This window comes from Humulus lupulus, chromosome X (assembly GCF_963169125.1).
Source record: "Humulus lupulus chromosome X, drHumLupu1.1, whole genome shotgun sequence".
Classification (NCBI taxonomy): domain Eukaryota; kingdom Viridiplantae; phylum Streptophyta; class Magnoliopsida; order Rosales; family Cannabaceae; genus Humulus; species Humulus lupulus.
In genome coordinates, this window is record NC_084802.1 from 102064911 (window position 1) to 102209089 (window position 144179).

The window sequence follows — 144179 nt, forward strand, 5'->3', positions numbered from 1 at the left end:
GCATTGCTTGAGATTTTTTTTTAAGAAAAAACATACTGGCTTATCTTCTTTTCTTTAAGGAAAATGAAAGATTTATGCAATATGTCTAACCTTGGAGGTATTGGCTCCGAAAAGGCTTACGTTGAATTTGTCAAAGAAATAACGATCAGGCCCTCTTATCGCCGCTCCTTATCATTGACTGAGTATCGAGCATCAAATGATCACCAAGATCCTGTTTCTCTATTTAAGATTGAGGATGTTTGTTCAGGTGATTTGCGATATTATTCTTCATCTGACGACCATGTTGTTAAACATGTTCATGGCTATGGCTCCAATTTTCAAGAAAAAATTCTGGGAGATGTTGACATTAAATATGATGGGGATTTAGCTCACCAAGTAAGTAGTAATTTCTTTCCAAGCCTCCATCGTGTCTCGAAAGATAAAAAGGCTTGTAATAAATTTCATTTTCAAGGGCAAGTTCAATTCATGTCATATCTCCTCGAGTGGACAGAACTCATTCTGCGTTAGAATCAAATTGTTTTAAAGAATGCAGAGACTTATGGGGCTGTTTATGTATCAAGATACCCCTTCAATGTATCTTTCTCCGATTAGCAAGCTTTCTCTGAGCTTTGGGGTCCCTTATCTAATACTTTCCATCATAGTAGCGGTGAAATGGGAATTTCTTTGTATGATTTGAAAGTTATTGGTGGCTTGCCCATTTCAGGTATACCTTATGAGGATTTTTCCCTCTCAATGAGAAGTTAATGAAGGGTGATTCATATTGCTCTACCATTTCTGAACTTTTGAGGACCCACGCCCGAATCTGTGACTATTTGAAGGGTAAGGGTACGTATGACCGTTCAGAGACTTTGGATGTTTCCTGGGGTCAATGGATTGAATATTTTTATCAAGGGACGAAGATTTTTGAAGGCGTTAAAGAGAGCTTGAATTCTAAACCCCCTAAAAAAATTGGCCAACAGAAAAATGACTAAGGGTTCGACCTTCGTTCTCTTCCTTTGAATGTATCAAAAGAGTATGGTCTTGTAACATTTTTATCTTTATGGTTGAGTCATTTTGTTTTTCCTACTCCAGGTTATAAAATTAGAGCCGAAACATTTTATATGGCTTCATTAATGGCACATGGAACTAAAGTTTCACTTGCGCCTTCAGTTCTTGGTTATATTTACCGTGCTTTTCACAATCAGTCGTACATTGTCAAGAAGAGGGTCAGTTTTCTACCTATGCATTATGTGATAGGTTGGTTGAGTGAGCGTTTTCATGATCTTTTGTAATGACCCAACTATTTCTAAGACCTTGGACCATTAAAACTACTAGACATAGCTACTACTTTGAAGAGAACATACTTAAGAAATATCCGTAACTTTATTAAAAACTCCAAAGGAAATATTCGAAATACATAAATGTGCAGTATGAGATCCCATTGTTTTAAAATAAAACATAACTTTAATTTAAATGAATTTTTTTACAAAACTAAATGCGGAAAGTACATAAAAACATAATTTAAAAGACTAAAAATAACGTCGTCCTCGAATCGACACGCAACCCATCCATTCCATTCAGCCTCAACACACATGTCAAGCTTCCAAGAATCCTTTCGCCTCCGTATCTATTTTCCTGTATCACACTAAAAATAAAGGAGTGAGCATAATGCCCAGCAAGGAAAATTTACTAATCAATCATATAACATAAAACATAAACATAAGACTATATCAAAACATATACTATAAAACATATATCATGACTCTAACCCATGTCCATGGTAAACATTGGGGTTTGCTAGCTAAGCAACTATAAGCCTCAAAATATATTGAGGTTTTCTAGCTAAGCAACTATGAGTCCCAAGCAACATAAAAATATTGGGGTTTGCTAGCTAAGCAACTATAAGCCTAAAAATACATTGAGGTTTGCTAGCTAAGCAACTATGAGCCCCAAAGACTACAAGACGTATTCATATATATCATAACATAACATATTATAACATATAAGCATATAAAAACTATCCTATTTTCCTTACCAAAAGCCGGGAAATTTGAGAATAAGAGCGGGATTAGAAAACTCCTATAAACCAACAGTAGAAAAATGTGAGAATCTCTAAGAATAGAGATGAATATGAAAACTAAACCATCAAGAAGAAACTTACCAAGAAGGACCTTAAGTTTCAACAACTTAAATACCTAATCAAGAATCATAAACAAGAGTTAGGATCTGAATAAAAGAAACTAAAGAAAACTAAAGGATTATAAAGAACTGAACTTAGGAATTGGAATACCTTGGTTGATCTTATAGATTGATCTAAACTTCAACACTGAAATCACTCTATATCTCACTTCCCAAGTGTTTAGAAAGCTTAGAATGATAAAGCTTTTATCCCAAACCCAAGCGTATCTCTCTACACTAACACTAGCACCTTGGAGGCTCTGATCAAGTACTTGAAGAATGAAGAAAATGACTGAGCACTAGGTCCTATTTATAGAGTTTGAAGAGTGAAACTATCCTATTAAAAAAAATACTTAAATCCTTAAATAAACATGATTATGACAAGTGTCATGCTCTTAGTGGTTCTGGAAGATTCTAGAGTTTCTAGAACTTTCTTTTATTTAAAAAAAAATACTTAATTTCATTCTAACTATAATCCAAATTTAAATTTAAATAAAATAGAATCCTAACTTCTAACTTCCTAAATCTCGTAACTCTAAACTCACATGTAGTAAAATCAACATAACTAGAGTTACAAGATTCTGATTTAGACTATCTTTGTACCGTTAGAAAGGTAATTCAATTATCTACAACTTTATAGAAATACTATTTTTCGAAATTCATAATATAACTGGGTCAAAAATAGGTCAGAAGTTACAAGACCCTAAAGTTACGGAAAATCTATTTAATTATCTAAATAACAACCTAATCTACAAATATCTTAACTAACCATAAAATAACAAACTCTAATTCCCTAGGCTGATTTCGAATTTACTAAGCCCAAAATCTTATTGGGCTTTTGGGATTTATGTAGGCTAGATCCATAACACTTTTTAATAATATCATAATTAATTTATTCTTATGAAATCACCCCATTTTCCACAAACAAGACTACTAATATCATAAACCTATACTATACTATAATAATCATAACTACTAAAAATAAATTAAACCTTATGTACTACTACTACTACTACTACTACTACTACTACTACTACTACTACTACTACTACTACTACTACTACTACTACGCGTATTTTGAGAGAGGAAGACTATGTTATCCATCGACCATACTCTTTTCTGGCAGAAGAAGATCAGGACTATTTGGATGCTGCAGACTTGTCTAACGAAATGTTTGAGCTATTAATATCAATGCACTCTTCTTTATTACCTGTGAGAGTAGGAAGTGACATGTATATGGAACCATACTATCCAAATAAATTTTCTTGCCAGTTTGTTTTTGACCAAGGTGTTCCTTCAGACAACTTTTGTTTAAGCATCCACAGGAAGGCACCATGTAAGATAGGCGATATTGCCAGAGCTTGGGTTTTGATTTTAAGGAGAAATACTGACATTCATTTTCATATCCCTAAGATTACTCGTATGGGTCAATGTATGTGGTTGTATTGTCGTTGGTGTGTGAGAAGTTGTCTTCCGTATTTAGGAAGATCTGTGAAAGATATACATACAATGTTGTCAAATCAACCTTATTAGGGAAGATGAATCGAAATATGTGATCAAAGACATCCGTGAAGTTTATTCTTCCCTGGAAGCAGTTTTTGTGAAGAGTACTCCTCAAGTTGATGATTTTGTCGGTACTCATTATACTGATGTAGAATCAGATAGCGACAATACTTCAAGGTTCATTTTAAAAGAAATAAAAAATGTGCCAGACATGCTGAAACTAGTCATTACGAAGATGTAACTTTTCCGTTCTCTCATAATTCTCAGACCGGACCTCATAATGTTGATTTTGACATTGATGCACCTGTTGATTTTAACGAATCCGCTGATCATGTCAATGTTAACTTTTCTGAAGAAGTAGTACCTGATGAGAATGATGCTCCACCCAATTCCATCTCATCTATGTGTATTTCGGCGATCAGCAACTCGAACTTAGAAGAACATACCAAAGTCTTTATAATTGGTATCATGAGGACCATACTTCAGTTGCTATCTCCTTCTCAGTCGATACAAGCATTTTGAAGTATAGTGCTAAAGTGATTAAGGAGCTTGATGTATTGAGTTATGTTTGTAAGTCAATGGATTTTGAGCCACCAGTGATTGCTTGGTTTACCAGTTCTGTCCATAATTCATTTGGCTTAAAAGAAAAATGTTTAGAAGCTACCAAGGTAATTGAAGATGGCAAAGATATCAACTCCTCTCTCATCCATGATATAATTCGTCGCAACGAAGAAAATTTGGCTACCATGGACAACTTGTCCATATCTGTATCAAGCAAGCAAAAAGTGTTGGAGGATCTTAAGGCCAAGGAAGCAGATATTATCGCCTCCAAATTAGAATTACAACGAAGAAGGAATGATTACAAGACTGAAAAGGCATCCATTGAAAAAGACCTTTCTAGTCTTGAAACCTCCTTGAAGGATCATCAGCAGATTGACGAAGACATTAAGCGATCCAAACTCAATGTTGACATGGAATGATTCTATGAAATTGAAAGAGCGAACGACACAATCAAGATTCAACAAGAAGAGTTCCATAAAGTCCACAATGCTATGACTTTATTCCTTAAGTCAGATTAAAGACCTTAATCATCATCATTTTTCGTTTAGAATCTTGTTTTGTTTTATTTATTTTTTTATCAGTATTAGAGATCGATAGTAGCTTTGTTATTTGGATATGAACATTGATATTTTCATTTGGGAAGGGATATTTTTGCTATTTTGATTTTGTGGCTGCATCTAAGTATATATATTATTTAGATTGCCTACGTACGCAAAGTGGGATCAAGCCTTCCATAGTTCTTTTTTTTTTTTTTTGAAGGGGAATATGAGTTGTTTTATTTTTGTGGCTGGGCCTAGTTATAAACTAGATTGCTTACGTACCCAAAGTGGGATCAAGCCTTTCATAGTTCATTGCACACCTCTTTTTTTTTTTCTTTTTTTATAAGTGTGTGGTCTACACATTAGGTGAAAATCTTTTGTTTGAGTGTAGAACTTCTTGATGAACTTTCCGTTTACACATGGGTAGATGCGTCGACCTTCTGAATCAGAAAGTTCATATGCCCCTCTTAAGAAAACCTTAGTAACAACATATGGCCCTTCCCATTTAGCTTCAAATTTTCCTTTCATCCTTCTAGTTATAACAATTGGTCTTTCTACAGTCAGTACCAAATCGCCAACTGAAAAGCATCTAAATTTGACTTTCTTGTTGAATGCCCCAGCTACTTGTGCTTGGTATATTTCGAGCTTTTGTTGAACAACAAGTCGTTTTTCATCTAATGCCTCGAGCTCAGCTAAAAGAACTTGCACATTTTCATCTGGGGTCATTAATTGAGTAGCGATTCTTAATGAAGGTATTTGAACCTCCAAGGGTAACACTGCTTCAGACCCAAACACCAAGCTATAAGGTGTACAGCCAGTGGCAGTTCTAACAGTGGTCTTGTAAGCCCATAAAGCTTTTGGGAGGCGTTCATGCCAATCCCTTTTGTTCTTGGTCACCATCTTCTTCAAGATTTTGCATAACACTTTAATAAATACTTCTGCTTGGCCATTTGCAGAAGGATTATAACCAGCTGAAAAACTATGCTTCAATTTGTACTTCTCCATTAGTTTGACAAGTGTCTTACATTTGAAGTAAAGAGCATTGTCCGATATAATTTTTGATGGAACCCCATAATGATAAATTATGTGAGTTCTTATGATGTTGGCGACATCTTTTGCACGTAAGGGTACAACTTCAGCCCACTTGGAGAAATAATCTATAATGACCAGGATGTCTTTATGGATTTTGAAAGATGGTGGTGTGAAAGGCCCAATTACATTCATTCCCCATGTTTCAAAAGGCCATGACAATATAGAAGGATGAAGTGGTTGAGGGGGCTGATGGATAAAATCTCCATGTAGTTGACACAACTTTCAACATTTGGCAAAATTAATCACATCTTGAACCATAGTAGGCCAATAGTAACCCAATCGTTTCAATTGAGTTGACAATTTGGGGCCAGCTTAGTGCGCACCACATGTACCAGCATGAGTTTCTTGAAGCGCATGTGACACCTCTTCTTTTGAAAGACATCTTAGCAACATCCCATCAAAAGAACGCTTATACAATGTGTCATTGAGGAAAACAAACCAAAGAGCTCTTTCTTTTACATCCACTCTTCTTTTCAAGTCTTCTGGCAAAACTCCCTTTTGGATATAATTAATAATTGGTTGGCGCCAATCATTTTTGTTTGTATTTTCAAGAAAAGTTACCTAATTTATGGTACTTATTTCTTCTTTCCTCTCCATAATTTGGGGTAACAAAAGGCGTTCTCCTATTGTAATTTGAATATCCCTTTCACCAGGAAGCGTTAGTGATGCAACTAATTTAGCTAAAGCATTAGCTTTGCCATTTTTTGACCTAGGGACATGATTTACCGTGATAGTTTGGAATTGAGCAATCAAATGCTTAGCCTTCTCACAATAAGGAATTAAAGCCTCATGCTTGACTACAAATTCACCATTAATTTGTTTGAGAATCAAAAGAGAATCGCCATATACCTCTAGTGATTGTATTTGCATTTCAAGTGCAATTTCAAGACCGATTATTAACGCTTCATATTCTGCTTCATTATTGGTACATATAGCCAGAATATGAAAAGAGTAAGGTATCAGTCCTCCGGAAGGTGTCACAAAGACAATGCCAGCGCCTGCCCCACACTTCTTTGCTGCCCCATCAAAGAAAAGTTGCCAAGATGAGGTTTCAATTGTGAAAACCTCCTCGTCTGGAAGGTCTTCATGCAACTCCATATTGTCTGGAATTGGGTGCGCTGCCAGAAAATCAGCCAATGCTTGTCCTTTTATTGCTTTTTGCGGGACAAAGTTGATTGCAAACTCTAACAAAATCATGGATCATTTTGCCAATCGTCTAGACAACACGGGTTTCGATAGAATGTACCTCAAAGGGTAAGATTTTGACACTAATGTCACAGTGTGCGAGAGTAAGTAATGTCGTAATTTTCTAACGGCAAAAATTAAAGCCAAGCACACCTTTTCAATTGTAGGATAGTTATGTTCTGCCCCTACCAAAGTTCTACTTAAGTAGTAAAGGGAGACTTCTTTTCCATCCTCGTTATTTTGTGCCAGCAATGCTCCTAAATAGCGATCTAATGCTATGATATACAATATCAATTGATTTCCTAAAATTGGAGCTCTCACCAGTGGTGGGTGTAACAAGTATCGCTTGATACTTTCAAAAGCATTTTGGCATGCCTCATCCCATATGAATGGTACATTTTTCTGCATTAGTCTTGTGAAAGGTTGGCATCTACCAGATAGGTTTGAGATGAACCTTCGGATGTAATCCAGTCTTCCTTACAATCCCCGTAATTGACTAAGTTGCGTGGGGGAAGCATTTCCAAAATCACCTTTATTTTTGCGGGGTCAATTTCAATTCCTCGATGTCTAACAATGAATCTGAGGTACTTTCCTGATGTTAACCCAAATGCACATTTTAAAGGATTCATCTTGAGTTGATGTTTTCTAAGTTTATCAAAGACTTGCCTTAAGTCATCAAGATGATTTCTCCTCTCTTTAGTTGTCATCACCAAATCATCGACATAACATTCGATAGTATTGTGAAGCATGTCTTCAAAGACAGTGGTCATTGCTCTTTGGTAGGTTGCGCCTGCATTTTTAACCCTAAATGGTGTAATTGTGTCACAATAAATGCCTTTTGGTGTTAAAAAAGCAGTGAGTTCTTCATCTTCAGGTGCCATTTTAATATGATTATACCCAGAAAACCCATCCACGAATGATAATGCATTAAATCCAATAGTGGCATCTACTAGCAATTCAATAATGGGAAGTGGGAATTCATCTTTTGGGCAAGCACGATTTAGATCTCGATAATCCACACATATACAAATTTGCCCATTTTTCTTTAACACGGGGACAATGTTTGCAAGCCAATTTGGATATTTAACTTCTCGAATGAAGTCAACTCTTATCAATTTGTCAATTTCTGCTTCAACTTTCAGGATTAACTCTGGTTGAATTCTTCTTTGCGATTGTTTCACAGGTGGAACATCTTTTGATACTGCCAACCTATGTACCACAACATTTGGATCCAAGCCTGGCATATCTTGATACCCCTAGGCAAACACATCTTTATATTCATAAAGGAATTGTTTGTACTTTTGCAATTCCTCTTAACTTAATAACGAGCTGAAAAATACAAGCTTTGGATCATCCTCGGTACCAAGATTGAGTTCTGTTAAATCATCAACTGTTGCTTGCCCCTATCTTCTAGTTCTTGAGGTGCGGGTTGAATGATATCCACAAAATCTTCTGAAGAATTTGAGCTTGAGTTTTCTTCATCTACATCTTCTTGCTCCTCTTGTGCTTTGTACCCATCATTTTGGTGAGAAGTAATTTTCAAATGTTTCTTTTGTTTTAGCTGCCATTTCTTACTCTTTCTAAATGCCTTTGGTTAAGAAATAGAAGGAAATTCAAGCCTCTCAAATGTTGACACTCGTGGAGTTGATGTGCCTACTCCGAGTCTTTTGAATACCGACACCCGTGGGGTCGATGTACTTATTTCATCACCAAGAAACATACTTTGTTCCTCTTCTGTTAACTCATCAGGCTCAAACGAGGCCTTGGGAGTTACAATAGTCAATGATCTTTTGCTAAGAGTAACAGGCATTTTGTTTGTTTTACCATTTTTACCAAAAGTTATTGATATTTGCATTTTTCCATTGGGAAGTGATTGATCAATCTTTCGTAATGGTAAGGTGAAACTTTTCATTAGGGTTGTGACTGTATCTTCAATAGGTGATAATGCTTTTTGCCCCATTCCCCGTTGACTTTTAGGAGTATATTTAAAGATTATTTTTTGGCAAGACACCTTTAAATTATCCTTTTCCTTTTGAGAAGTTTTCATAGGGGATAATTGTTTAATTTGTATGGATTTTTGTGAGGTTGAGCCCTCCAATAGTTTTGGACAACATTTTGCTTCCTCAGGTTTCCACTTTAATATAGTGACATTAGCTGGCTTGTAAAAGTTTGCATCAGTATAATTCACTTGTTCCCCATAAAAGGGATTTGGGTCTGCATTAACCATTTTAACTTTTCCTCCTTTGCAAAACTTGAAGCATTGGTGGAGTGTTGAAGGAATGAATCCATATTCATGAAGCCAGGGTCGCCCTAACAACACGTTATAGGATGTGTGAAAGACAATAACATGAAATACGGCCTCAGACTTTAATTCGCCTATTTCCACTTTGAATGTGATACTTCCCCTTACTTTTTCTCCAACTTGGTTGAATCCTTGGATTGTTAATGATGATGGAGATAATTGACGTGGTTGCAAACCAACATCTTTCAATGTTTTTACAGGAAGTACATTAACAACTGACCCACAATCCAACATGATGCGACATATGCGAATATTAGCAATTATACCTGTCACATAGAGAGGTCGATTATGTAAAGCGGCTCCCAATTGACGATCTTCATCATCAAAAGTAATGCATGCCATACAAGAAGCATTTCCCTCAAGTGACGTAGGTTTAATTGGCTCTATCTGCTCCGTATAAAATTCATGACTTGTTAGTGCAAGGAGAAGAGCTTTTCTATGCTCAGAAGACATTTGTAAAGCATCGTAGACACTCAAAAGAGCAGGGATGCATTTTAGATGAGCCAATATGTCATATTTTGCTCGTGTCATCTCGTGTTCACCATTACCTTTACTTTGGCGACTATCACTGCATATTTCCTTATTGATCGAGGATGAAGATTTTTCGAATTGAATGTCATGCTTAGCTTTTTCAAGTTCTTTGCTTCTTTTGCCTTCTTTGCAACGATTTTCCTACTCATGTCTTGCAAAGTAATATCATCTACCTTAGTTTCATTTTCCAATAAGGCAGAATTATGATTTTCTTCTGCAAGTATAGCCATGCAACAACTCAACACTTGATCCTCATTATGAGCAATAGTCAATTTACGCAGCTTTTCTGGCATGAACTCTTCTAGAGTTATAAAATTTCTTTTTTGCTCATGTTCATCTTTTTTATGGACATGCCTTTGTTTTTTGGCCTTTTTCTTTTTGTTGCTCTTCTTTGGTCTCGCTTTGCCCCAGAATTTGACTCCAGAACTTTCAGAGGAAACATTTTTTGTTAAGGATGAACCTTGAACTTTAGTATATTTTTTTCGAGAACATGTCTGCCACGTACTTTCTAACTATTCTTCACTATCGGACCAGTCGTCCCACAACTTCAGATTTGGTTCTGTCATAAGTTCATACAAAGTAGGAATATTTGGATTTCCTAACTTTGGCATCTCGGAATGAGATTGAACTATTGTAACTTCTTTATCAACTTCAAATGCCACAAAAATTACATCTCTATGTAACGGTTGGTCATTTTCAATTAATGAAGTTGCATTCGTAGTTGTTTTCGCAAAAGAAGAGTCAATCTCATTCTCTTTTCTTTTAATCATGCCTTCAATGATGTTTTTGAGGACATAGCAGTCCTTCATTGGATGGCTGACAATTCTGTGATATCGACAATAATTTGGATCATTAGTCTTGTTAACTTCGTTAGGTCTTTTAGGCTCGGAGAGCTTAATAGCTTTGGAATTTATTAACTCATCAAAAATTTGTTCAACATCTTCATCATCAAATGAATATTTGACTTCTTTTCTTTCTTTGAGAGTTAATTTCTTTGGATGCTCTCGCGTTTTTTCCTATCCTTGTTATTGTCAGCATTAACAAAGGTGGCCATTGACTCCCCTTTCTTCAGTGCCCTTTTGTTACCAATTTTTTTGTAGGACTTTTGTAAGTCGCCCTTTTACCGAGATATTTAAATCTCCACATTACATGCTTTTCACACTAGCTCATTAAAGGTTTTAGGCTCTATTGTGCTGACAAAAGTGGCCACCTCGGGGTTGAGGTTCCTAGCACACATCGAAACTGCAGCCTGTTCCGATAGCTCTTCCGGACATTGGAGATTGAGACTTCTCCATCTTGTAATGAATTCGTTTGCATTTTCATTAGGCCTTTGTTTGGTTTCCACTAGATCATGGATGTTTATCGCCTTTCTCGAACTGACAAATTGTGCTAAAAAGGCCTTTTGCATATCATCCTAGGTATTTATGGACCCTGGTGGAAGTTGGGTATACCATGTAAGGGCTGCTCCCTTTAGTGATTGCACACATTGTCTGATCAAAAGTGCATATGACTGAATGGATTCACCGCACGCAGAGGTGAAATATGCCAAATGTTCATGGGGAGACCCTTCGATCCCATCAAACTTTTCAAATTTTTGTCTGATATAGTTTGTTGGAAACGGAATTTGATCATAGCAGGCATGCTTGTAGCAGCCTGCTACTCTCGAATACTTTCCATGATCAAAGTTTTCAGATCTATTTATGGTTGCGCACCAGCTGGTGGTGATTGCACACTGACTGGCAGAGGTATTGAGGATGAAGAATTTTGCCAAACTTCGGCCTCTTTTTGTTTTGATGCATTAACATTAGCTTGTTGTGCTAATTTTGTAGAAATTCGAGCAACTTCTTCGTCTCTTTCTGCTAATCGCTTGCGAAGCTCTTGCACCTCCTCTTCTGGACTCATTGCCTCAGTTACTAACACTAGCATATTTTTATCATTACCGATTGTTAGTGCTTGAAACTGAGAAATGAGCTCATTGGGAACCACCTCTTCTTGATCACTGAAATAAGTATCATTTACGGAGGCTTCTGACATACTACTTCCCACTTTTCGAGTCGAGGATTTTAATGATTTTTCAGTACCCATTTTTCTCATAGTACGAGCTTTTGAATGAGTTATAGGTCCCGTGTAGGGTGTAGACTCGTTATTTTGTTCAACTCTTGTGGGCCAGTACCCAGGAAGAAATACCCATTAACTTTTTCCCTTTTGAGTTGTTGACCATCCTTCTCTTTTGTTGAAGAACGAGCAAGGGTTTGCTTTAGGAACTCGCGAATGGGAACTTCTAGCCCTTTTTGGGAAAGAGGAAAGTGTCTTTAATCCTCCATCTAATCTCAGGTGATTCGACGGATGCCTAGTCTCCTTCATGAGTGGTTGTTGCTGTCTTTGAGGACTAGAGGAACTTTTTATTGGAATTTTTGACTGTGCAGATTTTGCCAGTATTCCAACTTTAGGCATAATAGAGTGACCTTTTACTAACTTTGACGTTTTGGGAGTACGTGGTGTAGATGAAGTTGTTGTTGCCTTTGTGCTCCTCAATGTTTGGGGAGTTGGTGCAATTTCTTCATCCATGACCAAAGTGACCATCACATATGCCACTGTGGGCAAGTTGATAGGGATATAATCGATCATAAGCTGAACAGATTATTGGTTCACTACCCTTTGATTGCTAATTGAATAACCCCTTATTTGTAGTTATTTTTCTTTGGTAGTTTTGACTACCTCAGAAAGAAATGGTGCAGAAGCTTTCGCAATTTTGGCGTTGTTTCTTTTGATGGAGCGATTTTGCCTCAATTTGAAACCCTTAGCTGCCTTGCCTTTTAAGGCTTCATGAGTTTTGGTGGTGCCTCCAGTAAGCTTGCCTTTAAAGGCTTTCCGAGCTTCGGTGGTGGTTTTCAATTTAAACATTGATTTGGGTACACTATAAGTGATAGGCACCCTGCCAATAGAGAATGAGGCCAAAATCTGATTCCTCTTAGGCTTCTGTCCATTGTTTGTGCGGACAGTTGGTAATTGATGGAAGTAAACAGTAACTTGTGGTGCCATTTTCCTCCTGTGAAATAAACAACAAGGTTAGCAATAAAATTTTGATTTTGTAAAATCATCATATTTGGAGATGAAAAGGAGAATGGGTCCCATCGGGCGTGCCAAAAATCATGTTGAACAAAAATTTCAAATTTAATATATTAAAATTATTGCCAAACATAATTTCACCTATGCCGATTTTATAGCATAAGAGTTTATTAATTTGAGTTCGACCCATCCAAGATTATAAAAATAACCTCTTAATTACTACCCTTTTTATTTAAAGGAAAACCATTTGATTCCAATTATGATGATATTATGTACTTGTGTAATTTTTGGAATTTTTTTTAGGAATTTGGAATTGTGACTGCACTCAGTAAATTTGACTGACTGAGCTGCCTACATACCTTCTTTATGAAGGATCAAATCACTTGTAGTTCTAGATAGATATTTTGGAAAATGAGTGGAGGAATTCTGGTAAATGACCATTCATAGGAATTTATGGTATTTTTAGAAATTTATGAAATTCTGGTAGATGACCATGCCATGGAATCATTTAGTGTTTTGGAAGTTATGAAAAATTTCGAGGTGAAAGACCTTTTATGGAATTTTAAGAGTTTTGTTTGATATTTGAGAATTTTGGGAATTTGTGGTTCATGTGATTGTACCTAGTTTTAGAGACTAAGTTGCCTACGTATCCTTCAGAGGAATCAAGTCAAACGTAGTTCAAAATTTTTGTGATATTTTAGAATTTTTGAGGTTGACAACCTCACTTCGAAATTTGGGTATTCTTATATTTTAGAGATACCTTGGAGTGTTTTTAGATTTTGAGGCGAAAGACCTCTTTAAAATACCATTTTATATGGTTTTGAAGTTACTTTTAGTGCACTTTTGAATTTTGAGGTAAAAGACCATTTAAAATGGATTTTATCATTTTTGATGCTTTGATGAGCTCATTTGGAATTTGAAAATTTTATACCATTTACATTGTTTTAGAGTTGTCTTTTTTTTGACAATTTTATGTCTTGAAATCTCTTTATATTTTTTTATCAATAGTTTATTTTATATATAAAGAGATTATTTGACCAATATTTTAATTGATTATTCCAAAATTTGTGAGGAATAATCTAAAATTTTATATCAGATAATATCATTATTTTAAAATTTAAATTTTATTTTTAAATTTGAATTTAAAATTTTGAGATAAAATCGTACTGTATTTATGTTTTGAATTTATCAAATAATATAAATATCTTAAAATTCAAATTTAAATTTTCTTTCAAATTTGAGATATTTTGTTTTTTTTAATATATTATTTGATTATTAGTTATATCTCTGAGTCTATTTAATAACTTTACAGAAATAAAGTGAGAGTCATATGATAAGCTTTTATTATTTGATAGAGCACACACATAACTTTGTTATACTCACGGTAAACCCTTTTTAAATATATTTTTATATATGCATAATACATCTTTTTTTTTATATGTATACACATATACGCGTGTTTTTTTTAAGAATCATATATACACAGTTTCGTTTTCTACTTCATTTATATATTCATTTTGAGTTTTGCTCATAATTTGACTGTTCACAAAACTTAAAACATACATATATGTATATATATATATATATATATTTGTTTAAAAGTGCATATACTTTACTTTTGTTTAAGTCAGTTGAGCATTGAGACTCGTTTCAAATTTAATACTGATGTGCTCAAGTAATAAATGATCAACTTTGATTTTTTTTAACAGTATGCACATCATTTTACACATATATATATATATATATATATATATTCAAGCTTAACATATATGTATATATGCACTCATATCTTCGATCATGGATGATATTTTTGTTTTGGCCTTATCACATTTATCGCATATGCATCAGATTAAACATATATATATATTACGATATGTTCCTTTCATAAATCATAATATATATATTTTTGACATGACCTTTTTTTTATCATATACATATGTGTTTATATATCCATATGAATATATGGCATTTTAGTTGTTGCAACTTTTGCAATTTGACTTTAGAAAGCCTACGATTAGGCAGTAAGCCAATAAGAAATTTACTTTAGACAATTTCTTTGTTCAGCCAATTAATTTTGTTTAACTGCTTATTCACCAAAATTAAGATTTTGTGATAACTTTGACAGTATAACAGTCCAAAAAATAATTAAGCGCAGAATGAGTGCATTCCATAGATTTATAGTGGAATGAGTGCATTCCTTAGAATTATAGTGGAATGAGTGCATTCCATAGATTTTTAGATGAGTGCATCCATCAATTTTTGGGGGCGGAATGAGTGCATTCCATGTTAGATGAAGAGAAAGAAATGAGTGCATTCCATCATAGAGCAAGAGAAAGCCAAGAAAGAAGAAGAAATTTAGGGATAGATATTTACCTGTGAAACCTTGAGCAATTTGAAGAAATACTGTAATTTGATTGTTTTCTTTCTGTTTCTTTGCTGATGCAAAATGTCGATCCCCTCTTTTCTTTTGTTCCTTTTTTTTATAGAGAGTCTTGAAGTTAAAACTTTTTCCATAACACGTTTAAATAAATGGAGAAGTGGGAAGAGGTGAGTGGAAATAACTACCCTAATTTTTCTCACCTATACCAATTTCTCTCTCTTCTTTTTATTATTATTATTTTTTATTTTTAACTACACTTGAATGAAAACCTCTCTACACATTATCTTTTTTAATATATATATATATCATGTTCTTTTTTTTGTTATGTGGATATAAACATATATTATATTTCTTATATATATATATTGATTTATATTCTTATTTCTCTCCCTATTTTTTTTGTTCAATAGGGACATAATATACAAATATGGAAACTATACCTTTCCGAGAGGAATTGAATAATAGTTTCCTTACGGGTTGACTTTGGAACTGAAAGGGTATTGAACTCAAATTCAAAAATCAGTTTATGAATTAACATTCACTAGTAAAGTTAATAATACTCAAGGAAACAAGATATATTTAAATATGTTAAACAATGATACATTCATACTTTAATTATGAACTATTAACAGATGATTGAATTGTATGTAGTGATTAAATCGATGGACATTTTTTTATATATTTAAAAGTACTCGATAAATAAATGTCTATAATTACAAGAGTGCAATCTCATATTTTTAGTGGAATAATATTGAGATTAATAAATTAATATTATTATATTAAAGAGTTCTAATTAATAATCTAAATTTATTGGAGGTAGAAATTATAGGTCCATAGGTAACCGAGACGACTCTATCAACACTATTCAAGATAAGAGTTAAAATTGGGAAAAATCAGGAATACGACATATTTGGTAGAAATTTGTTCTTCAGGGTCAAATATATAATTCAGACAAATTAATTGTTATATTTTTCGAAAATTATTTTGGTATTTTCAAAAATAGCATTTAAATGATTAATATAAGTAATTTTGAATTAATAATCTTTATTTATTAAATAACATGAAAAAGATATTTATGATAATTCAAATTGGATTTGAATTTGAAATAATATTTATTCTTTAATTAATCTAATAACTAAGTTATCAAGTTTAGATATTTTTGAAAAAATAATTATTAGATAATAATTAAAAGAAAATTGTTGGAACACATCTCTGAAATCAAGGATGTGTTACATGCCAACTACCCTGCACACACTGTAGTTGGCATGTAACAAGGTCCAAGAATAGGCCTTGGATATTTATGTTATTTATTTAATAATTTAACAATTGATTTAAATTTTGAATTTTGAATTTTGACAGAGAAAAAAATAGATCGTATTATTTTTCTCTATCCCTGAAAACTGTCTCAGACATAATATTCCAAGATCTCATGTGTTGAGAATATCTTGAGAATTAGAAATTTTTTTCCTACCATTACTCTACGTTCTCACATACGTCTTGAGGTGTAGGGATACATCTTGAAAGATCTTGGTTTGAGTGCTTTGGATTGGATGTTAGTTGGGGATACGAAAGACAGCAAGGATTCTTGATAGTTCTTCAACTGGTAAATCCTCGTCATTTAATTTCTCTTTGATTAATGTATTACATGGCAATGAATCTGATTATTTAAAGTTTGTTTAAATAATATTTTTGAAATCTCTGGGCCCAACACTCCGTGCTTTCCTTTGCGCACATGGTAAACTAGTTACCAATAATTGGTACCAGAGCGGTCGTTAATCTCCGCATTTATTAATTACTATGTGGGTACAATATCCATTTTTTATATTATTGTAATTGATGAATAGATGGATGTTTATTTTGATGAATGTTTGTTCTTAAGAGTCGTTAATTAGATGTTGTTTTGGCTTTAGGAATTGTTCTTATTTTTCTACATCTACAAAATTGTAAGTCATATAGGGCATAGGATTTTTTATAATTTAATTTTCTGTAACCCATGGTGCCGAGAGCCTCTCGGCAACCCCAGCCCATGCCACGTGGCTGCCCAGTCACCCTAACCTCGTGGCTGCTCAGTTGCACCAGCCCCCTGGCTACCTAGTCGCACTAGCCTCATTGCTGTCCTGCACTGCGCCTCTAGCGCACCTTGTGCATCCCTTAGCTGCACTTAGTCGTGCCACTTGCACATCTTGCGCATCCTTCAGGCATGCCCAGTCGCGCCCCTGTCACAACTCGCACAATCCATCGTACACATCTGTGCGTGCGTTTGGCGCTAGGCTCCCCAGCTGCCTTGCTCGCCCAGTCGCGCCTAGCTGCCTAGTGTGTTGGTGGAGCCACCCCACCAACCCAAGCTCCAAATTGCAAACCCTAACTCAATTGGCTCCTTAACCAAACCCTAGAGTGATTGTTGGTTTTCTTAAATTTATGGGCTTGGCCCAAATTGTTAATTGGAATTTTCAAATTCTAATTAAATTTTGAATTATGTGTCCTAAGTTCAAATCATAACAAAATGACCTATTGGTCTTTTATTAGACAAGTTCATTATTTTTAAAATATTGTTTAAAAGTATTGAAGTTATTTATTATTAAAAAATGGCCTAGATGGTATAAAAATAATAGAAGGCTCAAAAGATAGAGATGGGGATTCTTCATGATTCCTTAGTTTTATTTTTATTTATTTATTTAAACGTTTGAATGTATTAGAAGTGCTTAATAACATTGTCATGCCTTATAACATGCATTTCATATTGAGTAGAAACACGTTTGAATTAGGAACGTCCTTTTTGATTATATGCATTAAATGAATATATAATTAATCTAGATTAATCTAGAACAAAGCAGTAAATTGATTTTAAGTGTTAATGTCAAGACCTATTTTATAATTAATTTTATTAGATAGGAAAATGATATTCTAAATAATTAGAGCATTTATTTACTAGATATTTAAGGGCCTATTTAGTAAGATGATTAAATCTTGTTTAATGATTTAAATGCTTAATGAGATTAGTAATTATTAGAATATCATTTGGAAAATTAATTGGATTGATTTAATCAATTAAAAAGCATAGGATGTTTTGAGAAAACACATATTCTAAAAATAGTGAGTGGGGGAACAGGTAATAATAATAACTCATTTGGTCTCCATTATTAGTTAACACCGATGTTTCATGAAATGGGCCTCGAGGCACCTTTGTTTGCGTCCCCCTAAGGAAAGTTTCTGATTGTGTTATTATTCAAGTATAACTTCTATATAGAATATGATTGATGATGTATTTCAAGTTTGACTGACCCTAAGGTACAATATTTAGTTAAGTCATTAATCTAAAATAATGGGTTACACTCACAAAGCTTAACTAGGCATTCGAGCGGACTAGTTAATCTTGACCAAACTAGCAGTTGTTCGTAAGTCAAAAAAGAAAATAGTTGATTTTAAGTTTTCACTTATGAATTGGAGAAGTGTCTCAAAATTAATTTAAGATTAGTCTGACCTACCCTAATGTTGGTCCATTAATTTATCGTGGAAATAGTTATAATTATTTTTTTGTGTTATTTATATTATTGTTGCATTCATGCATCATATTTACTATTCCAAATATTGTCAATATTCATAATATAGGCTAAATTCATTTTGTGATATTATTATTTTTATTTCAAGAATCATGCCATCTCCCAAACATACCCTTGATATCTTCCTCGAAACACTCACATTTTATCTAAATGACATGCATTGTTTGCTTTCGGGAATGATGATCATTTTCAAAACCAAAAAGTTAATGAATGCAGTTGTTAAAGAGCCCCCAAAAGTTTCATCCTTTTCACATGGCTATGAAGAACATGAAAAATATAGTGATTAGACTAAGTCTAATCATTTGGCTCGTTACTGCTTGCTTTATAGCTTGCCTGAAGAAGTTGCTATGTCTAATCGTTTGAAAGAAACGAAGGTAAATATTATTTACATATATTTTTTCTGGTGATTATTTTACTCGCACATGCCACTGACTATATTTTTGTCCTTCATCGAAGGTTAAGAATCTTTCCACAAAGAGGATAACTGTGCGCCAGATGCTGGAGAGAGATGGCGCATGATCATTAGTTTTATTTGGAATTTTAATTTTGTTATGAACAATTTGAACATTCTAGTTTAAGAATTTTAGTCTGTTCTGATTTTAGAAATTTTAGATTTCTATTTAGAACAATAAAACTAATGTCTTAGAAAATTTTAGTTTATGATTAGTAATGTGATTATTAATTGGGAACTTTATTATTTCTATGTTGCATGAACAAGGTTTCGATATTTCTTTCAATAATATTCGATTGTTATCTCAAGATCTGGTATTGAAATATGTCATGAAAAATTCAATGATGGGTTGTATAAACTTAAGGCAAAAGAGCGATCTATAAACTACTCTGAAATGTTTAAATTTGCAAACCCAAGATCTATTAAATGTCTAAAAATAGATTCAGACAGTGAAACATATCTTTGACATTTGAGATTGGGGCATGTTGGTTTGGATAGAATTCACAGACTAGAAAAGGAGGGACCTTTAAGAGAATTATTTGTTGGTTCTCTTCAAGTCTGTGAATCCTATCTGGAAAGCAAGATGACTAAAAGATCTTTCTCTACAAAGGGTTCAAGAGCCATAAAACCACTACAACTCGTAAACACTGATGTGTGTGGTCCACTTAACGTACAAGTGAGAGCAGGGTCTGAATTTTTTGTCACCTTTATTGACATTTACTCTAGCCATGCTAAAATCCATCTGCATATACTTGTCCATAGATGCCTGCATGGATTATAAGATATGGTAAATGGATGTTAAGAAAACTTTTCTGAATGACTGTCTTTACGAAACCATTTATATGTCTCAACCAGAAGGGTTCATAGTAAAAGGTCAAGAGCAAAAAGTTTGCAAGCTTCTTAGGACCATTTATGGACCCAAACAAGCTTCAAGATCTTGGAATCTGAGATTTGATGAAACAATCAAAACGTATAGTTTTGAACGAAACATTGATGAGCCATTTGTCTACAACAAATCAAAGATGGCATCATGGTATTCTTGGTTCTTTACGTTGATGATATCCTACTTATTAGGAATGACATGGAAACATTGACAAAAGTAAAGAAATGGTGAGCCGAGCAATTCCAAATGAAAGATTTGGGAGATGCAAATATCCTTTGGGATCGTCAAAACAAAGTCTTGGCTTTATCTCAAGCTACTTATATAAATAAGGTATTGGAGAGATTCAATATGCAAAATTCCAAGAAGGGTGATATGCCAGCCCGTCATGGAATTATCCTTTTTAAAGAGTAGTGTCCTAAAAAATCTCAATAAGAAGAGGATATGAGACAGTATCCCTACGCCTCTACGGTAGGCAGTCTAGTGTACGTCATGTTGTGTACAAGGCCTGACATTTGTTATGCAGTAGGGATAATCAGTCGTTATCAATCCAATCCTGGATTGAGTAATTATAATACAATTAAGAATATTCTCAAGTATCTTCGGAAGACTTGAGAATATATGCAGGTATATTCAGGTGGTGACCTGAACCCCACTGGATACACCATTTCTAATTTTTAATCAGACGGAGATAGTCAGAAATCAACTTATGGATCAGTGTTCATACTTAATGGAGGAGCTATGGTGTGGTTTATTAATAAACAAACCAGTATCGCATATTCTACCATGGAAGTTGAGTGCATAGTGGCTTGTGAAGCAACTAAGGAGTTTGTGTGGCTAAAGAAGTTCTATTTCGATGTGGACATTGTTCCATATAAGAATAAGTCACTTATCCTGTACTGTGACAATAGTGGAGCTGTAGCTAACTCGAAGGAACCGAGATGTAACGCCCTACTACCCAAAGACCGTTACATTGGGCATTTTAAACAGTGCTAAACTTGCTAACTGAGTCATTTGGCCATAATCATGTAACTAAATATGATTAACGGTTTAAGGTTAAAAATTTTGGTCAACGATACAGCGTTTCACTAATACGTTTACTGTATACATTGGGATCCCAAAAATATATTTTAAAGGTTAATTATGATAAAATATTTACAATTAGCCGACCTAAGCGGAAAAATAGGGTTTTACCGTAGTTCCTCTTTAAACCCTCGACCGTGGCAGTCGAGTGGCTGCATATGTACACATCGTCACCTAAGCTCTCCAACATAGGGATGGTCCAATTTTCTTTTTCCTTTACCTGCACCACATAGCACCCGTGAGCCAAGGAACAGCAAGAAAACTCAATATGCTCATACTCAGGTAACAACATGTCACCAAATCACAATAAGCATGCCTTGCAATAATAGCCCTACTCATGCATGCAAGCAAGTCCAAGTAAATGATACTAGATAAGTGACTAATTAGTCACGAACTTGGATTTCACCCTAATCAGATAAGTGACTAGTGAGTCACGAACTTGGGTTCCATACCCTAACCAGATAAGTGACTAATGAGTCATGAACTTGAACCAGATAAGTGACTAATGAGTCACAAACTTGAACCAGATAAGTGACTAATGAATCACAAACTTGAACCAGATAACTGACTAATGAGTCATGAACTTGAACTAGATAAGTGACTAATGAGTCAAGAACTTGAACTAGATAAGTGACTAATGAGTCACGAACTTGGGCTCCGCACCCTAAGCCATGTGACATTACAGTCACCTGAGCCTTTTGACCCTGACTCTATGTAACTAGCCTTTAGATTAGATAAGCGCTTTTATTTTCATCAAACTTGAGGTCGGTCAAGCGTTTAATGCTCATGATAATTCATTTAATGCTCATGTTGATTAGATCTAATCATTTCGGCTTTGCGTTCAATACGCTTATGCCGCTCTTGACTCATAGGTGAATTCCATACTACTTGTGCCGTTTCTGACTAATGAGTCAGTACCACTCACAAATAAGCAATGCACCCAGGCATATATCATATGCCAAATATCCAAATATATGGCATTCAACATGCTACTCAACATTCACTAGCATAATTATGATCATGCACATTTACACCAATAAAACCCAAGCTTCAATTCATCCAAAAACTCATCAAAACATAAAATCTATTTTCAAAACTTAAGAAATTCTAGGAAACGGAAACTCAGAAATTCAAAGCTTAAATTACCTCTGATTATGGAGTTTCTCACCAAATCCTCCAACTATTAAGCTTCTAATCTTTCCTAGAATCGCTATGCCTCGATCCTTGCTTGAATTCGAGTCCTAAAACTCGAGTTTCCTTAGAAAATGTGATCGGGTGTCGAAAATGGAACGGGAAAGAGAGAGAATGTACTGAACGTTCTTTTTATGTTTCTGACAGGTTACTTCGAGCTTAAGTAACCTCAAGCAAATCCTAATGCTCAGGGTCCCGAAAATGCCCTCGGGGGTAAAATAATCAAAATTCCTAGAATCCCTCATGATCTTACTAACTCCCAATTTATCATCAAATATTTATTCCGATTACCCAATATCCCTGTAATGTGCTAAATACCCAAAATAACCCTTGACTCACTCCGAGTCAAGTATGGATCCCGTTGTGACTTTCCCACTGGCTTGCCTCCTAGGATCATCTCATGCTGAGTAACCCAAACATAACCAAATAATAATGAAGTACCACACACATACCACATATATGCCAAATATACCCATAACGGGTCAAATTATGAAAATTGCCCAATTAAACAGAAATAGGCCCACATGCATATTTAATACACCTAAACATGCATATCAAGTCATATTATAATATTATTCACATAATCACATAATGATACAGATAAATATCATATAATCATATAATTCCATAATTTTTCATCCTGGCCCCCTAATCAAGGCTCTAAGCCTTATTAGGAAATTTGGGACGTTACAACTATCCCCTTCTTACAGAAATTTCATCCTCGAAATTTTAACTAAATAGCCCGGAATATCAATCCCGCATATCTGATTCCAGTCCCCAGGCCGCTCCCTCGACCCTACTGCTTTTGGAAAATACCTTAAACATAGGTACATCTTTGTTTCTCAGAACCTTGTTCTTTCTATTTCATATCTGGACTGGCTATTCCTCACATGATAACTTAGCCTCCAATTACAGATCCTCATAACTCAACACATGAGTCTCGTCTAGCACATGTTTCCTCAACATGGAAACATAAAATATATTGTATATGGCCGACAATGCCAAAACTAAAGCCAACCCATAGGCAACCTGACTGATCCTATTCAGGATTTCAAACAATCCTTAATAATCTAGGGTTCAACTTGCCCTTATTTCCTCACCCCTTTCCATGGTGATACTCTAAGGAAGATACAGTCTTCCACTTAGAACTCCTTGCTCCTGCATTTCAAATTATCATAACTTTTCCATTTACTCTGAGAAGCGAGCATCCAAGCTCTAACCTCTTCAATAAATTCAATGATCCAATAAATGGGTGATACATTCCCTACCATACAACATCCCATAAGGTACCTCTCCAATAACTAGATAACTCTCTATGATTTACCATCAGTATGAGGATAATAAACTGTACTAAACTTCAACTATATATTCATCATCTTCTGCAACCTTTCCCAAGACCTGGAAGTAAAAGCAGAGTCTTCATCTAATAAGATGGACCTCAAATTCCATGAAGGCGTACTACCTCTCACACACATAGAGGTCTGTATACTAGTCAATTGTATTGCTTGTCCTTACTGATAGAAATGAGCTAACTTAAATACTGGTCCACAATGACCTGAACCAAATCATGCTGGTCCACTATCCTCGGCAGCCCCACCGCGATGTCCTTCCATTATAGAATACACAAAGGCTGTAATGGCCCTACTAATTCCTAATACTCTATCTTGACCTCCTAACTGGTTAAGAACTTTTCCACATATTCTGTCATATCCCTCTCCATTCCAGGCCACCAATATAAGGCTTTTAGATCTTGATATATCTTCATGATGCCTGGATGAAGAGAAGAAGAGGTAATATGAGATTCATCCCGAATTCCTCATTAATCCCAGTGTCCATCAGATTCCAAGACCGATCCCTATACCACAATAAATTCATACATGACACTGCATAATCCTTAACTAATCCAGCTAAGACATTCCCCTCAATTCTTCCCATCTGTGGGTTCACTCAACTGTTTTCCCTTTTGATCGTCTCTAAAGAGTAACTTAAACATAATGTTGGCCACCTAGCCCACTAGTAACTCTACTCTAGTTCTGGTCATATCCTTCAAATAACATGATGCATAGGCAATCACTTTTCCCTATCAATGAGATATCATAATAACCTACAAACTGGTTCTGATCTGTAAGAAGACTCAGAACTCTTCCACAAAGGACATGTAACATCCTGCCCGTCCAAGCAAACTTCTGATCTCTAAGGCATTCCTTGACCTCGGCAATTTCCAACTGAGAGTGTACCACAATACCATTGATCAAGACGATCAAAAATATAATTTAGATAATCTTTGAATACTCTGCTCATCTAATCCATCAAAACAACTCAACATTAATCAAATCCACCAAAACATAACTCGGCACATCCAGTACCTATATCTGATATAAAAGGCAGTTTTCTGCTTATCCTCTTTCCTGATCATTAGCTGGTACTAATCAGATCAAAGATCCACCTTTGAGAATACCATCTTACTCAATAATTAAGCCTTTGGTTCTTATAGTTTTGCTTAAGCCATTTAATTTAGTGCCCTAGACCTGATTCCGTCCCTGGCACCAATCCAATTACCCTTTATCTTTTTGTGTAAATGTAATCTTGGCAAATCTCCGAGAAACACATCCAGAAACTCACAGACTAATCCAGTATGTGTTGATCCCACTGGCACGACCTAAGTGGTATCCACCACACTAGTTAAAAAAATCCTATGCATCCTCCTGCAATAGGTCTCCAGTTCGAAATACAGATGTCATCAACATACAAAATCCATGCACAATGCAAACTACCACAAGGGTTTCCCACTCTCAAAACCAAGAGTTACTATCCTTTTCTTGCAATCTAACATTGCCTCATACTTGGTTAACCAGTCCATATACAGGATCATATCGAAGTCAGTCATAACCAACCCTATCAAATTAAATAATGAGTCCCTTCTCATCGTAATAATCCAAATCATCTCTTAAGATCATAAATAAAGTATCACATTCTCATCACAACGTAACCATGCAATCTTCATATCAAATCTATGCCTCTCTAGATGCAACAAACAATGAACAACATGACACCAAAACCAGTCAGCGCAATAAAAAAATCAAAACTAGAAAGCTGACCTGCCACCACTAAGGAACCAGCCTAAGTCTCAGTCTCAAACTGCATCAGAGCGAACACTCGAGCTGGAGTTAAGCTGTCCACCCCCTTTTGCTCATCCTTCCTTCGCCTTGGGCAATTCCTCTTACGGTGCCCAACTATTCCACAAAAAAACATGCCTTTGCTCGACATTCTCCCATATGACGCCTCTTACACCGAGTGCATTCTGGGTAGACATTCCAATCCTTGTCCTTGCTCGATCCAATAAACGAAGGTGTTACTATCTGAGCTCCACGCTCTCCGGCAGTCTCTTTCTAAATCTGATTTCTTGTGCTCTCAACAGCAAGAGCCTTCCCTACCACCTGAGCATAGGTAGAAATTCCATACACTGGGGCAACTCTAATGCCCTGAGCTATTATGGGATTCAATCCCTGGATAAACCTTTCCTTCCGAGCCACATCCATGGGTACCATATCAAAAGCAAACTTGGCCAACCGATCGAATTTATTAACATACTCGGTTATTGTTGCATTTCCCTGAACGAGGTTCAGAAACTCATTCATCTTAGCAGTCTTGATTGCATCACTATAATATCTTTCATTAAACAGCTACCTAAATTATTTTCAGTCCTTCACAGCTATATCTTGTGTCTGGGATACTACTTCCCACCACGTTCGGGCATCATCCCGCAATACAAATGTAGCACAGATCACCCTATGGTGACCTACCACCCCCATACTGTCGAGAATGGAACTGATCATGCCATCCATTGCTCAGCTCTGAATGGATCTAGGCCTTCCTCAAAGACTGGAGGGTAATAGTCCTAGAATCTTCCACAAAGAAATTCCCATCTGTTCTCAACCCTCAGCTGAGCCAATACTGGTGCCACTCCTGGCATAACAAAGGAAGAGGTGTTCCCTGATAGAACCTGCTGCTATTTCAAACACCTAATCTCTTCCTCTTGCCTCTGAAATCTTAATTGCATATCTGTAAACACCTGCTGGAAATTATGAGGGGTAGGTGAAGAACTCAAACCTTGGTTGTGATTCCCAACCTAAGTATAACCACCACCAAGTATCATTTTCTGCCTTGGATACATACTTGCTAATTGAATCTGCAGTCAATAAGTTGACCCATTAAACATGATGAGCATATTAAAAAACATTCCCCACGGGAACAATCATACCATACTACATTCAAAGGCCACTGCAGTGCTAAAAATATGCCAATAGCATTCGTACATCAATTCATAACTCCCGCTCTTCCAACGTACATACCATGCCTCCAACTCTAGCATGCAAATAACACATTTATATATTCACTATGCAGGTAATCATAGAATCATATCAATAATCAAGAGCCAGGCTCTATCAGAATCTCATGCACCTTAACACAACATGCAGGTAAAGCATTTCTATTCTATTTAAACAGTTAAGAACATAACTATAGAACTAGTTACCATACCCTGAGTGAAGCTTGTCTTTAGTGATGAGTGTACATGCCCAACTTGTCTACAAGAACCTTTAACCTTGGCTCGCTCTGATACCAAGTGGTAACACCCTACTACCCAAGGATCCTTATGTTGTGCATTTTAAACAGTGCTAAACTTGCTAACCGAGTCATTTGGCCATTGTAACTCAATATGATTAACAATTTAGGGTTAAAAATTTTGGTCAACGATACAACATTTCACTAAAATGTTTACTGTATACATTGGGATCCCAAAAATATATTTTAAATATTTACAACCAGCCGACCTAAGTGGCAAAATAGGGTATACCGTTAGTTCCTCTTTAAATCCTTGGCGGTGGTAGCTGAGCAGCTGCATATGTACACATCATCACCTAAGCTCTCCAACTTAGGGATGGTCCAACTTTATTTTTTCCTTTACTACTCGACATAGCACCCGTGAGCTGAGGCTCAGCAAGAAAACTCAATATGCTCATACTTAGGTAACAACATGTCACCAAATCACAATAAGCATGCCTTGCAATAATAGCCCTATTCATGCTTGCAAGCAAGTCCAAGTAAATGATACCAGATAAGTGACTAACGAGTCACGAACTTGGGTTTCACCCTAACCAGATAAGTGACTAGTGAGTCAAGAACTTGGGTTCCATACCCTAACCAAATAAGTGACTAATGAGTCACGAACGACTAATGAGTCACGAACTTAAACTAGATAAGTGACTAATGAGTCACGAACTTGAACCAGATAAGTGACTAATGAGTCACGAACTTGGGCTCCACACTGTAACGCCCTACTTCCTTAGAGCCGTTACTAAGTGAATTTAAAATCGTGCTTTCAACTCGCTAATTGAGGTTTTAGGTCAAATAGTGTAATTACGCCATAAACAGAGGAAAAACTTTAGAAATAACACCATAATATTGAAAATCATAAAAGTTTGACACCTGGGATCCCAAAATACAGTTTAGAATTATTTACAACATAAAAATTGAACCAAGTCGACTAAACGACAAAATCTAGGTTTATTTACAAGAATCTCCCAAAATACCACTGGCTGTGGCAGCCAGGCTGGCCCAGCATGTACACACCGCCTCACGCCTGCTATACTCATGGTTGGTTGGCTTTCTCTTTACCTTTACCTGCACCACAGAGCATATGTGAGCCGAAGCCCAACAAGAAAACCCATAAGCAGATAACATATGCAACACTTATATCAAGCATATAAACAGGACACCAATGGGCTAAACACATACGGCCTAGCCGACCCAGGCGTTTACCAAGCCCTGGGTTCGCGGACCATGCCGTGAGGATATTCCAGGTATCCTTTTAGGGACTCGCCCTGGCAACTCGTACTCCATGTGCTCAACACTGCTCCCAGCCCCTTCCCGTTCTCGGCCTTGCACTCATCGTGCCCAACGCCGTTCTCGGTCTACACCGTTCCCGGCTCTTGCCGATCATTCACATCATAACATACATAGCATAGCAAACAAGTACAGAATTCTATCATATTCAGTTAAAGGGCTACGCCCCGCAGTTCTAACATATTGGGCTCGGCCCTGCATACCAATTCTATTCAAACAGATTGGGCTCAGCCCTGCACACAAGCTCTATGGGAACAAGAGTTTTCTTACCTGAGTCCCGAGCTCACCGAGCACCGATGTCCCGAGCATAGTCCTCTAACTTGAGCCTCACTGAAACCCTAGTCACATCATATTGACAATAGCCATCCATCAAATTCTAATCCAATAAATAACTTTAAGCCATAACCCTAACTTCCGGGACCTTGAATTCTATCAATCCGGGTGATAAAATCCATCCCGAGCCTTAACCATTGAATTCCCAAGCCTACACACCCTTAAACATGCAGTCTAGATTTAAGAGCCACGACCCCACCCTCAAGAGCCGCGGTTAGCCACAAAACAGAGGCTAGCACACCCCTGCAACACACACGGGCCGCGGCGCGGAAGAACTCCTTGGCCACACTCGACCGCGCGCGCACACGGGCCGCGGCGCGCCCTTCCTAGGGCTGCGGCCCTCACCACTGAACCCAGGATTTCCATCACTTTCCTTGCATTTTCCTCAAGCTAACCCACTCAAAACTTATCTAACAAACGCAGATAATTACCACACACATTCCAGCTCAATATCCACATCAAAACTCCATTGAATCCTTCTCCAAAACTCATCTAAAACACTTAAGACAGAGCAAACTTAACCAACATGAAAATTCTTACAAACCAGCAGCAAATCTGAGCATAATCCTATAATTAAAGCTTACCCCTTGCTGAACTCAATCCTTGAAGTTGATCCTCAATCCCCAAGCTTCAAGCTCCTAAGTTTTCTCTGCCTAATTCCTTGCTTAAGCTAGCTTACACCAAAATTTCCTTGAGTTGTTCCTTAGAGAATGAAGGAGAGAGAGAGAAAGGAATGGTGAGAAGCTATCCTTAGCTGAAAGCAGGAGTATAAGTCGATTTTACCAAAGTTTCTAAGTGCTTTTTCTTTTTGTTTTACTTGACTTCAGTCTAAAGGGTTACCTCAAGGCTCGGGGTACCAAAACGTCCCCGAGGGTAAAATGGTAATTTTTCCCAATATTCCCTCCTAGATATTCTATCCTCAAATATATCTCCAAATATTTATTTTCATGTCCCGATACTCCCATAACACACCTAGTACCCAAATTACCCCTCGACTCGCCCCGAGTTAGAATCTCAACCCCGTTGTGACTCTCTGGCTAACCGCTCCCCAGGACTGTCTCGGATCGTGCTGCACAGACATATCACATATATATATAAGATTTATCACATTCATCACACTTACGCCCCTAATATCCAGACGGGGCCCACATGCACATTTAACTCAACTAAACATGCATCACTATCATATATCCACATAAATCCACATATAAGCATATTAAATCATTTATTGCCCTCTAGCCACACTAATCAAGGCCCTAAGCCCGATTAGCAAATTCAGGTCGTTACAACTATCCCCTCCTTACAGAAATTTCGTCCTCGAAATTACCTGAACAACTCGAGGTACCGCTCCCTCATCTCTGTCTCAAGTTCCCACATCGTGTCCTCAACCTTGCGGTTTCTCCACAGCACTTTCACCAAGGCGATGGTCTTGCTCCGCAAGAGTTTATCTTTCCGGTCAAGAATTTGAACCGACTTCTCCTCATTGGACAAATCCTGATCAAGCTCCATATTCTCAAAACTTAGAACATGCATTGAATCCGACATATACTTCCGGAGCATGGATACATGGAAAACATCATGAACTCCCGATAAAGCTGGAGGCATCGCTAATCTGTAAGCTACCTCTCCAACCCGTTCCAGAATCTCAAAGGGACCAATAAACCTAGGGCTCAACTTGCCCCGAACACCAAACCGTTTCACACCCCTCATGGGTGAAACCCTAAGGAACACATGATCACCAACCCGAAATTTCTCGCTCCTGCGTTTCAGGTCTGAATAACTTTTCTGTCGACTCTGGGAGGCAAGCATATGCGTTCTAATCTTCTCAATTCCTTCATTGCTTCTCTGAACCATCTCTGGACCCAGATACCTCCTCTCACTTGTCTCATCCCAATGGATAGGTGATCTACACTTCCTTCCATAAAGCATCTCGTACGGAGCCACACCAATGGTCGCCTGATAACTGTTGTTGTACGAGAACTCGATCAATGGGAGATACTTACTCCACGATCCTCCAAAATCAAGCACACAGGCCCACATCATATCTTCCAATATCTGAATCGTCCTCTCAGACTGCCCATCCGTCTAAGGATGATAAGCGGTACTAAACGGTAACTGGGTGCCCATAGCTTTCTATAGACTCTCCCAAAACTTGGAAGTGAAGGTGAGATCTCTGTCGGATACTATCGACCTCGGAGCCCCATGAAGTCGAACAATCTCCTTCACATACAACTCAGCATACTGCTCTACAGTATAAGTTGTCCTAACAGGTAAAAAGTGGGCGGACTTGGTATACCTATCCACAATCACCCATACCGAGTCATGCTGTCCTACAGTTCTTGGTAAACCAACCACAAAGTCCATAGTAATATCTTCCCATTTCCATTATGGAATCCCCAGAGGCTGCAACAACCCTGCTGGCCTCTGGTGCTCATCCTTAACCTGCTGGCAAGTTAAGCACTTAGCCACATAATCCACCACATCCCTCTTCATGCCCGACCACCAATATAGAGCTCTCAAGTCCTGGTACATCTTTGTCGTACCCGGGTGCAAAGAATAGGGAGTGGTATGCGATTCATCCAAGATCTCTCGCCGGATATCAAAATCCATCGGAACACAAATTCGGCCTTTGTACCTCAGTAACCCCATCTCCGAAATGGAAAAGTCCTTTGTCGCTCCGACTAAGGCACTCTCACTATGACCTCGTAACTGAGAATCTTTCCCCTGTGCTTCCTTGATCCTCTCAAGGAGTGTAGACTGAAGAGTGATGTTGGCCAACTGACCAACCACCAACTCTATACCTGCTCTGGTCATCTCCTCAGCTAACTTATCAGATATCTACCTCGAACTAAACAACTGTCCTGGGCCTTTCTGACTCAATGCATCAGCCATTACATTAGCCTTCCCAGGATGATATAGGATATCACAATCATAATCCTTAACCAACTCCAGCCACCGCCTCTGGCACATATTCAGGTCCTTCTGTGTAAATAAATACTTTAGGCTGTTATGGTCGGTGTATATCTCGCATTTCTCACCATAAAGATAATGCCTCCAAATCTTAAGTGTAAACACCACCCCTGCCAACTCTAGGTCATGCGTAGGATATCTCTGCTCATATTCCTTCAACTGTCTCGATGCATAGGCTATCACCTTACCAACTTGCATCAACACGCACCCGAAACCCTGCCTGGATGCATCACAGTAGACCACAAACTTCTCATTCTCTATTGGCAAGCTTAACACCGGCGCAGTAATCAATCGTCGCTTCAGTTCCCTAAAACTGTTCTCACACCTGTCCGTCCAGACATACTTTGTCTTCTTCTTTGTCAGTTCTATCAATGGCATAGCTATTCTGGAGAACCCCTCAACAAACCGCCGATAATACCCTGCTAAACCCAGAAAGCTTCTCACTTCAGGAACACTGCAAGATCTAGGCCAATCTCTAACTGCCTCAATCTTACTCGGGTTAACCAGAATCCCCTCCTTACTGACAATATGGCCCAGAAACGTAACTTGTGGCAACCAGAACTCACACTTTCTGAACTTAGCATATAACTTATGCTCCCTTAACCGTTGTAGTACCAACCGCAGATGCTGCTCATGCTCTGCCTCTGACTGGGAGTACACTAGGATGTCGTCGATGAATACTATCACAAACTTGTCCAGATAATCCTTGAAAACCCTATTCATCATGTCCATGAAGGCTGCTGGGGCATTGGTTAATCCAAAGGACATAACCAGAACTTTATAATGTCCATACCTCGTTCGGAAAGCAGTCTTTGGTATGTCCTCCTCGTTAATCCTTAACTGATGGTAACCTGATCGGAGATCTATCTTGGAAAACACTGTTCTTCCCTGTAACTGATCAAATAAATCGTCGATCCTAGGCAGTTGATACTTGTTCTTAATGGTTAACTTGTTCAGCTCCCTGTAATCAATACACATCCTAAGGGACTCGTCTTTCTTCTTAACGAACAACACTGGAGCACCCGATGGCGAGAAACTCGATCTGATAAACCCCAAATCAAGTAACTCCTGCAACTGTATCTTCAACTCCTTTAACTCCGCTGGAGCCATTCTTTAAGGTGTCCTTGATACTGGCTCAGCTCCTGGTACCAACTCTATAACGAAGTCAATCTCCCGCTGCGGCGGCAACCCCGACAGATCCGCTGGGAACAAATCAAGAAACTCACACACTAATCTAGTCTCACCTGGTCCAACCGAAACCACCCTAGAAGTATCCACAACGCTTGCCAGGAATCCTATTTAACCTTCCTGCATCAGGTCCCTAGCCCTTAAGGCTGAAATCATTGGTACACGCGGTCCATTAACTGACCCCACAAACACAAAGGGTACCTACCCTTCTGGTTCAAAAGTCACCATTCTGCGCTTGCAGTCAATCGTTGCCCCATACTTTGATAACCAATCCATTCCCAAAATCAGGTCAGAATCATCCATCTCTAACTCAATCAGATCAACAGACAGTTCCCTACCATCTACCTCTACTGGCAATGCTTTAATCCACTTCCTAGAGACTACCAATTCTCCTGTTGGCAACAGAGTCTGAAATCCCCTAGCATACACACCACTGGGTCTACAAAGCCGATCTATCACTCTAGCAAATACTAATGAATGGGTAGCCCCTAAATCAAACAATACAGTATACAGAAAACGAGCACTAGAGATCTGACTTGTCACCACTGAGGGGCTAGCCTCCGCCTCAGTCTGTGTCAAAGTGAATACCTTGGCAGGAGCAAGACTGTCACTTAGCTTCTGCTCCTCCTTCTTAACTTGAGGGCAATCCCTCTTCAGATGGCTGGCACTCCCACAAATAAAGCAGACCCTGATCCTGCACTCACCCTGGTGTCGTCGCCTGCATCGCGGACACATTGGAAAACTCCTCCAATTGTCACTGCCACCCTGACGACCAGTGGAAGCACCCCGTGCCCTCCTATCAGAATTGGGAGGAACAAAGGAATCTGGGGCCTTCCTCTTCTGCTCACTAGAACCACCACCACGACTGAACCCAACAAAAGGAGGCATTGTCCTCCTGGCATCGCACCTAATAGCGCTATCTTTCCAAATCTGATCTTCAGCCCTCTCAGCAGTAAGGGCCTTTTCCACCACCTGGCCATAAGTAGTAGTCTCTGGATCCAAGGTAATATTCACATCGCGGGCAATCATAACATTCAATCCCCGCACAAACCTATCCCTCCTTGCCGCATCAGTCGGCACTAGATCTAGCACAAACTTCGCCAATCTATCAAACTTTATTGCATACTCTGTTACTGTCGATTGATTTTGGGTTAGGTTGATAAACTCATAACCCTTCGCAGCTCGTACTGCCACATTGTAGTACTTCTCATTAAACAAGTTTTTGAATACTTCCCAGGTCATAACTGATATATCCCTTCTCTGCACCACCACATCCCACCAAATGCAGGCATCCTCTCTGAACATGTAGCTAGCACAGGCTACCCTCTCATTCCCCTGAACTCTCATAAAATCCAGAATTGAGGTAATCATATTCATCCACTATTCTGCCCGCAGTGGGTCTGATCCACCCTCGAAGGTGGGAGGATGCTGCTTCCTGAACCTCTCATACAAAGGTTCCCACTTATTCTCCATAGCAGACTACACTGGCACTAGCGCTGCAACCTGCTGCACTGGTAGCCCAGTAACCTAAGGCGGGGCCTGCTGCCTCAACTGTCGCAACTCTTCCTCTGTTCGCTGCAGTCTTGCTTCCATCTCAGCAAACATCTCTTGCCAATTCTGTGGGGCAGGTGGAGGGTCATGACCCTAGTTGTCATCCTCGGCCCTACTGCCGCGGAGTCTAGCTGATTGTCGAGGCATCTCAACAAATATGCCTGCAACCAACGACGCCGCTCATCAGGCATAATAATAACATCCAAAACCACCTCCCAAACACATCAGTCATCCACAAATAATAGCTCATACAACATATAACATACAACGGGCCATGCCCTAGCATCATGCATATGTTAACCATTCATCATGCTCCATATAAAATAAGCAGGCAAACAGGGCATTCAAACACATATTCAGACATATTAGCCAATCTTACCAACCAACCCTGAGTTGAGCCTCTCACTGACAGCGAGTGTACATGTTCGGTCAATCTCTAGAACCAATAACCTTGGCTCGCTCTGATACCTAGTTGTAACACCCTACATCCTTAGAGTCGTTACTAAGTGAGTTTAAAAACGTGCTTGCAACTCGCTAATCGAGGTTTTAGGTCAAATAGTGTAATTAAGCCGTAAACAGAGGAAAAACGTTAGAAATAACACCATAATATTGAAAATCATAAAGGTCTGACACCTAGGATCCCAAAATACAGTTTAGAAATATTTACAACATAAAAATTGAACTAAGTCGACTAAACGACAAAATCTAGGTTTATTTACAAGCATCTCCCAAAATACCACTGGTTGTGGCAGCCAGGCTGGCCCAACATGTACACGCCGCCTCACGCCTGCTATACTCATGGTTGGTTGGCTTTCTCTTTACCCTTACCTGCACCACAGAGCATATGTGAGCCGAAGCCCAACAAGAAAACCCACAAGCAGATAACATATGCAACACTTATATCAAGCATATAAATAGGCCACCAATGGGCAAAACACATACGGCCTAGTCGTCCCAGGCGTTTACCAAGCCGTGGGTTCGCGAACCATGCCGTGAGGATATCCTAGGTATCCTTTTAGGGACTCGCCCTGGCAACTCGCACTCCATGTGCTCAACGATGCTCCCGTCCCCTTGCCGTTCTCGGCCTTGCACTCATTGTGCCCAACGCCGTTCTTGGTCTACACTGTTCCCAGCTCGTGCCGATCATTCACATCATAACATACATAGCATAGCAAACAAGTACAGAATTCTAGCATATTCAGTTAAAGGGATATGCCCTGCAGTTCTAACATATTGGGCTCGGCCCTGCATACCAATTCTATTCAAACACATTGGGCTCAGCCCTGCACACAAGCTCTATGGGAACAAGGGTTTTCTTACCTGAGTCTCGAGCTCACCGAGCACCGATGTCCCGAGCACAGTCCTCTAACTTAAACCTCACTGAAACCCTAGTCACAACATATTGACAATAGCCATCCATCAAATTCTAATCCAATAAATAACTTTAATCCATAACCCTAACTTCCGGGACCTTGAATTCTATCAATCCGGGTGATAAAATCCATCTCGAGCCTTAACCATTGAATTCCCAAGCCTAAACATCCTTAAACATGCAGTCTAGCACTAAGAGCTGTGACCCCACCCTCTAGAGCCGCGGCTAGCCTCAAAACAGAGGCTAGCACACCCCTACAACACACACGGGCCGTGACGCACGCACCAAGCGTCGCGACGCGCATGAACTCCTCGGCCACACTCGACCGCGTGCGCACACGGGCTGTGGTGCGCCCCTCCTAGGGCCGCGGCCCTCACCACCGAACCCAGAATTTCCATCACTTTCCTTGCATTTTCCTCAAGCTAACGCACTCAAAACTTATTGAACAAACCCAGATAATTACCACAGACATTCCAGCTCAATATCCACATCAAAACTCCATTGAATCCTTCTCCGAAACTCAACTAAAACACTTAAGACAAAGCAAACATAACCAACATGCAAATTCTTACAAACCAGAAGCAAATTTGAGCATAATCCTATAATTAAAGCTTACCCCTTGCTGAACTCAATCCTTGAAGTTGATCCTCAATCCCCAAGCTTCAAGCTCCTAAGTTTTCTCAGCCCAATTCCTTGCTTAAGCTAGCTTACACCAAAATTTCCTTGAGTTGTTCCTTAGAGAATGAAGGAGAGAGAGAGAAAGGAATGGTGAGAAGCTATCCTTAGCTGAAAGCAGGAGTATAAGTCAATTTTACCAAAGTTTCTAAGTGCTTCTTCTTTTTGTTTTACTTGACTTCAGTCTAAAGGGTTACCTCAAGGCTCGGGGTACCAAAACGTCCCCGAGGGTAAAATGGTAATTTTTCCCAATATTCCCTCCTAGATATTCTATCCTCAAATATATCTCCAAATATTTATTTTCATGTCCCGATACTCCCATAACACACCTAGTACCCAAATTACCCCTCGACTCGCCCCGAGTTGGAATCTCAACCCCGTTGTGACTCTCTGGCTAACCGCTCCCCAGGACTGTCTCGGATCGTGCTGCACAGACATATCACATATATATAACATTTATCACATTTATCACACTTACGCCCCTAATATCCAGACGGGGCCCACATGCACATTTAACTCAACTAAACATGCATCATTATCATATATCCACATAAATCCACATATAAGCATATTAAATCATTTATTGCCCTCCAGGCACACTAATCAAGACCCTAAGCCCGATTAGAAAATTTGGGTCGTTACACGCACCCTAAGCCATGTGACATTAAACTCACCTAAGCCTTTTGGGCCTGACTTTATGTAACTAGCCCTTAGACTAGACAAGTGATTTTATAGTCATCGAACTGGAGGTCGGTCAAGAATTTAATGCTCATGATGATTCATTTAATGCTCATGTTGATTGGATCTAATCATTTTGGCTCTGCGTTCAATACGCTTATGCCGCTTTTGACTCATAGGTCAATTCCATACGACTCATACCGTTTCTGACTAATGAGTCAGTACCACTCACAAATAAGCAATGCACCAAGGCATATATCATATGTCAAATATCCAAATATATGTCATTCGGCATGCTACTCAACATTCACTAGCATAATTATGATCATGCACATTTACAGAGACTCATGCTCTAATCAATCTCATATTCAACATTCATGCCTTGCCTTAATCACATATATAGTATGCATCACATATTGGGTGTAGTTTTCTTACCTTTGGTCCAAGCACATGTTACCAATAAATGAGCCATAAGCACGATCCTGTTTCCAAGCCCCTAGCGATAACCTACTCACAACCATAATATAGCATCTCGTCAAAAACAAGTAAATAAATAATTTCGAACCAAGTCCTAGCCTCTGGGACATCAAATCCTACCAAACCGGGTAGTAAGAATGATCCTGAGCCCTTAGGTCTAAGTTCCCATGACTAAAAACCCATTTCGGCCATTTCTGCCCTGTTGGGTTACGGCCCCAAAAACCCAGGCCGCGACCTGCTCAAGAACAGGGGCTAAACCCCTCTTTTTCTGCGTCGTGGGCCGCGACCTGACAAAAAGGGGGGCAGCGGCCCAAAGTGCCCCCATCAGCCAAAAACCTCATTTTTTTCAAGCCTAGGCCGCCGCACACAACAAAAGGGCTGCGACCCAACCACGAACACAGCCTTGAAACTCCATTTTTCCCATTTTAAATCCTACTAAAGACCTATCCAAACATACCCAAATCCCAAAATAAAAGTTCCCAAACGTCCTAATTATCCAACAAAAATAAAACCCAAGCTTCAATTCATCCAAAAACTCATCAAACCATAAAATCCAATTTCAAAACTTAAGAAATTCTAGGAAACAAATACTCATTAATTCAAAGTTTAAATTACCTTTGATTATGTTGTTTCTCACCAAATCCTCCGGCTAATGAGCTTCTAATCTTTCCTAGAATCGCTATTCCTTGATCCTTGCTTGAATCCGAGTCCTAAAAGTCGAGTTTCCTTCAAAAATGTGATCGGTGTCGAAAATGGAACAAGAAAGAGAGAGAATGTACTGAATGTTCTTTTTATGTTTCTGACGGGTTATTTCGAGCTTAAGTAACCTCAAGAAAATCCTAATGCTCGGGGTCCCGAAAACGCCCTCAGGGGCAAAATAGTCAAAATTCCTAGAATTCCCTCATGATCTTAGTAACTCCCAATTTATCATTAAGTATTTATTCCCATTACCCAATATCCCGGTAATGTGCTAAATACCCAAAATACCCATTGACTCACTTCGAGTCAAGTATGGATCCCGTTGTGACTTTCCCACTGGCTTGCCTCCTAGGATCGTCTCGTGCTGAGTAACCCAAACATAACCAAATAATAATGAAGTACCACACACATACCACATATATGCCAAATTTACCCATAACGGGTTAAATTATGAAAATTGCCCAATTAAACAGAAATGGCCCCACATGCATATTTAATACACCTAAACATGCATATCAAGTCATATTATAATATTATTCACATAATCACATAATGATACACATAAATATCATATAATCATATAATTCCATAATTTTCCATCCTGCCCCCTAATCAATTCCCTAAGCCTTATTAGGAAATTTGGGATGTTACACGAGAAGTCGCAAGAGGGGAAAGCATATTGAAAGGAAATACCACTTGATCTGGGATATTGTTCTCAAAGGAGAGGCAGCAATTATGAACATATATTCATAACATAACCTTGCTGATCCTTTTACTAAGAATTGGTCTACCAAGTCTTTTAAAGATCATGTTAGCAATATGGGTTTGAGGGAGATGCCTCATTTTCTTTAGGGCAAGTGGGAGATTATTAGGATCAGTGACCTTTAAAGCATATGATTTGAACAATGTTTTATGAAATAAACAATTAAAATGAAAACTTCCATATATTTTTTGTTTATTACTATTATTATTATTATTATTATTACTAGAATAATATTATATAAATATTAGAAAATTCTCAAATTCATTATTGTGACTACAATCTTGTATTGGTACGAGAGGATTAAGATTGTCAGGAACGAATTTAAACAGTTTGTAGTAAAACAAAGTTATATAGAATCTTTGGATTAAATATTGTAATAACGAGTATTATCATTACATGTAATTTAGATCCAAATTACTGATGTAGTAGGACATTATATTGGAAGTACTTTGTATAAAGAGGTTACACATGAACATGACCCGATATGTTATTAATACTTAATAATACCGTTTACTTTATAAGTATTAATTAAACATATAAATAAGATGATCATATAGAAATTGATCTTAATCCTGAAGTTATTATGAACTCGTGTTTATGTCATATAAGTTCTTTTATTCACTCGTTATGGTTTGTTAGAATGATAAGGCTGAAAACTTTTGTTTTGGGAACTCATTGCTGTAAATGGTTGGGGACATAATATATAGATAAGAAATCTATACCTTCCTGAGAGGAAATGAATAATGGTTCCCTTAAGGATTGGCTTTTGGAACTTAAAGGTTATTGAGCTCAAATTCATAAACCAGTTTATGAATTAACCTTCACTAGTAAAGTTAATGGTACTTGAGGAAACAAGATATAATTAAAGAGGTTAAATAGTGGTTAATTCCTACTTTAATTATGAACCATTAATAGAGGATTTAATTTTATGTAGTTATTAAATCGATGGACACGTTTTATATATTTAAAAGTACTCAATAAATAAATATCTATAATTACAAGAGTGCAATCTCATATTTTTTGTGGAATAATATTGAAATTAATAAATTAAGGTTCTTATATTAAAGAGTTTTAATTAATAATCTAAATTTATTGGAGCTTGAATTTATAGGTCCGTAGGTCCCCGAGATGACTCTATCAACACTATTCAAGGTAAGAGTTGAAATTGAGAAAAATCACGAAAAAGGCTTATTTGGAAGATATTTTTTTGTGTCAAATTTGTAATTAAGACAAATTAATTAATTTTTGAAATTAATGAATTATTTAATTATATTTTTCAAAAATTATTTTGGTATTTTCGAAAATGGCATTTAAATAATTAAGATAATTAATTAGCTTTATTTATTTGAATAATGTGAAAAATATATTTATGATAATTTGAATTGGATTTGAAATGATATTTTTCTTTAATTCATCTGATAAATAAGTTATCAGGTTTATTTATTTTGAATAAATAATTATTAAATAATAATTACAAGAAAATGGTTGGAACTCATCCATGAAATGAGGGATGTTTTACATGCCAACTACAGTGCATGCATTGTAGTTGGCGTGTGTTATCCAAAAAACAGGCACGGATGACGTGGCAGGCGAATTCTGAACACGTGGCTGACACCTGGCAGAGTTCTGTTAGAGTATCGACCAGTACGACATTACAGTCGCGTCGGTTGAGTTTTTCTTACGACCAGCATGGTCGTTCATTCCGCATATCTCGATATGATCTTGGGTGAATCAAAGTCAATCCCGAAATTATCTCCTATGATTCCTGATTATCCGATTAATTAGGAGAGAATATCTATAACAAATTCATGTAATCCTCCTTGAGCCTATAAATAGAGAAAGATAGCTCAAGGGAGGGACTTTTGGCTTTTGCTTAATAAAAATTACATACTTACGAGAGAATTAGAGCTATTTTATTACGATTGTACTGTTTATCTCCCTGAGGTTGATGAAACTCGAAGAACCCTAGTTCTTTGATCACCCCTTTGAGATCTCATATCAATAATAGCTTAAGTAGACGTAGGTCATTACCAGTTTCTGGGACTGAACCACTATAATTTCTTGTGTCCTTTACTGTTTTTGCCATTATATTCATTCCAACACATTCATCCACATCAAGCATTTTGACTCTGTGTCAGTTGACCAAAATCATGGTCAACAGTGTGTAACAAGGTCCAAGAATGGGTCTTCGATATTTCTTTTATTTATTTAATTATTTAATAATTGCTTCATAAGTTGAATTTTGAATGTTGAATTTTAAAATATAATTATTTATTTTATAAATTTATCAGAAGAAAATAGTTTCATAAGGCTTCTGACAGAGAGAAAAAATAGATCGTATCTGAGACCTAATATTCCAAGATCTCATGTAATTCCCTCCATTTCGGGTACCTTAAACGACTCGGGTCGGGATTGTTTTCCCCGAGTTAAGAATATTATTTTAAATAATATTATATTTGTTTGGAATTTATTTCCATTAGTTATAGCTAGTGAAATTATGAAGCTTGTGATTAAAAGTCAAGATAAGACTTTCGGTCTTGGACCTACACAAAAACCCTTATCGGGTAAAAATCTCGGAAAATAAAATGAAAAGCTATGGTAAATATATTTTGGGCATAAAATACATTCATAAAATTAAATTTTGGTCAAAAATAATAAACTAAGAGGAAATGGAAATTTTAGAGCATTTTGTGTTAAATGCTTAATTTTACCGAATTGGGGAATTTTATTCCATAGATGGACCTTAGTTTAAATTGTACTGTATAATTTATTAATTTAAATGTGAGAGACATTTAATTTAATTATTATGTGTTAAGTTTTATTTTTTAAAAAAACTTTATAAGATTTAAAAAGGTTATAGAAAGTCATTTTTTGATTTTGGGAAAAAAAGACAAATTCTTATGAAATGTTTATTAACCTTTATACAACAAAAATTATATGAATACATACATAGAAAGAGGTGGCCGTCCATGTGAGGATATTAATTGTGTGGACCAAATTAATTAAGTTTTAAATCACATTTAAATTAGGGTTAATGACACAAAGTGATAAAGGTAAAAACACTTAAGTGTTTTAGATATTTTAGAGTTGTCTATGTTCTTCCAACCACCCCAAAACCGACCCCCCCTTCTCTCATATCACTCTAATCTTGTTCAAAAATTATCTCTCAAGTTTTCTCATCATTTTCAACTACCAAGAACACTAAGAAAGCTTGGAAGTTTAAGCTTTGGTCTTGGAAGAGTTTTTCCCTAAGGTAAAAGTTTCAAAAACTTGACTTTTATAGAGTTTTTAACCATAGATCCATCAATAACTAACTATATATGTTGTTGAGGCAGTTGGTTCAAGGTTTGGAAAGAGTCTTGAAGGATCTAAAGCAAGTAGAAACGTCAAAACCTAAAGCAAGAACAACAAGTGGTAAAAAGTTTACTTTTTATGGTTGTTTTTGTATGGTTTTTATTTTAAGCATTATTTTGTGTATTTAATGCTTAAATTTTCTTATTGATGGTGTAATAAGGCTATGGTAGTTGCTTGAAATTTTTTATGATGCTTGTATGTTGATTTTTGAAAATAGGGACCCAAAATCCCTAAGGGTTTTGTTGGAAACCCTAAAACAAAAATACAAGTTTTGGACCGTGACTTCCAAGGGGTCAAGCATCCACTGTATTTTGATTTTGTAAAAATAAATTTTACTGTGATATTTTTGACATGGATTACATGAATTTGAGCTTTTAAAACACTCAAAAACGTTTAGAAATGAGTGAGATATGGTATTTCAAAGTTTAGGTAAAAAACTGTTTTTTTTTTTTTTTTGTATTCTTAAATTCAGGACCAAGTTTGGACAGCCACCCTATAGGGAAAATGAATCCATTTTTTGCTAAAATTTGGTGGACATGTTCTTTGCATAACCTAGTATTCCACTGTAAAATTTGGTAACAAAATAATGAACGGTATGAGAGTTATTAAGTGCCAAAATTTGGAAAAAATAAGGACTTTAAAATAAGGTCATTTTTACCTCAATGTTTGGAAAATATTTTCACCAATCAAAAATACTCTTTTTGACCTAAGATTTTACAAAGACCTAAATGGCATACCAAAGATTGAATTGGTAAATTTTGGTAATAATTGGGTAAGTAAATTTCATGTAATGACATAACAAAATATGTAGTTAAAAATGTGGAAAATGAGGTTTTCACACTTAGTGCAAAAATGAGATTTTGGAACTTAAGAAAAAAATGCATTTTTGTGCATATTGCAAGATAAAGACTTGGTAAGTCTTAAAAGAAATTATTAAAGGTTTTTCCTAATTAAGTTAGAATGAGGATATTTTCTTAAAACGATTTTTAGAGATAAAACCTTAAGAAAAATAAAAGGAAAATTAAGAGATTTTTTTCTTGAAAAATAATTGAGGAATCTAATTAGTATTTTCTGGATATAATACCGGCTAAAATCTTTTATATATTTAACCGACTTGTTGAATGTACAAGTTAATAGCGAAACTTTTAAAGAATAAGATTTTTAGTTGATTATGGGAAAATACTATTGCGATACCCGAGCCTAGGTATCAAGACCATAGGATAGGTCTCCCCGAGACTTAGGGTTTAGTCTCAAATTTTTGAGTATGAATGTCTTGAATGGGTTTAAAACCAAATAAGGATCTTTAATCCTTACAAATGATTTTTGAAAATGACCAAACTACCCAAAATAATAATAATGAATTATGAGTGTCATAATTAATCCGAGTATAATGTATGGATAATTACAGTATTTGCTAAGCATAACTAGACTGTACGTTGGAGGGTGAAATCTTGCTGAGAGCTAAGGACTCCAAGTAATTCAACTTCTATTGTTTGGCTACAACTTGAAACAACTGGTGTAATGTATGTCAGTATAGAAACACATGCACAAGTATACACTGTCGTAGAAAGTTTACATAGAGACGTTAGTTTAGTAGATGCTGATTCAGAATATATGAATGGTAGATATCTGTCATATCCTAGACGGCTGATCCCTGTCAAGAGGTGAGGATTGCTGGTTTAAACCTAGGGGCGCCAAAATGAATGGGACCTAGGGGCCCTCACCGTCACAATTATTGATTGATATTAATATGTCCGAATCACTATCACGACGAGTGGCCAAGAGGTGAGGATTGTTTGTTTAAACCTAGGGGCGCCAAAATGAATGGGACTTAGGGGCCCTCATGCTTACTTAATAATTGAATAGTTAGAACACGAGCAAGTGCTCTGATAAGTTATTTTTGGATAGTAGACATGAATATTGACCATTCAGTGAGAGTGCCTAGAGATACTAGGGGTTGCCAAGTTTGAGTGAGGCTAAACACCCTAGGGGAAACTACTCAATAGTACCACTAATTATCATAGAAGTCTCTGTAAACCCGTGTAACTTCGATTACACTCTTGAATAGTAGCATTGCCCTTGGTAACTTGATGGTTACCCTTACGAGGGATTTACTTTTGGAAATGTAGTGATGCCTTAGGTAACTCGATAGTTACCCTTGATGGGGATATTTATTGGCTAGATCTTAGTGCTGAGACTCGGTTCTCCCCTATTGATTAGCAAATTTGTTAGAGGGTGTGATATGCCCGAATTTTCAGAAATTGTCGACCGTTGGTCTCGAATTATATTGTGATATATTATATCTGTTTGCTCTGGGATTTTGAAAAACTGCTTTGGATTGGATGTTCGTTGAAGATACAAATGACAACAAGGATTCTTGATACTTATGCAACTTGTATATCAACATCTTTCTATTTATATATGATTAATGTATTGCATGTGAATGGATCCGATTATTTAAATTTTTTTAAATCTCTGGGACCAATACCGCGTGCTTTCCACTATGCACATGGTAAATCAGTTACCAACATGTAGGGCTTTGACCAAGAAATACTGGAGATGGCCTGGAAGAAGGAAACCTTCTCAAGGAGAGGAGGTCGGCGGCCTCAGAGCATAGTAGGGCCCTCATGGTGAGAGAAGATCCTCCGATGGCGCAGAGGCTCCTTTAAATTGGCACCTAAGAAGAGGTGGTAAATAGGGGACCCATGCATGTGTCCAACAGATATGAAGTTGACAGCTTCGAAATAGAGCATCTCCCCAGCAAGCTGAGAGATTGGGGAGCACTCAACAAAATACTTTCCCACTTCAGATTGGTGGTCGGGACATCTTGACGCACCTGTCTCGTGAGAATGAGTGGGCGCACAAGAGCATCTACGACCTCGGGGCCTAGAGTGCATCTTATCATCGGGTGGGAGCGACCTTGCCCCTCATCAATACTATGTTGACTCCCTTCCAGCTATTTTCGAATGGATATCGGGTGCTGGCAGGGCTATACATTTTGTACAGTAGGCAAAACTTGCCCATTCCTTCTCAAGCCGAAATTTTATATGTTTACAACTTTCGGGCTCTTCCCAAGAATGGGAATCTTGACGGGTACTATACTTTAATGAAGTATACTTATCTGAGCATGTCTTACAAGGCTCTGTGCCATAACAAGAGCCACGTGCAGAACTACAAATACCTCTTCTTCTAGACAAGTGGCTTTCCTATGCGGACCTACCAAACTCAACTCCCGAATTCGCCAGGGTTGGTAAGTGTTCTAATCTTTAAACCCCTCATTTGGTTGTCCTCCGCATATAGTTCTTTCTTTGGAATTTTCTCAGGGGCAATATATCGCCTATGCTGATATGGAAAAACATGTCCACTTTGCATGATTGAATCCACAGACCCTCGACAAAACAAAGCAGACAATATATCGCCTATAGTGGGTGATATATCAACTATACGTGCCATATTGGAATCTCCATGAAATCTGAAGCTATAATCAGTCCTCAACAACTTGGACTTGTTCTTAAACAATTTTGAGCGAGCTCTGAGCATTTGTTGATTGGAAGGTGCCATTTTATTCATTTTAATGGGAGTTAGTTTCTCTCGTTGAATCCTATAAATAGGACCCTTCGCTCAGTCATTTACATCATTTTTCAAACACTTCTCAGAGCCTCCAAGCTACCATTTTCGTTCTAGAGATAAACACTAGGGTTTTGGGGATAAAGCTTTCAAATCTAAGCTTTTATACACACTTGGGAAGTATAATATAGTGTGATTTTGGTGTTGGTAGTATAGATTGAAGCTCTAGCTACCTAAGGTACTCTTAATCCTCAGATACAGTCTATTTCTATTCTTCTTATTCTTTTCTTTTAATCCAAATCCTAACTTGTCATAGTGACTTTTGGTTAGGTACTCGATTTCTTTGAAACTTAAGATTTTCAGTAAGTCTTTATTTAGATGGATTAGATCTTCTATTTATCTTCTTTTCTTTAGGAAACTTATGGTTTTTAATGTTTGGTTTTAGGAGTTTCCAATCCTACACTTGTCTCCATTATCTCGATTTTGGTAAGGAAAATAAGTTAGATTTTATGTGTTATGTTTTATGTGTTTGTATGTTTTTTTTATGTCTTTAGTCACTCGAGAAATATTGTTGCTTAGAAAGAAAATCCTGAGATTTTTACAGTTATCATAAATTATAGTTGTGTCTAAACCTACCTCTAAAATAATAGTTAAAATAAGAGGACTATAGCAGTTTTTATCACATACTACGATAATGAGTTAATGGCCATTAATATTGAAGTCTATTTTATGTTTTTGTAATTTTTCCTTACTAGGCATTAGGCTCATTCCTTTTTATTTAGGTTGTGCAGGAAAATGAACATGGAATGTGGGATGGATCTAAGGCGGCTTTGGCTTGTGTATCAGGTGAGGAACTAATGAAATGAACTGATGGGATCGATCGAGAATGACGTTGTTATTTTTGAGTCTTTTGAATTATGTCTTTAAAGTTTCCGCATATACTTTGCAATATTTAAATTTTAATTAAAGATTTTATTTCCTTTATTATGTTTTGTATGAACAATGGGATCACATATTTTGGGACTTTCTAAGTATTAATAATAAAGTTTGATTATTTTATACATATCTAGATGATAGTAGTTATGTCTTGGTAGGTCTAAAGGTCTGATGTATTTAAATTAGTCGGGTCTTTACAGTTGGTACCAGAGCCACGATTCATATGCATAAAGTTCTCCTTGATATACAAGCGAAAGCTCCAGATCTAACCACCAATGTAAGTGTTTATGTTATGAATATTATGTTTATGTTAAAACTAATGTTTTAGTTAATATGTTTTCTGTCAAAATGAATGTGGCCATGACTTATCAGAATATCCGTGCCATTAAGGAATTGAAAAGGATTAGAGAGCCAAAGGACACAATAAATGTGCTAGAATGAATCACTCAAAGACTGGTCAGATTTCACAAGGAGATAGCACACCTTCAAATCACTAGGCAAATTATGATGAGAGCAATGGATCAATATGTCCTAGTAATTATGATTTTTGAAGACATGCCTTTTGTAGTTTCAAAATTGAAAGAATTATGGGAAGCTCTAGATAATGAGGATAACATACCGATAGCCATTAGATATTAGTTTCTTATACATAGGTTTACCTATATAGATTTGAGATTCGATTCACCAATGAACAAAAGAATAATATCCTAATAAATATTTCCCGTAGTAGATTCAAGGCAAATGATAATGATGATTATGAGGAAATAACTGATGATATTTTAGATGAATGATCAGATGTAGAAGATCTTGATTTTTATAAATTTTTACTTTAGTTATAGTATTATTTATTTATTTATTTTGAATTATTATTGTAATAAGTTAAAAAAAATTCCAAATGAATAAAGTTATTATTATTTTTGAATGGTATGTAAGAAATTTGAATTATTTTTGAAATCATAATTAATTTAGAATAAATTCAATAAATAATGGCTGAGTTCGATGAGGGTGGATACAAATCAATGGAGCGGGTTCTGTATTGAGAGTTTTGGGGGCCAGAGTAGTGGGAACGATTTTACTGATCCCAGCCCTTCCTCAATATGGTTAACTTCAGAACAATAACAAGTTTCAAGCCTGAGAATTAAGTCATATAGGGTGGTTAGAAACAGACTTATAAAATAATAATGATGGCCTAATAATCTAAGTACAGAAACACACCCTAATTTATAAAGATGACTTAAATAAATTTTCATAAGAAATCATAACTGGTAGGTCCGAGTTATGTTTGATTCGACCAAGAGTTTGCCTTAGAAACTATTAGGGTAAGTTCTAACATGTTTATCTCAAATGTTAGAACTCTGCTGAAGATGTCACTCTGAAGGTCTGCATGCACTAACGACAATGCTCCCAATACAACCAACAAGACACTCGATACCCCTCCAGTCCGAAGAAGGGGAAGACTCACTGCAACTGCTGCTACTAATAGGAACACACAGCCTCCAGTTGACAACGACGCTGAAGTTTTTCAGTTATGATGACAAGTAGAAGAACTACAACAGCAAGAACAACAACCTCAGCCGCAACCTCAGCCAACGGCTCAAGCACCCCAGCTAGAGCAGAATAGAGGATACCCAAATAGCGGCTATCCGAATGGAGGATATCCGTATGGGGGATGGCTGATGGAAAATTTTTCACCCTACCCAGCTCAGTACATGGAGCCAGTCTACGAGCATTTCCGAAAATAGCACACTCCGAAATTTGACGGGACAACCGACTCCTTTGAGGCTGAGGTGTGGCTCAGGAATGTAGAGTCAATTCTGACACACATGAACCTTGAAAACGCGGATTGCATATCCTGCATTTCTTCTCTATTGAAAAAGGATGTCAGAATCTAATGGGATATTTTTGAATTGTTTCACAAGAAGTGCTACAATTCAGCAGTCATCGCTACAAGGGTGGGATAATTTATCAGCCTGTCGGTAGTCGTGTATGCTCGACAGTTTTATCGACTAGCAAAGTTCGCACGAGAGATAGTTCCAAACGATTACTTGCGGATAACCAAATTTTCCAGAGGGCTCAGACCAAAGAACGATTTTGGGGTTAAGTTGGCAAACCCCGGAACCAATTCTTAAGTCGTTGTCCTGGAAATGGCTATAGAGGTGGAAAGGCTTCAAGGAAATATTAGCAAGGAGGTGGCGAGCAAGTCAGACCCCTAGCAGCAAAATCAAACTCAGAATGGTCGGAACCAGAACAACCAATATAACTATAATGGACAGAAAAGAAAGTATCCCGATAATAAGAAGACCAACACTGACAAAAGAGCACGGACCAAAAACGACAATAACAAGTCGGTTTTGTAGAATACCCTCGGTACTCCAGGTGCGAGAAAATACATGATGGGGAGTGTTGTGAAAACAACAAGGGTTGCTACAGGGTGGCCAGGAAGGTCATCTGAAAAGAGAATGTCCTCAGCTCAAAGTAGAAGAGAAGAAAGATAATAAGATTTTTCCAGCCAGAGTCTTCGCTTTGACCCAGGAAGAACTCAAAAACAATAACAAGGTGGTCACAGGTTAGCTTCTTATTCGCGATAATATACGTTCAGTATTGTTTGATTCGGGAGCAATAAGCTCATATATCTTGTTAGAAATGATAAAGATACTAGACAGACCTTGTGAAAGATTTTGAAATAGGTTTGTTACTGAATTTCCTTCGTGCGAAATCGTTCTATCTTCAAGGATAGTACAAGGAGTACCGATCAAAGTCGAGGACACAGAGCTAAAAGGAGACCTGATAGAACAAAAGATCAAGGATTTTGACATAATACTGTGCATGGTCTGGCTACCATGACATGGCGCAACAATCGACTATCGACGCAAGAAAGTGACATTCGAAACCCCGGGGGCAACAATTGACTGTCCAGGAGTGGGGCACTAACTCCCCATTCAGTCGGGCAAGCTTGTATGTTCCTGGATACAGGATGCTTTTGACTTAGTATGGGCCTTCCCAGTTAGGGCCCAAAACTCCAGCACTAGGATCTCAGGTGGCAAAGAAAACACTTTGCAACACTAGGTCACCACCCCCAAAGCTCCTTTCCTTCACATTGGAGTGGAAATATCTAGCCACCTTTTGTTGGTAGAATGATACACGTAGATGTGAAGCTTCTTGGAGCTCTTCCACAAGGTCCAAAAATTTTCATAGTAAAGCATAGTTTGTGGTCATATCATATGTATCTCGTCAAAGCCTAGAGATGGTTGCCTCAACTGGGTGCATGGCTTCATACCCGCAGGCCAGGGAGAATGGCGAATGGCCAGTAGAGGTCCTAGTAGCGGTGTCGTAGCTCTACAATGCCTTAGTCAACTTCTCAGGCCAAGCGTCTTTTGCCTGCTCAAGCCTCTTCTTCAAAGTGGCTTTAAGCGTCTTGTTGATCACTTCAACTTGAATGTTTGTGGTCATAATCATGTTTATTGAGAATTTAGGTATTTTGATGAATAGTTTAATTAAAAGGAAGATCTAGAAGCTCTAGAACCTTCCAGTAGCTGTTAGGATTACGTTTTGACACAGTCAAAGCTGTTAATCAATTCAAAATATGTTGAAAAAGTGTAAATATGTGTTTGATATATCAACGTATGCCGATATATTGTAGAGTCTAAGAACTTTACTTAGCTTGTTAGATAGTAGTAGTAATAGTAATAGCTAGTAATAGTTGTAGTATTTTTATGACTATGGATTTTGGTTCAAACCGGGACTTAGTTGGACACTCGTAGTAACACTTGTAGATTTTATAAGTTTAACCTATAGTTTAAGAATATTAATTATAACCTAAGGTTTGATTAATATGACTGATTATGGAGATGATAATTATTATATTATAACGTTTAGATAAACCCAATAAGATATTAACACTTGTCATGTGTGAATTTAATGAGAAATTAAGTATTTTGAGGAATAAGTTTATTAAGAGTAATATTTGAACATCCTAGGGTCTGCCAGCAGCTTTAAAATCATTAAAGGACTTAGTCAAGGCTGTTTACTCAATCGAAATTAGGATAAAAAAGTGTAATTACGTGTATAATATTTCAGCGTATGCCGATATATCACAGCTCTAGGGGGCGATATATCCTCATATGGGGATACAAAAAACACGTAGCTTCGCACGACCACCTCGACGAGCCTCGGGAGCATCAATACAGGCGATATATCGCCTAGCATGGTCGATATATCGGCTGTGGTGCATGGTTTTCAAACGATTTTGAAACCGGGCTAATTTTAATCCTTAACCTCTTGATAAGTCCAGAATCTTTCTGACCGAGTCTTCAGCCTCTGCTGAACGATTATTCAAATGTTTTTCAATTAAAAAGCCATTATTTTATTCAAGCTAAATGAAGATATTTTCATTCTTGAACTCTATAAATAGGATCTAGTACCCAGCCATTTCTTCATTCATCAAGCTAAGTTCTGAGCCTACAAGCTGCTAGGTTATTTTAGAGTGTTAAACACTTGGGTTAGGGTTATAAGCTTAATAAACACTTGGGAAGTAAGGTTTATAGTATATTTCGGTTTCGAGGTGTAGTTCGGTCATAGAAGCATTCAAGGTATTCCTAATTCTAGTTCCTTTCTGTATTGTTCTTATAGTTTTTCTACTCAAATCCTAACGCGTATTCTCTATTCTTGGTTAGGCATCTAAGATCTTGAACGTAAGATTTTGTTGGTAAGTATCTTTTCGATGGTGTAGTTAGTTCTTTTCATCTCTTTTCTTTAGTGTACTCACCCCTCTATTATTGTTTTTAGGAGTGTTCCAAAGTTTCGATCTTGTTCTCATATCTCGGTATTTTGGTAAGGAAAATAGGGTAGACTTGTAAGCTTTTATGTTGTTCATAGATGTTCATGTTGTAAGTATGATATGTTTTAGTTATTTTAGTATATGAATTGTTTAGATAGCAATCACATAATTTGTTTAGATAACAAATATATAACTTTTTTAGATAACAAGTCCCAATAGTAGATTCCTTGGGCATATGATTGTTTAGATAACAACCCCATAAATTTATATGACATGTTTAGATAACTAGCCCCGTAAATTTATGGGTATATGATTGCTTAGATAGCAAGTCCCAAGAAGTATGATGGCCATTATAATAGATGTTGTATTTATATAGTTATATGATTATAGTTTATTGTTTATAGTTTATGCGTATGTATATGTTTCATGCTTGTAGTAGATTTTCCTTGCTGGGCATTTGGCTCATTCCTTTATGTTTTATATGTGCAGGAAAATAGTTTTGGCAGCGGGAAGGTTCTTGGCAGCTTGGGGATGTGTATTGAGGCAGGATGGAATCGGTGGATTGCGCGTTCGATTAGAGGATGAAGTTTTTAAGTCTTTTATTTATGATTTATATGTATTATTTTCCGCACTTAATTTTGTAACCAATTTGTTTAAGTTATGTTTAGTTTTATTTTCAAAATAATGGGATCCCATATCCTAAGTGAAATTATTATGTATTTAAGCCTTTACTTTACAGTTTTAACTAAAGTTATGGTGTTTTGATATGTATGTTTTCTTAAGATTAGTATAGTAGTTTTTAATGGTCCAAGGTCTAGAATAGTTGGGTCGTTACAGTTGGTAACAGAGCAACGGTTCATCCGCATGTAGTTCTCCTCGATAGACACACTCAAAGCTCCGAATCTGACCGCCAAGTTAGTACGTATGATTATAGTTATTACGTTTATATATAGCTAGCGATTGTAGCCTTTATGTTTCAGTTAAGAATGAACGTAGCATTAACCTATGGGGATATCCGAGCCATTAAGGCTTTAAAAAGAATTAGAGAACCGAGAAACATCGTAGGAGTGTTAGAAAGAATCACTCGGAGGCTGGTTTTGTTCCACAGAGAAATAGGTCATGTCCAAGAATCTAAGCAGATCATGATGAGAGCAATAGAGCAATATATTTTAGTAATAAGACTATTTTGAGATTATCGTACCATAATTCCAGCCTAAGAGGAGATATGGGAGACAATAGATAATGAAGACGAATTGCCGGTAGCAATGAGATATTATTTTCTCTTAATTAGGTTCACTTCAAAAATGGAGTTTTAGTTTACAAATGAGCAAAAGCATAGAATTTTTATGAACCTTCCTCGAGGGCATTTTGAGGCACATGATAATGAGGACTATGAGGAGATAGAAGATGATATGCTAGATGAAGGATCGGATATAGAAGATCCCAATTTTTTAGAATAGTTAGTTTCATTGTTTGTTTTTATTTATTATTTGTTTTCTTTTATGGTTGTAAATAGTGAAAACTTATTTTCCAAATTAATATCAATGTTATTTTGTTAACATGTATGAGTTTGATTTTCTTTCGCAATCATAAAAGAAAAGACTAAGTTCAGTGAAGGTGGATACAAATCAATGAACCAAGTTTCTATATTGAGAGTTAGGGGGCCATAGTAGTGGGAACGATTATACTGATCCCATCCCTCCCTCAATATGGCTAACTTTGGAACAAAGATGAGTTTCAAGCCTGAGAATTAAGTCATATAGGATAATTAGAAACAGACTTAGAAAATAAAGATGGCTTGTTTTTCTAAGTATAGAAATTCACTCTAATAATAAAGCAGACTTATATAATTTTCATAAGAAGTCATAATCAATAGGTCCGAGATATGATTATTTAGATTAAGTTTTTGCCTTAGAGCCTATTAAGGTGAAGTTCTGACATGTTTCTCTCAACTGTTAGAACTCTGCTGCAATGTCGCTCCTAAGATCTGCTCGCACCAACGGAAATGCCTCCAACACTGCTTCGGTGAACAATGAAGCCCCTCCAGTTCTTAGAAGGGGAGTGCGTGCTACTGCCAGTCGCAACGCGCCGACACCGCCAGTTGACAATGCTACAGAGATCGCCAGACTGCAACAACAAGCCGAGGAACTCTTGCAGCAACCGCGACAACAGGCTCAGCCCCAGACTCAGCCTCCACCTCCGCTGCAGCCATAGCCACAGCCACAACAAATGGCCTCAGTACCCCAACAAGTTGGTCCATTTGGGGGATGCCCAGTGGCGAATTATGCGTCAAATCCAGTACAGCACATTGAGCCAGTTTATGAACGGTTCCGTAAGCAGCATGCCTCGAAATCAGTCCAGCCACAACAACCGCAATCAGTCCAGTAACAACAACAATAACGGTTAAAAAAGAAGGCATCCTGACAACAAACAGTCCGACAGCGATAAAAGGGCACGGACAAATAATGGAGGTAGTAGGTCGGGTTATGTAGAATACCCGCCATGTGCTAAGTGTCAGAAGAAACATCTTGGTGAATGCTGTGCAAACACTAAAGGATGCTTCAACTGTGGCCAGGAAGGTCACCAAAAGAGGCAGTGTCCCCAGCTTAAGCCAGAAGTGAAAAAGGAAGACAAGATGGTTCCTGCCAGGGTATTCGCCTTAACCCAAGGAGAGGCTGATGCTAGCAATAAGGCGATCATAGGTTAGGTTTCTATCCTCAATAATATATGTTATGTATTATTTGATTTTGGAGCCACTTATTCATATATCTCATTAGCAATGATAGAAAAACTAGACAAACCTTGTGAAAGATTTAGAACTAGCTTTGTAATCGAGTTGCCTTCGGGCAAAGAAGTTCTATCATCATGGATAGTACGAGGCGTACTGATCAAGATTGATGACGTAGAAATAGAAGGAGACCTGATAGAACTAGAGATCAAGGACTTCGCCGTAATACTAGGCATGGACTGCCTAGCACGGCATGGCGCAACCATCGACTCCAAACGCAAGAAGGTGATGTTCGAGACTCCTGACGGCCAAAGACTATGTTTCATGGGACAAGTTTCAGGACTACGTACATGGTTAGTATCATCTCTCAAAGCCCAAAGAATGATAGAAAAAGGATGTCAAGCATTCTTAGCCAGCATCACAGATGTGGAAAAGGAAACACCACTTAAGGTTGGAGACGTCTGCATAGTAAGAGAATTCCCAGAGGTATTTCCTGATGACTTGCCAGGCTTGCCGCCAACTCAGGAAATTGACTTCACAATAGAATTAGTACTGGGCACCGAGCCTATCTCCAAGGTACCATACCAGATGGCACCTACGAAACTCAAGGAGTTAAAGGCGCAACTATAAGAACTCCTAGACTTGGGTTTTATTAGGCCAAGCCATTCGCAATGGGGAGCTCCGGTTCTATTTGTGAAGAAAAAGGATGGAAGTATGCGAATGTGCATAGACTACCGCGAGCTAAATAAAGTAACGATTAAGAATAAGTACCCGCTACCTTGGATTGACAACTTGTTTGATAAACTCTGAGGTGCAACCGTATTTTCAAAGATTGATTTACGGTCCGGGTACCATCAACTTAGGGTACGGGGAGAGGATATTCCTAAGATAGGTTTTAGAACTCGTTATGGGCATTACGAGTTCTTGGTTATGTATTTTGGTCTTACCAACGCACCAGCCGTGTAACGACCCAAATTTACTAATAAGGCTTAAGGGCCTTGATTAGTGTGCCGGGAGGGCATAATTGGATTATATGTGATTTAATAATCTAAAAGCATGTTATATGACTATTTGAATATTTGTGATGCATGACTATGTGTATTAGTATGCATGTAGGCCCTGATTAGGTTAGAAGGGCATAATCATAATTTTGGCCCGTTGAGGGCATAACTGCATATATTTGTGATAAATTGATGAGACCACATTATTATGTGGATATATTTGTAATCTGGGATTTGAGGTGATCCAAGTGAGCAGTTTATCGAAAAAGTCACAGCGGGGATTTATACCCGGCACGGGGCGAGCCTGGGGTTATTTCTGGGAATTTAGAGAATACATTGGGGTCAAATTTGACATTGAGGAATATAATTGGTGATTATCTAGGTATCAAGGAGTAAGCGGTAAAAATCAGAGACACTCGAGGAATTAGCGGGAATTGGGTGAAATGACCGAAATGCCCCTAGGTGGATTAAAAGGTTTAGGATTTATGGGAGGGTATTGTGGTCATTTGGCTTATAAAGGATTAATGTTATTAGGCTTTATACTTAGAAGATTGTGTAGAAAGGGCTGGAATTTTGAAGGAAAGAAAGGAAGAAAAGAAAGAAGAGAAGGAAAAAGGGAATTAGGAGTCTACCTTTCTCTCTCTCGGTTGAAGGGCTTCTCTCCATTTCTTGAAGGAGTTTGGAGCTCAAACTTAGAGGGAGTCAGGCAGGAGCTTGAGGCTAGGATCCCTGTTCTGGTTTGAGGAATTGGCAGAGCAATCCATCCATTTGAGGTAAGATTTTGAGGTTAATATCCAGTTCTTTGTATTGATGTTGAGCTGGTTTTTCTAAGCAAAGTTCTGTGGGAATTAAAGGGAGTTGAGGATGAAGATTTGAGGAGGAAAAGGCTAAGGAAGAGTGGGAGATAACCTAGGCTAAAATCATCCAACAAAGGTAAGGAATTCAAGTTTAAGTCCTGAGCTTTAGGTTCAGCCATGGTGAATTTTGTGATTTAGAGTGCATATGCTTGAGTTTTGTGTGGTTGGGATGTTTGGGATGAGTGGAGGATGTTGGTAGGCTTGCTTTTATGTTTGGTTGAAGTTTGGAAGAGTTTCAGGGAAAATTGAAGGAGGAAATGGCAAGTTTTGCTATGCTGTAACTAGCGCTACAGCGCTAGCCATTGGGCGCTATAGTGCTAGGTTGAGTGTTCTGGGACGTTTTTAGGTTTCGTTTGTAGCGCTGTATCGCACTCCTTAGAGCTCTGTAGCGCTACCTTGTTTCTAGAAAAGGGTTTTTGGGTTATTTTCAAGGGATTTTGCCCGGGGGTTCAGGGTTCGATTCTACCACCCCGTTTGGTGGAATTAGAGCTTTTTGAGGGCTCGGGATTGGTCCCGAGGCTAGGTTTTGGACTTGAGGTTTGGTGATGATTCTGATCTATGGTTGTCACTAGGTGTGCACTAGGGCTCAAGAGGGATCGTGCTTGAGGATCAATTGAACAAAGCTAGCAAACCTAAAGGTAAGAAAACTGCACCTGGTTATATGTTTGTGATGGGACTAAGAGCTCCCTAAATCTGTATGATGTCATAGATGGTATTATGCCATGGGACATGTTATAAACGGCCTAAGGGTGCCAAAAACAATACTTGCGCACAGGGTACGGCTCGGCCACTGTTAGCCTAGGACAACTTAATATTCACTTAGCTCGGTTTAAGCGGGCCAGAATCAGTGGGATAATTGAGGGTGCAGCCTAAGGGCATTAACCCTGGTTATCATGTGTGGATTGATTGTTGATATGGAATGATATAATTAGTATGTTGAATACTTGATTAACATGAATGCTTAAACTGTTGAGTACATGCTTATGCGGTATGAGTAATCTGATTGTTTGTTGAATGATTATGCTATGTTATTATGTTTTCTTGCTGGGCCTTGGCTCACAGGTACTACGTGGTGCAGGTAAAGGCAAGGGCAAGTTGGACCAACCTTGAGGTGGAGAGCTGCGAGGTTGAATGCACATAGTCAGCTATTCTGCCGCCACAGCCAAGGAGTGGTACAGGACGAGAAATGTGTAACCGTCTGTTTTGCCTTAGAGTGGATAATCATTGTATCTAGATCTTGAATCTTTTATAAACAGTCTTTAACTTATTACTTTGGCGATCCCATGTAAATTGAAAATGTTTATTTGTAAGAAATGCAGCTTTTGTGACCAAAATCTTTTAACCCTAGTTCAACTATAGTTTTCGTAACATGTTTTGATTAAATAACTTGATTAGCAAGTCTTGCACCTTTATAAACACACAGTGTAACGGTCTTGGCTATCCAGGGTGTTACAAGCCACGTTTATGGACTTGATGAATAGGGTCTTCAAGGACTACTTAGATAAATTTATCGTAGTGTTCATCAACGACATCTTAGTATACTCCAAGGATGAAGTGGAGCACGAGGAACATTTGAGGTTGATATTTTCATGACTAAAGGAGCATCAACTCTACGCCAAGTTCAAGAAATGCGAGTTTTTGCTTTCACAAGTGGCGTTCCTCGGGAACATTATATCCAAGGATGGAGTTGCAGTAGACCCATCAAAGGTAGAGGCCATGAAGGATTGGCCAAGAACCGAGAATGCATCTGAGGTAAGAAGCTTCGGATTAGCAGGTTATTATAGGAGATTCGTAGAGGGATTTTCTAAGAAAGCCACTCTGCTCACCAACCTGACCCGAAAAAAACAAAGATTCAACTGGAATGATCGATGTCAAGAAAGCTTCCAGTTGCTTAAGGATAAGCTTTGCTCAGCACCAGTACTTTGTGTACCGACACCCAACGATAAGTTCATAGTTCACTGTGATACATCGAAGCAAGGGTTGGGTTGCGTGCTGATGCAAAATGACAAGGTGATAGCCTACGCCTCAAGGCAGCTGAAGGAGTACGAGCAACGCTATCCAACGCACAATATGGAGTTGGCAGCGGTGGTCTTTGCATTGAAAATCTGGCGCCATTATCTTTACAGAGAACGGTGCGAGATTTATACGGACCACAAAACTCTAAAGTACTTCTTTACTCAGAAGGAGCTCAACATGAGGCAGTGCAGGTGGTTAGAGCTAGTAAAGGATTACGACTGCAAAATCTTATACCACCCGCAAAAGGAAAACGTAGTTGCCAATGCGCTAAGTAGGAAAAGTTATGGAAGTTTAGCAGCTCTAGCCGGAATAGAAAAGCTGCTGCAGCAGGAGCTGATCAATGCCGGAATAGAGGTAGTTATCGGCAAGCTGGCTAATTTGTCTATCCATTCAAATGCTAGAAGATATACGGTTTGGGCAAGGGCATGACAACACACTAGCGGCACATTTGGATACAGTTAGAAAAGGCGGCCACAGATTTCTAAATATCAAGTCAAGGGTTATTGAGATATAAGGATCGGGTATGCGTGCCAGATAATCACGGGATTAAGATGGCGATTCTAGAAGAAGCACACAATACCCCATACTCAGTTCACCCAGGGTCGACCTAGATGACGCACGACATCAAGGCAATGTATTGGTAGCCAGGGATGAAGAAGGACATAGAAGAATTTGTGTCTAAGTGTCTAGTATGCTAGCAAGTGAAAGCAGAACATCAGTGGCCTGCAGGCTTATTGCAACCGTTTAGTGTACTAGAATGGAAATGGGATGATATAGCTATGGATTTCGTGACAGGTTTGCCATGAACGAATAAGCAACATGGTTCAGCTTGGGTAGTAATAGATAGACTAACCAAGTCCGCTCATTTCCTGCATGTTAAGACTTTATACACGGTAGACCAATATGCAGACATCTAGACAATAGTATCGGATAGAGGATCGGTGTTTACATTGAGATTTTGGGGAAGTTTACAGCAAGCCATGGGTACTAAGTTAAGTCTTAGTATAGCTTTTCATCCTCAGAAAGACAGGCAGTCCGAGCGTACAATTCATATTTTAGAGGATATGCTACGCGCTTGTGTACTTGATTTTGGAGGATCACGGAATAAGTACTTGCCGCTAATAGAGTTCTCATACAACAATAGCTACCAGTCAACGATTGGGATGGCACCTTATGAGTTGCTATATGGAAGAAGGTGCCGATCACCGTTTCACTAGGACGAGGTAGGGGAAAGGCAGTTCTCGGTGCCGAAGCTGTTAGAAAAGCTCAAGAAGTAGTAGTGCTAATTAGACAGTGTATGCTTGCTGCTTAAAGCTGGCAGAAAAGCTATGCGGATGCCAAGCGACGCGATGTGGTATTTAAAGTCGGAGATCAAGTCTTCTTGAAGATATCTCCTATGAAAGGTATAAAGCAGTTTGGGAAAAAGGAAAGCTTAGTCCCCGATTTATAGGTCCTTTTGAGATATTGGAGAAAGTGGGAGCAGTTGCATATAGACTAGCCCTACCGCCAGCCCTAGCAGATAGCCACAACGTGTTCCACATCTCAATGCTACGAAAGTATGTGTCAAACCCATCTCACGTCCTCAAGTACGATATGATAGAACTCCAGAAAGACTTGAGTTACGAGGAACGACCGGTTAGCATCCTGGATAGAGAGGTGAAGCAGTTACGGTCCAAGAGTATTCCAATAGTCAAAGTCCTATGGAGTAATAGTTCTGAACGAGAGGCAACGTGGGAGTTGGAGGAGGACATGCAAAGCCGGTATCCGGAATTATTTGGTAAGTAAATTTCGAGGACAAAATTCTTTTTAGTAGGGGAGAATTGTAGAGTCCAGGAACTTTACTTAGCTAGTTAGATAGTAGTAGTAATAGTAATAGCTAGTAATAGTTGTAGTATTTTTATGACTATGGATTTTGGTTCAAACCGAGACTTAGTTGGACACTCGTAGTAACACTTGTAGATTTTTTAAGTTTAACCTATAGTTTAAGAATATTAATTATAACCTAAGGTTTGATTAATATGACTGATTATGGAGATGATAATTATTATACTATAAGGTTTAGATAAACCCAATAAGATATTAACACTTGTCATTCGTGTGTTCAACGAGAAATTAAGTATTTTGAGGAATAAGTTTATTAAGAGTAATATTTAAACATCCTAGGGTCTGCCAGCAGCTTTGAAATCGTCAAAGGACTTAGTCAAGGCTCTTTACTCAATTGAAATTAGGCTAAAAAAGTGTAATTACGTGTATAATATTTCAGTGTATGTCGATATATCGTAGCTCTAGGGGGCGATATATCGCCATACGGGGATACGAAAAACACGTAGCTTAGCACGACCACCTCGACGAGCCTCGGGAGCATTAGTATAGGTGATATATCACCTAGCATGGTCGATATATCGATTATGGTGCATGGTTTTCAAACGATTTTGAAACCGGGCTCATTTTAATCCTTAGCCTCTTGATTAGTCCGAAATCTTTCTGACCGAGTCTTCAACCTCTGTTGAATGATTATTCAAATGTTTTTCAATTAAAAAGCCATTATTTTATTCAAGCTAAATGAAGATCTTTTCATTCTTGAACTCTATAAATAGGATCTAGTACCCAGCCATTTCTTCATTCATCAAGCTAAGTTCAGAGCCTACAAGCTGCTAGGTTATTTTAGAGTGTTAAACACTTGGGTTGGGGTTATAAGCTTAATCATTATAAGCTTAATAAACACTTGGGAAGTAAGGTTTATAGTATATTTCGGTTTTGAGGTGTAGTTCAGTCATAGAAGCATTCAAGGTATTCCTAATTCTAGTTCCTTTCTATATTGTTCTTATAGTTTTTCTACTCAAATCTAACTCGTATTCTCTATTCTTGGTTAGGCATCTAAGATCTTGAACGTAAGATTTTGTTGGTAAGTATCTTTTCGATGGTGTAGTTAGTTCTTTTCATCTCTTTTCTTTAGTATAGTCACCTCTCTATTATGGTTTTTATGAGTGTTCCAAAGTCCCGATCTTGTTCTCATATCTCGGTATTTTGGTAAAGAAAATAGGGTAGACTTGTATGCTTTTATGTTGTTCATATATGTTCATGTTGTAAGTATGATATGTTTTAGTTATTTTAGTATATGAATTGTTTAGATAGCAATCACATAATTTGTTTAGATAACAAGTCCCAAAGGTAGATTCCTTGGGCATATGATTGTTTAGATAACAGCCCCATAAATTTATATGACTTGTTCAGATAACTAGCCCCGTAAATTTATGGGTATATGATTGCTTAGTTAGCAAGTCCCAAGAAGTATGATGGCCATTATAATAGATGTTGTATTTATATAGTTATATGATTATAGTTTACAGTTTATAGTTTATGCGTATGTATATGTTTCATGCTTGTAGTAGATTTTCCTTGCTGGGCATTAGGCTTATTCCTTTGTGTTTTATATGTGCAGGAAAATAGTTTTGGCAGCGGGAAGGTTCTTGGTAGCTTGGGGATGTGTATTGAGGCAGGATGGAATCGGTGGATTGCGCATTCGATTGGAGGATGAAGTTTTTAAGTCTTTTAGTTATGATTTCTATGTATTATTTTCTGCACTTAATTTTGTAACCAATTTGTTTAAGTTATGTTTTGTTTTATTTTCAAAACAATGGGATCCCATATCCTAAGTGAAATTATTATGTATTTAAACCTTTACTTTACAGTTTTAAATAAAGTTATGGTGTTTTCATATGTACGTTTTCTTAAGATTAGTATAGTAGTTATTAATGGTCCAAGGTCTAGCATAGTTGGGTCGTTACATATATCGCAGCTATAGGGGTCGATATATCGCCTATGGAAGATATGGAAAATACGTCAACTTTGCCGAATGAACGAACGGGGCTTGGAAAAAATGTTCTAGGCGATATATCGCCTAGGGTAGGCGATATATTGCCCCTGGTGCATTTTCTTTTTAAAGTTTCTGGTTTTAAATGTAAAAACAGCCTTAACCACTTGGACCTACCTTTGAATGATTTTGATCGAGTTCTTGGCGTCTGTTGAATGAAAATTCAAATCTTTTTCATTTTATATTAATTTATTTATCCAAATTAAAAGGGGTTAGTTTCACTCCTTGAACTCTATAAATAAGACCTAGTGCTCAACCATTTCATTCATCATTCAAGCATTGCTCAGAGCCTCCAAGCTGCTAAGTTTACTATAGAGAGAAACACTTAGGTTTTGGGATAAAAGCTTTTCCAATGTAAGCTTTTCTAAACACTTGGGAAGTGAGTTATAGAGTTATTTCGGTATCGAGGTATAGATCAAGTCATAAGATTATCCAAGGTATTCTTATCCTTAAGTTCAGTTCTTTATGGTTCTTTAATTTTCTTTCAGATCCTAACTCTTGTTTATGATTCTTGATTAGGTGCTTAAGTTTCTTGAAACTTAAGGTTCTTTTCGGTAAGTTTCTACTAGGATGGTTTAGTTTTCTTTTCATCTTTTTTCTTTAGAAACTTGCAATTCTTACTGTTGGTTTTAGGAGTGTTCCAAATCCCGTTCTTGTCTCCATACCCTAGTTTTTGGTAAGAAAAATATGTTAGATTATATGTATTTATATGTTTATGTTATGATATGTTCTATGCTATGATATGTATTTGTATAAATAATTTTTATGTCGCTTGGGGCTTATAGTTGCTTAGATAGCAAACCCCAAGAATTTTTATCATTATCGTAGTTTAAAGTTATGATTTACCCTAACTCGATTAGTAGACAGAGGACCTAGATGGATTATCATATACTACCTTGTCATCTAACCTACCTCGATTAGTAGACTGAGGACCTAGATGGTTTTATCACAAGCTACGGTAATGAGTTAATGGCCATTAATATTGTAGTCCTATATGATATACGTTTTTATAGTCTTATAGTATATGTATATGATATAGTCTTATGTTTATGATTTATGATATATGTTGTTAGTAGATTTTCCTTGTTGGGCATTAGGCTCATTCCCTTCTTTTTAGAATGATGTAGGAGAATGAACATGGAAGGCGGGAAGGATTCGTGGCAGCTTGGCATGTGTGTTGAGGATGAATGGATTGAATAGACTGCGTGAAGATCGAGGATGACGTTGTTTAAAGTGTTTTAAATTATGTTTTGATGTATTTCCACAATTACTATTTAAACAATTAAAGTTTATGTTTTATGTTTTTATAACAATGGGATCCCATATCATATTTTATATTTTTACCTTATTTTGTATTTGGTACAATATTTTGGGTATTAAATAAAGTTATGTTATTTCTTATGTATGTAGTCAAATTAGTAGCTATGTCATAGTAGTTTTTAATGGTCCGAGGTCTTAGAAATAGTCAGGTCATTACACGTAGCGGCAAACGATGTTCTTGATGACAAAGTCCAGTGCCTTCTTTGAAGTGATTGTAGCTAGATGTTCGTCCTAACACACTTTGTGAAGCAGTCGACTACCACAATAGCGTACTTCACTCCTCCCTTTCTCGTGGGCAAGGACCCGATAAGGTCAATACCTCAGACTGCGAAGGGCTAAGGACTTGTAATCTGCATGAGCTTATTCAGAGGAGCTCGAGGTATCTATGTGTAGCGTTAGCACTTGTCGCACTTCTTCAAGTAGTCCATCGTGTCACCATTCATTGTAGGCCAAAAGTATCCTTGTCTTAGGACTTTCTTGGCAAGGCTCTACCACTCAATGTGGTTCCCACAAAAGCCCTCATGCACTTCTTAGAGGATAAGGTTGGATTCTTTCTTGGACACACACCAGAGAAGGGGCAACAAATATCCTTGCCCATACAGTTTACTGTCCATGATCATGTACCAAGGAATCTGGTAAAGCAGCTTTAGAGCTATATTTTGTCCTGCAGTATCTCCCTGGAGACAAGGTACTTCATAATAGGCTCCATCCAAATGTCCTGGGGCTAGAACACTTCTACCTCCTTGGGAACTGAGATGCTTGGAGTAGTCAAATAATCTATTGAGACTACATTGATCAACTCAGCATCCTTAGTGGTAGAAAACTTTGCTAGGACATCAACATTTGAATTATGTTCCCTTCACACCTGTCAGATGGTAAATTTCTTGAAGTTGTGTAGCATTTCCTAGGTGTTATCTAGATAGGCAACCATCTTTGTCCCCCAAGCTTGGTCCTCTTTGAGGACCTAATTCACCACGAGTTGAGAATCACTAAAAATTTCAAGGCCTTCAACTTTAAGATCTAGAGCTACTCGGAGTCTCGCAACGAGTGTCTCGTACTATGCTTTGTTGTTTGAGGTATCTAATCCAAACCTTAAATCACTACGAACCATGTGACCTTCAAAGGATACCAAGATAAGGCGGGCTTGACTACTGGGGCCTCCCTTGGTCACTCGTGCGTTTCTATGCACTAGGCAATAAAATCTGCCAGAGTTGGTCCCTTGATCGCAGTCCTCAAGTGGTAAGTGCTGTCAAACTGGCTCAGTTCGATCGACCACTTGAGGACTCTCCCAGAGGACTCCAGTTCCTAGAGGACTTGCCATAAGGGATTTTTTGTGAGGACCCTGATGGGATGCGCCTGTAAGTAGGGCCTTAGCTTTCGAGAAGCCATCATCAGGTAGATTGTTAGCTTTTCCATCAGTAGATATATGGACTCCACTCCTAGGAATCTTTTACTCACGTCGTAGACGTTATGTTTGACTCGACCTTCCTCTTGAACCAGGGCAGCACTAATGCCGTTCCTGGAGATATCCATGTAGAGGAGTAGTGGCTCTCCATCTACGGACTTAGAAACAATTAGAGGGTTAGCCATGTTTGCCTTTAGCTATTGGAATGCTTGCACGCATTCCTCCATCCACTCGAATCTTTGACATCCTCGGAGGGTGCTGAAGAAGGGGATGCACTTATTAGTCACCTTCGAGACAAAACGACTCAGGGTTGCTATCCTTCCTGTCAAGCTTTGAAAATCCTTATGCTTCCTCGGGATGGCATTTCAATCAGGGCTCTGATCTTCTCGGGATTCGCTTCTATTCCTCGGGCGCTGACTATAAAGCCCAGGAACATCCCGGAGGCAACTCCAAAAGTGTACTTCTGGGGGTTCAACTTCATCCCAAACTTGTGGAGGACTGAGAGTACTTCCGCCAGATGTTCCACATGGTTGGGGAATGTCATAGACTTCACAAGCATGGCGTCCACGTAAACCACCATTTTTCTACCTAGCTGGGTTTTTAACATCTGGTTCACTAATGTTTGATACGTTGCACAACATTATTGATACCACTGGGCATCATTTTGTAGTAGTAGACACCTTTTTATGTTCAAAATATAGTGTGCTCTTGGTCAGCGACATGCATGGAAATATGGCAGTACCCTGAGTATGCCTCCATAAAGGACAAGAGCTTGTACCTGGAGGTGGCATCGACCATCTGATCAATCTTAGGCAATGGAGAACAATCATTTTGGCAGGCCTTGTTAAGGTCGGAGAAGTCTATGCAGGTCCTCCGTGTGCCATTAGGCTTGGGCACCAAGACTGGGTTTGACAACCACTTTGGGTACTGAGCATCTCGGATGAAACCATTCATGAGAAGCTAGTCGACTTTCGCCTTCAAGGCGTTCGCCCTGATCGAGTCAATGGTCCTCCTATTCTGTTCCACCGGGACAACATCTGGATCTATATTCTAGGCGTGGCCTCTCGGACCAGGCAAAGACATCCTGGTTCTCCTTGAGAAAGCCCACCAAGGCCTCTTGGACTTCTGTCTTGACATTTTTCCCAACCTTGGTTTTCCTGTCTCGATTGGAGGCATCAAGGGTGACCTATTCCGCGTACTCGAGAGGAGGCTACTCAGGGGTTTTCGCCTCAATCACCATTATTGGATGTTTGAGGGACACACTGTAGCATTGGTGGGCTTCATGTTGGTCTCCATGGACTGTGCCTATTCCCACCTCAGTGGGGAACTTCATGCACAAGTGGCATATTAAGGTAACAGCTTCAAACTCCACTAGGGTTGGATGTCTCTGAATGGCGTTGTAAGCGAAGGAGCAGTGTACGACCACAAATGTGCAATACTTGAAGGCCAGCAAAGCGATTCTCTAAGTGTCACAGGTAGCTTAATCTGCCCCATCGGAATGAGACCTTCCCCCGAGAACCCATAAAGAGTGGAGGTGCAAGGGGACAGGCCATTAGAAGTCAACCCAATTTTCTCGAAGGCTGACTAAAACAAGATGTTCATAGAACTATTGTTATCCACCAGGATCTGAGCCACCATCTTGTTGGAAACATGACTCTCGACCACTAAAGGGTCGTGGTGGGGAAAATGGACCCTTCGAACATCATCCTCAAAGAATGTATTGACTTGATTCGCCATTCGGGGCATTTGTACTGGCAGCTGGGCGAGCACCAACACTTCGTCGTCATGGTTTAGGGCCTGAACATAGCGATTCTATGAGCCCCTTTATGTGCCCCCTAAGTGGGGTCCCCACTCTCTCGTTAACCGGGGGAGGTCCATGGGCACTTGGCCCAAAGCCTGAGGAACCACCTGCTGTGGAGGTAATCCTGTGGCTGCAACCTGGGCAAGGCGTGCTCTGGCGTAGCGTATGACTGAATCTTTGAAGCTTTCTTCAAGCTCTCAATGAAAGCACCAAAATGTTGATTGTCTTTTTTGCTATCAACTAATGAAATAAGAACTTAGAGAAATGCAAAAAAGGGACACAGGATTTACTTGGTTCAGGTTATGAAACAACACTAGTCCACGAGGCACTAGTATTAGTGTTCTTGAAGCTTGAGATATCAAGCATCAATGGAGGTTTCTTAGGCAGTGTATATATTGCTCTGAGTACAAAGAGTGGGATCAAAAAAGTCCAAGAGTCTAAGGTCCCAAAAGTCCTTTTACAATGGAAGCCCTAGCACTATTTATAGTGGCTGAGGACAATTAATTCCCTTAATGGGGATTTATTACAAATATTCCCAATCATTTGTGAGTTTAATGCTAATTAACACCTCTAGGTGCACTAATTATGGTGGCGGGCCCAGGCATATCGCGCAGGGCCCAATTCGTAGGTTGCATCCCACCACTTTATTGGAGGCACGCCCCTAACACTATCAGAACGCAGCTACACATTTTCCCATGTTAGATGATGCATTGGGACATAAAAATTGTCAAGTGTATGGGCTCGCACCACTACTCGAGGCACCAAAAGCTCTCAGACAGTCACTTGTGGTCCAAAGTCACTGTGATTGACACCATGTACTCCCTCCAGGTCCTGAGGACAAACTCCTAGACCTAGAGGACTAACTGACCAAGTAGATGGGAGCACCACAATGTAGGTCCTCAGAACATGGCATAAACTGAAGACATCCATTCCTGGAAATGGATCATAATGCACTGGGAGGAGTTTACGCTATGAGAAGCTCTAGGATAGCTCCATAGGACTTCATTATCTTCCAAGGAGCCTAACTAGTTCTCTAATGAGTGCCATGTGCTCAATGATGAAATCACGGACAACACTATTAAATTACAACAAAGGATATTTGAAAAATTATCCCTCTAGTAAATGTCATGTTTAAATTCCAGACATTAATATTACCAACTCAATTGATCAATAAAAGTTTTCAAAGACATTTTCTCACTCTCACAATAAAAAGCTTTAATCTTACGATTTTTCTCAATTAAATGTGTTAACAAACTTTCTTTCAACATGTTTGGTTGTGTGCATAAAATAACTCTCAAAATTAATTCCTAATAGTTAAAATAGCAAAAACGATCTTAAACCAAAAGTTTTGTTGTTGTCATGCTCATATAATTTTGCAAAAAATTAATTTAAAAAATTCAAGAAGGTAACAAAAATGCATTTCAACACTTGAATATGCTCACCATTTTGTTTTTAAGCATGTAGTGCTACCACCTCAACCTTAAATTTGACAATTTCCCCATTGTCACCCCAGAAAACATGGGAAGAAAAATCAATAAAACAAACCAAAATATAACTTAAAGCAATAATAAGGAAAGATAAAACCTGATAAATGTTCTTTTGTGTGTCTTGTTCTTCTCCTTTTTTTGAGGATGTGCTGGGAATTTTCTCACTCTCATGTAGTAAGAGCGTTGGTCAATTCAAATTTCTAACTCTTGATTTCTTTATTGTGCTCCATCACTTCTTTTCCATTTCGATGATGTGGGAAGTTGGATTCAAACTACCAACTAACATGTCACCGCAAAATATCAAGTACCTTATACTCTACCATAGAGAGCTCTTAGGTTGCCCACTTTTCTATGATGATAAATACAATTTTTTTATTAGTGCCTTCAGTAGTACTTGTGTGAGTTCATTAATGGGTGCCATCAATAGCACTTGGGTGAATTCATGGATTTTGCGCCATCAATAGCACTTGGGTGAATTCATGGATGGGTGCCATCAGTAACACTTTGGTGAATTCATCATGAATCGACTTTTTCAGCAAAGTCATCAAGGTATATGGAGGTTTCCTCAATTTTCTTTTTTGAATTAAAAGAAAAATAATAAAACAAATAGACAAAACTAACAAATCCTAACCACAAATAAGGAAAAAAAAAATTAAATCAAGACACACAAATTAAACTTGTTGTACCCCAAAATAAATACGGATTGAATCACTAAGCACATGGTACAGCTGACAGACAAGCACAAGAAGAAAGCGTGCATATGAAATATCTAGCTAAGTATGGAGTGAGCAGCTCGAGTGCAACTCGACAGCTTACGACAACCTGATAATCTTCAGATCACCTCTTACGCCAACAACCTAGTTCGAGATGCGTGATGGCCAGATCGCCTTTTTGAAACTCTCAACTTAGCATGTGTTAGGATAGGTTAGTTCTGAGGCATCCAGCTCGCAAAACCATGGTCATAATGCACAGTGAAGGATCCCAAAAGACTCGGAGATTGATTATACGTTCATTAATGGCAAGATTTTATTACACAAGATAACAGATGTAAATTCTATAGGTAATCATATCCTTATGTAAATGGGAGGTTACCCAAATTTATGATTTACCATACTTATGTACACGGTTACCAAAAGATGTCCAAGAAAATCCTCTATAAATACCAGTGTAATGGACAGAAAAAGGGATCGATTCTTTATACATTGAAACTTTGCTGAAATTGTCATCAGCAATTTCTCCCAGAGCCCTACATAGATTAATAAGATTATCTCGTGGACTAGGTGTATTTCAATCATTGAACCACGTAAAATATGTGAGGGTTTGTGATATTTTTCATTTGTTCAATTATGGTTTAGCAAAAGCCTAGTATCTCTATTGTCAGATTTCTTAATCCATTGTTTGCGAGAAACCGTGTCAATAGATTGGTGCTTTCATTGAGACCTTATTAGGCTTAAACCCCTATGCAAGTTTCACCCATTTTTCACCATGGTGGTAACGCGGTCTATGTGTGACAATGAGACAGAACAACCTAATGATGAGGAGGTGTATCGTGCAGCTTTCCCTACTGCAGAAGGCTCAATTGCTTAACGTCGTCCTGGAAAGCAACATGTGGGCCAAGAAGACACTGGGAGCTCAGCATCATGACACCCACCAAATCCCAAACTGGCATATCTGACAGCCATCGAGATGGAAAATGCCTAATTAAGGAGTCATCTCGCTCAGGCTAACAAGAAGATTGAGGAGATCTTGGCTCGATTACCCCCTCCTACAACCGATGTTAACATTGGAAGGAGGAAAAGTGGGTCTCATAGGACTCACATGAATAATTGAACCAATCTTCATCGCTCTATCAGAACTACAACTCCAAGCTCCATACATTCAGAGCGGATTCAGCGAAATACTTAACCTGCTAATACTCATAGAAATTATCGACCTCTTATTAGTCGGTCTATTTAGACTGCGACCCCAAGCTTCGTGCCTTCTGAACAGATCCCACAAAATTCTCAACCTGACCTAACAAGGGAAGTTGTGACCAATTCGAGGAGGCAAAACACCCTAGCAAATCCATTCCTGCAACGGTTAGAGTCTCCGACATGGAGAAATGAACCGGTCCTTCCTCTATCCCAGGAAGTTGGAGTAGATCAAGGACGAGTTAATCTAGTTCGCCCCTATGGAACAAGGATAGCTTCACCAATAGCACATCTGCCATCATCGGTTGACATTCAACACCACTTCTACCACAAAGGAATACTCCAGCTCGAGGGAATGGCAAGAGAAATCCTCCTCCCTCAGAGGTCACCTATATCCCACGGCCTCGAGTTAATAATCTAGACCCTCGATCCCAGCCACGAGCTGGAAGTTTTTCTAATGGAAGTTACTAAACAGAGAGGCAGCAAACATAAGAGTGACTTGAGGAATCACTTGAGCTCCGCATAAAGTCTTTGTCCTAACCCACATACAGACCTACGTGATCATTTGAATCACAAAGAGGATGTCTAGTTTTTCGTGATGATTTGAGTTATACTCAACCTGGGGAGATTCTTCTATTGTACACGACAATGGGAATGACCCACCTAACCGAGCTCAGGCTTGGAGGGACAATAACCCTTCTAACGCATACAATATAATGGAGGCTAATAATCAGCTCCAAAATAACCTGGATGCCAAGGATCCAACCCTCGAGCGACTAGCCTTAATGGAAGAACAGATGAAGATACTCCTACTCAAAAAGGAGTCGAGGACTGTGATTCTGATGAGGAGCTCAAGACTTTTGCTCCTAACATTGCGGCAGCTCCATATTCTGTTGGCTTTAGGATGCCGACCATGACAGAAACACTGACCCATCCAACATGTCCCACAATGTCAGGTTTGACATAAGACGTATCTTGTTCCCCACAACTTTGACTGGACCAGCCAGATTGTGGTTCAACAAGTACAAGAAGCATTCAATCACCTCGTGGAAGAAACTATCTTCCGAGTTTAAGAGACAGTTCTGAACTGCGAAGGAAGCTCGCATTGAGGCAGATTCGTTGGAAAACATTAAACAACAATCTGGTGAGTCCATGAAGGCATATCTGAACTAGCTCACCAATGCAGCAACACGAGCTAGGGATGTTGATGATAGATCCAACCTCATGGAAATGAGGACAGGGATCACAGTAGGAGGTGATTTATGGCAAGAACTCCAGCGGAACGAATTAAAGAGTGTAGATGAATTCCTGGCTCGGGATCAGGAATGGATAAATTTGGAGGAGGCACTATCCACTGATGCAAAAACCATCCAGAATCATGTTCATCCCGCTGGAGCGGTGGCGGATGTTGCAGCTACGACTCAACCTGCGACCTAGAATAACTAAGAGGGGAATAATAATCAGAAGGGGACTGGTGAAGGCGACCAGATGGAACCAAAAAGAACAATCCTAGTGAAAAGTTCAAGCCCATCTACACCGCCTACACTGATCTGACAGATAGCAAGAGCATACTTTCCTGGCGAACTCTAATCGCCTTCCATGGAAGAAGTTAGAGCTCTTGAGGCACCAAAGGGCGAAGAGAGACCCTGCCAAATTCTGGCGATATCACAACGACCATGGCCATAATACTAATGATTGTTGTCAGCTAAAGGATGAGATCGAGATTCTCCTCCGGATTGGACCGTTGGCTCAGTATGTCCGAATCCGAGTAGTTCCCAACTAGCCAGCACGCAAAAATATTCACCTAGTTCCAAAAACTCCGATCGATCAACCCCAGTGTCAACCAGATCAGAGGAACCAAATCGTCCCCCCTCCAATTGAAGGGGGGATATAACAACTATCGCCAGAGGACCCCACTTGGCGGGCAAGAGTATTGGGTCTCAAAAAAGGTACATACAAGAGCTAAATATCCACAATGGTAATGAATTCATTCAGAAGAAAAGGTTATCAAAACAACATCGGTTGGAGAAACAACCAATCATTTTCACAGAAGAGGACACTAGCCACATTCAGTTCCTGCACAATGATCTGCTGGTGACAACCGTTTAGCTCGCCAATCAAGTAGTACGGAGGATATTGGTTGATAATGGGAACTTGGTAAACGTGTTGTTCAAGTCCACCCTAGAAAAGATGGGGTTGTCTGTAACCGATCTTAAGGCGACCTCAATGACCCTATACAAATTCTTAGGACAAGGAACAATAGCCATAGGGATGATCGGATTCGTAGTTACTCTAGGGTATGATATGCAAGATGTTGATAAAATGCTGGAGTTCATCATAATCAATTGTCCATCCACATACAACGCAATTTTGGTACGACCTGCGCTGATGACTTTTGAGGCTATCACCTCAATCTGGCATCTAGTGATGAAGTTCCCCTCGACCTCAGGTCTATGTACTGTAAGAGGAGATAAACTCGCTACTATAGAATGCTATAGCATTTCTATGAAGGGAAAATCACAACCTGGCCAGCAAGCAATGGCTATTATAGAGGGATGAGAGAAGCCTCGAGTAATGGAAATTGCCCATGGGGCGGAAGAGGCTCGGGAAGGAGGTAACGAGGTTGCCCAAGATGACAACATTGATTCAAGATTAGGCAAAGATAATTTTGACCTCCAAGCATTGGAAGAGCTCGAGGAAATTAGTATCGACCCAGAAGTACCTTCAAGGGTGGTAAAATTTTGAAAAATCTTGGTACTAAAAGGAAGAAGAAGTTGGTCGAGTTTTTGAGAAATAACCTGGACATCTTCACATAGTCACATGAAGATATGGTGGGAATCAGTCCAAATATCATAATGCATACTCTGAATCTAGACAGGAATGTGCCTGCAAAGGGACAGAATCGAAGGCTTTTGAGGAATGAGCGATCATAAGCTTTAGAAGAAGTAGTATCTCGCTTACTTAAGTGTAGATTCATCAAGGAAGCAAAATATCCGACCTACATTTCTAACCCTGTTTTGGTCCAAAAGCCTAATGGAAAGTGGAGAACTTGCATTGACTTCTCTTACCTCAATAAATCTTGTCCTAAGGATTGTTTTCCACTACCTCCATTCGATAAGTTGGTAGATGCAACAGCCGGTCATGAGCTCATGTCTTTCACAGATGCATATTCTAGATATAATTAGATCGCGATGAATCCTGTAGACCAAGAGCACACCAGCTTCATAACTGAGCATAACGTATACCGCTACAAGGTTATGCCATTCAGACTCAAGAATGTTGGGGCAACATACCAATGGATAGTCAACAACATGTTCGTTAACAAGATCGGAAAAAACTTGGAAGTTTATGTCGATGATATACTCCTTAAATCTCTGACTTCCAGTAACCATGTATTTGACATGGAAGAATGTTTTGGCGAGCTAAGGAAATATGACATGAAGCTAAAACCTCAGAAGTGTACCTTTGGGGTTTCATTGGGAAAACTTTTGTCAACACAAGGGGGATAGAGGCGAACCCATAGAATATCAGGTCGTTATTAGAAATTCCTTCACCTAGGTCTCTTAAAAGAAGTGCAGTGCCAAACTGGGAAAGTGGCGGCCCTAAACCACTTCGTTTCAAAATCAACTGGCAAGTGTCTCCTTTTCTACAACTTGCTTAGAGGAAACAAAAGGTTTGAGTGTACCAAAGAATGCGAGCTGACATTTCAGAATCTGAAAACACACCTGGCTGAACCCCCCATACTATCAAAACCGGCAACTGGAGAATGCTTACTCTTATACCTAGCTGTGACAGAAAATGCGGTCAGTGCCATATTAGTTCGAGAAGAAAATCGGGCGCAGAAACCAGTGTACTATGTGAGTAAGATGCTTTTGGGAGCTAAGTCCAGATAGCCTTTAATAGAAAAAATAACGTTCTGCTTGATCTTGGCTTTGAGAAAACTCAGGCAGTATTTCCTGTCTCACACCATCCACATTTTAACCGATCAAACTTTAAGGCAGGTCTTACAAAAACCTGAGACATCGGGATGTTTGCTTAAGTGGGCCATCGAACTAAATCAGCTTTAGATATTATATAAACCACACACAATAATCAAGAGTCAAGCGCTCACTGATTTTGTGGCATAATGCACAGGTTTTAAGGAAGAGCCAATGAGAGAACTAGTGCAAGAGTTGTGGAAACTATTCCTTGATGGATCATCTAACAAAAACGGACCCGGAGCTGGGATAATTTTGCTCTCGCCTGAGGGATATCAATTCTATACAGCCCTGAGGTTCAGGTTTGAAGCATCCAATAATGAAGCAGAGTACAAAGCTCTATTTGCAGGATTACGGGTGGCAAATGAACTGAGAGCAAAGGCGATCGAGAGTTATAGTGATTCACAGCTCGTGGTTAATCAGATAATGGGAGAATATCAAGCTCGAGGCATCAAAATAGTGGCTTACCTAGCTAAGGTTAAAAGTGAGATGTCTGAGTTTGAGTTCTGCTCCAATGAGCAGGTACCCCACGAGTAGAATTCGAATTCTAATTCCTTAGCCCGTCTTGCAACCACCAAAGAAGTGGATACATTAAATGTGGTCCAAGTGTATTTCTTAGAGCAACCAAGCATAATGGAACAACCGATTGAGGGCGGAGTGATTGACACAAAATTGAAATGGATAACCCTCATAGTGGAATACCTCACAACCGGTAAACTACCAAATGACTGAAAGGATGCAAGAAAATTGTTATATCAAGTCCCACGGTAAGTTATGGTTGAGGGAATTCTATATCGATGATAGCATTCGCTACCCCTCCTGCGCTGTGTTCTACCCGAGGAAGCACAGACCATCCTAAAAGAGATACATGAAGGATTCTACAGAGACCACACTGGGGGGAAAAACTTAGCTCTAAAGATATTGAGGCAGGGCTATTTTTGGCCTACACTAAAAAAGAATACGGCCTTGTACGTGCAGAAATGCGGTAAGTGCAAATGCTTTTCCATGGTTGCTTAGGCAGCACCCATGGAGATAACCATGATTTCGTCTCCCTGACCATTTGTAGTATGGGGAATCGACCTGATTGGTTCATTACCTACAGGAAAAGGAGGAGTTTTCTATGCAGCTGTCACTGTCGACTACTTTACGAAGTGGGTCGAGGCCGAGCCTCTGGCGACCATAACCTTAAAGGGAGTCCTGGATTTTGCCGTGAAGAACATCATATGGCATTTTGGGCTCCCAAAGAAGATCATGTCTAACAACAAAACTCATTTCGATAGTGATCTATTCACAAACTTTTGTGAGAACTACGACATAACCAAGATTTTCTATTCACAAACAGTTGTCGCTATCGACTACTTTACGAAGTGGGTCGAGGCCGAGCCTCTGGCGACCATAACCTTAAAGAGAGTCCTGGATTTTGTCATGAAGAACATCATATGTCATTTTGGGCTCCCAAAGAAGATCGTCTCTGACAACGAAACTCATTTCAATAGTCATCTATTCAAGAAATTTTGTGAGAAGTACGACATAACCAAGATTTTCTCTTCATTTGCGTATCCACAAGCTAATGGGCATGTTGAGGCTACAAATAAAACACTAAAGGCGACTTTAAAGAAACAAATAAATGAAGGCAATGGTATGGCCCCGGCAGCTCCCGCAAGTACTTTAGGCCTATAAGACCTCAGATCGCACTTCCATGGGGCATACTCCCTTCTTTTAACCTTTGGAAGTGAGGCTACGTTCCCAATTGAAGCGCTAGTGATGACACATAGACAGAAACCTTTTTTTAAAGATAAAAACTGTGAATTGTTCAACGCATCTCTAGATCTGGTCGAGGAAAAGCAGGAACAGTCACAATTACAGCTCGCCCATTATCAGTAGAGAATCACTCGTTACTTTAACTCGAAGGTAAAAGTACGCAGACTCGGACTTGGTGATTCAGTGCTTCAAAGGGTATTGTTGGTGAGTAAGGATCCTAAAGATAGTGTATTGGGACCGAAGTGGGAAGGACCATACCAGATTGTGGAAATTTTACGTGAATGAACCTTCAAACTAGCTCGAGTAAATGGAGAGTTGGTACAATGGATCTGGCATGCTCTCCATCTTAAAAAAAACTATCAGTAATAGGAAGACTTTGTTAATTTTTTATGTTTTCAGTACTCTTCCGTGTCAGGCTTATTTGTACAAGCTGGTCTATTTAAATAACATGGGATTGCTACGTAATTAAAACATAGAACCAATATTTTTATCTTCTTCTCGCGATGTATCACGTACTCATTTTGTAAAAGTGACCTAGAATATCCATAAATTCTTATCCCTTAGGGGATATATAACCCTCGAAAAGTCTATAAAAGTATTTAGCGTATTTGGAAAAAAATCAAAAACTAGAATTTGGAAAATTGATTATTAAATGGCTTTTTAAAGCTCAAATTTTCAAAGAAATTCCAAATACGAACTAAGTTAGGAAAATTCAAAGAAACAAAGCCTAAAATTCAGCTAGGGAATCCTGGATATAATTAAGTCCAAGGCCTGATTCCTAACAAGTATAATGCTATTAGGTGGGAAAACTCCTAGATATGACAAGGTCTGAGACCTGATTTCTAACAAATATAACGCTATTAGGTAGGAAAATTCTTGGATATAACCAGGACATTGACCAAAATTAATTGGTCAAGCCATCAGAAATCTATCTCGATCTAAAGATAATCCCTATGATTGCGAGTGTGCAAAGACTTAAAATTCATAATCATAGCAAGATAATAATTTAAGGGGAACAGAAATAGATCACAAAGTAATCAACATGTACTAACCGGTATATGAATATCACGAGGAGAAATAACCTCGAACTAAGCCCGAAGATCACTGATTCAGCTTTTGAAAGCTGGATTACAAGGGATTTTAAAAAAAATTAAGATGAGGGTGCCATAAACATCACTGAGCACTGGTAACTTTCCCTTGTGATGTCACCTCATCGTGTTGCCTCCTTCAGCGGCTTTAGAAGTCTCCATGGCCTCGGAGGGCTCTTGCGAGAGTCTGCTCTGGAACATTGAAAGATAACGCTCCAAGAGCTCAGCATCCAGAAATGAAAAATCTCCTTCCTGGTTGTATGCCCAACACCAACACAACATCTTCTCTAGGGAGTTTGTTGCCTTGGAAACATCCAGATTTGTTTACTTAGAATCCTGCTTTGCTTTCTCGGCATCCTCCTTAGATTTGCCCTCAAACTCAGACGATTTCTTTTTAAGCACGTCGACTTCCTCAAGTATTTTGTTAAGGCCATCAACCTTGACGTCTTGGCATTCGCTCGCCTCAATGAGTAGTTCCTTGGAGATTCACTTATTGTCTTAGAAAGGGTTGCCTTGACCTCATCTCTTTGAGCTCGGATCCAGGTGATGCCGTAGATTTGAGCTAAACAAGATTGCAAAAGAAAAATATATAATAGGATTAGCTTGCGAAATTTAAAACAAAAAGGGAAATAATATAACAGGAAGAAGGATAACTCATAGTCAGGTGTATCCCCAAGGCTGACTCCAGGACGTCCTCTGGGAAACGCTCCTCTATGGCCCTCAGGTCCTTGACGTTCACTTGGTTGGCATGACCCACCATGTGGTTTGCCAAGTCATGGAGGGGTCCTCAAAGCACTTCAGGGATCCTTTCAACCTCGAGTTGCTTGACTAGGAGCTGCAAATCCCCAGACTGTGTACATGGGAGTTGGGTAGATGGGGCCTCCCCCTAAGAAACCTGAGGAACCGGAGTAGTGTCGCAAGGAGAAGGAGCCTCGTGAATGGTAAATCCAGTTACTTGGGTTGGTGGTTGTTTTTGCTGCTGCTACTTTTGAGTGGAGATGGCACCTTTATCCTTTACAAGGGATCTGATGACAACTCTGGCTTTGGAGGTTCTTTACTTTGATATTCTCGCCTTCTTGACGATGGGTTCGATCCCAAACCCACCAGATTTGAAGGTGCTCTTCAAGTCCATATCTTCACCTGCAAAATCACGAGTAGAAAATTCAAATCCAAGAAATGACTACTTAGGGTAATACAAGGCAAAGACTAGAGAAAAAGCCCTACCCTATGAGCTAGAGGAGGAAATTACTATGATCGGCTTTGGATTACGAACTAGGGTGGGTAAAAGCTCTAACTCTTGGACTATCGTGGGAGGGGGAAACTCTAATATTATTATATTTTGGGACCTACAGGGTTCAGGCTCCTCATCTGGACTAGACTCATGCACGACCTACCTAATACCCGGGGTAAAAACACCCTGACAAAGGGAAGGCCATGACAAAAGGTTTGTATTGCATTCCTCAAAAATAACGGATCTAAAATGAAGGGTGTTATCTATAACTTTGTTATACTGGGGGTAGCCGTGGTCATAGTGTACAACTAAGTGATCCACACTGCCTTGGTTTGAATCAAACTAGCCTAAAACTGGTAGCAGCTTTGTTTACCTTGGTTGGAGGTGTCAGCTGCTTCGCTCAATTCAGCTCAGCCTTGGTTAGGATGATGTCCATCTTCAGAGACCTTTCTTTTGTGCACCAATTGTTCAACCTCCTCCTCTTCTTCAACATCTTCAATGGCAGGGATGTGTTCTTGAGGAAGAGGGAGCTCAGGGGGATGACCTTGAGCACTGATGGCCAGTGTCTGATCTTTCTAAAATAGTTTGCAGGCCACCATGGTAACATCATTAACTAGCATACAAAACTCCTTCTCGTTGGCAAGAATACGAGACAACGTCTCATATTTACCTTCGAGGGTCTCTGACCATCCCGTTCTCTTATATATAGCTACACAAAGGGACAACTCAATCAAAATATGTTTAAACTTGATTGAAAAAAAATATTCTTCAAGTACAAAGTTCAAGGATCTGAGAAACTTAAGATGAGGGTTGAAATACTGATGGGTGCAGTTCTTGAACCCATTTGACATGAAGGATTGATCTTTGTAGTCATTCGGGTGGTTGGGGAGGTCGATGACGGAGGCCATATTGGGGAATATGGTGAGGTAGTAGAAGCCATCACCTCGCCCCTTTGATATGAGATTTGCTTTGAGACAAAAGAAGTACATGATGTCGGTGGGGTGGGGAACCTCCCACTCGTGCTTCAAGAATAGATATTTCAGCTCGCCAAAAGTCAATACGAATTCGGGGGAGCTGGAATGGTGCCAGTTCAACGTAATTAAAAAAATCTATGAAATATTGGTCCAAAGTGAGAAAGGCACCTGCCCTCGGGTGCTCGTCACTCTAGGCCCCAAAGTCATCCTGAAGTTGAGTGTAGCTCTGCTCTCCTTCTAGCAAAGGGCAGACAACAAGACCCTCGGACCCCAATTTGATCTCGTTACTCAACAAAATTTTATTCACCTTGCCCTGAGTCTTTATCCGGGATTCGATGTGCTCAACCTCAAAAAAGGCATTGGGGTCAACTACGATCTCCATATCCACTACTAGACTAAAGTGAAGAATAGGGGTCTCAAATGCAATCTGCTTACCCTTACTCTTATTTTGAGAAGAAGTGCTCGTGACTGACTTCTTTTGGTGGGCCATGATTTATCTCTCCTGACGACAAAGCGGTCTGTTAGAGGCGACCTAAGATAAAACCTTGATGCGGTGATAAAGGTATGGTAACCTGAGGGTTTTGAATTTGATTTATTCGACCTAAGATATATACGAGCTAAGATATTCCCTAGAAACAATGCGTGTGTTCATGCACGTTCAGTAACCACACATTGTAAACTCAGGAAATAGCTTGATACTTCGGGATTCCCGTGTCAAACCCAATACCTTTTTGGAAAGTGGTTTAATGCAAACCATTTAGGAAATCGCTTGATACTTCAGGATTCGCGTGTCAAACCCAATACCTTTTTGGAAAGTGGTTTAATGCAAAACCACTCGAGAAATCGCAACCTTTATGCTACCTAGAAATAAACCTAAAAACCCTCAAATGTTTACACTCATACTCAGTCGATCCTCTTTCAAAACCCAAAAATTCTCCTATTTCTTTTTTCACATTATTTCTAATCAGACCTAGCAATATATTTTTGGCCTAATAGAAACCCATATTAAACTCGAACATAACCGAAGTAAGAAATTATACTAGACAATTTCATAAAACTTATTGAAAAATAAGAAGATGAAATTTGAACTAGATATAAAGATACTTATAGTTGGGTTTTTCGGTTGAGGAAGTGATGATAGAACGAAAGATAATAGCCTGAAAGCTACTGAAGAATTAGGGAACGATGAAGGTTTTGAAGGTGTTTTGAGAAGGAAAAGGAAAAGTTTAGAATGCAAAGGTGATGAGGTTCAATTATGTTTCTCCTATGTATACGTCAACTTCAGGAACAAATCTAGGCCACTCGATTAGGTTAGTTAGAGATCCAAGGGCTTAGTTTAAATAAACCCTACACCTCGAATGAGTGGGTGGGCATGATTTAACATAACAGAAGCCTAGAAGCCCCTACTGTGCATGTCAGAGATGACATCGTGCACGAGCAGGAGCTTGGGGGGAAAATGTTGTACCCCAAAATAAATACGACCTGAATCACTCAGCATGGGGTACAGCTAGCACACAAGCACATGAAGAAAGCATGCATATAGAATATCTAGCTAACTCTGGAGTGAGCAGCTCGAGTTCAACTTGACAGCTTACAACAACCTGATAATCTTTAGAACGCCTCTGGCGCCAACAACCTAGTTTGAGATGCGTGATGGCCAGATCGCCTTTTTAAAACTCTGAACTTAGCTCGTGTCAGGATAGGTTAATTCTGAGGCATTCATCTTGAAGGAAGTGACCAGCTCACAGATGCCTAGTCATGACACACGCTGAAGGGTCCCAAAAGACTCTGAGATTCCTTATACGCTCACTATTGCCCATATTTTATTACACATTTATTACTCGAGTTAACGGATGGAAATTCTATAGGCGATCATATCCTTATGTAAATGGGTGGTTACCCAAATTTATGATTTACCATACTTATGTACACAGTTACCCAAAGTTGTCCAAGAAATCCTCTATATATTCTAGGGGAATGAACAAAAAAAGGGACCGATTTTTTATATACTGAAACTCTGCTGAAATTGCGATCAACAATTTCTCCCAGAGCCCTAAATAGATCAATAAGATTGTCTCATGGACTAGGTGGATTTTAACCATTGTACCATGTATAAGTGTGGGTGTTTGTGATAGCTTTATTGTCGGATTTCTTAATCCACTGTTGGCGAGAAACTGCATCAACAAAACAAATTAAAATAGAACTAACAAATACTAAACACAAAACACAAATAAACTACTTGAACAATTTTTTGTATTTTCTTAGAAAGGGGAAGAATACAAGAAAAAGGAAAAAAACAATGAAACAAAGTTTTTGTTTTTTAATATCCAATTTTTTTAACTTATTTTTTAATTACTTACCTCTTTTGACAATGAACTCGGAAACGACGCCAAAATTTGTTTATTCCCAAAACACGGCATCCACTTAGCAGTTGTTGTAGCATAGATATGGGCGATCGATTCCACAAAGAAGCATCATCTTATGAGTTGGTTAGTAAATTTAAAATTTTGGTCCTTGTGAGTACAATTGTGTACGAGCACGAGTTACCCTTTGAGTTTTTGAGTGGGTGAGTATCCCTTTTTTTATCTTCTATGATTGAATTTTATGTTGATCTCTAGTATTGACTGCTAACCAGGATCCTGGTCCAAATATGGATGACATCATCAACAAAACTAATAACTTGGTTGTGGATGAAGATGATCAGTGGGAAGTTAATGGAGAATTGGTGGCTTCGATTAACAAATACAACAACATTGATAGAGTCCTAGCAAAACCAAAATGCAATAGTAAGTATCTCAAAAAATTTATTAGCCGGATTTGGGATTGCAAAAGTGGCTTGGATATTCAAAAAATGGGAGAAGAAGATGGAAAGACTTTCTTTGGACTATCCTTTGTGTATGAAACGATACATAAGAGAGTTAAACTAAGAATGCCCTGGTCTTTTAATGGAGGAATTATGTTGGGAGAAGAATGGCCAGAATCAAGTAGCTAGCGGGATGCAAAGCTAGATGGAGTGGTGTGCTGGATTACAATGAGGGATTTCCCACCAAAGGGACTTATGTATAACAATGCAAAAAAGATGGCAAGTTTTGTAGGTAAATTCCTTGACATAAGGTGGGATAACCCGTATGAAGAATGAAGTTAGAGCAAAAGTGAAGTTTCCAACAGATGCTCCAATATTTGTTGAAAATTACATGATGGTGGAAGGTAAAAAAATGGTGGATTCAATTTATATTGAATAGCTTCCCTTACTATGTTTTAGGAGTGGTTTCTGGGGCCACAACCAAAATAGTTGTAGCAGTGAGAGAGCCATGACTACGAATGAAACAAGAGAAAATGGACTATTTATGGTCATTGGCTCAAATTGGAAGATGAAAGAAGAAAATGTCTCGAAAATTAAAAAAAGAACACTGAGAAAGGATCCAAAACTACGGGCAACTTTGTCATGAATTCTGACTCCGGCAAACTGACCAAACAAAACCAATTGGTGCAAAGGATGGAAGCAGGAAGGCAACTAGTCAACATTAATGAGGGGGTGGTTCCAAGAACGTGGAAGAGTTCCCAAGGGCGGCTGATATCATGGAGAGTATGGAAACGGTTCATTCTTCTAAAGCACCAATTTTTTGGAGGGAAGTCTCAAACTTATGGAGCGTAGTGTGCAGCACACTAAAATGACAAGTGGAAGATGGAAAGCTAAGGTGGATCACTAAATCCACTATTTTCCTCTCCATTCTCAAATTCATCCTAAAAACAAAACAAACACAAACATAATATCGCACAAAACTCACAATTTGAATCGAAACGAAAACTAAAACACACTCTAAAACTACCCTAAACTAGACTTATCAAATTCTCCCAAACCCATTCTTTGCTCGCCCTCGAGGAAAGAACACAACAATGAACAAACTCGACTAAAATCCTAAACAACAAACACCACTGAATTAAGCCAACAAAAACAATTCAACCCTCAAGCTATGATGACTAGCACACTTATATATTCTTCAGGAAAATAAACATATAATCCAGAATTTCAGTTAAAACATTCTTCCAATTCACTTAAGTCCAAACAAAAATAAAAGCTCTCAAAAATTATGATTAATAAATAAAATGCATTCAAATCAATTCATGCTCAGCAAAGTTTTTCATTACAATCAATTGATATCATTATCCCATAAGCTTGTTATACTTACTAATCTCCACTAATGTAGAAAACACATACATGCTCAGAAATCAATAGGACTTTCACAACTTATAATTGAAGGGTGTACGCTCTGGTTTTCCCACGGGCTGTTAGCAAGCTGAGATGCAGCCTAATCATGTCTACCACGCGGACATCCCCAAGACCGGAGCTACCACTCGAAAGATCCTACCTCCTCAGCCCGAGGTAACCTAAGGGTTCGCCAAGATGAGACTGAGTTTGGACTCTGAAGGCCACAGGTCGAGGGAAGCATCCAGCTCGTGGTACGAGCTAGAGTTGTAGGCTATGACCTTTTATAAAGTCAACCACGCAAGGTAAACGTGCATATATCAGACATCACGTGTCTGATATGTCCCTGACTTCTCGGACACGCAGCATGAACGTGCGCATTCTGGCACCCACGACTGGGTTGGGCCGTGCGGCCCATTATCCCCCTTACCTATTGATTAGACCACACTTCATGTGTCAGGTTTTAGGAATTAATCATGATTGTCACAGAGTTGACATGATAGGTAAGAAGGTCACGGGATGACCTTCTTACCAACTCCCAGGTGCCCTCTCTTATAAATATGGAGACCCTGGGAGTTGCAAAGGGTTGGATTCTATTATGTAAGAAATACCCCGTAAAAGAATACCAAGATATAGCAATAATATTGACTGGTGGAGTAGAAGGATTTTAACCTTTGAACCACCTAAAAACGTAATTGTGTCACCAGCCCATTTCTAAAAAGATCATTCATCTATTTTGGTTCAACATAAGCACTAATCCCTTCCTCTTATTTTCTTAATTACCTGTTGGCGAAGAACTGCGTCAACAGTTTGGTGCTTTCATTGAGAGCAAGTTAGATTGGTGCTGTCGCAAACATCCAACTATGGTGACCACTCGATCAAGGCATGGTAACGAGACAGAACAGCATGATGGGCAGGAGGCTCACCATATCGCCATCCCCAGTGAACAAATTCCTGAGGTCCAACAGTGGCCGGGCAAACAGCCAATGGGCCAAGATGACACTGGAAGTTCGGCGCTCCGGTCACCTAATCCAAACCCATACTATTACACTACGGTGGAGATGGAGAATGCTCAACTAAGGAGCCAGCTAGCAAAAGCTAATCAGCAGATAAAGGAGGTGCTGGCCCGACTTCCCCCTCTTACAACCGACGCTAACGTCGGAAAGAGGCATGGCAAGACTCATAAGTCCCACCGGGGTAATCGGTCTAGGCCTAGCTGCTCGGACAGACCTCCGACAACCAACTCTATTCCCTCATCGCACCATCGAGAGGAAAACTTCGAAGAAGTGCCTACAGCCGAACAACAACAGTACAGCCGTTCGGTCCGAACTTCAACTTCCAGCTCCCAACCAGCCTCGAGCGTGCCCAGGAGAGCTCAAGGAAATTCCAGAAGGAGATCCGGGGAAGGCTCACAGCATCAGCCCGTCCCCACCAGTAGTCCTACGCCTCGTCCAGATCGCCAGGCGCATGACCCGTAGGTTGGCAGGGCCGTCAGTTCGAGATTTTGTACACCCCACGAAATGCTATAAAAAGTCAGGCCCTGGCCAATTTTGTAGCAGAGTGCACAGGATTCTGGGAGGATCCTGCAGAAGACTCACCCCAGGTCACCTCGGCCCAGGCATCGTGGAGGATCTTCGTGGATGGTTCACCCAATGAGAACGGCTCTGGGGCTGGAATCATTTTAATATCCCCTGAGGGACATAGATTCCACTCGGCGCTGAGATTCGGATTCAAGGCCTCCAACAACGAGGCCGAATACGAAGCTTTGCTGGCCGGTCTAAGAATAGCCCAGGAGCTGAAGGCGAGCTCCGTCCAGTGCTTCAGTGACTCCCAGCTCGTGGTAAACCAGGTTCTGGGTGAATATCAGGCACGAGGACCCAAGTTGGCTGCCTACCTAGCAAAGGTAAAAGTGGAACTGTACGCGTTTGGGTGAGGCTCAATCTAGCAGATACCTCGGGTAAAGAACGCTAACGCAGACGCTCTTGCCAAGCTTGCCACCTCCGGGGAGACGGAGGCTCTGGGGTTAGTTCCGGTAGAGTTCTTGGAAAAACCAAGTATAGAAGAAGCCCGGGAAGAGGTCGAGATGATCGACGCTAGGCCGACCTGGATGACCCCCATCCTTGAGTATCTCACCAAGGGGAAGCTACCTGAATGGCGTAATGATGTGCGGCGAGTACTGTCCCAGGCCCCAAGGTATACGATGGTGGACGGGATGCTATACCGACGTGGGTACTCCCTACCTCTCCTACGATGTGTTCTTCCAGGCGAAGCAAAGGCCATCCTGTAGGAAGTGCATGAGGGTTTTTGCGGAGATCACACTGGAGGGCAAAGCTTGGCCCTAAAGGTCCTGAGGCAACGATATTACTGGCCCATTCTGTCCAAGGATTCGATTGCGTATGTCAAGAAGTGCAACAAATGCCAGCGATTCTCCACCGTTTCCTGAGCTCCCCCGGTCGAGCTGAAGATGATCTCGTCCCCATGGCCGTTTGCAGTCTGGGGAATCGACTTGGTTGGCACCCTCCCTACTAAAAAAGGCGGGGTCCGTTATGCCGTGGTGGCCATCGACTACTTTACGAAGTGGGCTGAGGCAGAACCTTTGGCAACGATAACTTCCAAAAAAGTCCTCGACTTCGTGGTTAAGACCATTATCTGCCGATTCGGGCTGCCCAAGAAAATTGTTTCCGACAATGGGACTCAGTTCGACAGCGACCTCTTTACCAAATTTTGCGAAAGGTACGGAATTGTGAAAAGTTTCTCCTCCGTGGCCTATCCTCAGGCGAATGGCCAGGTCGAGGCTGTCAACAAGACGTTAAAGGCGAGCCTTAAGAAGAGACTAGACGAAGCGAAGGGGGTCTGGCCAGAACAGCTCCCCCATGTTCTATGGGCATACCGGACCTCGCATTGGACTCCTACGGGTCATACTCCTTTCTCCCTGACCGTTGGGAGTGAGGCAATCCTCCCTGTGGAGATTAAGGTACTTTCGCATAGAGTCCAGGCATATGACCAGGATCGCAACCGCGAGCTACTTAGCGCTTCCCTTGACTTGGTTGATGAAAGATGAGAAGATTCGCAACTCCAGCTCGCACATTACCAGCAAAAAATCACTTGTTATTTCAACTCAAAGGTCAAAAAACGCGCCTTTAGCGTTGGTGACCTGGTCCTCAGGAGAGTTTTCTTAGCCGGAAAGGATCCCAAAGACGGATTATTGGGACCGAACTGGGAAGGGCCATATCAAATCATCGAGGTCATTAAAGAAGGAACTCACAAATTAGCTCGGCTTAATGGAGGGGCAGTCCCACGAACTTGGAACGCCATCCATTTGAAGAGATATTATCAATGATTCCCTTGTAAGGCCTAAAAGGCCATTTTTTATGTATTACGCAATGAGAATTAACTTTTTGTTTGTAATTGTACATATTTACGAGTGTAATCTAAAGTAACCATGAAAGACCCTTTCCCAGTTACTTGGGGGGCATATGGTACCTGGATATAACCAGGTCGCCTTAAAGACTTAGAAGTTAATTCAAATCGATTGATCATTGTTTTTCTTAAAAAATGCAAGATATTATTAAAGGATTAACGCGAACTAAGCTCTACCCTGGATGCAACCAGGTTCTAAAACTTAGAAGTTAATTTAAATTGATTGATCGTTGTTTTTCTTAAAGAGCACGAGATATTGATAAAAGTTAACACGAACTAAGTTTTCAAATTAAGTTCTTGGACATAACCAGGTCATAAAACTTGGAAGTTAATTTAAATCCATTGATCGTTGTTTTTCTTAAAGAGCACAAGATATTGATAAAAGTTAACACGAACTAAGTTTTCAAATTAAGTTCCTGGACATAACCAGGTCATAAAACTTGGAAGTTAATTTAAGTCGATTAATCATTGTTTTTCTTAAAGAGCACGAGATATTGATAAAAGTTAACACGAACTAAGTTTTCAAATTAAGTTCCTGGACATAACCAGGTCATAAAACTTGGAAGTTAATTTAAATCGATTGATCGTTGTTTTTCTTAAAGAACACGAGATATTGATAAAAGTTAACACGAACTAAGTTTTCAAATTAAGTTCCTGGACATAACCAGGTCATAAAACTTAGAAGTTAATTCAAATTGATTGATCGTTGTTTTTCTTAAAAAACACGAGATATTGATAAAAATTAACGCGAACTAAGTTTTTTCAAAATAGCAACTAAAATGCGTAAAGGCAAAAGGAAGTAAATCGATTAAAAATAAAATTCATAGTTAGATGTCTCGAGGTGAAAAACCTCATGCAAAGTTCCAAAAAAAAAATGAGAATAATAAAAGAGTGGATGCAAAATGGAAAGGCCCTAGGCTCCACCAGTCGGCCCCGTGGAGGTAGCCGTCTCGCCCTCCTGCTCGACCACGACGGAGGCTTCCCCGGTCTCAGAAGGTGCTTCTTTCTCGAGGCGAGCTTTAAACCCCTCCAGCAAGGGCTCCCAGACGTCCGCTCCCAAGAAGGAGAAATCACCGTCGGAGTTATAGACCCAACAGTGGTAGAGCATGTCCTCCATGGCGGTGCTGGAGGCTGCCTTCTCAGCTTCCAGGGCGGCCTTGGCCTCCTCTGCCCCAGACTTCGCAGTGTCTAGCTCTGCCCGCGCAGTGGCGAGGGCGGCTTTGGTAGCCTCGACCTCTTGAAGCTTGGGACGAGCTTCTTCCAGCTCGGCCTGCGCGGCCGCCAGGGTATCCTTAGCCGTCTGCAAGGAAGTCTAGTGGGTGGCCACAACCGCCTGATGCTCGCCCCTCATATCCTTGAGCTGGGCCTTGGTCCTGGCTATGCTCCGGTGAAGGACCAAGGCGCTCTGCAAAAACGGAGAGGCAACTGCCTTAAGAAAAAAAAGAGGGGAGAAAGGAAAAGCAGGGCAAGGAATGATAATCAAAAACCATAAAAGGGTAAGGTCAGCTTACCGTTAGGGCCATGCCCAATGAAGATTCCAGTACGCCCACCGGGCTCCTTGTTTCGATGGCCCGCAGCTCCCTCTCGTTGAAGTGGTAGAAGTGGCTGACGACGTAGTTTGCCGTCTCATACACAGTCCCCCGAAAGACATCTGGAATCTTCTCCAGGTCCTGGGGATCAACCGGGATGCGCACCTCGGGAGGCGCAATCGCCGAAGCCCCGGGCTCCGCCCCTGTGTCCCGGACGAAGGTCGGAGCTCACGGAGGGGGTGGGGGCATGCTTCCCCCCTGCAGCAGGAGGTGCAGTTTCCTCGACCTGGGCGGCTGGGGGCTTCTCTTTCTCCTTTGCAGGAGACTTGGTTGGGGTCCCGGCAGCTTTCTTCGCCATCTGGAGCTTCTTCATTTTGGGCCTAGAGGCCCCAGCTGAGGAGTTCCCCCCGGTGAACACAGCCCGCAGATTTCCTCTAGCAAAACAAATATATGGTTAGTACACAAGTTAGCAGTCATGCAAAAACAAAAATAAAAGGGAAAAAAGCGAAACTCAAGTATATATATATATACTAAAGGGAATCCTACCCCCCGAGCACGAAGAAGAATCTACGGTTACGACCATCGGCCCTGGAGCTTCCGCGGGGGAATCTAAGACAATTATTTCTCAAGCTGGCGCAGGTTCTGGATTCGAGGCTGTCTCAAGACTAGACTCTTCTACGTATTTCCTAAGACCTGGAGCTACGACACCCTCCCGGAGTGATGGCCATGACCGAAGGTTAGTCCCATACTCCTCGAATAGGACCGACCTAAAGGCTAGGGTGTTGTCTACAACTATGGTACCCCTAGGGCGGCTACTTTCGTAGTCCAACACGAGCTGGTCGACGGAGTGGAGCAGGGTTTCATCTAAGTCTGGGTCACTTCGATGGCGTTGGATGATCTGTCTGGGATTGAACCTAGCTAGCCGGGGGTCTGCAGTGGCCCTATCTAAGTTCCTAAACATGTAAGGGTTACCTTGGCCAGAGGGACCTGCAGCTGCTCCGGACCGGACCCTCTCCTCGTCCGTTCTTTGGGCGACCTCCAACGCCCGCTTCCTCATCCTCACGAGGGGCACCTCGTCCTCCTCATCCTCATCCCCCGCGACCTCCTCCACGATGATAGGTCTCATATTGCGAGCTGGGGGAAGCACCCGGGGCTTCCTCAAGTTCAGAGTCTGGCCTGGGGAGATCAGCTTACAGGCCAGCATCGTCTCGTCTGTCACGAGCTGACGATAGTCCTTTTCACTGAGGGCAAGCCCGCCAGTGTCTCGTACTGGCTCCCGAGGATCACAGACTTTTCTGTCCTTGCGAAGATAGCAGCAGAATTATTCTAAGTCAGAAATGGATATAGGGGAAGCTAACCGATACTTAACTTACGAGCTAAGGTTGAAAGGCACATACAAGGACGGTTGAAGTAGTGTAGCTCGCAGTTTCGGAACCCCGTCGACATAAAGAATTGATCTTTGAAGTTGTTGGGGTGGCTGGGCAACTTGATGACCGCAGCCGTATTGGGGAACCGGGTTAAGTAATAGAACCCGTCACCTCGCCCCCGCTGGTCCGGGCTGGCCTTGAGGCAGAAGAAATATAGAATGTCTGCAGGAGTGGGGATCTCCCACTCCTGTTTTAAGAACAAGTATCTTAACCCCGCCAACAAACGGTAAGAGTTGGGGGGGAGCTGGAATGGGGCCAACCTTACGTAGTTGAGGAAATTGGCGAAGTACTGGTTCAACGGGAGAAAGGCCCCCGCCTTGAAATGTTCATCGCTCCAGGCCGAGAACACCTCATCAAGCGGGGCGCAGCTCCGCTCGCCTTCTAAGGGAGGTCGGGAAATCACGGTGCCTCTCCCCAGCTCGATGTTATGGGAGAGGAATATTTTGTTTACCCTCGCCTGGTCAGTGATCTTCGAGACGATCTTCTTCGCCTCAAAGAATGCATCGAGGGCTACCTCGAGCTCCCGTTCCACTGCTGGCCCGAAGTTGGGAATCGGGGATTCAGCCATCACCTCCTTTCCCTTGTTTTGTTGGGAGAACGAGCTGCCTACGGACTTCTTGGGAGCGTTCTTCTTGGGTCCCATCTGGTCGCCTAGCGAACAAAAAGAAGAAATTTTAGAAGAAGGCGACCTAAAAATGGAGAAGAATCTGAATGTGTTTCCTTGACATGAGCTAAGGTAAGCCCAACCCGTGGAGAGTGAGACCACGCTGTTCTATGAACACGCGCCTGTGCTCCCAACAGATCCCCGATTACTCAGAATTCGTGTGTCAGGAGGGTTAGGATAGAAATTTTCCTTGGAAGGAAAGTTTCGGTAGGCGAGATGTGCAAAACCGCTTGTGAAGCGTGCCCCCTAAGCTTCCTGGTTTTGCACCCAAAATACTGGGTACTTTAAACCAGCATACCTAAAATCCTACCCAGAAAATTTCCCCAGAAAATGCACCCTATAAACAATGCTCCTAAATGGTTTTCTACTGCAAACGATACCCTAACCTAATAGGCTTTTACCCTTCATGCCCACAAAAAACCAACAAAACCTTGCATGTGGCTACAGTAAATATTTACCTAAGCTACAGTGAAAGATAATTTCAAAACATGCACAGTCAGGAGACTTACAAAATGTTCTGGTTGAGAAGAGGATGAAGGGATCGCCTGGGTTGGGGCTTCGTCGGAGTAGTTGATTCCAAAGCTTCGAAGGGGCCCTTACACCTGAACTTCTTGAGTGCTGGGAATGGCAGCCGGAAAGAAGAGGGTTTTTTCTTTTGAAAATGAAGAGAGAAGAAGAAGAAAATTTCTGAAAAATTTCAAATTAACGGGTGGCCACCCCTTTTATATACGTGAAGGGCCACGTGAGGAGGGCCGTTGGATTGCCCTGATGTGGGATCCAAGGCTCTCCACTCGAAAGACGAAACGACGACTGAGTATAGGCTAGGCCATTAAATGCGGTTCTCGGAAGACGTATCGTCACCAACCGCGATGTTCCACGTATTCGGCGCCTACGTAAAATGTGGAATATGAAGAGTTCATGGGGAAGCCTAAAAGCCCCTACTGTGGCCCTATGCGACGTCGTGTACCACGAGCAGGGGCTTGGAGGGCAAATGTACGCCCTGGTTTTCCCACGTGCTTTTAGCAAGCTGAGATGTGGCCTAATCATGTCTACCACGCGGACATCCCCAAGACCGGAGCTGCCACTCGAAAGATCCTACCTCCTCAGCCCGAGGTAACCTAAGGGTTCACCAAGATGAGACTGAGTTTGGACTCTGAAGGCCACAGGTCGAGGGAAGCATCCAGCTCGTGGTACGAGCTAGAGTTAGAGGCTGTGACCTTTTATAAAGTCAACCACGCAAGGTAAACATGCATGTATCAAACATCACGTGTCTGATATGTCCCTGACTTCTCAGACACGCAGCATGAACGTGCGCATTCTGGCATCCACGACTGGGTTGGGCCGTGCGGCCCATTATCCCCCTTACCTATTGATTAGACCACACTTCATGTGTCAGGTTTTAGGAATTAATCATGAATGTCACAGAGTTGACATGATAGGTAAGAAGGTCATGGGATGACCTTCTTACCAACTCTCAGGTGCCCTCTCCTATAAATATGGAGACCCTGGGTGTTGCAAAGGGTTGGATTCTATTATTTAAGAAATACCTTGTAAAAGAATACCGAGATATAGCAATAATATTGACTAGTGGAGTAGAAGGATTTTAACCTTTGAACCACCTAAAAACGTAATTGTGTCACCAGCCCATTTCTGAAAAGATCATTCATCTATTTCGGTTCAACATAAGCACTAATCCCTTCCTCTTATTTTCTTAATTACCCGTTGGCGAAGAACCGCGTCAACAAAGGGCTTAGGTAAAGGTAGATGAAAAAGTCATTTAGGATCAAAATGTACCATAAGCACACAAACCAAACAAACCAATCTTGTATGAACTTGCAAACCCCAAAAACAATCCCAAATTTCCCAAATTTTCTTACTTTGAGAGAAAATTCATAAACTGAATTTGATTTTTTTTTCTTTTTATGTTTTTTTATTCTAATGATACTACACTCCCCCAAACTTATTTCTTTGTATTTTCAATTGGTGTGTAGTTCATTTTCAATATACTTTTTTTTCTCTCAATTTTTCTTCTTCTATTGACAGAAATTTATAAATATAAACCTCATTACATACCATCTCTCAATTACTTTTCATATGCTCATGGTATATCAAAAGGAAGGAAAAATAACAAATTTTCAAATAAGCTAAAAATAAGTGTTAAAAAAAGAATCAAATTAGGCTCAAAATTGCGTAACTAGGGATTTAATAAATCAAGGTTGGCTTGAAAGGCTCCAACGTTCCAAAGAATTTCCTAAATCATCTTCCTAAGAATGCATCATCTAGAATTTCGTCTCAAAAAGTAACCAAACATGTTCTAGGATAAAACCAATTTTAATTTTTATTTCATAATGTTTTAAAAATTCAGCAAGCATAAAAATTGTTCAATTACACAAAATTTATTACAAATCATGATTAAGCTGTCAATTATTTAAGTGGACCCATGTAAACCAAAAGAGAATTTCAACCAAGCAAACGGATGTATATGGCTTCATTCCCATTCAATTTATACATCATATCATTCAATATATTATCATTGCCTAATCATTGTCAACTTGATTCACACTAACACCCTAAACAAAAACTAAACAAAACATAAAATAATTATAAATCTAAAAAAACTTAAACAAACTAAGATATCTACAATGTGCAAAGAAATAAAAATCAAATTCCTTCCCCCAAACTTAATCTAAACATTGTCCCCAATGTATAAATGAAACAAAAGGAAAATGAAATTTCCTTGTAATACAATGCATTGCTCCATTGTAGTACATTCATAGCTATCCTCCTTAGTGTTTTACATGTCAACATACATTAATAAGGGGTTGACACCCATAATAAGCGTCATACAAGAAATCTTGAAGGTTATCATTGTGAATGCCCTCAAGCTTGGCTAGATTTTGAATTGATGAGCTCCAATGTTCAACTTGACTTTCTTTGAAAAATATAAGCATGATGGATGCCAATGAATGTTGCTAATGGAGGTGGAGATGGTGGTGGCCAATAAGGATCATCATTTGTATACTCTTCCATTACCATTAGTTCACTAGATTGGGGACAGAGTACTTTTTGCATGAAGTGTGATGGTGGATTCAGCCTTTCTTTACTACTTTGCTCAAACAATTTATCCACATTTTGGGTAGAGATAGCATTCGACATTACTATTTTCTCTCCTTTTTCTTCGCTACGTTGGATTGAAGAGGGCTCCATTTGATGCTCAAATTCTTCCATTGGTAGCTCCATCTCCATACCACTCCCCAAATGAACCTCTTCACTTTGGGCTTTCCCCCTTGAATTTTCCAAATTCCTCAAGGATGAAGCTTGGATTTGAATTAAGCCATCAATTTTAGCCATATACTCCATCATCAATACCTCCAATGAACTTGATTAAGCCACTTGGTGAGGTTTATCTTCTATAATTACTTCTTGAAAATTATCCCAATGTTCCTCATTTGGTCCTTGAGTGCAAGTGTTAAAAGGTGGCTCCATATTGTTACAATTGATCTCCCACCCTTGGTTGGTCATTGAAAAATTCAGTTACCACCATTCATTGTATTATGCCATGTCTTCCAACATCCAATAAGCTTCATCCACGGATACTTGGTAGAAATTAGTGGTACCATCTCCTCTTTCTACCCATTCTCTTGCTTCAACATTCAATCCATTGAGGAAGACCTCTAATAGACACTCTTTGGAAAAACTACGGTATGGGAACCTCATTAGAAAAGCTTTGTATCTCCACCATGCCTTGTATAAAGTCTCCAAGTCGTGTTGAACAAAATTCATGAAGACTTGCATATGAGACATCTCAAGTTCCTTGCAAGAAAAACAACAAACACAGAAGAAAAAAAATATAAAAGGAAAAAGGAAAAACATGAAAATAACTTTTGTTTTGAGGAATATGTTATAAACGTTTAGTTTTGTCGCCTAAGTCGACTGTACACTAACTTTTGAGTTGTAAGCATATTTTAAAACAATGTTTTGGGATCCCAATGTAACACTTTTATAATTTTAATGAATGTCCAAAGTCTTTTATACGTAATTTTCATTAAATGAGTATTTATTCCGATCTACTCACACTTTTTAGTCTAAAACCTCGATTAGCGAGTTAATGGCACATTTTAAAATCACTTAGTAACAGCTCTAGGGAAGAAAGACATTATAGTTAGCCTAATATGCTCGGAATAGGGTAGCTTCTAACCATCTGGTGGGCCAGAACCCTTAACCTGCTCTGGGTAACCAAGTCAATCCAGTACAAGCTTAACCAGCTCATGGAAATCAGATCACCCCTCCCCCTATTGAAGGGAGGGACATAGTCACCATTGCAGTCGTACCTCATCTGGCAGGAACGAGCAATGGATCCCAAAAGAGATATTTCCAAGAGCTGAAAACACATGATTGGCACCGAGTTCATTAACAACGAGTAGATAAACAACCAACATTTTTTACTAAAGAAGACACTAGCCATTTTCGATTCCCTCATAATGATTTGCTGGTGATATCTACTTAACTCACTAATCGGAGGGTGTGCAGAATACTTATTGACAATGGGAGCTATATGAATGTGCTATTCAGGTCCACCCTTGAAATTGTGGGGCTATCTATAGCCGATCCCAAGGCATCCACTACGACCCTCTCTGGATTTTCAGGAGAGGGAATGGTAGCCATAGGAACAATCAAGCTTGTAGTAACATTGGGTGACGAGGCACGAGTTGTTGCCAAGATGCTCGAGTTCGTGGTAGTCGACTGCCCAAATTCCTACAATGCAATTTTGGAAGACCTGCGTTGATGGCGTTTGAAGCTATAACTTCAGTTCGCCACTTGGCCATGAATTTTCCATCATCCTCAAGAATATGTACCGTGATAAGGGGATCAACTCACTACCAGGGAATGCTATAGCATTCCCATGAAGGGAAAATCACAACCCAAAAAACATGCCATGGTAATAATCGAAGAGAATAAGGAACCTAAGGAAATGGCAATTGCCGGAGAGGCGAAAGAACCTCAAGAAGTTAGAAATGAGGTCGCATAACCTGAAGAAATTAATACAAGATAAGGCCAAGAAAAATCTGAGCTCTAGGCCTTAGAGGAGCGAGAGGAAATCATTCTCATCCTAGAAGTACCTTCAAGGGTAGTAAAGGTTGGAAAAAATCTCAGAACTGAAAGAAAGAAGGAATTGGTCGAGTTTCTAAGGAAAAACCTTGACGTCTTTGCCTGGTTGCATGAAGACATGGTGGGAATCAATCCAAGCATGATGATGCAGACCTTAAACCTGGACAAAAGTGTGCCTGCGAAGGTACAGAAATGTAGGATGTTGGGAAAAGAATGAGGAGAAGCTCGGGAGGAAGAGGTAGATCGCTTATTGAAATGCAGGTTCATTAGGGAGGCTAAATATTCGACCTGGATTCCCAACCCTATTTTGGTCCCAAAGCCAAACGAGAAGTGGGGGACTTGCATCAATTTCTCTGAGCTCATGTCCTTCAAGGACGCATATTCTGGCTATAACCAGATCGCGATGAATCATGCGTACCAAGAGCATACTAGCTTCATGACTAAACACAACTTATGCAGGTACAAGGTCATGTCATTCGGGCTAAAGAACGTTGGTGCAACATATCAAAGGTTGGTCAATAAGAGGTTTATCAACCAGAATGGGAAGAACATGGAGGTGTATGTCGATGACATGCTCGTCAAGTTAAAGACTACCAATAACCTTGAATCTGACTTGGAAGAATGTTTTGGCATGCTGAGAATGTACGACATGAAGCTGAACCCCCAGAAATGTACCTTTGGGGTTTCATCAAGGAAGTTCTTAGGCTTCATAGTCAATGCAAGGGGGATTGAAGCAAACCCAGAGAATAGCAGGTCACTATTAGAAATGCATTCACCTAGGTCGCAAAAAGAAGTGCAGAGCCTAACTAGAAAGGTTGCGACCTTAAACTGGTTTGTATCAAAGTCAACAGACAAGTGTCTTCCCTTCTACAACTTGCTCAGGAGAAATAGACGATTTGAATGAATCTAAAGACTCATCTAGCTGAGCCCCCCGTGTTATTAAAACAAGTTACTGGGGAATGTTTGTACTTATACCTAGCCATAACAGAAAACATGGTTAGCACTATGTTAGTTTGAGAAGAAAATCGAACACAGAAACCAGTGTATTGTGTGAGCAAGAGGCTTCTAGGAGCTAAATCCATATACCCTTTAATTGAAAGACTTGCGCTCTGTTTGATTCTGGCCTCGAGAAAGCTGAGGTTGTATTTTCAATCCCACGCCTTTACATGTATTTCTTTATCAACCTTTAAGGCAGGACTTGCAAAAGCCTGAGACATCAGGACATTTGTTAAAGTGGGCCATCGAACTCAATCTGTTCGAGATACTATATAAACCACGAACAACAATCAAAGGCCAAGCGCTCGCTGACTTTGTGGTTGAATGTACGGGGTTCCAAGATGAACCAATGAGGGAACAAAAATAAGAATTGTGGAAACTCTTCATTGACAGATCATTAAATGAGAATGGATCTGGAGCTGGAATAATCCTATTCTCTCCTACAGGACATCGCTTCCATACGGCTCTCAGATTTGGTTTTGATGCCTCCAACAATGAAATGGAGTACGAGGCATTATTAGCTAAAGTTTGGGTAGTGAAAGAGCTGAAAGCAAGGGCAATTCAATGCTTTAGAAATTCTAAGCTCATGGTTAATCAGGTATTAGGAGAATACCAAGCTTAAGGAATCAAAATAGCAGCTTATCTAGAAAAGTTTAAAAGTAAACTACAAGAATTTAAGTTTTATTCCATCGAACAGGTTCCCCGCAAGCAGAATACAAATGTAGATGCTTAGCCCAACTTGCCACAACAAAAGAAGTGGACACATTAAATGTGGTCCCCATAGAATTCTTGGATAAACCAAGCATCATTGAAGAGCTAGTGGAGGTCGGAGTGATTTGTGAAGAACTAACATGGATGACTCCCATAGTTGAATACCTCACAACCGGAAAGATGCCAGAAGATCGAAAGAATACACAAAAATTGTTGTATCAGGTCCCGCGGTACGTTATGGTCGAAGCAATTCTCTACAAGCGAGGTCATTCTTTGCATCATATAAGGCACATTTTTCCTGAGGAAGCGTAGGCTATCCTCTGAGAAATCCACGAAGGATTTTGTGGGGACCGCTCTGGGGGGCAAAACTTGGCTCTAAAGGTACTAAAGCAAGGTTATTTATGGCGCACGTTGAAAAAGGACTCGGCCTCGTATGTCCTCAAGTGTGACAAATGCCAACATTTTGCCACCATTTCCTGAGCTGCACCCATGGAGATAACATTATATTTTCCTCGCCCTGGCCATTCGCTATACGGGGGATTGACTTAATCAGCTCGTTTCTTACTGGAAAAGGAGTCTGCTACGTAGTTGTCGCAATCAACTATTTTAATAAGTGGGTTGAGGCTGAGCTTCTGGCGATTATAACCTCGAAGAGATTATTAGATTCATCATGAAAACCACTTTATGTCTCTTTGGACTCCCAAAGAAGATGTGTCTGATAACGGATCTCAATTTGACAGCGACTTATTCATGACTTTTTGCGAGAATTACAACATAGTAAAAAGTTTCTCTTCTGTGACATACCCTTAAGAAAATGGGCAAGTCAAAGCAGTAAGCAAAACCCTAAAGGCGAGCTTAAAGAAACAATTAGAATATGTGAAATGGTTGTGGCTTGAATAGCTCCCGCAAGTGCGCTGGGCCTATAGGACCTCACATCACACCTCCACTGGACATACTCACTTCTCTCTGACTTTTGGAAGCGAGGCTATGCTCCTTGTTGAGGCTTTAGTGATATCACATAGGCGAAGGACCTTCGGCCAGGATTGGAGTCATGACCTGCTTACTGCATCCCTGGACCAAATAGAAGAGCGACGGGAAGAATCTCAGTTGCAGCTTGCCCATACTAGCAAAGAGTAGCTCGATATTTTAATTCGAAAGTCAAAGGGTGTAGACTCAAGCTGAGGAATTCGGTGCTCCGAAGGGTGTTTCGAGCTAACAAAGACCCTAAGGATGGTGTACTGGGGCCGAACTGAGAAGGACCCTATTAGATCGTGGAGATCTTATGGGAAGGAACCTTGAAACTAGCTCGGCTAAGTGGAGAATTGGTTCCACGAACTTGGAACGCTCTACATCTCACAAAGTATTATCAATTATAAGACTTCTTTGTTAGATTTAATGTGTTGTTCTTTGTAAGGCTTATTTATAAAAGCCATTCATTTTGTTCAAATTTGAATAATAAAGGGTTGTTGTGTATTTTAAACATGGTACAATTTTTTTTCATTTTATTCTTGTAATTTAGCATGAGTTGATTATGTAAAAGTGATCTAGAATATTTATAAATTATGATCGCTTAGGATAAAATTTCGAAAACTTAGAATTTGGAAAATTGATTACTTTACGACTTCATAAATCTCGAGTTTTCAAAGAAATTCTGAATATGAACTATGTTAAGAAAATGCAAAGCATAACAACCAAAATCCTAAAATTTAATTAGGTACAAAAATCATGGAACTAAACTAGCTCCAAGGCCTGATCCATAATAGGTATATGCAACTAGGCGATCAAACTCCTGGAAATAACCAAGTCATCAACTAGAAATTACCTGGTTGAGCAATCAGGCAAAAATATCTCGATCTAAAATTACCGCCTATAACTATTTTGATGTATAAGGACTTTGAAGGTTCATCAATGTAAATACTTAATAGAAAAGGAGAGTGAACAAAAAAGATTAGATATAACAGGTTGAAACATATATATTAAATATGTAAATTATTTTTAGGCTAAAAATAACCTTAAGGTAAAGCCCAAAGGCAATTGTCTCAGCCTAACCAAATACAAAGGGCTTAGAGCACCCAGATGAAAAATAAAAAATAAGAGAGGGCCCCCATCATCCCTGAGCTCTGGTAACTTGCTCTTGAGATGAGACCTTTCCTTCCTCAACTTCTGCTGCAGCTCTTAAAGTCTCCACTCTCTCCGCAAGCTCTTTTGATAATCGATCTTGGAATTTGGCAAGGTAGTGCCCCTAAAGTTTTGTGTCTTGGAACGAGAAATCCCCTACCAGGTTGTATGCCCAGCATTGATAGACCATTTCTTCCACAAAGCTCTCTGCTTCGTCAACATCCTCCTTGGCCTTGGCTTCAACCTCCGCAAGATTCTTCTTAAGATCACCGACTTCGAGTTGAAGCTGGACTCGCTGCATCGCAGTAGACTACGACGTATCCCAACCCTTGCTTCGACGCATCGCAGTAGACTACGAACTTATCATTGGGTGTCGGTACACAGAGTACTAGTGTTGAGCAAAGCTTATCCTTAAGCAACGGGAAGCTTTCTTCTCATCTATCATTCCAGTTGAATCTTTGCTGTTTCTGGGTCAGGTTGGTGAGCGGAGTGGCTATCTTAGAAAAGCCTTCTACGAACCTCCTATAATAACCTGCTAATCCCAGAAAACTCCTTACTTTGGATGCGTTCTTTGGTCTTGGCCAATCCTTCACAACCTCTACCTTTGATGGGTCTACTGCAACTCCGTCCTTGGATATAATGTGCTCGAGGAACGCCACTTGCGAAAGCCAAAACTTTCATTTCTTGAACTTGGCGTAGAGTTGATGCTCCTTTAGTCGTGACAAAATCAATCTCAAATGTTCCTCGTGCTCTTCTTCATCCTTGGAGTATACTAAGATGTCGTCAATGAACACTACGACGAATTTATCTAAGTAGTCCTTGAAGACCCTATTCATCAAGTCCATAAATGCGACTGGAGCGTTGGTAAGACCGAAAGACATAACTAAGAACTCGTAATGCCCATAACAAGTTCTAAAAGTTGTCTTAGGAATATCTTCTCCCTGCACCTTGAGCTGATGGTACCCGGACCGTAAATCAATCTTTGAAAATACGGTCACACCTCAGAGTTGATCAAACAAATCGTCAATCTGGGTTAGGGGTACTTATTCTTGATTGTTACTTTATTTAGCTCGCGGTAGTCTATGCACATCCGCATACTTCCATCCTTTTTCTTCACAAATAGCATCGGTGCTCCCCATGGCGAATGGCTCGGCTAATGAAACCCAAATCTAGGAGTTCTTGTAGCTACATCTTTAACTCCTTGAGTTCTGTAGGTGCCATCCGGTATGGTGCCTTGGAGATAGACTCGGTGCCCAGTACTAATTCTATCGTGAAGTCAATTTCCCGAGTCGGCGGCAACCCTGGCAAGTCATCTGGAAATACCTCTGGGAATTTTCTTACAATACGGACGTCTCCAACCTTAAGTGGTGTTTCCTTTACCACATCCGTGATGCTGGCTAAGAATGCTTGACACCTATTTTCTATCATTCTTTGGGCTTTGAGAGATGATATTAGCAGTGTACGTAGTCCTGAAACTTGTCCCATGAAACATAAACTCTCGCCGTCAGGAGTCTCAAACATCACCTTCTTGCATTTGCAGTCGATGGTTGCGTCATGCCATGCTAGCCAGTCCATGCCTAGTATTACGTTAAAGTCCTTGATCTTCAGTTCTATCAAGTCTGCTTCTAGTTGTACGTCCTCAATCTTGATCGGTATGCCTCGTACTATCTGTGATGATAGAACTACTTTGCCTGAAGGCAACTCAGTTACAAACCTAGTTCTAAATCTTTCACAAGGTTTGTCTAGCTTTTCTATCATTCCTAACGAGATATACGAATGAGTGGCTCCCGAATCAATTAATACATAACATATATTATTGAGGATAGAAACCTGACCTGTGACCACCTTATTACTAGTATCAGCCTCTCCTTGGGTTAAGGCGAATACCCTGGCAAGAACCATCTTGTCTTCCTTTTTCCCTTCTGACTTGAGCTGGGGACACTTCCTCTTTTGGTGACCTTCTTGACCATAGTTGAAGCATCCTTTAGTGTTTGCATGGCATTCACCAGGATGATTCTTTTGACACTTAGCACATTGCGGGTATTCTACATAACCCGACCTACTACCTCCATTATTTGTCTGTGTCCTTTTATCGCTATCAGACTGCTTATTATAAGGATGCCTTCTTTTCTGACCGTTATTGTTGTTGTTGCAGGACTGATTGCTATTGTTGTTGTGGTGGTTGTTGTTCTGACTAGTCTGAAGTTGATTCTGCTGTCTAGGCTCAGGCTTACTGGCTTCTTCTTTACTAACGTTAGCTTGCAACCTTTCTACTTCTATTGTCGTCTCTAGTACGCCGGAATAAGTAGTATTTCCTGGGTTTGCTAGCTTAACCCCCAGCTCGAACTTCGGTCGAAGTCCTCTAATGAACTTAGACACCCTCAAATAGTCGATTGGAACCATTTCCGATGTGAATTTAGCCAAGCGGTCGAACTGCTGAGCATACTCTGCCACTGATAAACTTCCTTGGTTCAGGCCAGCGAACTCCTCAACACTTGAAGCGAGTACAGCCGAATTATAATACTTTTTGTGGTATAGCTCCACAAATAAAGCCCAAGTCATGGTGGCAACATCATGCGTCTGCTGGACTAAGTCCCACCATATCCTGGCATCTTTCTTGAGCAAGGATGAAACACAGGATATGCCGTCCACGTTGTTGAGGTTCATGTGCGTCAGAATTGGCTCAACATTTCTGAGCCATTCTTCTGCCTCAAAGGGGTTTGTTATCCCTTCAAAGTTTGGAGAATGTTGCTTACGAAACCGCTCATAGATTGGCTCCATGTGCTGAGCTGGGTATGGCGCATGGTTTGCCATTGGCCATTCCCCATAAGGACCTACTTAATGGGGTACTTGAGCCATTTGCTGAGGCTGTGGTTGCGGCGGAGGCTGAGTCTGTTGTCATTGTTGCTGTAGTAATTCCTCCACTTGTTGCCGTAGTCTTGTAATTTCCGCAGTGTTGTCAACCAGCAACGACGACGGCGGCGACGCTCTTTCATTAGCAGCAGCATTGGTTGCACGCCTCCTTCTGCGAACTGTAGGGGCTTCATAAGTTTTAGGAGCGACGCTTGATGCATTGGTGTTGTTACGAGCAGATCTTCAGAGCGACATCTTCACTAAAAGTTCTAACAGTTGAGAACATGTTAGAACTTACCCTAATAGGCTCTAAGGAAAAACTTAATCTAAGCAAACATAACTTGGACCTATTAATTATGACTTCCTATGAAAAAAAATATGTGAGCCTTCTTTATAATTAGGGTGAGTTTCTAAACTTTAAAAAAAAAAGCCATCTTTATCATTTTCTAAGTGTGTTTCTAATTATCCTATATGACTTAATTCTCAGGCTCGAAACTCATCGTTGTTCCAAAGTTAACCATACTGAGGGAGGGCTGGTATCAGTAAAATCGTTCACACTACTATGGCCTCCTAACTCTCAATATAGAAACTTGGTTCATTGATTTGTATCCACCCTCACCGAACTTAGTCATTATTTATTTTATTTATTATGATTGCAAAAAAAAAATCAAACTCATACATGTCATTCAAAAATAACAATGATATTTATTTGGAAAAAAAATTTCACTAAGTGCAATGATAAATGCAAAATAAAACAATAAACTAACATAAAAAAAAAAATCAGGCCATTAAAATAAACGTAAACATAATAAACATAAACATGATAACTATAACATAAACACTTACATTGGCGGTTAGATTCGGAGCTTGAGCGTGTGTATCGAGGAGAACTTCATGCGAATGAACCGTTTCTCTGAAACCAACTGTAACGACGCAACTATTCTAGACTTTGGACCATTAATAACTACTATACTAATCTTAAGAAAACATACATATGAAATAACCATAACTTTATTTAAAACTGTAAAGTAAAGGTTAAATACATAAAAATTCATTTAGGATATGGGATCTCATTGTTTTGAAAATAAAACAAAACATAACTTAAATAAATTGGTTACAGCATTAAGTGCGGAAAAATAATACATAGAAATCATAACTAAAAGACTTAAAAACTTCATCCTCGAATCGTACATGCAATCCACCAATTCCATCCTGCCTAAATACACATCCCCAAGCTGCCAAGAACCTTCTCGGCGCCAAAACTATTTTCCTGCACATATAAAACATAAAGGAATGAGCCTAATGCCCAACAACGAAAATTTACTACAGGCATGAAACATATACATACACATAAACTATAAATTATAAACTATAAATTATAAACTATAAATTGTAAACTATAAACATATGACTATATAAATACAATATCTTTTATAATGGCCATCATACTTCTTGGGACTTGCTAGCTAAGCAATCATATGCCCATAAATTTACGGGGCTAGTTATCTAAACAAGTCATATAAATTTATGGGGTTGTTATCTAAACAATCATATGCCCAAGGAATCTACTATTGGGACTTGTTATCTAAACAAGTTATTTATTTGTTATCTAAACAAATTATGTGATTGTTATCTAAACAATCCAACAACTAAAAACATATCATACTTACAACATAAACATATATCAACAACATAAAAGCATACAAATCTACCCTATTTTCCTTACCAAAAACCAGGATGTGAGAACAAGATCGGGAATTTGGAACACTCCTAAAAACCATAATAGAGAGGTGAGTATACTAAGGAAAAGAGATGAAAAGAATGAACTACACCATCGAAAAGATACTTACCAACAAGAACCTCAAGTTCAAGAACTTAGATGCCTAACCAAGAATAGAAAAGACTGAGTTAGGATTTGAGTAGAGAAGAACTATAAGAAGCAATACAAAAAGGAATTAGAATTAGGAATACCTTGAATGCTTCTATGACCGAACTATACCTCGAAACCGAAATACATTGTAACCTTACTTCCCAAGTGTTTATTAAGCTTATATTGATTAAGCTTATAACCCCAACCCAAGTGTTTATCACTCTATAGTCTCACTAGCACCTGGAAGGCTCTGTTCAATGCTTGAAGAATGAATGAAAAGGCTTGGTGCTAGGTCCTATTTATAGAGTTCTAGGAATAAAAATCTTCTTTTTGGCTTTGAATAAAAATAATGAATTTAATTGAAAATATTTGAATATTCTTCATCCAAAGGCTTAGGACTTGGTCAAATTTTTCAGAGAGGGGTTTAAGGAGTCAAAGCTTGATTTTTAAAAACAAAAATAATAAAAACAAATAGAATCCTAACTTCTAACTCCCTAAATCTCGTAACTCTAAACTCACCTGCAATAAAATCAACATAGCTAGAGTTTTACGACTCTAATTTAGACTCTCTTTATATCGTTAGAAATCTAATTCAATTATCTACAACTTTCTACAAATATTATTTTTTGAAATCCATAACATAACTGGGTCAAAAATAGGTCGGAAGTTATTGTACCCTAAAGTTACGAAAAATTTATTTACAACCTAATCCACAAATAAATAAAATTGTGACAAATGTCATGCTCCTAAGAGATTCTGGTGAAGACTAAGTCTTATATTTCCCTTATTTTATCATTAAAATAATAATTCCTTAATAATCATGCATATGACAAATGTCATAATCCTATTGGCTCTATCTAAACCTTAGGTTATAATAATTGTCATATTAATAACCAGCAATATTAATCAAACCTTATGTTATAATTAATATTCTTAAACTATAGGTTAAACTTATAAAATCTACAAGTGTTACTATGAGTGTCCAACTAAGTCCCGGCTTGAACCAAAATCCACAGTCATAAACATACTACAACTACTACTAGCTATTACTATTACTGCTACTATCTAACTAGCTAACTAAAGTTCTTGGACTCTACATTATGACAGGTCTGGTTTTGAAAGCCTCCTTTAGTTTCATGTCTTCGCCTGCAGAAGAGTGAGCAAAAAAGTCATGTTGAAGAAGTGTTAGTCAAGATAATACAAAGTAAAATGTAAGAAAACAAGAACCCTACCCTCTGAACTAGAGGAGGAAACTACTACGATCAGTTCCAGATTATGAACTGGGCTAGATACAACCTCTAACTCTTGAATTATTAGGGGAGGGGGGATTCTAGTATTACTACTTCATGGGACCTATTGGGTTTGGGCTCCTCATCTTGACTAGACTCATACTCGGCCTGCCTAATACCCGGGATAAATGAACCATGACATAAGGAATGCCATGGTAGGAGGTTTGTACCATACTGTTAAAAAATGGTGGACCTAAAATGTATTGTATCATCTACTACTACGGTATATTTGGGGTAGGCAAAACCATGGCATACGACTAGTTGTTCGACACACTAGTGTAAGGTCACATTCAGGTCTGGGTCCATAGGATGTCATCTCACAAGCTGCCTCAGATTGAATCAGACTACTCTAAAACTGGCAGCAACCTAGCTTATTTCTCTATCTTGATTACCTTGGCCGAAGGTGCCAGCTGTTGCCCCCGATTCGGCACGACCTTTGCCAGAATTATGTCCGTCTTCAGTGATCTTTCTTTTACACACCAATGGTACGACCTCCTCGATGATTGGAGGAAGATCTAGGGGAGGATCTCGAGGCTTGATGGCAAGTGTCTGATCCTCTCTGATCAACTTGCAGGCCACAATGGTGGCGTCATTCACCACCACCCTGAACTCCTTCTCCTTAGTAGGAGTTGTCCAGAGTTTGGTATTGACCCCCAAAGGGTCTCAGACCGATTCCTTCTCTGATAAATAGCTGCACAAGTTAATTACTCGATGTTAAGATAAAGAATTCAAGTTAAGAGTTCAAAAAGCTGAGAAACTTATGAGGACGGTTAAAGTATCGGGTCGTGCAGTTCTTGAACCTGTTTGACATAAATAATTTGCCTTTAAAATCATTCAGATGGTTGGGGAGGTCGATGATGCTGGCAGACTTAGAAAGCTGGGTCAGGTAGTAGAAACTGTCACCTTGAGTTTTAGTGTCTAGATTGGCTTTCAAACAAAAAAAAAAAAATACAAAATGTCCTCTGGAGTGGGGACCTCCCACTCATTTTTGAGGAATAAATAATTGACCTTTAGAATAGAACAAGCTCGACAAAATTCAGGAAGTCTATGAAGTACTGGTCCAATGGAAGGAAGGTACCTGCCTTCAGGTGCTCGTCCCTCTAGGCCCTGAAGTCGTCTTGCACCGGGGTGCAGCTTCGCTCTCCGGCATAAGGAGGCCGAGCATAAAATTCTAGGCTCATCTCTATCGCATGACTCATCATTATCTTATTGATTTTGTCCTGAGTCACTATTCGAGACACGATCCTCTATGCCTCAAAGAAACTATCAGGTCCTACCTTGACCTCCTTCTCCACCACCAAACCAAAGTGGGAAATAGGGATCTCAGGGGAGACCTGCTTATCCTTGCCTTGGAATGAGGAGCCTATCACAATCTTTTTCTTTTGAGAGGCCATGACAAAGATTTTAGTTCGTCTGATTAAAAATGACCCATTAGAGGTGACATGGGAATATAACCTAACTCTAATATCATAAGAAATAGTGATCTAAAATTATAAGGCTTTATTACTCGACCTGAAGTATCTATGAGTCAAGTGTAGGTTTAATACCGCGACGCGTGATCCCACGTGCATCTCTAGTTCACGCGCCTGAATCTCAAGAAGGTGTTGAAATTTTAGGATTCGTGTGTCAGGAGCAGTGGTTTCAAAGAGCAGTTTAGTACAAAACCACTCCAATGCCGTACCCTTAAGCTACCCAAAACTGAATCGAAAACCCTTGAGTCTTCAAGCCCATAAATTAAAACATTCATCCTTTAAGCCTAGAAAACCCAAAAAATAACCTATTTTTTGTGCATTATTTCTAATCGTTTCTAGTGTTGTTGATTTTGGCCTAGTAAAATGCTACACTAAACTTGTACATGAATAAAGTAAGGCAAAAGAATTGGAAAATTTCATAAAAAGTTATTAAGAAAAAATGAGAAAATGAAATTTAAAACTAGGGATGAGCATACTTACCAATTGGTTTTTCGTTTGATGAGTGAAGGAAGAAAAGAAAATGCCTGAAAAATCAAAGCGTGAGGAACTGAGAATTTTCAGGGAGCAAAGGATTTCAGAGAGTTTGAATAATTTGAGGAGAAGAAAGATAAAAGGAAAGTTTCAAATGCAAAGGTGGTTAGGCCCAAATTTCACTCTTCTATTTATACGTAAACTTCAAGGACAAATCTGATCGACTCAATTAAAGCAAGAAGAGATCCGAAGATCATAATTAAATAAACCAAACATCGGTGAAAAGTTGACAAGACAATTGTCACAGTACTTGAAACCCAAACAGGCACATATAACAAGCAGACATGTGTCTCGTACACGAGTGAGTGGGTGGGAACGTTTTCTCATGACAAAAGCGAAAAAGCCTCTACTGTGCGTGTTAAAAGTGACGTCATGCACGAGCAAAAGCTTGGGGAAATATGTTGTACCCTAAAAACACGAGCTCAACTATCTAGCTCGGGGTACAGCTAGCATGAAATAAAAGGAGGCAAGACTTCGGAGATATTTTGTTAACTCCAAACCAAGCAACTCGAAGCTATGTCACTGGATCCGGAATAGCCTAAGATTTTCCAGGCCATTGGAGATGTAAATGATAAAGATGGAGGAACCCTTCGACTAGATCGCTCGCATCAAGCCTGAGCATTATCTAGGTCAAGACATCCTGTTCCAGTCATATCTAGCTCAAGAATGACATCTATCTCAGGGTGGTTAAACAACACACATAGGAGAATCCCAACAAACTCGAACGCCTGATATGCGCAATCGTTATTTACATTTATCGATTGATGTAAAAAGAAATAGGCTTAATTATAATATTTAAATGTCCATTAACTTGGGAAGCTACCCAATATTGTATGTTACCATTTATAGTACATTTACCCAATATTTTCCAACATGATTCCCTATAAATACAAGGCGAATTGATAGTAAAAGGGACAGACATTCTTTATGCAAAAGCTCTGCTAAAATTTCCATAAACAATTTCTTCTAGGATTCCTATTCAGATTACTAATAGTGACTAGTGGACTAGGTGGATTTTAACCACTGAACCACGTAAATTTAGAGTGTAATTATATTTCTTTACATTCGATTTACAGTAAGCTTAATCTCTCTATTTTGGATTTCTAAATCTCATGTTAACGAAAAATCATGTCAACAATGTTCTCGACTTCTTTGTCCCTTACTTGATGGTAGGCTTCTGCCTCGATCCATTTACTAAAGTAGTCTATGACAGCGAGCATGTAGACTTTCTGTCCTGGTGTGGTTGGGAGCTTGCAAACTATGTCCATTCCGCATTTCATGAATGGCCATGGAGAAGTGATTGCCACTAAGCGTTATGGAGGGTGATGAGACACTTGAGTGAACCTTTGGCACTTATCATAGCGCCTTGCATAGTCGGAGGAGTCAGCTCTCATGGTTGGCCAGTAGTACCCTTGTGTCGGGGCTCGGTGTGCCAAGCTTCGTCCCCTGGAATGGTTTCCACATTTCCCCTCATACAGCTCAAGTAGTAAGTACTTTGCTTATGCAGGGTTAATACATCTTAAATAAGGACCAGAAAATGATCGTTTATAGGGTTTACCTTGTATGATGGAGAAGCGAGATGATTGAGCCTTGACTCGGCATGCCTCATTCTTGTCTTCAAGCAGTATGTCTCATTCTAGGTACACTAGTATTGGAGTCATCCATGTTTGATTATTTGAGATGTCATCGACTAGCTCTTCTTTGCCCTTCCAGATGGCTGGCCATTGAAGATACACTACTGATATTGCCTTGGGGTTGGTTTTCTAGATGGATGATCCAAGGTTGGCTAATGCGTCTGGATGACTGTTCTCCTCCCATGTACTTGGCTGATGGTGAACTCATCAAATCCTGATTGCAACTTCTTTATTCTGTTGAGATATGTTGTCATATTGTCATCTCAAGCTTGGTAGCTACCTTGCATCAAGTTGACTACCAACTGTGAGTCACTAAATACATTGATCCATCTAACTCCAATTACATTGGCTAGCTCGAGTCCAACAATCATCGCTTCCTACTCTACTTCATTATTTATAGCTTTGAATCCACATTCGACTGCCTACTCGATTGATTCACCCTGATGGGAGGTCAAGACGAGTTCGAGTCTGCTTCCTCTTATGTTACTTTATCCTCTACATGGAGTTTACAAATGTTGGTTGACTATCCCTCGGTTAGGCAGTAGAGCTTTTTTTCTACCTGCATGTGATATTTAGGTGTAAAATCGGCAGTGAAATCAGCTATTACCTAAGACCTCAATGAGGTTCGTGGTCTATAAGATATGTCATACTCGTTGAGCTTTATTTCCTGCTTGACTAGTCTGCCTGATAGCTCTAGCTTATGCAAAATGGTCTTGAGAGGGAATGTAGTCAGCACTTTCATCGGGTGTCGCTGAAATTATGGCCATAGCTTTCTTGCTATGTGGACAAGTGCCATCGCTAGCTTTTCCGGCTGACTGTATTTTGTATCTGCATCAAGCAAAGATTTACATACATAATAAATTGGGAGTTGTTTACCTTCGTGCTCTCTATCAGAACTGTGCTGACTGCTGTTTCAGATACAGCCAAATAGACGAACAACAACTCGTGATCTTTTCGTTTGGATAATAGAGGCAGACTGGTTAAGTACTGCTTTAATTTGGTCAGGGCTTCTTCACACTCTGCTGTCCATTAAAAGGTTTTTGACTTCCTCAATGTGTTAAAAAAAAAGGTGACATTGTTTTGAAGTCTTTGAAATGAATCGGCTGAGTGCAACTGTAATGCCTTACTAACCTAGAGTCGTTACCACGTGATTTTAAAATGTGCAATTAACTCGCTAATCGAGGTTTTAGCCCCAAAAGTGTGATTTATGTTAAGATAAAGACTCACTTAACAAAACTTTCAGAAAAAGGTTTAAACATTTATTAAAATTATAGAAAAGTTACCTGGGATCCCAAAATGTTGTTTAAGACATATTTACAAATACAAAAGTCACTGTACAGTTGACCTAAGCAACAAAATCAGACATTTTACTACTCCTCAAAAGTCCTGCAACTCATGGTTGATCGATGATTTGCTTGCCCTTACCTGCACCATAGAGCTCCCGTGAGCCGATGCCCAACAAGAAAACTTCATAGCATAGCACATAATAGTTTATTTCAAGAAATTCATAACTAACTAAACACAACAGACGATCTACAGAATCCTATCAGAATTCACAACAGCAGCCTACGCCGATCAGGGTGCGCTACCAAGCACCAAGTTTATGGTCTTAACCGAGCGGGTGTGTACAGCACCCTTAGAGGGTCTCCCCCTAGCAGCCTGCATTCAGCATGCTTAATATCAATCCTGGCCTTTGCCATTCGCCATTCCCGGCCTTTTCCGTTCCCGTCCTTTTTTATTCCCGGCCTTCGCCGTTCCGGGCCTTTGCCGCTCCCAGCCTTCGCCATTCCCGGTCTTTGCCACTTTCAGCCTCTGCCATTCCCTCACAAACACACGTATGACGTAATAGTTAGAAACAATACACATTACACTAAGCAAAATATATCTCTATGGGCACACACAGTTTTCTTACTTGAGTCGCGAGCTGACTGTATAGTGCGATCCCAAGCATGATCCCCTAAACCCGAGACATAGCGGTAAAATCTAGTCACAATGTAATAATAAATAAATATCAATCAAACCCTAAACCAATTACAAACTTCAGAATAATATTCTAGCGTTCGCGAGCTGGAATTCTACTAAACCGAGTAGTAGAATCTTTCACGAGCCCTTAAGTCTGAGTTCCCGAGCTTGAAACCCTAATCAAGCCAAAAGTCTCTATTTGTGTCGCGACGCCCTCAATTAGAGTCATGACCCTCTACAAGTCAGAGAGCCCAAGCCTCAATTTCTGTGGACATGCACCACAGCGCCCCCATTCTAGAGTCACAGCGTTAAGGCGATTCAATGAATCTCCAAGGCCTTTCAAGTTCATGCGGGTTGCGGTGCTCATGGACAGCGCCGCGGCGTGACCCCGGGAACCCAGAAATTCCAACGTCTTCTCTGTATTTTCCTCTAGCCAAACTTATTAAAATCTACCCTAAACGTGAACCAAAGCCACAATATAACCCCAATACCTCAATATTACACTTAGAGAAGCACAAACACACAAAAACTCAACCTCAAACCTCATAGAAACCAAGATTCCAGAAAGCTTTAGAAAAATTGAAAGCATAAAAACTCAAAACTTGAAACTTCTAATTACCTCTATTTAGAATAATCCTAGTTGCTCCCTTAAGCTTGGAAATTCCCAGCTCCACTGAGCTTTAATTTCCCCAGCAATCCTTGCCCCAAAATTCAATGATTTAGTGCCCTTCTCTTCCAATCTTCCAAAGCTTCCTTCATGAGAGTGAGAGAGAGCCAAACGTGGGAGAGAGAAAGAGAGAGAGAGAGTGTGAGTGTGTCTTGTCTTTTGTTTTCTGATTGTTCTCAAGGCTTCTAGCCTCAACTAAGGCCAGTCAAAAACTAGCAAAAGAACAAAAAGCCCCTAGATCAAAAATTACTCTTTAACGCCCACAAGGGCAATACCGTCATTTAACACATTCCTCGTTAAATCCTCAAATAGCCCTATAAATTCCCAATTAGTTCTAACATGCCCAAATAATTGCCAAATTACTACCCATTACTCGGTGAATTGCAAATACATGCTAAATTCCCAAAATACCCCAAGGCTCACCCCGAGCCAGGTATTTGACCCTGTTGTGACTATTCTGCTAATCCGCTCACTAGGATTGCCTCGGGCCACACATCTTAAATATATCCCCATAACACTGGGGCCTCACTCATAATACATACATAAAGAAAATATACCCTCAACAGAACAAAAATTACAAATATGCCTTAATTTATAGAAACGACCCCACATGCATATTTATTACTCATAAACATGCGTAAATATTCACATTAAGACATAAATCAATTATATCGCATAACCAAACATATGTTCCACTAATCCCACCTATAATTCCAATTATGCCCTCCAGGCACAGTTGTAATGACCTAACTAATTCTAAGACTTTGGACCATTAAAACTACTATACATAGACACTACTTTTGAGAAAACATACATAAGAAATATTCACAACTTTATTAAAAACTTTAATGTAATTATTGAAATACATAAATGAATGGTATGGGATCCCATTGTTTGAAAATAAAACATAGCTTTAAACTTTAAATGAAATTGTTTACAAACTAAGTGCAGAAAATACATAGAAACATAATAAAAAAGACTGAAAATAACGTCGTCCTCAAATCGTTCACGCAGTCCATCGAATCCATTCTTCCTCAATACACATGCCAAGCTACCATGAATCCTTCCGCCTCCATATCTATTTTCCTGCATACATAAAAATAAAGGAATGAGCCTAATGCCCAGCAAGGAAAATCTACTAATAACATATAACATATACATAAACTATATCATAAACATATGTCATATACTACAATGGCCATTATACTACTTGGGGCTTGTTAACTAAACAAGTCGTATGCCCAATAGATTGATGGGGCTTGCTAGCCAAGCAAGTCATATGCCCATAATTTACTGGGGCTTGTTAGCTATACAAGTCATATGCCCAAGGTCTATAAACATACTATACATAATGTAAACGTAACATGACATAACATAAGATAACATAACATAAACATAACATATCGTATGAACATATATAATTCTATCCTATTTTCCTTACAAAAACCGGGATTTATGAGAACAAGGACGGGATTTGGAACACTCCTAAAACAAACAATAAGAATGTGAGTATTTCTAAAGATAGAGACGATAAAAGAAAAATGAGCTAAACCACCATGAAGAAACTTACCGAAAAGAAACCTTAAGTTCAAAGAACTTAAATACCTAACCAAGAATGGAAACCAACGAGTTAGGATTTGAGTAAAGAAAACTAAAGGAAACTAAAGAAGCATATAGAAATGAACCTAAGATTAGGAATATCTTTGGATGTGCTAGAGCGAACTATACCTCGATATAGAAAAACACACTATTTATCTTACTTCCCAAGTGCTTATAAAGCTTAAGATGATAAAGCTTATACCCCAACCCAAGTGTTTATCACTCTATAGTAACCCTAGGAGCTTGAAGGCTTTGAACACAGCTTGAAGAATGAGAGAAATGGCTGGGTACTAGGTCCTATTTATAGAGTTCAATGAGTGAACTACCTCCTTTTAGCTTGAATAAAAATAATGAATATTAATTGAAAAAATATTTGAATATTCGTTCAACAGAGGCTTAAGACTCAGTCACAATGTTCAGAGGCTTGTCAAGAGGTTAAGGAATGAATTGAGCTCGATTTCAAAATCGTTTGAAAACATAACCCTAGGGCTGATATATCGCCCATCATAGGCGATATATCGCTTGGGCTTATGACCCGAGTGCTCGTTGCTTCATTTGCGTGTCTTTCGTATTCCCCGTGTGGCGATACATCGGCTCCTAGGCTGCAATATATCGGCATACGTGAATATATTAAACATTTAATTGCACATTTTCAGCATAATTGAATTGATTAATCAGGTTTGACTGAGTAATACGAGATTCTAGCAAGTTCTGGAAGACTCTAGAGCTTCTAGAAACTTCTATTTTTATATTATCTACTTAAAATGCTTAAATCCTCAAATAAACAAGATTGTGACAAATGTCATTCTCTTAATGGTCTTGGAAGATTATGAAGCTTTCTTGACTTTTCTTTTATTTCAACTATAATTAAATCCTTAAATAAACATGCACACGACAAATGTCATGATCTTATTAATTCTACCTAAGCCCTTATAGTATAATAAATAACATCTTTATAATAACCTATGTTAATCAAACCTTATGTTATAATTAATATTCTAAAACTATAGGTTAAACTTCTAAAATCTATAAGTGTTGCTACGAGTGTTCAACTAAGTCCCGGCTTGAACCAAAATCCACAGTAACTATCATACTATAACTACTACTAGCTACTACTACTACTACTACTACTACTACTATCTAACTAGCAAAGTAAAGTTTTGTGACTCTACAATTCTCCCTTACTAAAAAGAATTTCGTCCTTGAAATTTACCTACCAAACAATTCCGGATATCGAGCTAACATGTCTTCCTCCAACTCCCACGTTGTCTCCCGTTCAGAACTATTACGCCATAGGACTTTGACTATCAGAAAACGTAACAGCTTCATCCCTCTATCTAGGATGCTAGTCGTTCCTCATAACTCAAGTCTTTCTGGAGTGCTATCGTATCGTACTTGAGGACGTGAGATGGGTCTGACACATACTTTTGTAGCATTGAGTTGTGGAACCCAATGTGGCTATCTGCTAGAGCTGGCGGTAGGGCTAATATGTACGCAACTGCTCCCAAATATCTCAAAAGGACCTATAAACCGAGGACTAAGCTTGCCTTTCTTCCCAAACCGCTTCACACCTTTCATAGGAGATATCTTTAGGAAGACTTGATCTCCAACTTTGAATTCCACATCACGCCGCTTGGCATCCGCATAACTTTTCTAACGGCTTTGAGCAGTGAGCATACGCTTTCTAATAAACGCTACTACTTCCTGAGCTTTTCTAACAGCTTCGGGACGGAGAAGTTGCCTTTCTCCTACCTTGTCCAAATGTAACGGCGATCGACACCTTCTTTCATAAAGTAGCTCGTAGGGTTCCATCCCGATAATTGATTAGTAGCTATTCTTGTAGGAGAATTCTATCAGCGACAAATACTTACTCCATGATCCTCTGAAATCTAGTACATAAGCGCGCAACATATCTTCTAAAATCTGTATGGTACGCTAGGATTGACCGTCTGTCTGAGGATGAAATGTTGTACTAAGACTTAACTTAGTACCCATGGCTTGCTGTAAGCTTCCCGAAAACCTCGATGTAAACACCGATCCTATTTCGGATACTATTGTCTTAGGGATTCCATGCAACCGTACTATTTCTTGGACATAAATGTTTGCGTATTGATCCGCTGTGTAAGAAGTCTTAACAGGCAGGAAATGAGATGGCTTGGTTAGTCTATCTACTACTATCCAAGTTGAATCATGCTGCTTACTTGTTCATGGCAAACCCGTCACGAAATCCATAGCTATATCGTCCAATTTCATTCTGGAATGCTAAGTGGTTGCAGTAAGCCTGCAGGCCCTGATGTTCTGCTTTCACTTGCTGGCATACTAAACATTTAGACACAAATTCTGCTATATCCTTCTTCATTACTGGCCACCAATATATTTCCTTGATGACATGAGTCATCTTGGTCGACCCTGGGTGAACTGAGTATGGGGAAATGTGCGCTTCTTCTAAGATCGTCATCTTAATCCTTTGATCATTTGGCACGCATACCCGATCTTTATATCTCAATAACCCTTGACTTGATATTGAAAAATTTGTGGCCTTCCCTTCTCTAACTGCATCCATATGTGCTACTAATGTGTCATCATGCGCTTGCCAAATTCACATTTCTTCTAACAGACTTGACCGGATAGACAAGTTAGCCAGCTTACCGATGACTACTTCTATTCTGGCACTGATCAGCTTCTGTTGTAACGGCTTTTCTACTCTGGCTAGTGCTGCTAGACTTCCATAAATCTTCCTACTTAGCGCATTAGCAACTACGTTTTCCTTTCCCGGGTGGTATATGATTTCGCAGTCATAATCCTTCACTAATTCTAACCACCTGCGCTGCCTCATGTTGAGCTACTTCTGAGTGAAGAAATACTTTAAGCTTTTGTGGTCCGTATAAATCTCACACCGTTCTCCGTAAAGATAATGGCGCCAGATTTTCAACGCAAATACCAATGTTGCCAACTACATATCGTGAGTTGGATAGCGTTGCCCATACTCCTTTAGCTGCCTTGTAGGCTATCACCTTGTCATTTTGCATCAGCACATAACCCAACCCTTGCTTAGACGCATTGCAGTAGACTACAAACTTGTCATTGGGTGCCGGTACACAAAGTAATGGTGCTGAGCACAGCATATCTTTAAGTAACTGGAAGCTCTCTTCACACTTATCAGTCCAGTGGAACATTTGTTGCTTCCGGGTCAGGTTGGTGAGCGGAGTGGCTATTTTAGAAAAGCCTTCTACAAACCTCCGATAATAACCTGCTAATCCCAAAAAGCTTCTTACCTCTGATGCGTTCTTTGGTCTTGGCCAATCCTTCATAGCCTCTACCTTAGATGGGTCTACTTCAACTCTGTCCTTGGATACAATGTGCCCGAGGAATGCTACTTGCTTAAGCCAAAATTCGTACTTCTTAAACTTGGCGTAAAGTTGATGCTCTTTTAGTCGTAACAAGATCAACCATAAAGGTTCCTCATGCTCGACTTCATCCTTTGAGTATACCAAGATGTCGACTATGAACACTACGACGAATTTATCCCAGTAGTCCTTAAAGACCTTATTCAATAATTCCATAAACGTGGCTGGAGCGTTGGTAAGACTGAAAGACATAACTAAACACTCGTAATGTCCATAACGAGTTCTAAAAGATGTCTTGGGGATATCTTCTTTCCGTACATTGAGCTGATGATACCCAGACCGTAAATCGATCTTTGAGGACACGGTCGCTCCTCGGAGTTGATCAAACAAGTCGTCAATCCGGGGTAGTGGGTACTTATTCTTAATCGTCACCATATTCAGCTCGCAGTAATCTATGCACATCTGCATGCTTCCATCCTTTTTCTTCACAAATAGAACCGGTGCTCCCCATGGCGAATGGCTTGGTCTAATGAAACCCAAGTCTAGGAGTTCTTGTAGCTTTGTCTTTAACTCCTTGAGTTCGGTAGGCGCCATTCGATATGGTGCCTTAGAGATAGGCTCGGTGCCCGGTACTAATTCGATTGTGAAGTCAATTTCCCGAGTCGGCGGCAATCTTGGCAAGTCGACGGCAATCTTGGCAAGTCGTCGGGAAATACTTCTGGAAATTCATTCACAATGCGGACGTCTCCAACCTTAAGTGTTGTTTCCTTTACCACATTTGTGGCGCTGGCTAAGTATGCTTAACATCCTTTTTCTATCATCCACTGGGATTTGAGAGATGATATAAGCGGTGTGCATAGTCCTGAAACTTGTCCCAAAAAGAACAGTCTCTAGCCGTCAGGAGTCTCAAACGTCGCCTTCTTATGTTTGCAGTCGTTGGTTGTGCCATGTCTTGCTAGCCAGTCAATGCCTAGTGTCACGTCGAAGTCTTTGATCTCCAGTTCTATCAGGTCTCCTTCTAATTCTACGTCCTCAATCATGATCAGTACGCCTCGTACTATCTGTGATGATAGAACTACTTTGCCCGAAGACAACTCTGTTACAAACCTAGTTCTAAATCTTTCACAAGGTTTGTCTAGTTTTTCTATCATTCCTAACGAGATATACGAATGAGTGGCTTCCGAATCAAATAATACAGAACATACATTATTGAGGATAGAAACTTGACCTATGACCACTTTATTGCTAGCATCAACTTCTCCTTGGGTTAAGGGAAATACCCTGTCAGGAACCAACTTATCTTCATTTTTCCCTTCTGGCTTGAGCTGGGGACATTCTCTCATCCCTTGGTGTTCGAACGGCATTCACCAGGATGTTTCTTCTGGCACTTAGCACATTGCGGGTATTCTACATAACCCGACCTATTACTTCCATTATTCGTCTGTGCCCTTTTATCGCTATCAGACTGCTTATTGTCAGGATGCCTTCTTTTCTGTCTGTTATTGTTGTTGGACGGATTGCTGTTGTTGTTGTGGTTGTTCCGACCATTCTGAGGTTAACTTGGTTGTTTAGGCTCAGGCTTACTGGCCTCCTCTTTACTAACAGTCGCCTGAAGCCTTAATACTTCTATTGTCATTTCTAGAACATCGGCATAGGTAGTATTTCCCGGGTTTGCTAGCTTAACCCCAAGCTCAATCTTCGGTTGAAGTCCTCTAACGAATTTGGTAACCCTCAAAAAGTCAGTTGGAACCATTTTCGGTGCAAACTTGGCTAATCAATCGAACTGCCGAGCATATTCCGCTACTGATAAACTCCCTTGCTTCAGACCAGCGAACTCCTCGACCCTTGAAGCGATAACTTCTAAATTGTAGTACATTTTGTGGAACAGCTCCACAAATCTGGTCCAAGTCATGGTGACGACATCGTGAGTCTGCTGAACTAAATCCCACCATATTCTAGCATCTTTCTTGAGCAGTGAAGAAACGCAGGATATGAGGTCCGTGCTGCCGAGATTCATGTGCATCAGGATCGGCTCCACATTTCTGTGCCATTCTTCCGCCTCGAAGGGGTGTGTTGTCCCTTCAAAGTTTGGAGCGTGTTGCTTACGAAACCGCTCAAAAATTGGCTCCATGTTCTGAGTTGGGTATGGCGCATAGTTCGCCACTGACCATCCCCCATATGGACCAACTTGTTGGGGTGCTGGGGCCATTTGCTGAGGTTGTGGTTGCGGTAGAGGCAGAGGCTGAGCCTGAGGTTGGGCCTGTTGTCCTTGTTGCTGTAGTAATTCCTCAACTTGCTGTCGTAGTCTTGAAATTTCTGCAGTGTTGTCAACCGGCAGCGGCGGCGGTGCATTTCGGTTGGCAGTAGCACGCACTCCCCTTCTACGAACCGGAGGGGCTTCATTGCTCTTAGGAGTGGCGTTTGAGGCATTTGCATTGGTGCGAGCGAACCTTCTAAGAGACATCTTCAACGGAGTTCTAATAGTTGAGAAAAAACATGTTAGAACTTACCCTAATAGGATCTAAGGCACAAACTTAATCTAAGCAAACAAAACTCGGACCTATTAATTATGATTTCTTATGAAAATTATATATGCCTTCTTTATCATTAGAGTGGGTTTCTATACTTCGAAAAATAAGCCATCTTTATTATTTTCTAAGTCTATTTCTAATCATCCTATATGACTTAATTCTCAGGCTCGAAACTCATCGTTGTTCCAAAGTTAACCATATTGAGGGAGGGCTGGGGTCAGTAAAATCGTTCCCACTACTATGGCCCCTTAACTCTCAATATGGAACCCGGTCCATTGACTTGTATCCACCCTCATCGAACTTAGTCATTATTTATTATGATTGCAAAGGAAAAAAAAATCAAACATTTTTCACTAAGTACAATCATAAAAGAAAACAAATAATAAATAAAATAAATAAAGAAACTAATCTATTCTAAAAATTAGGTTCTTCTACATCTGATCCTTCATCTAACATATCATCGTCTATTTCTTCATAGTCATCATTATCTTGAGCCTCAAAATGACCTCGAGGAAGATTCGTAAAAATTCTATGTTTTTGCTAATTTGTGAATTGGAACTCCATCTTAGAGGTGAACCTAAGTATGAGAAAGTAATATCTCATAGCTACCAGTAATTCATCTTCATCATCTATCGTCTCCCATATATCGTTTAAAGTTGCAATTAAAGTGGGATAATCTTTAAAAAGTCTAATTACTAAAACATATTCCTCCGTAGCTACATCGTGATTTGCTTAATTTCTTGGAGGTGACATATCTTCCTGTGGAATAAAAGTAATCTTCGAGTGATTCTTTCGAGCACTCCTACGGTGTTTCTTGGCTCTCTAATTCTTTTTAAGGCCTTAATGGCTCGAATATCCTCATAAGTTAATGGTCCATTCATTCTTTACTGAAAGCATTAGCTATACATATAAACATAATAACTATAACATAAACACTTACTTGGCGGTTAGATTCGAAGCTTGAGCTTGTTTATCAAGGAGAACTTCATGCGAATGAACTGTTGCTCTGATACCAACTATAATGACCCAACTAATTCTAAGACTTTGGACCATTAAAACTACTATACATAGACACTACTTTTGAGAAAACATACATAAGAAATATTCACAACTTTATTAAAATCCTCAATGTAATTATTGAAATACATAAATGAATGGTATGAGATCCCATTGTTTGAAAATAAAACATAGCTTTAAACTTTAAATGAAATTGTTCACAAACTAAGTGCAGAAAATACATAGAAACATAATAAAAAAGACTGAAAATAACGTTGTCCTCAAATCGTTCACACAGTCCATCGAATCCATTCTTCCTCAATACACATGCCAAGCTACCATGAATCCTTCTGCCTCCATATCTATTTTCCTGCATCCATAAAAATAAAGGAATAAACCTAATGCCCAGCAAGGAAAATCTACTAATAACATAAAACATATACATAAACTATATCATAAACATATACTATAAACATATGTCATATACTACAATGGCCATTATACTACTTAGGGCTTGTTAACTAAAAAAGTCATATGCCCACTAGATTGATGGGGCTTGCTAGCCAAGCAAGTCATATGCCCATAATTTACTGGGGCTTGTTAGCTATACAAGTCATATGCCCAAGGTCTATAAACATACTATACATAATGTAAACATAACATGATATAACATAAGATAACATAACATAAACATAACATATCATATAAACATATATAATTCTACCCTATTTTCCTTACCAAAATCGGGATTTATGAGAACAAGGACGGGATTTGGAACACTCCTAAAACCAACAATAAGAATGTGAGTATTTCTAAAGAAAGAGATGATAAAAAAAAATGAACTAAACCACCATGAAGAAACTTACCGAAAAGAAACCTTAAGTTCAAAGAACTTAACTACCTAACCCATAATGGAAACCAACGAGTTAGGATTTGAGTAAAGAAAACTAAAGGAAACTAAAGAAGCATACAGAAATGAACTTAAGATTAGGAATATCTTTGGATGTGCTAGAACCGAACTATACCTCGATATAGAAAAACACACTATTTATCTTACTTCCCAAGTGCTTATAAAGCTTAAGATTATAAAGCTTATACCCCAACCCAAGTGTTTATCACTCTATAGTAACCCTAGGAGCTTGAAGGCTTTGAACACAGCTTGAAGAATGAGAGAAATGGCTGGGTACTAGGTCCTATTTATAGAGTTCAATGAGTGAACTACCTCCTTTTAGCTTGAATAAAAATAATGAATATTAATTGAAAAAATATTTGAATATTCGTTCAATAGAGGCTTAAGACTCGGTCAGAACGTTCAGAGGCTTGTCAAGAGGTTAAGGAATGAATTGAGCTCGGTTTCAAAATTGTTTGAAAACATAACCCTATGGCCCATATATCACCCATCATAGGCAATATATCGCCTGGGCTTATGACCTGAGTGCTCGTTGCTTCATTTGCGTGATTTTTGTATTCCTCATGTGGCGATACATCGGCTCCTAGGCTGCGATATATCGGCATACGTGAATATATTAAACACGTAATTGCACATTTTCAGCATAATTGAATTGATTAGTGAGGTTTGACTGAGTAATACGAGATTCCAGCAAGTTCTAGAAGAGTCTAGAGCCTCTAGAAACTTCTATTTTTGAATTATCTACTTAAAATGCTTAAATCCTCAAATAAACAAGATTGTGAAAAATGTCATGCTCGTAATGGTCTTGGAAGATTCTAGAGGTTTCTTGAACTTTCTTTTATTTAAACTATAATAAAATCCTTAAATAAACATACACACAACAAGTGTCATGATCTTATAAATTCTATCTAAACCTTATAGTATAGTAAATAACATCTTTATTATCAGCTATCTTAATCAAACCTTATGTTATAATTAATATTCTTAAACTATAGGTTAAACTTATAAAATCTATAAGTGTTGCTACGAGTGTTCAACTAAGTCTTGGCTTGAACCGAAATCCACAGTAACTATCATACTATAACTACTACTAACTACTACTACTACTACTACTACTACTACTACTACTATCTAACTAGCTAAGTAAAGTTATGGGACTCTAGAACAGTAATCAAGGAACTCAACCTTAATAGAAAATTCGGGACGTTACAACTATCCCCTCCTTATCAAAATTTCGTCCTCGAAATTTATTCAAACATCTCGGGATACTAATTCTACAAACCTGACTATAACCCAAGAGTCAGGTCCTTTACCTTGCCACCTCTTTGTACTTTCTTCAAAATAAGGATAGTCTTAATCTATATGACTTTATCTCGTTTATCCAGAATTTCCACTGGATTTTCCTTACACAACAGGTTTCATTGAATTTTCAATATCTCTTCACCCAATCAAGGGTCGTACTTGAGACCCATTTCCTTAACATTAGCACTAGTAATACCTTATGAGGCTCTACTCATGTTGGGGTAAGGCTAATCTCTAGGCCCCTGGCCTAATCCTAATTAGGATCTTACAAATATATCAAATCTAGAGTCAAACTCCTCTTTCATTTCTAAACCATCTTATCCTTGTTAGTTCATAGTACTCGGAGAAATACAAGGTCCCCAATCCTGGAACTCCACGTTCCCATATTTAGATTTGCGAACTCTTATGTCCTATTAATAACGCAGACACTCCTGCCCAAATGATCCTTAGTAATTTCACTGGTCTTCCGAGCCAATTCTTAACCAGTATACTTCCTATCCCTGGTTTCATTTTCCGAGAATAAATACTTCCTGTTCCCTATCTCATAATATCTTACTCAGAGCCACTCTAGCCATCGACCGGCATTGATCACCATGACAACCCACTCCAGGGACCGTATCTACCTCAAGGTCCCAAAACTCACATATTTGAAGTAAAACACTCAAAGCCTGAGTTATTCTTTCGGGTTATCAGTTTGTCTGAAGGTGACCATTAATTCCAAATCCCAATCTTATACTCATCGCCCTCTATGATCCATTTCCAGATCCTGGGAACCTAAAGGGTCCCAATCCGACACTATCAACTTTGATGTCTAGTGGAGACGTACGGTCTCCTTTCGTACACACTCCCTGTTTTGATATCACACTCACACAAACCATAGTGTGTTAACCGAATATGTCAAGTAATAAATTTTTGTATCCACGCATCTCATCTGCAATCTGAGGTGATCCACCCTTACGGTCCATAATTATATTCCTCTAGGATACCCTAGAGTCATAATAGCCCTTCTGGCTTCCGTTTATCATTTCTCACTTACTAAAAGATTAACTCGTGGGCCTCCTAGTATGAAAATTTTAGGCCTTAACTCCCATTCAATCTTCCTAGATACAACAATTATAAGGGGTAACTTAAGACTCGTCCTGAATCACCCCCCCTTGATCAACATCCATCGGATCACTCATCTGATCTTCATATCTTAACATATCCATGCCAAAGTGGTAGGATTCTTAACCATTCCTACAAGATCTTCTTTCTGTGTTTCATCGTTATTCATGGAAGTATATCTGCCAATTATCAATCACAGGTTCCAAATCAATCCCGATCGTTACTCCACCCTAACCGTGGCTAACTGGCATTACTATCAACTTGACATCCTATGTAGAACATCTAAGTCCTTATCCTTTCATCCACTGTGAGGTACAAACAATCACTCTTTTAGCTTACACATGGGAGCCCCCCTCATAGTCCCTGACGCGCTACATTATAACTCCACATTTTAAACAAGGACAGTTTCCGTCGTGCCATCCTCCTAAGGTAGTCCATCACATGCATACTTAATACCATGGCATGCTAACCAACCTTTGTTCCAACTTCTGGAAACCCAACACATAACTATCTATTCAGACAAACGTTAGGCAGTCCTTGGAGACGTTACAAGTGAAAGCCAATGTGATCTCGCCAGTCTCACCATGCTTCTAACCCTTAAGGCGTTCCTTTATAAATTTCCTTACGACTTCCATCTTAACTGAATCATACATAATCCCATCACTTCCCATAATATGACCTTGAATATTATCTGGAGAAATCGAATCCTACCCCTTTTGGAACCTTACCAGTAATCCCACTTCCTCAACCTCAGTAGTATCAACATAGGTATTACTTGTATTTTGTTCATAACTAGAAGTAGTCCAAAGAATTTTCGACCGAGCTAGATATGACTTGTCCAAATCATCCCTGTATTATCTACTTTTTGAAATTACGTTGGCCACTGAAGCATCGGTCAATTCAAGAGCCTTCACTGATAACCCGTCACATCATACTTGGTGTGAACAGAAATTCTTGGAATGTCTCTTTCCTTATCCTCATCTAGTAATAGCCAGATCAAGGGTCAATTCAAAATAACACTATCCTACTTTACAACTGGGAAAATAAATCCTTCATTCTTGGGAGTGGATATATATTCTTAACAATTACTTTATTTGGCTATCCATATGCAGTACACATTCTCGCAGGCTTCGCCTTCTCCTTAACAAATGGCTTTGAGTCCCATGATGAGATGCTCCGTCTGATCACACTTAAGTCAAATAACTTCTTTAACTTAACCTTTAATTCTTTCTACTCGGCTAGTGTCATTCTTCATGATTTTTCTGACATTGGTTCTATCCTTGCCTGGATCCCGTAGCACACATAATTCCTTGACACAACAGCAATCCTGTCGAATCCTTATAGACCTATCTGAAACCTCACTGACCGATCCAATTTCCCTATGGTCTAATTAATATAATTCCTAGGGTTATTCACCACAATGGTTAGGCATCTTGTGAACACAACCGGGTCCTTTCCTTTTAACCCCGGAAGTCACCATCCTCTCTCTTACAGTCCATGGTTATCCCTTATTGGCAAACTAATCCATTCTTAGGATCATACCAAGATCCTTATATAACCATCTCAATCAATTGTTACTGCTAACTTTCTACCCATAATACTCTGACCTATTTCCTGAAAATTACCAACTTTCCCTAGCAGACACAAGATCTCAAGCCGCATAGCATAATAATTATAAAGTATGTACCATATATTTATGTCTCTACTAAGAGATACGTAGCACCAGACTCAATCAGTACAATATAAAGGAACGAGAACTAGAAAGCCAACCTGTCGTCTCTAAGGGACCAGCCACGGGCTCTGACTGCATTAAGGCAGACACTCGAGCCAGAGTTGGGCTATCCACACTTCTTGGTTCTCCCCTCTTCGATCTCGGGCAATCCCTCCTAAAGTGCCAAAATATTCCATATAGATGACATGCCTTCGCTCGGCATTCTCCCAGATAGTGTCTCCTGCACTTGACACTCACTGGACAACTTCTCCAAACCCCGTTGCCGCCATGGCGGCCACCCTGAATACTATGACCCCTCATGTCAGAACCAGAAGTAGTAGAACTATCAAGGGTCTTTCTTTTCTCGTTATTGGGGCCTCTTCCCCTACCTAATCTCGCAAATGGGGGAACCATTGTCTTAGCTTCCTGCCCCATGACACTCTCCCTCCATATCCCACCTCATGCATTATCTATAGCAAAGGCCCTCCCTACCGCCTGAGCGTAGGTAGAAATCGCATGGACTGGAGCGATCCTAACTCTCTAGGATACCCCAAGGTTCAGTCCTTGAATGAATTGTTCATTCTAGGCCACATCCATTGGTACCAAATCAAAAGAGAATTTGACCAACGCATCAAATTCGTTGACATAATTTTTCACTGTCTTACTACCTTGAACCAAATTCATAAACTCACTAGTCTTTGCAATTCGAACTGCGTCACAGAAGTACCTCTCGTTGAACAATTGTCTGAATTTCTCCCAACCCATCATAAAAGCATTCCAGGTATAGGATACAACTTTCCACCACATTCGGGCATCCTCCCGCAACATGTATGTGGCACAAGCTACCCTATCATTGCCTACCACTCCCATATAGTCAAGGATGGAGCTAATCATGCCCATCCATTGGTCAGCTCTGAATGGATCCAAGCCTCCCTCGAAAACTAGAGGATAATGCTTCTGGAATCTTTCATACAGTAATTCCAACTTGTTTCGATCCTCCGGTTGAACCACAATTGGTGCCATTGTTGTCAAAATATATGGAGCATCCTTCCCTGATGGAACCTGCTGTCTCGACCACCTAATCTCTTCCACTTGCTTTTGTAATCTTGCTTGCATGCCAACAAACATTTTCTGCCAATCCCAGGGGGCAGATGGATGATTCTGGCCTCGACTGTCATCCTCAACCCCACTATTAACAATGACTGGTCCCATTGACTGCCTGGGGAACATAGCTCCTGAATCTGTTTACAGTCAATGTCTTAACCTATCAGGCATGATGATCATATCCAAAACTACTCTCTAAGCAGGGCAAAACAAAACAATTGCCACATACAATAAGCATATCAAGACACAAGTCTATAATGTTCATGATCCCTATGTTAACAAGCAGAAAAGGAAACTCAGATAAGGAATTAGACAAATTTGACACATAATACCAACCAACCCTTAGTCGACCTTGTCTTTGGCAATGAGCGTACATGTTCGGTCAATCTCCAGAAACCATAAACCTTGGCACGCTCTGATACCTAGTTGTAACGCCCTACAACCCTAGAACTGTTACCACGTGATTTTAAAATGTGCAATTATCTCACTAATCGAGATTTTAGCCCCAAAAGTGAGATTTAAGTTAAGATAAAGACTCATTTAACAAAACTTTCATAAAATGGTTTAAAGATTTTTTTAAATTATAGAAAAGTTACATGGGATCCCAAAATATTATTTAAGACATATTTACAAGTACAAAAGTCACTGTACAATAGACTTAAGCGACAAAATCAGACATTTTACTACTCCTCAAAAGTACCCCAACTGTGGCGGCCAGGTAGGCCAAACATGTACGCACTGCTCTATGCCCTCCAACTCATGGTTGAACAATGATTTCCTTACCCTTACACAAACCATAGAGCACCCATGAGTCGAGGCCCAGGAAGAAAACTTCACAGAACAGCACATAATAGTTTATTTCATGAAATGCATAACTAATTAAATACAACAGACAATCTACATGTTCCTATCAGAATTCACAATAACGGCCTACGCTGGTTAGGGTGCGCTACCAGGCACCAAGTTTACGGTCTTAACCGATCGGGTGTGTACAGCTCCCTTAGAGGGTCTCTCCCTAACGGCATGCATTCAACATGCTTAATGCCGATCATGGCCTTTGTCGCTCCCAGACTTTGTCGTTCCCTACCTTTACCATTCCCGGCCTTCGTCGTTCTTGGTCTTTTTCGCTCCTAGCCTTTGTTGTTCACAACCTTTGCTACTCTCAACCTCTGCCGTTCCGTCACAAACACACGTATGATGTAATAGTTAAAAATAATACACATAACACTAAGCATAATATAGCTCTACGAGCAAACATAGTTTTCTTACTTGAGTCCTGAGCTGACCATATAGTGCGATCCTGAGCACGATCCTCTAAACTCGAGCCTTAACAGTAAAACCTAGTGACAACATAATAATAAATAAATATCCATCAAACCCTAAACAAATTACAAACTTTGGAATAATATTCTAGCCTCCAGTACCTTGAATTCTACTAAACTAGGTAGTAGAATCTTTCCCGATCCCTTAAGTCTGAGTTCCCGAGCTTAAAACCAAGTGACAACGTAATAATCTTTCCCGAGCAACACTACGGTGATTCAGGAAATCCCCAAGGCCTTCTGAGTTCATCCGAGCCGCGGTGCACAAGAATAGAGTCGCGGTGCAACCCCATGAACCTAGAAATTCAACGTCTTCTCTGTATTTTTCTCTGAGCTAAGCTTATCAAAATCTATCCCAAACGTGAACCAAAGCCACAATTGAACCCCAATACCTCAATATTACACTTAGACCAACACAAGCACACAAAAACTCAACCTCAAACCCCATAGAAACCAAGAATCCAGAACGATCCTAGCTGCTCCCTTAAGCTTAGAAATTCCTAGCTCCGTTGAGCTTCAATTTCGCCAACAATCCTTGCCCCAAAATTCAATGATTTAGTACCCTTCTCTTCCAATCTTCCAAAGCTTCCTTCATGAGAGTGAGAGAGAGCCAAACGTGGGAGAAAGAGAGAGTGTGTCTTTTATTTTATTTTTTTTTATGGTTCTCAAGGCTTCTAGCCTAAACAAAGGCCAACCAAAAACTTGCATAAGACCAAAAAGCCCCTAGATCAAAACTTACTCTTTAACGCCCCCAAGGGAAATACCGTCATTTACCACATTCCCTGCTAATCCTCAAGTAGCCCTATAAATTCCCAATTAGTTCCGACATGCCTAAATAATTACCAAATAACTACCCATTACCTGGTAAATCCCAAATACACGCTAAATTCCCAAAATACCCCTAGGCTCACCACGAGCCGGGTATTTGACCCCATTGTCACTATTCTGCTAATCCGCTCACTAGGAGCGCCTCGGACCATACATCTCAAATATATCCCCATAACACTAGGGTCTCACTCATAATACATACATAAAGCAAATATACCCTCAACAGGTCAAAAATTACAAATATGCCCCAATTTAGGCCCCACTTGCATATTTAATACACATAAACATGCATAAATATTCATATTACCACATAAATCAATTATACCACATAATGACACATATGTTCCACTAATCCCACCTATAATTCTGATTATTCCCTCTAGGCACAGTAATCAAGGCACTCAGCCATAATAGCAAATTCAAGACATTACAGCAGCAATACGTCTAGTTAACTTTTGTACGTAATTTATGCACATTGGAGATGGGATCCTTTGGATTGAATTTATTTGTGTCGGGTTAGCCTTGATCTGTTGGTATTAAATGATCAAATCAAAGGTGCACAACAGAATATATGGACCCATTTTAATAAATATTAATACCAGCCAGGATCATATACATATATAAGCATTAAATCACATACAAAACATATCATGGATTACCTCTTGTAGCCTATCAAGTGTCCTTTGATCTTTTTGTATAAAATTAACGATCTTCCTATCCCCTAATCTGAAAGCTCACATCTTGATCTTCCAGACCAATCCTCAAACACACAAGGACGTGTGTGGGCACATAGAATTCAAAAGGTTGATTTATGTGACTCTCTATATGAACTCAACACATATCTAGAGAGGTTTGACTGAGAGAAGAGGTTCAGAATAGTTTTTGGGTTTAGAGAAAACTATCATTTTTTAGAGAGAGAGGGTCTATATTTTTAATCTCATAAAAATAATGAAAGCTACTTCTGAAAGTCACATGCTATCAGAATTATATAAAAATATTTAATCTAATTAAATAGTCTTTATTTTATTAAAAATAAAATTCAAATTAAAATTGATATGATATTTATATTTAATTATTTATTGAAATCATATTTAAAAAGAATATTTAAATAATTGATTAAACAAATTTATTTGAAATTCAAAATTCAATTGTCAGGGATAAAAATCCATGAGTTAGGCCTCACACACTGTGTTGTACAGTGTGTGTCGCCCAACCTTATTAGGGTTTCCCTAATTTTCTCATTTGATTATTTAATCAACTTTTAAGACAATATATTTATTCCAACACAAATATCGGTTAATTCAAAATTAACTTTATCTTAAAATATCATTTTTAAATTAAATAAATAAATATCATATTCTAAAAAAGATATTTATTATTCTCTCTCTTTATTTTAATCCAAACAAGATTAATATTCTAAATAAGATATTTATTATTCACTCTCTTTATATTAATCCAAACAAGATTAATATTAATTTTAACTAATAGCTTTTCAAAATATATTACTACAAAATTGGGCTTTCCTGATAACCAACTCTATTGACTGTCATAATTGCTTAGCGGAACTCTACGCCGACAGTTAAAAACTGTAGGCATAGAGACCAACGCCAACAACTAATAACTATCGCCATTGCTTTTGACTGTCGCTATTGACCACAACGCCGACAGTTAATTCGAGATCAATGTTGACAATTAAAAGGTGTCTCTATTGACCCCAACGCCGACAGTTAATTCGAAACCAATGCTTACAGTTAAAAGGTGTCGCTATTGACCCCAACGCCGATAGTTCATAAAAGTCCAATGACGATAGTTAAACATTGTCGCTATTGACCCCAATGCTGACAGTTAATAAAAGTCCAATGCCGACAGTCATAAAATGTTGCCAAAATTCAAATAAAAAATCTAAAAATATAATTAATGAGTAATATAATTTTAAAAATAAACTAAACTATGTAAATATATATTTATAAAAATTATGTATTTATAAAAAAATTTAAAACTATATATTTTTTTTTGCTTCTAATTTTTTCATATTATTAACTTTTGTATTTATAATAATTTTTAGGACAATTCTCCAACGGGGGCTTCACTTTAAGCCCTACCGGTGGGGCTCTCAGTGTTCTCGATATTTGAATAGTTTTCAGTGCCATTTTTTTATGACATTTATATTATAGCTATTTAGAGCACCCTGCAAATTTTCAGAAAATTCTGAATAGTTACAGTACCGAAAACTAGGTTCAGACATGTTATTGCACGCGTGACTAATTTTTTTATGCGCGTGGAAAACAACATGTTTGAATCTAATTTTCAGTACTGTAAACTATTCAGAATTTTCTAAAAATTTGCAGGATGCTCTAAATAACTACAATATACACGGTCATAAATTTATTAGTTATGATTTTTCTTAATATATATATCTGTGTGTGTGTTTAAATATTTTTTAATAAAAACGTATTGGAGCAATGCCGACAGTTAAAAGGTGTCGCTATTGGGAAATTATAGAGTCTGAATTTTTTTAATGGGGCAATGCCGACAGCTATAAGTTGTCCCTATTGGAGGCAATAGCGACAGCTTATAGTTGTCGGCATTGCCTAATTAAAAAAAAAATCAGACTCTAATAATTTCCCCCCACCTTTTCTTTTTCCCTCTTCCCTCTTTCTTTCTTTTTCCCTCTTCTCTCTTCCTATCCATGTATGACTGCTTCAGCCACCATCGACACCGAACCTTCAGCCAAGTGTGACGCCATTGACATCGAACCTTCAGCCAAGTGCAACGCCGTCGATGTCGAACCTTTAGCCACCTGCGATGGCCGAAGTCCACTAGCCACGTACGACACCGTCGATGTCTCCTCCATCTTCCAACAGCCGCAAGGTATAGCCTAAGTTTTCCATTTATCAACCCATTTATTTGTTATTTTGGTATTGAAATTTATGTTTTATGTGTGTTTAATTGTAGTTTTGACTTATTATTTGATTTATTTATATAGATTTAAAGATTTCATAGTTTAAAATCCTAAAATCTCAAAGTTTAGGGTCTGAATTTGTAGTAAATAACTATGTGTTTTAGTTTGGTTTTTGAGTTGCACACAAAGTGTTTGATAAAATGCACTTAGTGTGCTGCGGCATTAGTATTATTTCAGATTGGTTCTCATTTAGTTTGTGCACTTTTTAGTTTCTTGTTTGCTTTATTTTCATTTTCAATCAATTTATTTCAAGTATTTTCTTCAAATATGTGAGTGTTGATTTTTCACAATTCATTACTAAAATAATCCCTGAAGAAAGGATATTTGGTACTTACTATTATATTAACTTGTTTATGACATAGTACACTTACATATATTACAACTGACATAGTACACTTACAATTGATATTTGATACTTTACAGATTCTTTTCAATGAGATTTGCCAATAAATTGAAACTATATAATGGTATGTTCTAATGTCTTTGGTGAGGTAATTTATAACATTGAGCAGCACTTTTGGTTCTTGTGATCACGTTTAGGTTCAATAGTATAAAGTACTATACAAAAGTTTGACATTAGCATATTGGTTGATAATTCATAGTTATATTGGACTCTAAATTTCATTCTTTTGAACTAGCATTTATTTGAGCACAATACTTTTTTTGGTTCCATCCATGCGTGTATTACTTTTGAGTACAATATATTCCATGTTATAATATTTCAAGCATTAATTTTATTTTTATGTAGTGGAATTAGTGATGAGCATTAGAAAAGCTTGCTATTGATTGGAAGAGATGTATTCTTTTATTCTTTTTGTATATTATACAAGTGTATGTTAGAGGAGTTTGAATATCTTAAATATTCATCCATAGTGAAGTAGGTTCTGGAATTATAATTGTGTACAGCAGTGATAACGGAAGGTTGAGAACTTGCATGTCTTAGTGAAGTAGGTTCTGTGATATATATAATTGCGTGTTGGGGGAGATATAAGGAAGAAAAATTGTTTGTTATTTGAATTGATATTGACAGATGGTTAGGTTACAAATATAGGGGAAGTGCTGCCCGTTTTAAATTTAGCAATGATAATTAAAAATAATGGGGCAAGAGATAAAAAAAAATAAAAAATTGCTTGAAGACCTTAACTACACTATCTAAATCATAAAAAATAGTATGAATGATTTAGATTATGAAAGATTAATGTTTCACTTTCATTTATATTCAAATATAGCACAAGTAGTCATATATTGAATATGACAAAATTAATTAAGGCATAATGGGTGGTGTGAAGAGTTATTATTATTATTTTTTAACTCTTTCTTTTTTTTAATCTCTTTTGAAATACTTCTTTTTTGTAAGTTCTTTTTTTCGAAGACGTTTCTTATAAAAAAAAAAAACTAGCTTTTTCAAGAGGACTGGGGAATTGTAGCAAAATAGCTTTTGCATAGGGATCCACAGGTCGGTCTTTTTTTGGGTCGTATTGCCCTTTGATGGATGATTGTGGGACAAATATCACCGACCCCTTGTAGTGATCTCTCACCATTACCACATTATATATATTTATATCCATATATATATTTGACTTTTACATATTTCTACATGCATGATTATATATACACTTTTTTATTCATTACTTAAATCTTTTCAGAATTCCTAGTTCATCATAAAGAACATGTTTTTACATGCACGTCACTTTCTAATTTAATTTTTTTTCATAGTGGTTTAACTATATATAACTAATCTTTATAGGGTTAGTATTATTACATGGGGTTTGAGCTAATTTGTTATCAATTGAATTAATAAATAATAATAGGATCCAAATTTAAAATAAAATATCATTTTTGATTGAATAAACTCCTATATACAAAAACCAAAGGCAAAGCATGCATTTTCCATATTGTGTCTATTTTCTTTAATAAAAAATACATATTAAGAAAATAAAATAAACATACAAAACCAAACTAAGTATAAAAAAATCTACAGGAAATCGGACAGCATATCCTCTAATGTTATAGCCTTGTCATCTGTCACAATCAACACCAACTAAAGGGAATGAACGACTCAAACATAGTTATTTGGGTTTGGAATGTTAAGTTTCTAAAGATTGCATTCCAAATCATTAACTTATCTCTTGCAATATTTTATTTATGAAAATTTTGACTAAATACATATAAAACACTCATTTCTATACTCACAAAATTAATTAAAAATACTTGTATTACTTTTCAGTACAATATATTCCATGTTATAATATTTCACTCATTAATTTCAATCATATTCTAAATTGGATATGCTATATTAACAAAGGAAAACTCTATCAATTTTTTAGCTTATTTAGTTGAACATAATTCGGAAAATAGTTTTTTTTGTCTACATTTTTAGACAAAATAATGGCAATCGATGAAGATTGGATATCAGCAGGTAGATTATCAGTGAAATATAAGGATGGAGTTGAGCATTTCTTGGAGTTTTACGCAAGAAATGCTAAAGATCCTAATAACATTTGTTGCCCTTGTATTAAGTGTTGTAATGTTCAAAGAATGAAAATTACTACGATAAAGGGTCACTTATTTAAGTATGGAATAGATAAAAGTTATAAGATGTGGTTTCTGCATGAAGAAAAATTTTAGAGAATCACCATCTAAGAAGAATAATTGTGATTATATGAATGATGATGAGAGAGATGACATTGCAGAAATGATAGGTGATGCACAACTTGAATTAGATTTTGATCCAGTGAAATTTCAAACTATTTTAGAGGATGCCAAGAAACCCATTTACCCTGGTTGTAATAAGTTCACTAAACTATCAACACTTCTTAGGTTGTATAATATAAAAGCTAAACATGGGTTGAGTGATAAGAGCTTTACGAATATACTTTCCTTTCTAGGAGAGTCATTACCCGAAAATAATGAAATAATGTCATTGTCGTTTTATGAGGCAAAGAAGACATTGCATTCGTTAGGCATGCAATACAAAAAAATTCATGCTTACCCTAACGATTGCATCCTGTATCAAAAAAGATTGGTTGATGCAAATGCATTTCTGACTTATGGTGAGTTAAGATGGCAGAAGAAAAAGAATTCTGATGAGGTTAGGGTAGGAGTTCCTGCAAAAGTTTTATGGTACTTATTGCCTATACCTCATTTAATTTCATTTTATCAAAATACTGATCATGCTAAAAACTTAACATGGCATTCCAATGATAGAATATAGGATAGTAAACTTAAACATCTAGCTGACTCGCCTGTTTGGAAGAAAATCGAATGGAAATGGCCTGAGTTTGGTAACGAACCTAGAAATATTCGTTTAGGTCTTTCTGCTGATGGAATTAATCCATATACTTCCCTAAGTAATAAATATAGTTGTTGACCTGTTATGCTTGTCATTTACAATCTACCACCATGGTTGTGTATGAAGAGGAAGTTTACTATGTTGACATTGTTGATATCAGATCCTAATCAACCTGAAAATGATATTGATGTATATCTAGCTCCTCTTATTGATGATTTGAGCACTCTATGGTATGAAGGTGTTGATGCTTATGATGCATATAGGAAGGAAGAATTCAGACTTAGAGTTGTGGACCATTAATGATTTTCCTGCCTTAGGCAATCTATCCAGGTTTAGTGTGAAAGGGTACAAGGCATGTCCTATCTGTGAGGAGAACACATGTTCTCAATATTTGAAGCACTCTACAAAGATTTGTTACATGGGACACAGAACGTTCTTACCCCGCGATCATGTCTTCCGAACATGGGAAAAACCATTCAATAGTTCATAAGAGTTTGCAATGGCTCCAATACCATTATTTGGAAGACAATTGGTCGAAGAGTTGAATAAAGTCCAATTCAAACTAGGAAAGCACAAACAGAGCACGAAAAGAAAGAGAGGACGTGAAAATGGTGAGGAGGTTCAAATTGATCCTAAGGTTTGATGGAAGAAGAAGTCTATATTCTTTGAGCTTGAATACTGGGAGCATTTGGTCCTACGTCATAACTTGGATGTCATGCATATTAAGAAAAATGTGTCTGATAGCCTTATTAGTATATTGTTGAATATTCCTGGACATAGTAAGGATGGAATTAAAGCTCGACTAGATTTAAAAGATATGGGTGTGCGTACAAATTTAGCACCAAGGGTTGGTGAGAAACGAACATATTTACCACCAGCGAGTTATACCTTGAATAAAGAAGAGAAACGAGGAATTTGTCATTGTTTGGCTAATGTGAAAGTTCAAGAAGGTTATTCCTCCAATATTTCGACATTGGTAGATATGAAAAACTTGAATTTAGTTGGGTTTGAATCTCACAATCATCATACACTTTTACAACATATTTTAATGATTGTTATTCGTTCTATCTTACTCAAAAAGGTTCGAAATTCCATCACAAGATTACGCTTGCTCTTTAAATCTCTTTGTTGCAAAGTGGTAGATGTTCTAAGTTGGACAAATTTGAATCAGAAATCATATACACTTTGTACTTGTTGGAGCAATTCTTTCCACCTTATTTTTTTGATATTATGGTTCATCTAACAGTTCACTTGGTGAGAGAAGTGAGATTGTGTGGACCAGTATATTTAAGATGGATATACCCTTTTGAAAGGTATATGAAGATTTTAAAAGGTTAAGTCAAAAATACAAGCAGGGCTGAGGGTTGCATTATTGAATCTTATATCGTTGAAGAACCAATGGAGTTTTGTTCAGATTACTTGTCAGGTGTTTCAAGTGTTGGGGTATGTCCATGTCGAATTGAGATTGAAATTAGTAAAGGTGGAAGAGGTGGTGTTGTTTCAAGGGAGCATTTCAATTGGATCAAAAGTTCCTATCCAACTAAGTCGAAGAATAAAAAATGTCTACTTGATGAACATTATCAAAATTTTAGCACTTGGTTAGAAAATCAAGTACAAAATTATTGTTTTGTGTTTCGTGGACCTAGTTTGAAGTTAGGATGATATTTTTATATTTTATATATCTGATTTTTTTTAATTTTTGTTTGTAGGTCCTAATTGAATTGAGTAAAACACCTAACACAATGTCAAAATCATTAAAATGGATATCACGAGGCCCTACGTTTAATGTGATTAAATATCATTCTTATTATATAAATGGTACTCAATTTAACACAATGGATCGTGATAATAGTAGAAATACACAAAATTATGGTGTTAGCATTGTTGCCAAAACTTTTCAAGTATTTAGTTCCAAAGATAAGAATCTCATAGAATGTGATATGACATTCTACGGAGTTATCAAAGAAATTTGGGGATTAGATTATATAAATGTTCGAAGTCCTCTTTTTTTATGTGATTGGGTGAAGAGTGATAGCGGGGTTAAACAAGAGAACTTCATATTTACATTGGTTGATCGAATAGGGCACAAATCTGACAGATTTATAATGGCGTCCCAAGCCAAGCAAGTTTTCCATGTCACTGATCCTTTAGATGCTCGCTGGTTGGTTGTGTTAACAAGCCAACCAAAATACTATCACCTAAAAGAATCTCACAATGGTGATGTTTTACTCGAACAGGAAACTTTTGTGCTTGACGCACCACTTTCTGATGTCACCATTGAGGATGAAAACATTGGTTTACATGAGGATGGTGAAGGTTTATGGTTTGAAAATTAAGTGTTACTTGCAAATTAAGTGGATTTTACATGAAAACACTTTTAGAACAAGGTACTTTGCATTTTGTTTTGTTAACCTTTGGTGGGAAACCACTGCAATACTTTGTAAGCTAACCTTTATTATTCTTCAAATGTAGGTACACAAATATGGATCCCCCTTTATCTGATGATGATGTTGACCCATTTGGTGATGACAATGATGAGATGGGTGAAATCCCACAAGAAGTTGAAATTCCGAAGATATATAAGGGTAAAATAATTTGCGCTGACGTCATAAAGGCTAGAAGTGAGGGTCGAAAATTACTGGTTGAGTATAATCATTTGGGGATATCAATTGGAAAGGGGGCAACGAAGATGGCAAGTCGTATTGGAGTGTTGGCACGTTGTCACATTCCTTTTAATATCGATGACTGGAGGTTGGTCCCAAATGAAACTAAAGAGCTAATTTGGAAGAAAATTAATGTAAGTTTTTAAATTTTATTAACTTGTATATGAGTGAACATATATAGTTGTTTATTAATTGATTAATTATTTTGTTTATTTATGTAAGATTCATTCGATGTACAGGCCATATCTAAAGAAAAGTTTTGAGTGAAGTCAGGGACCGATGGAGAGATTTGAAGAGTTGGCTAAAAAAAAATAAAGCTGAAAAGTACAAAGAAAAAGCTCCTGAACTTTTTTCCCATCCACCAGATGCATGGAGCAACTAGATCAAACAAGATGATTGGGAAGGATTTGTTCCTAAGATATTATCTCCTCAATGGGTTAAGCTAAGAAAAAACAAACAAGGTGCGCGGGCACAGAACAAATACAATCACCGCACAAGACGGGGTGGTTACAAACGAGTAGAGCAACAACTTGAAGTAGAATTAGGCAACGAACTAATAGATTTTGATAGAGCTGATATGTGGTTAAGGATAAGAAAGGACAAAAAAGGAAAGTCAACTGAGGATGTAGCATCAATTATGGAGAAGATTGTGAGTATAATTTTACTTCTTTACTAATTAGCATTTTTAAATGGAAGTTCGTATTAATTATTAACTAATTTGATTTTGTATATCGGTTGACTACAAACAAAAGGTAGCAAAAGGAACTTTGGTGGTGGAAGGATCCAAAGATATCCTAACTTTGGCTTTGGGCACCCCTGAGCATTCTGGACGTGTTAATGGGATGTCTAAAGGTGTCACCCCCACCCAATTGTTTAAGACACAAAAGCCTAAGAGAAAAAGTCAGCTCGAAGGAACTACTTCCGAAGATAGCCGCATTAATAGGTTGGAAGAGCAACTTCGACAATCTAATGAGAGGAACCGTCAAGCTGAGGAGAAGTTAAATCAATTGATGGAGCAATTTAGATCGACACAGAGCAGTATTGGTGAGTCATTGCACGCATCTGGTTCTTGTGTGGGAAGAGCAGCATCTAATGTATCACCACCACCACCACCACCACCACTAGCACCACATGTTCAACAAGTTCTTGTTCCACCAATCCTAGCACAACCATCACCACCACCACCACCACCACCACCACATTTTCAACCAGTGTTTACTCCACCAGAACCACAAGTTCCACCTACTGTGCATGAGGTATTCTTATTACCATAATCAACTTAGCAAATGTTAATGCTTAATAATTTCACTATTGTACTATATTTATTATTTCTTTCTAATGCAGCATATTAAATGCAAGCTTGCTATCAAAACGACAGACAACATAGTTGCATCAGGATACATCCTTAAGACTGATAGTACAGATATCCATGGAAAAAAGATGCCTAAAGAAGTTGCTCGTGTAGTCATTGAGGTAGCCCACGTAGAGATGGCTAGGCTACAATTTCCTAATTTGAATGCAAGGATCACTTTGGTAGGTCAAGCATTTGGGGTACCAGTAGCATGGCATAAACATCTTATTGTCAACGAAAGTGATTGGGAACAGGTAATGTCTATAAGTTATTATCGCCTAACTTATTTTATTTTGAAATTTATTTTATTTTAACTTTTCCTTGAGTCATAATAAGAAGAGAAAGTAAGAAGATATTGAGGCAATGATACCTTCCACTCAACATCCACAACCCCCAAAGCTTTCGCGTGTAGAGCCATTGACACAGGAGGTAGTGTCAATCTCTCGTAATGATTCGGCATCAATGTCAAGCACTTTGACCTCTTTATTGAAGTTTGTATCACCATGGGATAATGACTACCACAAGAAGATTAATATCCCATCGCATGTTTTTTGATATAACATGATTGCTACGCTTTTCAAGGGTGATGTGACAACTTTGCAACATGGACAAGATTGGGAAAAGTCCAATGATTTAATGTTTAAATTATATGCATGTCTTTTATAATTAAATGTGACTAATTTCTAGGTTGTTGGATGATATACTACATTCCAATGGGTTGGACCATTTGTACACATTTCAGCATCCAGGTGAAGTTAGTGTAGGTCATGAGAATAAGCGTGCCCAAGCACTTAAAGATCGATTCATTCAAATGGGTGAGAAACAGTTCCTTATTTGTCCCTGGAATAACAAGTAAGTTTATATTGAGTTTTGAAATGTTAAGTTCATATAGCCATCTTCTAAATATTTGATTGTTTGTCTTCTAGTAAACATTGGATGTTATTGCTATTTCAACCTCACTCACATTCAGTGGCGTTCTTGGATCCCATTAACCTTTAATTACGCATTGAGATTAAAATTTTAGTTAGGCTGTAAGTTTATATAAGTTTCATTCCTTAAAGTATATTATCTTTTTAATATTACTTGTTTACTAATTAAAATACTTTTATTATGTATAGTGCTTCCACGCTATATGATACGAAAAAAGGAAAAAAAGAGTTGTAAGTCTAAAGTATTATAGTCCAAAGCTAAGTAACATTCAACTTTATAAAACATAAGATTTAAATTATAAGTATACTTTTATATTTGTCTATGTTAACAGTGCCGACAACAACCAAAAACCACAAAGTGAGGTATCTACTGCATGAAGTATGCTAGGGATCTCATTTCACAACAAAGAACCAGAGCATATTTATCGAATAATGTAATAATTAAATGTGTTTACCTTTTAACTTTAATAAAGTAATATTTTAATTACATATATGTTTGACATGTAACTTATAATTTCAATTATTTGTAGTTCAATTCAGATTTACCGTATACTAACGCTGAACTTAATGAAGTTCAAGAGGAGTGGGCAAAATATATTCTACCGCATCTCGATAAATGATGGCATGCATGCTCAATACCTATGTGAGGGGATTTAGTCATTTTTGAAACTTTGTATTTCTTTTATTAGAAATGGTTAGAACAAATCAAATACAGAATCAATCTAACAAACTATAGGTTGAGTTAATTTATCTTTTTGATGTGCATACTGTGCTAAATATCCATTTTATGACAAACTAGTTTTTTTGGAACTTTGCTAGATATCCATTTTATGACAATCTTTTTCGGAACTATGTATTTATTTCAGTTAGAAAGTGTTAGAACTAATCAAATATAAAGTTAATGTTACTAGTGTTAATTTAATTTAATTTTTTATGTGCATTATTTTACTGCAATTGTTGCATTGATTTTGAAACCAGGGGGCATTGATAACATATTTGTAGTGTCCTCTGGTGTGGAAACTTTGCGACAGTTAAAAACTGTCCCCATAGACAGTCAATCACGACACCTAATAACTGTCGGCATTGCCAGCAACGGCGACACCTAATAACTATCGGCATTGCCAACAACAGCGACACATATTAATTGCCTGTGTTGCAAGCAATTGAGACAACTATTAACTGTCAGCGTTACCAGCAACGGCGACACCTATTAACTATCAGCGTTGCCAGCAACGGTGACACCTAACAACTTTCGACGTTGCTACTCCTATGTCGGCATAGGCAAATAGGACAGTTAGTCGACTGTCGTCGTTGCTCAATAGTGATAGTTAAAAACTGTCAGGAAACCTCGTTTTTGTAGTAGTGATAAAAACTATATAGTTAAATAATTAAAGAATTCACAATTAATCAATTACCCATAATTATCACGTAATTATTTCTTTGCCCTGGAAAATTAATTCCTTTACAATTTAGTCATTTTCTCTACAGAGGTGATCTGGAGACCAAGGAATTATAATACGAAGCTCCAATAAACTAGATTATTAATCAAACTCTTTAATCTGATAATCTTATTTATTAATTCTATGATTATTCCACTATAAATATGGAATTTCACTCTAAGTATTTGTAGAATTATATTTGCAGAGTTTTCTCTTGTAGTCCATTGATATAATCAATATATGTAGTTATGTCTTTCATTATAGGTTCGGTTTATTAGAGCTGGTCAAAATTACAGTTTTACCCTTCTAATTACCTCTTGATCCTTAAGTACCATTTATTCGCTAGCGAATAATTAATCTATAATAATTATAGATTTGAGTTCAATAACTATTCAGTTCCAGAATTAACACTCAAGGGAACCAATATTCGATCCGTTAGGAAAAGCATGGATTCCAATATTGTAATTCATGTTCCCAACATCCATGATATTGAATCTCCAAAACAAAATTCATTAGCCTCATTATTCTAAGAGACTTTCACGAGTGAATTAAAAGATCCAATAAACACAAATAGGAGTTCATGAATACTCAAGATTTAGACTTATCTACAAATGATCATCTATTATGATAAGAATTAAATCTTTATGTCAAACAGCAAGTTTATAAAGATAATTAATTCTCATCGGTCCTGTCATATATAATCTCTATTATATACAACACATTTACTAAGATGTCTATCCACATTAGTAATTTGAATCTAGATTACTCACATCTCGTATGCTTAGCAAACTGTACTAGTAACCATTCATTAAAGATTCCATACTTTAATATGTTACTGACTATTTTATTCATTATATATGATCTTAATTCTCTCGTAATGATAATATTTTCATGAATGAATAGGGAATTTTCTAGATATTATTATATAATAAGTTCCAACAATAATTATAACATTCAAATATAATAAAATTGTACTTTTATTTAAAACCAATCAAATGTATTTACATGCTTTTAGGGCATTAATCCTAACATGATCCCCCTCTGAGTTACCAGTTATCCAAGGAACTTTCCTACATTTACACCAAAAGAGCATTTAGTTGGATTCAATTTTGTGTTATACTTTCTAGGAATATCAAATGACTGTTTTAATTGACTGATGTGGTCATCTACAATGAGGTATTTGACAAGCATGTCGTTGATGTCGACCTCCATAGTCTTCCCCGGCAAGTCAGCAGACATCTTGTTCACCAATTGTTGGTAATTCGCCCCTGTGTTCTTCAATCTGAATGACATAACTTTGTAGCAAAATTTGCCCAGGTTGGTCATGAAGGTTGTGTTCTCTTGGTCGTCTGGGAGCATCAGGATGTGGATGTATCCCGAGTACGTGTCCATGTAGCTAAGGAGTTCATGACCGGTTGTGGCATCAGTCAACATGTCTATGTGTGGTAATGGGAATGAATCCTTAGGACACGCCTTGTTGAGGTCTATGAAGTTGAAGCATACTTGCCATTTTCCATTCTTCTTCTTCACAATAACCACGTTGGCTAGCCAGTCAGGGTAGTGCAGCTCCCTTACGAATCTGTTGTCAATGAGTTTCTAGACTTCTTCGTTGATTGCCTTGTTCCTCTCAAGGGAAAATTTTCTTCTTTTTTGTTTCCTTGGTGCGAATTTTGGGTCAACCTACAACTTATGAACAATAATCTTAGGTTCAGTTCCAGTCATGTCCGCATGAGACCAAGCAAAGCAATCATAATGAGCAGAAAGAAAATCAATGAGTTTTGTTCTGATGTCAGGGTCCAATTGTGATCCGATTTGGACTTTGTGGTCTGGGAAGTTCTAATGGGTCTGAACTTCATCTAACTCCTCCATGTACAGTTGGACTGGCTGGGAGTCAATCAGTCTTTCTTGTTGTAGTTGCTATAACTGGGCAGGTTTGGCTTTCATGGTGGTCTGGTAGCATTCCCTTGAGTCCTTTTGTTGTCCTCCAATTTCCTTTATCCCCCACTTTGTTGGGAACCTCAGTACTTGGTGGTAAGTCGATGGTACAACCTCCATCTTGTGTATCCACGGTCGGCCTAATATGACTTTTACGTCCCAAAATTCCTAATAAGACTTAGTGCCTTGATTAGGGTGTCAGGAGGGCATAAATGGAGTTATACGTGATTTTATTGAATATTATGTGATTATGTAAATTACATGATTTCTATTATAATATGACTAATTATGTATGTTTAAGTATATTAAATGTGTTTATAGGCCTGTTTCTATTAAAAAAGGTATTTTTCGTAATTTTCACCCGTTGAAGGTATAATTGTGATTATACTGTATTATTTGATGAAGACCCCATTATTATGTGGATATATTTGAGATATTCGAGAGGAGTCGATCCTTTTGAGAAAGATATCGGTCTTGTCACAATAAGGATTAATACCCTGCTCGAGGTGAGCCAAGGGTTATTTTAGTAATTCGGTGAGTTACCTGGACTCATTAGAGTATGAGTCGTATTTTGAGGAAAATAGTGATATTTCAAGATTGGAGGAATTAGTTGGTAAGTGTAATGTGGGATGAGAGTGTCAAATGTCATTTTTTCCCTTGAGGGGCTTTGAGAGGAATAGTTTTAAGTGAGGGCATTTTGGTCTTTTGGACCATTGGGTTAACTTAGCCCAGCTGAGTTTATTAACTCAGAAGTAACAAGTTCTCTCTCTCTCCTCTCTCATGTATGCTCTCCCTCTCTCTCTATGTTTTTTAATTTCGAAGAGAATTTTTTATTCTAAAGCTTGGAAGCAATCTTGCTAAGGGATTGGTGTGGTTATGGGGGAGGATTTGGAAGCTTTTAAGCTTAGGGAAATAGATGGGGAAACATTTTAGCAAGAGGTAATTCTGGTTTTAAGTTTTTGGTTTTTTGTTTTGAAATATTCTAAAGATTTTCTTGGATTTTGAGTTTCAGTTATGTTTTAAGATTGTTTATAGTATTTTTGAGCTATTAGGACCATTATAATGATCAATTATGGGTCAAAACTGTGTTTTGGGATGGTTTTGAGGGATTTGCAAGTTCTGAAATCACAAATTATGTGTTGAAGGGATGCGTCGTGGCGTTGTTCTTGGAGCGCCGCGTCCCCCATGAACTTTGTCGAGGCAGGGATGCCTCAAACTGTCTTAGCGTCGCGACGCTTGG

General features: G+C 38.7%; 1 protein-coding gene across 1 annotated transcript; it reads right to left on the reverse strand.

Moving 5' to 3' along the window:
- Window positions 1-6413: 6413 nt before the first annotated feature.
- On the reverse strand, window positions 6414-8281 carry LOC133806112 (uncharacterized). Its single transcript, XM_062244245.1, has 2 exons — window positions 7492-8281; window positions 6414-7036 (listed from the first exon to the last, which is right to left on the reverse strand). The coding sequence occupies exons 1-2, from the start codon at window positions 8279-8281 to the stop codon at window positions 6414-6416; spliced, it is 1413 nt and encodes a 470-aa protein (XP_062100229.1).
- Window positions 8282-144179: the final 135898 nt, after the last annotated feature.

Excerpts from the sequence above, each read along its gene's own strand:
- LOC133806112 (XM_062244245.1), bottom strand. The coding sequence starts at position 8,281 with ATGCCAGGCTTGGATCCAAATGTTGTGGTACATAGGTTGGCAGTATCA. Across the intron at positions 7,037-7,491 it reads AGACTGGATTACATCCGAAG|AGTTTGCAATCAACTTTGTC; the intron begins GTTCATCTCAAA and ends TGATTTTGTTAG.